At 35.5% G+C, this 144179-nt stretch overlaps 2 protein-coding genes across 3 annotated transcripts in view; both read right to left on the minus strand.

Annotated features, from left to right (window-relative positions):
• Positions 1 to 13495: 13495 nt before the first annotated feature.
• Positions 13496 to 87253, minus strand: LOC121419455. Its single transcript, XM_041613933.1, has 8 exons — positions 87188 to 87253; positions 85290 to 85479; positions 66436 to 66553; positions 52037 to 52244; positions 47573 to 47649; positions 33987 to 34045; positions 24044 to 24237; positions 13496 to 19540 (listed from the first exon to the last, which is right to left on the minus strand). Exons 1-7 carry the CDS (start codon positions 87251 to 87253, stop codon positions 24089 to 24091), a joined length of 867 nt encoding a protein of 288 aa, XP_041469867.1. The 3' UTR covers positions 13496 to 19540; positions 24044 to 24088.
• Positions 87254 to 118746: 31493 nt separating this feature from the next.
• Positions 118747 to 144179, minus strand: part of LOC121418132 (homeobox protein Meis1-like) — a 30725-nt gene continuing 5292 nt past the window's right edge. For both annotated transcript variants that reach the window (XM_041611836.1, XM_041611835.1), the window contains exons 5-6: positions 144115 to 144165; positions 118747 to 125193 (exon numbers count right to left, since the gene is read on the minus strand). In XM_041611836.1, the coding sequence (XP_041467770.1) occupies positions 124978 to 125193; positions 144115 to 144165 (267 nt within the window). In that variant the 3' untranslated portion in view covers positions 118747 to 124977. The remainder of the gene's footprint in view (positions 125194 to 144114; positions 144166 to 144179) is intronic.

Genomic DNA, 144179 nt, shown 5'->3' on the forward strand with positions numbered 1-144179 from the left:
GTAGTACTGATGATGGTAATGATGATGATGATGATGATGACGATGGTTGTAATGATGTTAATTGTGAGGACAATACTATGACACCAATTGTGATGTGAATCTAGCCTCTACAGTCCTGGAACTTTTTCCACATTTAATCATTGGTACAGATCTCCTTAAGCAAATGACGATATAACTGTCAAAAAATCTTTCCACTCGAGTGAGCATCATTTACTTTTGAAAAATTTGTTAAAAATCATTTACGCAGAACTACGAAATAGTTGTGTGAATAAAAGTAGCAGTTAATCATGAAGAACACATGAACTTTAGGTTAGAAGATTGATTGTAGGCTCTTGTATCATAGTTTTGATTTTGTCTAGGGTCTGTAAGGTATTTTGTTTTCCTAATTTTTAGTATAATTGTCATATTTCAATTTAATTCATGAAGTATCTTGGGTTGGCGTTTATAAGGCTCGTCCTTTCTTGCCACTGCCCTCACTCATGTTAACTGGATTTTATTGTATACTCGTGTCATCTATCTTATCTGTTTATATGTTTGTACTTTGTTGATTTTTTTTATGACTGAAAAAATAAATACGAATTGAATTGAATTGAATTTGAGATATTCTTTTACCTTTTATCGCTTGTTTTCCTTGCCCAAAACACTTCATAAAGCACCATTGCGCACCCTCCCTCTCCCCACATAACGAGGCAATCGTGATGATATTTGCTTTACACTGAGCCGTGATTCACATACAATGGCTTAAGCTTGATGTTAGGTTTGTTAATCATTGTCAAGCTTGAGAAAAGTGTGGAGAAACAAGTATTGAATGAAATATGGTCCCACTTTAAATTATACAAATTTAGTGAAAGAATACTGGAGATATCTGAAATAAACTTTTGTTTATATTCAGTTGTGTCCTCAGATCCAGCTGGAGCAAAAAAAGGGGTAAAGGTTTGATCTACTTACCCAGGGATAAAATGTTAATTTGGGTGACAAAGTTGTTACAAAAATATTGAAATGTATTCAAATTCGCAAAAAATGCATAGGAAATGTATGAGAAATGTACCACACGGTCAGTTTGTTTTCGCCTTTTTTCCTTGACACAGTGTTAAAATGAGCATTTCTGGGCACACCGATTTATGCGAGCTTTACAAAAATGGACAGTGCTCACTCAAGTATAACATTCTGTCAAAATGTTTACTTTCATTTGATAGATGAGACGCAAACCTACGAAAGACCATTAGTGCCACGAAGAAAAAAAAACATTTTTACCAATATTGTAATCTGTATATACAGATTATAATCTGTTTATACAGATTAGCAGAAATACCGTAATCTGTATACACAGATTAGTAGATATAGTGTTTTTTTTCCTTCGTGGCACTAATGGTCTTTCGTACAAACCCAAGAATATATGTGAAAAAATTATACCCATATTGCATATTTTTTTATTCCCAGGACTTTTTCAAAGTGTAAACTTTTTACTGATACGCACTCAGTATAGTGATTTAGTTTTCATAAACAAAGATATCTACAAATGATTAAATATGAAAGGACACATCTTCTTAGTTCCATTTTAAACCATGTTGTGTTTAAAATAGATTAACAAACAAAGTGGTTACTTTTATTTCTTTCTACAAGAAAAATATGACCCCTATAAGAACAACAATCCTTTCGCATCCTCATACATTCAAAACAATTTATATTTACCTGTATTTGGGCTTCAGACTTCATTTGCACATCACTTTTGGTATGCCAAAAAGGAATAAAGCAGCAAAGAGAAAAGGGACATTGTGGGGTTATCCAGTCACGGACCTTTTGCCTTAAAGTTTTATTTATACATTAAAAGATGGATGGATCCATGGAATATCATTGCAAATTTCTCCAAGCAGATATCATTCACGAAAACAGCATCCTCTGTCTTACTTATGACATAATCAGTTTGTCTGCATTTTTATTTTATATGCAATTATTAAATTTGATTGGTATTAATGATGACAAAATCCTTTGAATTAAATGTCAAATTGATTTCATTGCATGTCCTTGAACGGATAAAGTGTGTCGTTTGTCAATAAAAATCCGCAAATTGTCAACCGTGACTCAGGCTCTGTTGAACCGAATAGGGCCCCTATAAAGAGATAACAATTTGTCCAATCTGTTTTCTTGAGCCGCTCCCCTCAATGACAAGCTCCTATTCTGTGCGACAATTTGTGCGCTGCAGTCTGATGAAATTTTCTTCAAATTTACGAAGAGTGACAGCAGTTAATGCGAGCTGGAGGAATAGAATTGGATGGAAGTATTGGAACTGCTTGCCAGAACCGACTGACAGTTTTGGTCAGACATACGCAAGAGAACGGCTATCAATCTATAAGTTATTTGTTAGTTATTAAAAAATGCAGTAAATGATACTGAAGAGTTGCCAGAGCGGTAGGCAAAGGGCGTGGTTTTAACTTACGGAGACTTGAAGTGGACAAGCTTACTCGATGATTGCCTGTGATGAACTGCCCTGAGCTGAACAACTTTGAGCCTCAGGGGTTTATTTGGCATGAAATATTTACATGCTTGATTTATATACAACAAAGATAAATAATGAATATTTAAATAGCAAAGATAGAAAATAAAAGAAATACATGAATATACATGGTATGAATAACAGCCATTGAATATTTATGAATGAAGACAGAAGGAGAGAACCAATCAGAGAATAAGAACTAATAGCAAGAGTGAAGTATGAGTGAACATGAGCATGAACAAAAGAAATGGATGGAAGAGTGAATCTGGTATGTTGAAAGGAATGTAAAGAAGGTGATGGAAGAAAGGATGGAATTTTGATGACTAACAGAAGAGAGGATGATCAAGAATAATGAAGAACACATCTATAAATAACATAACTATTCGAACTTGAAAACCCTGTTTACACAACAGCTGAAACAATATCTCCTCTTACAAATAAAATGTCCTCATTTTAAAATTAATCTTCATGTAAGAGAAAAAATATCTGTTTGACAAAAAAAAATATGTTTTCTACCATGATTTTTATGATACTATGATATCTGAATAAAGTACTACAAGTTTTTATTCCATATCAATCAATGTGTGACTTCTAAATATAACATTTGAAGTTTCCTTTTTTAAATATGTATTTCTTTATCTGCAATGAAGTTTTATCTACCTTGATCAAAGAAGTGACAATCAATTAATCAACATGGAAAAAATAACTGTTTCACAATATATGAAAAATTATCTTTCAAATTCTATAATCAGAAAATATAACAATCTCTGAGAAAAAAAAATTCCATCAATTTGTCGAAGTCATAATCAATTTGACCAAAACTTTGAAACTTTGAAAACTTTTTTAATATGAAAATAAGACTAAATATACATATTTTTTGTACAATAATTCAATAATTATCCAACATTGTCAAATTATTATCCAAGCAAAGTATTTGGGGGGGAGCAAACTTCTTCAAATTTCAAAAAAGGATAACATTTTTATTTCAATACTTTCTAATTAAATATCACCTAAATTGAACTTTTCACGATTCAACTGACAAATCTAGTAGTAGTAGACCTAGGTCATTCAAAATGTAGATAAAAGTTTACCTTTGGAAAAGAATGTACATCGGAAACTTTTCATTTTGCTAATAAAATATGTACCTTGTTTTGTAAACAAAACTTTTTGAAACTCCTGTTTGAATGTTATCTTTACAAGGTTTAGAACCCCCAAAAATGTTCAACATCAAATTATTTTATACATGAAAAAATTAAATGATTTCAAAATTGGATAATTAATATTTTAAAGTACAAAATAAATAATTTTCCTCTTGTTTGTATCTTCTATCTAAGTAAAACATTTTTTTTCAAATTGTGAATAAAAATATTTCATCTTCTATAACACTGTTTCCTTTTTTTCACGACTTCTGTTGCAAGACTTGAAATGATATAAATGTATCCTTTTTAAATGCTTCTTTGCAAAAAAAATCAAAATACTTGTTTCTTTCTAAAAAGAACCAATTCTGAACCTTTTTAATTTTTGTTCTTCAAAATTTATATAATTTCCTTTTTTTGCCAAATTGGATACACATTTGACAATTTACAATTTTATGAAGAAAACTGCCTATCAATCAAACTTTAAGTTCAAACAAAACGGCGATTTACAGTGAAATATGACTGCTTCTGACATGTAGTCTTATAATGTGAAATCAGAATTTTGTGTATTCCTGTAGTAGATTGAAATATGTGCCATATGGCATCAAGCATGAAGGGGATAAAAATGTATACGAAGTAAGATATGCACAAAAAATGCCACCAATTTATAGAGCGGCTAGAGCAGTAGGCTCTATGGATGTCCTAAAATGGAAGAGTGAAACTTGAATGACCATTTCATGAAATAAAACAAATAAATAATGTTATTATGCTTACTAAGTGAAAATGACCATTCATTAATCAACAGCATCAAGTTTGAAGCTTGGTATTTGACATTTATTGATAATATTGAATAAATTAATTTAGTTTCATTTGTCCTTCAATTATTTTATTGTCTTGGTTTAGTTTTCTGTTAATTAGTGAATAAATACTATTGATTTATTTTTAATTCTTTACTGATCAATGGACTGACTGGTTGTTTATATTTTCATTGTGTAGTAATTACAATGATGCTTGTTTTATTTCACAGAAAAAAAATATATTCTATGCTTAACTGATTGTTTTCAAACGTTGTTACCAGTTTTGCACTGATACATTAAAAAAAAAACAAGTGCACACCTAGTTACCATTAATGCATATAGCATTTCCATTTATTTTCAAGCAGGATAAAAGAGCATTGTAGATTAAATGCCTTGCTCACAGGCATATCTGCCGCGGCCGGGGATCGAACCCTGGACTTTTTCATGTATAGCCAGGCGCCTTAGACCACTCGGCCACGGCACCTCCACGAACATGAATGTAACTGATGATCACAACATTCAACTTACAATGTATCTTACATTAGCACACATGATGGAAACATTTTGTAACCTTTGTCAGTGTGAAACATCAACCAACTAATATGAAAAGATTTATGAATTATCTTTGTATATACGTGGAAATGTTGTTCTCCCCTATATCTATTCACGATTGCTTAATTTAATAAAAAGCAAAGCTTGCAATATCACCTGTCAAAATATGAAACATCACAAAAGGGTGATGACCTGTGTATTAAAGGAAAACAGTACTTTCAAAACTTCAATTCGATTCTTTATTTCATTTCCATTCAAATATAATACAAAGAAATTAAAAGCAATATAAATCATTAATGGATTGATCTTTCACAGAAAATCAGTATAAAATAGAATTATATTGGAATAGGAGTAGACGAAATAATCAGTTGTCTCATGATGGATTAAAATGGGAATTATAATCTTGACAGTTTTTCTTCCAAACTATATAAAGAAGCTTCAAATGTAACAAAAAAGTACATTCCTTTTCTAACTTGTTTTCTTCATATTTTTCTTGAAACCTACCTCATTTAAAAGATGTTAATGAATTCACATATTTTGGTCAGTCATTTTATTTCTCCTTCAGCTGTTTCTCCCATATTTTCTTAAAACCCTTTCAACAACAAGGTTTTACCATAATTTATTCACATTGTGTCATTCAGGTGCATGGCATTGAGTAGATTTGAAATTTCATCTCCATTTATATTCAAATTTTGTGAAAAATTAGAAAGATTGACACATTCTTTGGCTCTTGTTTGGTTTAGGTTAATAAGGGAATTTAGAAGAAAAGGCAAAAATCACTTTTTAAAAGCTTGAAATATAAAAAAAGCAAACAATACCAGTCGTTATTCCCGAGGTAAAGAGACCGTCTATATCCATTAAGAATAAATTCATCAAGTTTTTGTGACACATTAAATCCTTCCACTCTGTCTTTATCGAAGCAGCAAATGTAGTCTACTCTCTCTGATGTGATCACAGCCTTTGATGTGTCAATTGTCCCGCTTCCTCCTATTCTCCCTAATGAAAGTGGGTCAACCAAATCTAGTCCCAAATTTAAATCAATTGACCTATTTGGGATTGGCAAGCAGCGTTGATTGTGATTGAGATGTCAGTGATTGGGTCAACTGTTCAGATTTGTTTATCTCTATCAATCTATTAAGATTAGTTTACATTGATCAGTCTCTATTTTCTTCACATTGTCTTTTTGACCAAAGTTTATCCATGATAAATACAGACCTACCTTTATAAGCAAAGATTGGAATTAAATTGGACCCTTTAGTTATTAAAAAATCAACAACTATATACTATGTTAACTTCTGAAAGTAATTTTTTATGTACCAGGTTCAACTTGAAATAAATTTCATCTTATGTCTCTTTATGTCCACAGCTTTTGTGATTGATTTTTATTCACCGTGACCAAACTGGTCCTGAAAAAAATCAGTTGTAAACTCTGAATTTCCAAAATGTAAAGAAATGTACTTGCACGTATAAAGTCCTAAAATCAGTAGTATTTTTAAACTGTCAACCATGCTTATACAGTATGTATCAAACAAAAAACGGGACAGATTTGAAAAGTCTATAAAATTTTTGTTTAAAATTATGATCTCTATATTTTGGTGTCAATAGGTTCCCTGAAATCGTATCCTCTAAATTCCATTAAAATAATTTAGTTTCGTTCATGCTTCAGCGAACACGGAATGTTTTTGTTTGGAGGATTGCGCCAAAATGGCATAAAGTGATGAATATGATGGTCGGACTCCTTGCTAATCAGCAGAGTTTCTCTTAACCTTTTCATTATATTTGCCATAGTTTTTTTTAATTATACGGTCAAAATTAATTTCCAAATCTACTTACTTGCTTGAATATTTCGGTTGTTGTTCCTTTTCAATATGTTCTCTTTTAGCTTTGAATATTCCTTCTTTAGGCAAGAACTTTTTTTTTTAAACCGAAGTATGGGAGAGCGTGTCTTTTTTTCAAATCCTTTCATAGTGTCCTACGAAGATTATGGTGCCTTTGAACAGTGGCCTACTGATGGGTGAAGGGTCTGACTTCTGCTCTCCCCAAATAAAAAAAATCATGACCAAGAAAATAAAGTAGGAAGGAAAATGACAGAAAACATAGAAAGCGAAATATTGTATCATTTTCTGAATATTATGTCAAAATCACAAAAATTTACATTTTAATAAAAAGTGGAAATTTTTGCTTGCTCGCTTCACAACTTTTCCATACTTGCTCCTTCAAAATTTATTCAATATACCATTGCCATTGACAGACATGAATCCTTTCCCGTTTGTCCTGTCCAGTGGCGTACTTAGGATTTTCCAAAAGAGGGGTGGGGCAAATTAGAATTTCGTCCGCCAAAAAATTTGTAATTTGACAAGCAAAAAAAAAGTCTTCACGTTCAAGAGTTCAAAGGAGCGGGCCACTTGTTCTGCTCTGTCAGCATGACTCGTCGGGGGGGGGGGCAGTCTGCCCCCCCCCGTAAGTACGCTTATGGTCCTGTCAAGCACATAATTAAACTTGGTGAAGGATTCAATAATCCCTTGAAAATAGGATTCATGTCTTTTATAGCTACCATAACATAATTTGTTTCACATAACAAAAAGATTTGAATAATTACAAATTCTCCCAATTAGTAATGCAAATCTTCTTACTTGGGTTGACAAAAAGTCTTCTTTTTTACTTATGAAGGAAAATTCAAAGATAAAAAAAGTTTAAGTGAAAAACAAAATAATTAAGGTAAAAAAATTTGTAAATGAAATTTGACAGCATAATTCGAAAATTATGGCAATGATAATGAAAAAATTAAGAGGAAGTCTGCTGATTAACCAAAAATTCTTTTCATCAAATTTCTGCCATTTTTGGCGCAAGCCTCTTTTTGAACCCCAGACAAAAACGTCCCGTGTTCGCTCAAGCATGAACAAAATTATTTTTTATCGCATTTCAAAGATAAGATCTCAGATCATCTATCAACATCAAAATATAGATATAATAATTTGAAACAAAGTATTTATCGACTTTTCAAAACTGTCCCGTTATTATATACGCACTGTATGGAGGACTCGGAGAGAGAGAGAGAGAGAGAGGAGGGGGGGGGAGAATATGGGGTGGAGTAAAGCCCCTTTTACACCTTCACGGAAGTAACACGGATCATCCCGGATTGTCAATCCGGGGTCATCCGTGTACAGTCCGGGACTACCGTGTACACTCCGGCTACTCATCCGGCGCCATCCTTGATGTACCGGCATGTCCGGGAGAAAAATTGAACATGTTCAATTTTTCATCCCGGAGTACAAGGACTGATAATAATCCGTATTCATCCTTGTAGCCTCCTTGTACATCCGTGTAGCTACCGAATGCATCCAGGAGGCTCCTTGTAAGAACCGGGTGATCCTTGTTGATACCGGCTTTATCCGGGGTCAAATGTTTGTATTGTTTGCGTACATTCATAACCAAGCACGAGCATGCTCCAGATGCTGCAAAAAGGGACGAAACTTCATTCTAGCAAGATCAGTGGCGTAGCTACGGGGGGGGGGGGGGGCCTGGGGGGCACGTGCCCCCCCCCCCCTGAGATTTGGTGTGTGCCCTCGCCCAAGGTGCCCCCCAGAAAAAAAATTGGGAGAGCAAAAAAAAGGGAGAAAGAGAAAAGAAAAAAGGAAAAGAAGAAGAAAGACAGAAGAAAAAAGAAGAGGAAAATAAGAGGAGGAAGACGAGTGAATGAAATAATGTTAGGGGAAGATTTGCAAAAAAAATCTTTCATGTTATCATATACAATTTTTGCTTGCGCTTCGCGCCAGAATTGCCTGTTCGATGAGATTCATATCTTGTTCAATAGACTGATATGGAGCAAGTTTTGAGGTCAATATACAAAACATATTTTAGCTCGGACATCGAGCTTTTATTATTTTTTTTTCATTTACAAATTTAAGTGCTCTGTAAAATGTCCGTTTTATGATCTACATATCAGCATTTTAAGCTCACGCTGCGTGGTCACATTGTGTTTGATTTGCCAGGTTCATATTGTCTATGTGAATTCCATTAAACGAATGTTCCATTAAACGAATGTTCCATTAAACGAATGCTCCATTAAATGAATGTATTCAGAATGCCCAGATTCTAGGTCTAAATCTAAAACATGCGCGATAGCCTGCATGTTCTTTATTTAAAAGTGTACTTAAATTATCCAGTTTCACATCAGAATATCAATAATTGTCTGCTCACGCTTCACGATCGCATTATTAATGACACCCAATTAACTATATCATATTTATGATTTACAAAATATGAATAGAGTTTCCTGTTTTTAGGTCTAAAATCTCAATTTTCTTCCTCTCGCGCTTCGCGCTCGCATCAATTGTTTTGTTACATACCTATCCCATTTATTAATGTAAAAAGTGCTTAGAATGACCATTTTTTAGGTTGGAATGTAAAAAAAAAAATTTGCTCGCGCTTCGCGCTCGCATTATTGAAACATATACCGTCTTCGTGGGTAACTGTAGGCAGTCCTTAACAGGTCCCTTTTCGATATTGCTAGAATAATTAATACAAATTTCTGCTCATGCTTGGCGTTCGCAGTAACCATCTAGTTACATACAAATCTTGTTCAGGATCACATAAAACATTGCCCAGAATATTAAATTTTCAGGACAAAATACATGAAAGTAAAAAAAAAATTGCTTGCGCTTCGCGCTCGCACTTTTTATGAGGCTTATGAGATTATTTGATGTTTATGTTGTTTTATAAGAATAAAACTAAAAAAATGACTGATCGGGGAAAATATAGGTGAAGATAATTTCGGGCCCCGTCCCTTATTAGCGAAAGTCGGATCCGCCCTTGTGACACATACACACACACCGGAAAAAATGGCCGGTGCCCCCCCTGAAAAAGCAAGGACCCCCCAGTGCCCCCCCCAGGAAAAAAATTCTAGCTACGCCACTGAGCAAGATGCCGGCGACAAGAAGTGGTAAGGTCCGTGTAAAGACCCAGTAACATCCGTGATCATCCGGGTATTCCGTGTTGGCTCCGGGAGCATATCAAATAGGATCCCTATTGCTACCTTGCCTATCCTTGTAGACTCCGTACTTTTCCGTACATATCCGTGTAAATAACCAGTTAACTCCGTACTCACTCCGGGAATGCTAGGAAAATACAAATTTGGCACCCCGGATCACAGTGGCGTAACTACGGGGGGAGGCATGGGGGGGCACGTGCCCCCCCCCCCCCAATCGGCTGACCAAAAAAAAAAAAAAAAAACGGGGAAAAGGAGAAAAAGAGGGAGAAAGGAAGAGGAACGTAGTGAGAAAGAAGAAATTATTATTCATTATAATGGTATATTACATTATAATCATGTTATGTTATATTACATAGGAAACATTTTTATCATAACTTTATGAAACATAATTTGCTCAGGGCCTGTTGTCATTGTTCCGGGTGCTCGCATTGTCAGTTTAAAGAGATATATATACCTGTTGTACGAAAAACTCCCGTTTCAAGTCAATATACACCAAATATATTATTGTTTTATGTAGTGACATACGCTTCTTTTTTCATGACTACTTAAAATGATTGCCCCATGTTAAGGTTTTAATATGAAACATTTCCTGTCCGTAATTACGTTCGCATCAGTGGAGTGGTGAGATAATTCCTAAAATCAGTCCTTAAAATGTCCCTTTTTCTGATCTGAATATCAACAATTTTCAGCTCGCGCTTCGCGCTCGCATCATTTGGTTAGTGAAATAGTATGGTCTTAGTGAATTCCTACTAGTAAGCCTTAGAATGCCGCTTCAGGTCTGAATTATCTAAATTTTCAGCTCGCGCTTCGCACTCGCAATATTTGATTAGGGAGATGCGTATAGTAATCATGATTAAAATGACTTCAAAAAGTGCTTCATGTCTTCAGATGTAATTCTAACAAAATCGGCAAGCGCTTGGTACTTTTGGTGAGATATGTATACTATTAAGGGATTCCTAAAATATAGTCCTTAAGAGCTACCTGTTTGGGGTCAATATATACAAAAATTTCGGCTCGCGCTTCGCGCTCGCATTGTTTCAGTAGCGAAACATGTACGTATCATGATTACAAAACCGATTATAATGTCCCTTTTTAGATCTGAATATCAAAATTTTCAGCTCGCGCTTCGCTCGCATTATTTGATTGCTAAGATGCGTATTTTCATTTGTGATTACAATGACTATAAGTGCTTCCTTAAAATGTCTCCATTAGGTCGGTATACCTGACAACTGAGCGCGCGAAGCGCGCTCACTAAGTGACTCAAAATTTTGGCTGGTGCCCCCCCCCCCCAATGCCGTGACCCACGGTACGCCACTGCCGGATCATCATGGACTGAGATCCGTGATGATCCGTGTTGCATCCGTAAAGGTGTAAAAGGGGCTTATGACATTGCTTGACAGCTCGTCTTCCTCCAATTGTTTACAATCATGAATGAATGAAAGAATGAACGAACGAATGAATGGAGGAATGTTGTTGTAATGGTAGACATGAAAGAATGAACGAATGAATGGAGGAATGTTGCTGTAATGGGAGACATGAAAGAATGAACGAGCGAACGAATGAATGGAGGAATGTTGTTGTAATGGTAGACATACTGTTTGAAAGAGATTCAAGAGTGGTAATAAAAAAGAATACTTAAATCCAGACTGAGTTTGAATAGGGACCAGTCGCACATTAGATTTAGATTTAAATATTTTGGATTCAAATATAGAGCTAAAAGATTTGATTTACAATCTTTTGATATTTAATCCTTAAGATTAAAAACTAATTCCAATATTCAGCTGAAACCTGTTCACATCCATCTAGGTTTATTTCAAATCCTTGAAATTCAGAATTTAAGCAAGCAAAAAGAAAAATAGAACCTCTTCGAAATCTGCCACCCATTTTTTTTTAATGAAATGTTCTATATTATATAACCTACTGAATATGACTCTATATCTCTATTCTCTTGGGAAACACTCTTAACGTGATATAGTATACACCACAAAATTTGAGTTAATAATCCTCTTGCGGTTTATACAGTAAACTAGCTATACGCCATCCATTTTAATACTACCCGTCCCCATAATCAAGGCATCTTTAACTTTTGGGGGAATTCTTAAAGATTTCGAAATATTCTCGGACAGTTATGGGCCCTGACATTCATCATTATCGTTAGGGGGTTTCATTTGGCGGTGATTAGGGAGTCTCCAGTCGGCAGGACCGGGCTAATTTCTTGAGAGGTGAAGGGATGCACGGAAGCAGGGAGAATGACCTCTGGAAGACTCCCAGCATCATCTAAGAATTTCATTAGGGGACGGGGGACTAATAGATGGGCTGTATTAGATGGAAAGTAATTGACTGATATCTGGATGAATGGGGAAGATCTGGGAGAAGGAAGATGGGAGGTTGGGTTTGTGGTTTCTAAGAGCTAAAATTTCATTTGAAAATAAAGATAAGTGAAATGAACAGACGGTATATAGGAATAGAGGACAGATAAATGTTGAAGAGAAGGGAGAGTAAAAAAGTGGAGGGAAAGAGGCTATAGAGACAAAAAAGATGAGATGGGGGGGGGGGTGAAAGAAAGGTAGTGAAAGAGAAAGGGGAGGAAAATGTAAAATTCATTGATTGATGTTTTTATCAGAGAAGAGAAAGAGAGAGGGGGGGGGGGGATGTCCCCACAAGTATACAGAATGAGCCCAAATATGACCAAACTTATCTACTGCTTTTCAAAAGGATGAATGCAACATAAATAAGAGTAATCTTGAGAGTATTCGTTAAAATAAAGCCAGGTATATTGCAGGTAAGCAATACAACCACCGCTGGCCATCTTGAATTTCTCTTTAGTCAATGAAGTAAAAATGTCAAATCTGTAATTCTGATTTCCTTTCTCCTTCAGTCAGCATAATTGATTTGTATACACATGCAAGAAATAATCATTCCCTTGATATAATATGTTATCATCATCATCATCATCATCACAATCACCATACCTATATTTCACTTCCGCCTCACACTACTCATTTTCCTCATTATTCAAAAGGGCATTTTCATTAAATGTGGATTATTGGAATTTGTTCAAACTTATCCTCTTTAAAACCAAATCTACAAAGGTAATGCGGTTCATTAATGAGCCCCCCCCCTGCCTGGTAATGCTAATGGTAATGGATTATTGAAAATTCATTTTTAGCCAAGGATTGAATCGTACAATATTTTACTACATAAGTACAATAATAATAATCAATTGTATTATCACAATACTCAAGGAATTAAAATTCAACCTTTTTTTCAGGTATTTCAACCATTTTCTTTTATGGGGGCACTTTAATTTCTGTTCAATTCTAACTTTCAATAATATCTCAGTCTCCTCTGTGACACTACCGGTACTTGGATCTAATTTTACAACAGTGCATGTTTTTCTCCTCATGATGGAATTCACGCTATCTTTGAAACATCATTCGATCTCTCAGTGTCCACTGCTAACCAGCTGAGCATTCAGTTATCAAACTTAGAGACAAGTAAAACTCAAATCCAATAGCATATGTGATTGGTGTTTTTTTAGTGGAATAATTTATTCCATTACTTCTTGACACAAAACTAATCTCCACATGCTTCACATGCAGAATAACACATAGAAGGACCCAGTCCGATTTGAGATTTTGAAGAAAAAACACAAACTCAAAGAAACAAAAATAATTAAACAAAGATTACAGCTTATAAGTTTCATCTTTACTTAGCACTTTTAAAATTATCAATTTTTCCATCATTCATAACATCTTTACACTTAACTTTGTGAACAGAAAGTTTGATTTTGTATTTTTTCATACTTCATTATTTTGACAAAAAAATCTGTACAATCATTAACAACACTGCTCATCTTTTTTAATCTGTGATTATTCACAATTACTCACATTCATCTCTGTACATATATCTCTTGTAATAGAATAAGAGAAAATCATAATATAATGATAAAACACAGAACAAAAAGATTGCCATTAAAAAAAAACAGTCCTACCGACATGAAAGGAAAAGCAATTTCGGAGGTTAAATCATACAATCTCATGAAAAAGAAAGACAAAATGAGACAATCAAAAGTCTCAAATTGAAAATGAAAGCTTATATTTTCTACATGTACATCCAATGTAATTTCACAAAATCTGAAAAAAGGGACTAAGAAAATTGTCTATTTGCTGCAAAAAGGGCACATGTAGACCCAGAAGTGTTTGAAAAGTCAAACAGATCTTAATGCTAAGCCTTCTGATCGCTGGGACTCTTAAAGCTTACCGTCATTTCATTGTTCAGATATGAAATAAATAAAAAGACAGGCATAAAGAATGTAGAGTTAGCCAAATATATAAGAATTTCCCACACAAATGTCTCCCCTCTCAATTATGTGACTTAAAAATTGAACAGTCTTCACTTTCAAAGTATGTGTAATAATTATCAATAAAAGGAGGGTTACTCCAGATAATGCATCCATTAAATTATTTCTTTGTTGTCTGTGCATCTATTACAAAAATTAAGATTTCTTCTTGTGAGAGAGATAGGAATCAAAATGTTAAAAATTCATTATGAACTGGACTATTTCTCTGTCATGGAGCATAATATATCTTCAACAAAATAACAGTCATTTGAAATATAATAATCATAGTCAGATGGTGTTAACATTCACAGTATTATCTTGATTCCAGAATCCTTTCACTTTTGGTGGAATATTCAAATTCATAAGACCAATTATTTTATTTCATCGCCCATTCTAAACACATTTTTTTTTCTCAAAAACAATTCTTTTGCACATAGCACATGTGTTGCCCCTGGGCTATGTGAAACTTTGGCAAAATAGTTACACAACATAAATACATGAAACTAACTCACACAACACAAATTCTTAATATATTCATATGTGATTACAACAAAAGAGATTATCATACACCCCCACCCAAGTAGGAAATTTCTTCTCAATTAAAAACTTATCTTTTCTAAGATAAACATTATTTTCTAGACATACGTGGACTTCTTCAATCAGTGGACGGTACATTGTTTTACTATATCCGTTGGTTAAAGTGAAATAGATTCTTTTATTATCACCATTTCTGCAATTTTCAATAGGACTTTAAGCATTCAATTCTTCCCATCTTCTGTGCTGTTATTGTAACACTCACACACAAATAAAGGCAAAGAAATTTTTTTTAAAGACATTTATATTTTACATACATACACATGGACAGACAGACGGATGCATAAGTAATATTTTTTTTTTAGAATTTTAGAGACACAAAATACACACATGCAATAGAAAAAAGAAATGACTTTCTTTTATTTCTAAAGCCAGAGCTCATTTCAATAAATGACTGTATTACACTCATAACAGGTGACAGACAAGACTTATTCTATTCAAATAAAAACAGCTTATCTAGTCTACATCTATCCATCAGGAGGTAATACATTTTCAACAATCTATAATACATTGATCTATTTTAGATAGTAGTATTAAAAATGTGATTGTTGGAATAAATAGAAATGTCAAATTTTGTACAAGCACGGTTTTACAAACAGAATGCAATTTAGAAAGAAAGTTAAACTAAGATGACAGTGATGAAATACAACAAAGAAATGAAGCAAAATGAAAGTCATTTGGCAAGAAATCTTTTTGAAGGGCGGAAAGTGGTCAACCAGCATAGCGATACTAGTTTCACAGTTTTCCAGTGGAATGGCATCTCCTTTTTTCACCAACTTAATTTCATTAACAAACCCAAGCCTCCATACACTATCCTTCAAAAAAAAGGAAAAAAGGAAATTAAAAATACGAAACACAAATCTTGAAAAGAACAGAGCGTTTTGTAATTTATCCTAAAATAATATTAAGCGGATCCATTTACCACTTTTTTCGGGGGGATGCAAAGTGCAAGTGTTATTAACCCCAAGATTTAGCACGAGCTGCTGTTTTTTCTGCATGAAGGAAATATCAAACAACACTGATTCCAAGAATCTGTCAAACAAAGACTATGTTTGAATCAGTATGGAATAAAGAAACAGCTTACAATCAAGAACAAATCGTCTCATATGAGGTATTACAACTTTGAATCAAGCAGAGTAACTTCATGCAAAATCAACTTTGGTAGAATTACCAACATTTCTATGTATATGAGTGCAAGAAGGCTGAATGGGACCAAAGGACATTTATTAACTCCATTGTATAAGCACCTATTTTTTCTTGCCCTTGCATGCATGTTTTATTTGATAAGTTCATCATAAACTACCAAATTAAGCTGCCAACATATAAATACTTTAAAGAGTCACCTTCCACAATGAGTTCTTATAGAGATGAAGTTACAGAAAGAAAGCAGATTTGAAATCTGGATAAATTATTCATAAAAACATACACTAGCTCTTTTTACAAGAGAAAAGGATTCAAGGATTTAATTTTTAAAAATTAATTTGAAAATGTGGCAAGAAAGAAGCACAGGGCATTAACATGCGTGAAGCCTGTTTCACGATATGTGTTATACGTGACAAGTACTCCTAATTTGAGTGTATTGGTATATTTGACACGTTAGGTAAAGCACCCAACTTACGTCAAATCATTGAACCAAAGCCAAGCCAACAAAAGGGATGTTAAAATGAAATATTTATTAATCAATTTTTACTAGAATTTTAAAAGTGATAGATCAGTTATTGTTGCAAGATCAACAATTAATTGCAACTGGTAATTAATCGCAAAACATACAAAATTACTTGAAATCAAACAAAGATTTGTAATTGATCACAGCTTTCTTGCAAAACCACATTACATTGATTATACAACTTAAAACAGGTACCCGAAAAATATTTATTGAGACAAATTTTTTAGGACTTTTTTTTAATAGATTTTTACAACACATTTCATGAAAGAAGCCAAATTGTGCTTGGTGTGAGATGAGAAATTATATAGAGAGAAAGAAATGATTGTTTATAAATTTGAAAATTAAAGAAATACTCAAAGAACTGGGAAAAACCCAACTTAACTCAACTTAAATATCGAGGACTAAAATATAAATATTTTCACGTGCTAAGCACACAATGATGAGAAAATTAATAAATAGAAGTGTGACAATGAATTCCTCAATTTTTTTCTCTGAGTATTACGGTTTCAGCCTTTGTATTTTTCAAACAAAATACACAAATAGGAATGGGAAAGATAGCTATACCGCAAAACAACTAGAACACTCTTAAAATATAATATAAGGATAGGGAAATACATTTTCATGCCCTATGAAAAATAAAACTGAATGGAAACAGAGCAGTAAAATTTGAAGAAAAGAAATGGAATATAAATGAGAATAAGACCTGCCTGATAATATCACTGGCCACTAAAAGAAATTTTTTGTGTGGAGGTGGGGGACTATTAGAAACTCAATACCAAATCATCCTTAATCCCAAGATAACTGATAACATTTTCAACAAACCTTTAATTATAAAAACTTGTATAAAGTATTGTTGTATTACAACATAACATATAGCTAGGAGAGGCTTTACCAATATCTAAAAGCACACACACACAAAAATGGATACCAGTGACCTTTAATTTGGAGAGCATTTTTATTAAACATATAGTCAGTGATATTCACAGATATTTGTTATAAGCTACTGATATCATTGCATCTGATTGGCTCAGAGCAAGTGAGTCAGTGAAAAATTAATGAAAAGATGCTTCATGAAATACTCCTCAAGGGAGTATTTCATGAAGAGATTGATTTTCACCGACTAATTTGCACTCAGCCAATCAGATTGATTAACAAAGAACACAACATCACTGGACAAGAAGTATATGGGCTCCATGTAATAACATAAGCTTTGCAGTGAATCGTCTAACAATAGCCAATCAGGATCACTGTTGGGAACACATTTATATCATGACAGTGACCAGGAACCAATCAGAATTCCTGTTTCATATTTTGGAATCCATAGCAAACCTTTGTGCCACTGGACCCTAGAAGTTATTTCATTGGTGTATGTCTGCTATATTGTTTCTATCTATAAAACAAAGGTTCTTTGCATATTTCTATGATTTTAAATCAAGTACTTAAGTAATGCATCATCACATTGAAAGTAGCTAGAGAATGCAGCGCATTATCAAGAATCAACAGTGTTTTGAAAATACAAAATGATACTTAAAAACCAGAAGGAATAAACAAATTCAGTGTTGATCATAATTTCAAGACACTTTGAGACAAACTATGACAAAATGTAAACCATTCTTCTATGAAATCTACCAAGGATTCAGTCTAACATGAAATCGGTGTGTCCAGGTTTGCACTATACAATTCTATGTATAATATATAACTAGTGGCAGTTAAACCTATGCTTTTCTGTTTATCTCTGTAATGAGATTTTCATACTACTTCACAGATTTCACAAATATATAATTTTGGTATTTTCTTTTGCATTCCACAAGTATTTGGCACAGTGATTTCATTTTAAAACCTCCTTTTCATACTTAATCGGCCATCAATGTAATTAAGGATTTTTTAAAAGTTCAAATTCAATCCAGTCTGATTTACATATGTACAATACAACTGGTGGATTAGGGGGATAGATCAAGATCAGTTTCCTTGGTAACCTCTTTTGGGATGTTGGAATTTTCTTTTAATGATTTGCTTCTGTAACATGCTACACTGTAACACAAATACTCGTACACATCCATAACGGTCAATTAGTGATTTGTGTTGCTGGAAAGGTTTCTGGAGAGTAGAAGGACCATTAAAACCAGTGAGGAGTCTGAGTGAATCTCAGACATTTCTTTGTACCATGGGAGAGATCATTTTCTGAAATAAACTGCTGTCTCTGGAGGCAGAGTTTGGTATCCAGGTCTGAGAGATACCCTGACCAAGAGGCTGCTGTCAGAACGTCCACATGATCTGTTTTGTGAAAGAAGCTGCAGTCTCTGCCTTCTCTGTTTGTCATCAACATCAGAAAGATACCTTGGCCAAAAGACCACTGCAAGAATGTCCAAAGGATTATGTTTTCTGAAACTGTTGTTTCTGCATCTTCTGGTTGACATCATTAACATGAGACTGATACCCTGACCAAAGACCACTTCTAGAGTGTCCTTGTTAAAACTGATCTCTAACAAAACACATGTCGATGGCTTGTCTCCTGATGCCAGAACATCTGCAATAACCGCAGCTGACATCTTTTGCTCATGGCTCTTGCTCATTCTGTGAGTCTAATTCTGAGCACCAAAGAGGGTCAGTTTCATCTTCAATGATGATGTCAATTTTCCTGACAACTAATGTTATTTTGAGGTCATTAGGTCATGATTGCAGTTGCATCTAGGAATGGGTATCATCTGGAATTCTAGGAGTCTTTGAAGATATCATCAAGAAGGCTTTTATTGACAACGAAGACAGGGTGCTGAGGGTGATTACCACTGCTAGTAGCGACCAAGAATATGACAGTGTGTTGGACTATCAGTGTATGTAGAGGGGATGGGGGAGATATGCAGTAGAGAGGTAGAGTTGAAATGAAGTGCAGCTCAGCCAATCAGTGAAGGCCATCCAAATCACAAGACGGCCCTCTGCGTCCAATCATAGAGAGCTGCTTGTTTTATATTCTGCATGAGAAAGGAAAAGAGAGAACAAGGAAAATGTTAAGGGAAAGCATGAACATGAAGTAAAATTTACAATCTTGTTCTATAGAAGCTTTATAGCCATGAATATAAACTCCAGGAGTGATAATGAATTTTGATATTAATAAGCACTTTCCTGTTTTCTCCTTTGCAAACTTAAAACCATGTTCTGCATGCCAAATCTTAATGGCATGAACATAACCTTGAATTCAGAAGCACATTGGAATAGAATGCAAAACAAGTGGAATGCCTCTGGCAGTCTCACCTGCATCACGCGATTCAGTATAGCAGCAGTGCTGACTTTGCAAACTACTTTACAATAATTATTAAAAAAACATCTTTCAGATACAATACTACGTTCATTGACATTGACCTTGATCATATGACCTAAAACTTGTAATACTTGATTTCCCCTATATCCACATTTTATACACTATATCTATAAACTTTGAAAGTTATGACAGCAATCTAATAATTACCTCTAAAATGGCCAAAGTTCAATTACCTTAAATGACCTTGTGACCTGAAACTCACATGAGATCTTCAGTGATACTTGATTACTCTTATATCCAAGTTTTATGAACTAGACCAATATACTTACAGAGTTATGATGGTAATTCAACAAATACCCCCAACATGGCCAAAGTCCATTGACCTTGGCCATGTGACCTGAAACTCTCACAAGCTGTTGATACTTGGTTACTCTTATGTCCACGTTTTATGAACTTTTGACACCTACAGAGATATGATGGTAATTCAACGAATACCCCCAACATGGTCAAAGTTCATTGACCTTAAATGACCTTTGACCTTGGTCATGTGACCTGAAACTTGCACAGGAAGTTCAGTGAAACTTGATTACTCTTATGTCCAAGTTTCATGAATCAGATCCATAAATATTCAAAGTTATGATGGTAATTCAGCAGATACCCCCAATTTGGCCAAAGTTCGGAAAAGTGGCGCCTATAGTCTCACTCTGCTTAGCCTCTTGTTGAGGCCCTGGCGGAAAATCCCGAAGCGAATTAGTCCTGGCAAGCGCAGCGAGCCAGCTAGACCTCTTGACATCCGAGCCGAATTATATATTCATGAGGAGCATGTTCCTAATGAATATACACGAGTCATGACTATTACCGGTCACCTAGTAAATCAATAAAATGTCAAACTTGAAGTTGTTTCATCCGGGGTCGGAATACTAGTAGTCCACTATTCTGCATGGGATTCATTTAATTGCAGGACACCAAAGGGGATATAACCAGCAAAATGCTACAAGTAGTGGTACTACTACTACTACTACTACTACGATCCGTAACAGACCCATCACCGCCCCAAAAAACTTCCAGGGAGATCAGCCTGGTCAGACTCAAGTCAAGGGGAAGCACCAAGGCTGAACAACTCGACTCCAGCATTCCCTCACTGCACCGCGGAGATCGATTATCGACGCATTGTGGAATCGCATACATTTTTTCCATTTCTGTGGGTAGATTTACAAAAAAAATCTCGTCCTTTCAATGCAAATTTATTTTCATTGTCTTGCAAATCCTTAAAATCGGTCAATATTCAGCATTTTAGAGGCATATTCAATGCTCTTTGATATTTCGTCGTCACTCTTTGCCATTCAGGATAAGCTCATGAATATTCAATATGATGTCATAGCAGCCCGCGCTCTCATTGGATGATTTTCACCGACCAGTTTTTGGTCAGAATATTGGTAAACAAAAGTTAGTAAAAGCAAAAGTTGGTGAAATTCGGCTCAGATGTCAAGAGGCCCTGGCTCGCTACACTTTGCTTCGCTTTATCGCTCACTTCGCTTGGGAAGCAGCCGCCAGGGCCTCGACAAGAGGCTACACTCTGCTTTGCAGGTGAGACAAAAATGACGGATGAGATGTTAAATGCTCGTATAAAGATAACCATTTCAAACTTTCACACAAGTTCTTTCAATATTGCAGAGTCATACCAGATTTATGTTTCTGGCAATGACATAGAGGTCGGGGTCAAACCACTATTAGTAACCTCGATGGGCAGGAAATGGACAGTTGATGGCAATCTCTATCACAAACGACACAAAAACAGTTTATCTTGTTTGCCATGTGACAGAAGCATGATGGGACGTACCCAACAGCTAGCCTCACATGTAAACAAACGGAACTGCGCGAGGCAACAACCGGCAACCGCAGACACGCCAAGTAAGATATAACATGGTACAGGAAACGGTAATGTGTGGGACTGCAGGTTCGCCCCCCTGGTACAGCAGCTAAGCAACTGATCCAACAGGAAATGCCAGTATGTGGGACTGGGGGTAACCTTGACATTGGGTTGACAGGTGAATGAATGGAACGTATAGTGGGCTTCCCAATCAAGCCAAAAGAGCACTGTGGAATAGCTTCCAGTCTTGGATATATATATCTCCTTTCAAGTTTTATAGAACAATATCTTCTTTTGTGTTTATAACAATCAATCATAATGCATGGAATTTGATGTTCTTTGACGATTTCCAAGGCAATTGCTCAAAATGTTGATATTTATATTTCTTATATAATTTGATCAAAAACCAACTAAATGACAATTTGGAAGCTCATGTCTAGTTATTTTGATATATTACAATGTTAGGGGATTATATATCTATTACATATGGCCCTGACACATGCTTAGACTACGAGTTACCACATCATATTGGTATGACAAGTATTCTGCCTTCCCATTACAAATGGAAGCAGCCCTGATTTATTTTCAAAATCTACCTTTTACTTGAGAATTTTTTGTATGCTCTACATGATGCTAAAGGAATTTTAGTTACACAGCCTCAATTTCTGATATATAGACTTTCCAAAAGCAATGAACTGTTATATATTTCTCCCGGAGGGGCCACTTCCATTGACAAGTGGATACCATGCTATGGGGTCTCGTAAAACACCCTAAACATATATTTTCCATATTCTGAAAATGCACCTCTTAACAAGTATTGGCATGTGAAACCCCATCCTTAACACATGACGAAAACCTCCATTTGAGAACACTATACCCCAGTTTCCCTCAATCAATTCTCTTCTCCAAGTACAACAAACCCTAACTGCCCCAAGCAAGCAATTTAAGTTTCAAAACACCTGTTTCTTGACCTCAGTCTGAAGATAATACAACAGCCCGGAGCGCAGTCCCTGCAAACATGCCGTCATTTTTATTCACTTACTTTCATCATTTCGAGGTCGATTTTCTTCGTTCGAAATTGAAAATGGACTAACATATTGGATTTCTGAATACAATATGCCTTTGAAAACGTGATTAAATATAATATAATACAATAATTTCATTCCGAAGGTCCTACTACAGGCAGAGAAGTCTTATGTAATAGCACAGCTGTTGTTTATCACTTCGTCCTTGGCTCAACGCTCATAATCTGGCCTGTGGAGGTGAAAGCCACTGGTGATCCTGTCTTGCGGTAAATGGTACACACCATTGGCGATGATTTAGTGCGCGAGAAAGGATCACCAGTCGTTCTTAAAGTCGCTCTTAACTTACGAACAGCTTTATGAAACGGCCGCCTGGGCTTGGAAATGATTTTTGGGATTTACAAACGCAAAATGGGGTATAAAGCCGCAGTTTGCAATCTGAACTGCGGTCTTTCTCCAAATGGGGGTTTGACGTAATGATTATTAGAAACAAAACAATACTGTTAGTAAGTACATACATGAATCGAACCCCTAAACAAGTACAGCAATATTTCAGTTATGTCACAGTCGTTGATTTTACGTCATCTATATCATTGGTTTAGTACAGCACCACCTCCCACACCTCGTGCAAATCGTACTTTAAACACACAGTGTTGACTCTTGGGGCAAAAAGTACCTCCTTTATAAAATATTTTAGTCTTAATTTTTGTATACCGTCGCAAGTTTGACCTTAAACACGTAGCCTTCCTAGTAAAAATAGATACCATTTTTCATTATTTTAGTGTTTTCGACACCCTTACTACGTTATGTATGTAACATGCCCATCTTGAAAAAGACATCCTTTCTTCGTGTTTTTTGGTCGCGCATGGTATCCACTCGTCAATGTAAGTACCCCCCCCAGATATTTCTACATAAAATTGTGATACAGGTTCCTCAATTACTAAGAAACTCATTCCATAGAGTTGCTTCCTTTAGTCAAAGGTCAGCATGATTAATTTACCATCTTTATATTTTGTGTGTGACTAAATACAGCTGAATTTGATTTGAATATCTATTAAAGGAGAAGTTATCCTGGATAAAAAGATTTATTGTATAAATAGCAGAAAAATTATAGAAATATTGGCGAAAGTTTGAGAATAATCCATCAAAGAATAAAAAAGTTATTAGAGTTTTGATCATTTGATTTGTGACATCATATGCAAGCAGCATTGCTACATATCATATGGTAAAAAATCAATGAAATTTCTATTACTTTTTCCAGCTATTTTTACAACAAACTTTTCATCAGGGTGACCTTCCCCTTTAATTGAATTGAGTAACTTACCATAGCTATGAGGCGTGTGCATCATCTATCTCTATTTACATCTACTCAGTAAAGATGCTGTCTGGGGTCACAATCGTTTGACCCAGGAGGTCGAAGGTGATGGTGCATGGGGGGTCCTGGTTGACCGTCCATCATGAATCCACCCATAGGCTGACCATCAGGACTGTATGCCATGCCACCGGACATCCCTGGAACTTGACAAAGAGAAAGATATATCAAATTTAAACAATGAGTTTTTAAGATGCATAATGAATTTAATACTAGTAGGAATTTGTATAGCGCCATCTATCTAGAAACGTCTATTCCGAGGTGCATTGTTATTATTATCATCCCGGCTTTAGCTTGAGCATTTCAGTGCTCATGCATTAAAGGAATTAATCCTGCTGGATACCCATTCACCTCACCTGGGACGAGTGAAGCACAGTGGATAAATTTCTTGCTGAAGGAAAACATGCCAAGGCTGGGATTTGAATCCACAACCCTCTGTTCTGACCCTCTTAGAGTGTCAGAACAACTAGACCACTAGGCTAGATTCTAGACGTTGGTGTACTCATTATTTCTCTCCATTTTCTTCCTTCTCCATCCCCTGCATGCTTTCCCCAGTGATCGCGCTAACCCCTCTTTCACGCCCCTCACCAATGATGATGGTAGGAAATCATGGGGCTGTTTTCATTTCGGGCGTAGAGGTCAAAGATTGTGTTATTGATGAACGTAACTGAAAAGTAGAAAAGTCCTGGCAAAGGACAGCTAGACCACGTGTTGATATCACAATTCTTCTTCTTTCATTCAGATTATCTTGAGCAATTGTCTAAGGGGGTATGGTAAGAAAACATTTGCAATCAATAGAAAATATCTCTTACAATTATACATTGATAAATTAAATTTAGCTGTAGAAAATCATTTTAAACTCCTTGCTTCAAAAAACAGATCAGGGATCAAATGAAATCCAAAGAGACATTCACTTGTTCCAAAGAGCCCAATTTGTTATGGAGCCATTCACTTGTTAGCCCAATTTGTTATTGAGCGCCATCTGGAGGTCAATATTTGTCACTCGTCTGATTTGAAAAGGAGAAACACAAACTTTTTTGGATAAAATCCAATAATGAAAAGTGTATTTGTGAATAAGAGAAAGAGGAAAGAACATGTAGAGTGAGTGGAGAAAAAACAAGAAAAAAAAGGGTATGTGAGGTAGAGAGGTAGATAGAAATACAGATGGATGGATGGACAGTTAGATAGACATAATTATATTGATAGACAGATAGACAAGTAGATAGAGACTGACAGAGAAAAAGACATAAAGAGAAGTTAGATACAAGTAAAAAAAAGAGATGTGAGAGAAGGACTGAGTGAAACAACAAGAGGATACATGCTCAATTTCTTGATATGGTTGGTATTGGAAATATTCCATATTTAATGGACCAAGAGCTATCCTTTATTCTGCTCTTCTCTCAAGTAATATTGGGTCTCTATGTAAACAACTCTCAAATTTCATTTCCAACCAAACATAATCCAGACGCCCTTGGACTGGGGCAGAATGGGCACACCCTGCAAAATGGGAGTAAGACAAGTTGAAGTTCAACCAAAACATTCCTCACTGGAGCTTAATTCTCCATCTGAGATGACCTCAACTGACCTCTAGCAATTATGATTACACCTCCTTCGTGGAAAAAATAGCAACTCTTCTCTTTCTGGCAGAATCAATAGAGTAGTTAGAAGTATGTAACAATTATTACAGAATGGGATTGGAAAAAAATCGCAGTAGGCTTTAAATTTTCAAATTTTCATTCAAGTATTAAGATATCAGAAATAGGCCAACATTACACTTTTTATGTGAACCTCTTATCCCTCTCTCCTTCTAAAAAGATTGTTGCCAAACAAACAATTGATCAATTTTCTGTGCTGCTACCCCCCCCCCCCCATTCTGAAATCCTGGGGTGGTATTCTGGAACTCTGTCATAACTTTTGTCATTTCTCTCCGAGATGTGACACCGCTATGATTGTCACAAATATATTCTGAACATTGCCTTTTCCCTGTCATATCTCTCAAAGTTCCCACCCATCTTTTCGGAAGCAAACCAATCAAAATCATCGTTAGTTCCCAGTTGGAGCCCTTCTAGCCAATAGGAAAGCCCCGTGGCAAGTAGGGCGTATCCCCAAAACAGTTGCTGGCATCGCGCAACTACGCGTATATTGATGCGCTTATTTACAAAGAGAGACAGGGAGCTGTGAAGGATTTTAGAGGAGAAGTAGAAGAGTAAGGAAAACAGAGAAAAAAAAGGAGGAATAAATATGTAGGGCTTAACTAATTGTAGCATGAAAAAATAATTTTGAAAATTGTCATGGATGATGAGTGAAATTAATACCACAATCTAATCTAATTAATATAATTATTTGCTTGACATTTAGTCAACAGGGTATCGGGATATTTGGTACTAAAAGATATGACAAAATTTATGACTGCTACCCCCTGTCATAACTTTTGTCATATCTTTTGCTTGTATAAAATGATTACACGCATTTATAGCCGTGTATTTTTGGTGCGTGCTAAAGAGAAAAGATGAAATTCATGACAATTTTTGTGACAAAAGTTATGACATCCACCAGAATACCAATTTTATCATATCTCTGAGAAAAGATAAAATATGGAGAAAAGACAATGTTCAGAATACAGCCCCTGAATACACACATTATAGCATAAGAGATGAGCAGGAAGGGAAGATACAGAGATCGAAAGACATAGAGAGAGAAAGGGGGGGGGGGAGAAATGGGAAGATACTTAGATGGAAATACAGAAAGATAGAGAGAGGATAAGAGAAAGTGGAATGGTAATAGAGAGAGAGAATGAGAGTCAAATGTTTATACCACAAGGGGATTCTATAAATATTTTCAGCATTGCCTTCGAAAAATAATCAGAGCACCCATTTTCTTGCAGAGAAAGGCACTATCTCAGTGACCCCTTGACATGACCTCAAATGACCCTACATGACCTAAGATGACCCTTCTAAACATTACCAAGGTTCAGGATGCCAGGCTCCTTTCTCAAGGAGATTCAAGATATGAATGCAAAACAACATCGATGGGAGGGATATGGTTTTTTTTAGCCATGTTTCCAAATCAAAATTTCTAGTTTTAAACCCATGATCAAGTAATTCTCTGTCATTGTTAGCACATTCATTCAAAAATAAAGATCTAAGTTTAGCTCATTTTAGGCCCGTATTCTGAAATCAGGTTTAAATGAATCTCTGGTTTAAAGTTGTGGTTTAACTATGGAGAGCCAATTGGGGTACAAATCCCTAACAGTACACATCCAATTTATTAACTCTTTTGACACCTAAATTGTTCATATTTTTCTGGGGATGATAACAGAAGCGATTTGAAGTATTTTGATTTGAAGTATTTTTCTTCATTATGAAAGTAAAAGGAAACAAAAGAGTAAACACAAGAAATATACAATATAAACAGATTTTTTGAATTTTTGCTCCCTACAATTTCAGCACAGAGTTAGACTGTGGTCTAAGTTAAACCTGACTTCAGAATACAGACCTATAAGGATATAAAAAGTATGCAGTTACCGTATAGATAAAATTATGTTGGCCAATATGCATTTGAAATCTAATTTTAATCTCTTAAATCTTTGTATTTAAAAAGTGTGGCATGATGAAAATTTCTTATATTGCCCACAAGATGGACTTGGCATGTATATGGGTATAAAATATGGAAAAACAAAGACCCCTGGCCGAAACCTTATTTGAAGACTTAATATAGGGCCTCTGATGATGAAGTATCATTTTTAGCTCATCTGGCCTCAAGGGCCAAATGAGCTTATGCCATGCGTGGCATCCGTCGTCTTTCGTCCGTCCACAATTCCAAAATGCTATTCTTTGCCATTTCAAGTCCGATTTCAATTCTGTTTGCTTTATATGATAGCATTAGGTGGGGGATTCAAAACTTTTACACAGAATTTTGAAATTCATGAAAAAATATGCTAATTTATGCGCATTTTTCAAAATTCACAAAAAATGCTTAGTTCTTCTTTATTTGTTGACCGATTTTGATTTTTTTGCTTTCATCTGGTAGAGCTTCATGTGGTTCACAAAACTTCTACACAGAATTTTGACTAGAACAATTTTTATGCTAATTTATGAAAAATTAATTCATGCATATTTTTAAAAATTCACATAAAATGCTTCTTCTTCTTTATTTGTTGACCAATTTTGATTTTTTTTCAATCTGGTAGAACTTCATGAGATTCACCAAACGTCTGCACAGAATTTTGAAATTTTCCATAGAAAATTATTCATGCTAATTTATGCGAAATTTATTCAGAAATCACAGAAAATGCCTCTTCTTCTTTATTTGTTGACAGATTTTTATTTTTTTTTCTTCCATCTGGTATAGCTGCATGAGGTTCACCAAACTTGTACTCAAAATTTTGAAATTTTGTCTGGAAAATTATTTATTATTCATAAATCACAATGTTTTTCTTCTTCATTTGTTGATCAATTCAATTTTGTTTGCTTTATATGATAGCTCGAGGTGGTGATACAAAATTTCAACACAGAATTTTAAAATTCATTAAATATGCTAATTCATTCATATATTTTCAAAACTCACAAAAATTACTGATTTATTTGTTGATTGATTTTGATTATTTTTGTTCCATCTGAGAGCTACATGAGGTTCACCAAGGTTTGACACAGAGTTACGAAATTTCTACTAGAAAGTTATTTATGCATAATTTATATGAAATTTGTTCATAGATCACAAAAAATGCTTCTATATCCTCAATTTATGTCACCAATATAATTCACTACAGTGTCAACTGGGCTGAAATCAAAATTGTCTTAAATTTCGTTGCGAGATGCCGGATGAGCTCCACATCATTGATATGCTAGTTTTTTAGTGTCTGAAAAAAGATTGAATAAAACCTTATTATTGAACAGTTGAAAAGTATACTACAACCCCTTCCTAAAAAAATAAAGGGTTGTGTTGATGGATTATCATTTTCAGTCTTTATGGAATATATTTTGAAGAATATTGAATAAAGGTGAACTTTTGAACAGTTGATTAAGTTTTTTTTTTTAATATCTATCCCTACTTCAAAGAATTTTCTGTCTATGATTTCACATCATCTTATTTTCCCCTCTTAAAGATTATTTTTCTTTGCAAATATTAAAGGTGAAACTTTGATTAAAAAAATAGCAAGCCAGTTCTAAATAAGAAAAGAGCATAGGACATGGTTCTTCTTTACTACATCCAATTCACTACAGACAAAAAAAAATTCTCTGTTATTTTTATACCTAACTGTCTTTTCATAAATATACAATCATCAAATTCTTGTAATGAAATTCATCTTATTTGGTTTTTCTCTCTCTCTCTTTCCATCTTTCCTCCCCATTTGGCAGGCGCATCTCATAGTGAACCTGTTTATGCTATCGGACAAATTAGCGTGAGCGTAGTTTGACGTAGCTGTCAGTTCTGGGTTCTTTGGGGGCAGGGTTAGCCGGTGGACAAGTGGGTCGGTCAGGATGTGACTCGAAGATGAGTGTCTCCACCTTTAATTATCTCATCCAATAAAATTAAACCCAATCCAAGGACACCCCAAGTCTGTAGAGACACAGAGAACAGGGTTTCGAGTTCTCTTCTTCGTTTTGATGCAAGATTTGAAAAAAATTGAATATTTTTTTGTAAAGAAGAAAGGAAATAGTTTGGATTTAAGAGATTCATTCACATCCAACGTCTACTCGACCTTCAATAACTCATAAATTCTGCCTTTTTTCTTTAAACTATTCAGCCATACCCTTATTTTCAATGGCTGCATGGACATATATTTTTTAATTAAATTAAGTAATTTATCTTTTGATTTCATTTTTGAAGTTCTATCAGTTTTTGGTAGCAAAAACAATGCCACTCCTAATTCCTAAACCATCTTCTAACTAATACTATAAAAAGCGAAATTTCAACACTCTCTTCAGAGTAGAGTTTTAGGAGAATCATTGAAAGGTGATCTTTAAAGGAACGCAGACTAAGAAAAAAAGAGAAAAATCCCCTGGGCAAGGGAACTAGACTATAATCATCATCTACCCCTGTATCGATGCAAAGCATTCAGCACAATTGACCAACATCTACTATTTCATTGATTGAGCTTACAACCCCCAATCCTATCAACAGTTTGCCCCCCATCCCATTCACTCCTCTGTTTCATTAACCCCCTACAACCATAACATTTTTAACTAATTACTCACAATCCATATTTTCTCTCATTCATCTTGCTACTGCTAGTGCATAGTTCCCCATCCTCTGAGTAATGCATTTGCCCCAGTTGCCCAAAACCTATCTACCAAATTGTAGTTTACACACCAATACCCCTCCCCCATTGAATCCTGATATTGCAACATGGTGACTTATCACATAATTACCCATCATTGTATCATTACCCCTCCACCACCACCCATCACATAAGAGCATCTAATCCTGACTCCTGGAGCATTTCCACCTTCTTTGGATGGCATATTTGACCCAATTTTCTGTTATACCCCTCCTATATTGTCAATTTTACAATATAGGCCTCCCTCTTTACGCACCCTCATTACCCCTGCTCCGCCCCCACACACTACTTCTGCCTATCATATTTCATTTATTGAACTAAATGCATAATTATTGCTTATTTGTGACGCATCCACTCTGGTTTACACAACAAATGAATACTACCGGTACGTGGAAGCCCTCCCATACCCGCTACAGATTAGAAACATGTGTATCCGTAAGCCTTGTCCTTTTGAACCAGACGGTGCCGCCACCAAACCCCAGACAAAATGCCTCCATTCCAAATACCTCAATTAGCTCTTGATTTGATTAATGGAGCTACAAAACTTTGGAAACAATCTTGTGTTTTTCTTTAAAATATGATTATTTGACCATTTTTTCCATCCACCATAAGGCCCATTAGTAACAGTTATATCTCTAGGACTTATAATTAGAAAATATGTCTGCAAAATTAAATGAATTAAGCAACATAATTTTTCTGCCAATCAAACACTTCCAATTATATTCTTTATTCCTTCATTAGATAGAAAAAAGGAGTTAAATGCAGGAAAGTCATTCTGAAAAAATGAAAATAATAAATGACCAAAAGTTAACCAATATATTTTGATTACAGACTTATGAAAAATAAACAAAAATAGACTAACAGACTTATAAATTAAAAACATACCATTCAATTCAATAACATTACCAAGAAATTCCATACAATTGAGCAATATCACCATGAGCACAAATGTTGAAAATATATGATTTTTAGTATCAAAACAAGCTAAGCGCCAGGCATTACTCATACTATTTGTTTCACTCTCCAAAAATGTGGCTTCTCTTTCAGTACTTGAAAATATTAACAGCTCAAGTGAAATTGTCAAAATTGCTAGGAGGCCTAATCCCACTTTAGGGGAAAACAATTAATCCATACATTCCCACTTTTATAAAGTAATAATAAGAAACATGGTAGGATGTAGATCGGGGGGGTTCTGATGTTCATTTTTTCTGCATTTTTTTAAATAAGATGATGAGATGGGGGGGTCTGATCATTATTTTGTTTGCACTGATGAGAAAGAGCTTGTAGTCCCAGTCATAGATATGAAAGATGAAAGTGTGTGGGGGGGTCTGATCATTTTTTTTGCACTGACGAGAAAGAGCTTGCAGCCCCGGTCATAGATATGAAAGAAGATATGTAGATGGGGCAGGGGGTCTGATCATTTTTTGTCTGCATTGATTAAAATAAGAATGTGTAGGCCTAGTCATGGAGATGAAAGAAAAGGAGGGGCAGATGGGGGGGGGGGCTGATATTTTTTTTCTACATTGACGAGAATAAGAGCTTGTAGGCCTAGTCATAAGATGAAAGGAGATGAGAGGGAGATTTGGGTAATGAGGAAAAAACAAAGTTTGTAATGAAATAGGCAGGCAAGTAGTGATTGATGGTTTTCATCATATAAGTGAGAATTTCGCCTCCAGATTGAACTGAAGTGGCGCTACATTCTGACCCCCTGACATTCCCCTCATTCGTTACACCATTCACCAAAAGTGACAGCTTTGTCATAATTGGCGCTAAAGTCCGCTCTCTCTATTCTACACGATTGCTGAAGCAGTCTTGTGTACGTAATTCTATTCTTGTCATGGGACGGAGCTTGTTTTCCTCTTTTGTTATGCGCTCTCTGGAGTGAATATACTGGTGTGATTTCCGGCTGGGCAGCGATACTCTTGGAAATTGAAAGTCAGATGAAATTTCAATTGAAGGCTTTTTTCTCTTGTTTGCGAACGAATGAATGAATAGTTGCAAGGGCTTAACACAAAAAGTGAGTGATTAAAATAAATACAAGCTGAAATACAATATATGTTTCATTTGAGGTATAAAGGAATCAAGTTAAGAATCATTTTTGAGGCATTATCCAAGGAGCCTCTTGCATTATCTGACTGCATACTCTTTGCCTTACCTTTCATAATGTGCAGTCATCTTATTTGAATATGAATATCTTGAAATAATTGCAGCACTATGTACAAATGAAAAGTATTATATTCCTTCTAATAACACAACTTTGGATAATATTGTTTTCCTACCATTGCATAATGTTGCTAGGGAGATACGGACATCTACATGATTAAAACCTCGTATCTCAAATTTACAAATTTTCGGGGCAGTTGAGAAAAAGCTATATTTAAGAAAAATGGCAATCGTGGCAACTTCATTATGTCTAAAAACCAACCTCCTAATTATTATCTTCCCAGCTGTCCCAAAAATTTTAGAAACTTTGACATACCAGGTTTTAAAATCCTATCGATGACAATGAATCTTTGTAGAATTCTCACAAAACATATTTCAACATAACATAAAATCTTTATGAATGTCTCGAGCAGCATGCTGTCATCATCATCATCATCACCGTTGCCAGGAGCACCATCCAAAATGCTGATGCGCATTTCAGCTGATGCAAGATTTTGGGTGGAGAATTTCTTTTTTCCAGGGCAGCCAGCAATGGTAAAATTGGGGTAAAATCATGGGGTATTTCATATCCAAATATGGGGTGAAGTAAATACCTGCTTTCATACAAATTCATAGAATAATTGAAGGAGGGGGAAGGGGTGTCTGCACTTTTGCTGATGCAAGATTTGGGAGAGGGACAATTTGTCTTGGAACATTCCTAATGGGATTATTAACATGGGAGACTGAAAAGAAGAGAGAGACTCTGGGTTTCAGTCATTATCTTATCAAAGTTTGATTCATTAACACAAATTCTGTCTATTGTAACAAAATTACATAACAGTGATAAAGCAGCATATCAATCACATATTCTTTACCAAATAAATTCTATTCAATTATATGATTGCAAGTGCGATGTTTTTGAGAAAATTCAACAGGGCATTCATGTTGCACGCAGATCGTCACTATAATAATCAGTAATATTGGTCTATTGAAGACAATTTAAGGCCTTGATTTTTTCCAAGAGTTTTTTTTTTCAGAAATTCCAATTAAACCCCCTAATTGTGGTCACTTTAAAGTCACTATGAAATAAAGTGAAAATTGATTATTATTTTCAACCAAAAGAAAAAGTCAGGAAATAACAGAGCTATGAGCAAGACAAATTTGCTTGCACAAACAGCATAATCTGGTCTGGTTCAGATCCCTATTCCCATTCATTTGTAAAGTTTGGGGTTGGAGAGAGGAGAAGGGGAGGATAGTTTCAGGTGTGTCAGGGGGCTGTGGAAGGTCAGGTTGCAGATATTCTGGTTGATTTTCATTTTTTCTTTTTTGGTTGGTTCTTTGATTTTGGTTACTGGCTGCAGACCATGGCCTGATCGGTTGAGGCCCACAACATACCAGGAGATGAGCCTGGAGAGAGGCTAGGTGATGACTTACGCCGACGAGACTTGAATACAGTTACTACGGCGGATTTACCTGCTCGATTTGATTGGTCGATCATCGGCTGTACTATCCGTCTCCTCGCATTGATAAACCTGCAAGTGGAAAACAAAAAATGTGAAAAAATATATTTAATTGACAAATCTAAACATTTCAACTTCAACACTCTTTATACCGAAATATGTTAACAACATCCTGATTTATCTGCAAGTGATACAATTCTCTATCAAATGGGCACTGTAGTTAAGAAAAGTTTATAGTATTTACAAGAATTATTGAAGTATTGAAGATAATTTTTAAAAAAATTTGAAAGTAACGTACACATTTGGCCATATTCTAGAAAAGTGTCCATTCCTTGATCTTCCATCCTCTATCCCTCCCCCTCATTCCATTCTCCCTCCCTCCCTCACTTCCATTCTCCCTGTCTCTGTAGCATCCTCCACCTCACCCCTTGGCATTTGAGCCCCAGCAGGGGCGATCCCGTCAGGGCGAAGGGGGGTCAGCAGGTCCGCCTCCAACTCACAGCAAGCCCTGCCCGACGATTATTGGGCTTCCATGCTGCAACCCGATACAGTGATCCAAACGGGGGACTCTGCGGGAAATTAATCAGGAGTAATTCCGGGGATGGAGGGGTTTGGGCCTGGGTGAAGTGATAATGAGTGGATGCCAGCCGAAGACATTGGGTTTTCATCTAATAATTCTCATACTGCAATGCAAGTAATCAATATACAAGTAACTGGTTTATGCTTTTAAATAATAGAGTGACTGTGAATTTTTAACTTAAAGAGAATTGCAATTCATTTGATGTGCATTCTTATGTGTAATCTTGACTATGTATTTCTACACATATATGTTCAACAGAACCCAAAAGGACAGGAGTGGCAGCAAAACTAACATAAAAAAAAACAATGGTTAAAGAAGAATTTCACTCCAATTTTAATAAATGCATACAAATGAGAGAATATTAAAGCAAATATTCACAACCAAAAAGTAGTCTGAGAATTGATATTGAAAACAAAACCATTAAGTACAAGTTGGAACATCTAAACATTATGGATTTACCAAGTCTACTCCTAGGGTATGATATTCACATTTCAACAAATTCATGTCTTTGAACTCACATTCTGATGACCTCCATCACGACGTGATACATAAACTCTACCATTTCTTAAAAAAAACCCGTTAAGATCAGAATAGATATTGTACACTCTTCAGGGAATTTCTCATTAATCATGTCACAGATTTAAGAAACTCAGAATGATTTTTAGCTGCAGGATATATTACTCCTAGGTGAGTTTTGAGAGAAAAAGTAGAAGAATAGTGAAACTAGTCTCTGAAAATAGTATAGAGTCTACATAAATGCATGGAAATAACCAGTTAAATATTCCATGTAGATCCTATATTGCAATAACTATTATATGAAAATAGGAAATAACCATCATTCAAAAATATTTTGTGGTAAATGTAAGATGTTATAATGAATTAATAGATGGATACAAGAAGTAAGCCTATAATTACTGACTATTCTAGTTTGTAAACTGACACAGATGCAACATCCAATGTAGTCTTAATCAAGTACATATTTTTTCAGCAAAAAGAATTTGTCAACTGAAAGCACTGTAGAAGTTACAATACAGAAATTTAAAAAATCATGAAAAATATTCATGATGTAAATTCATGGAAAATAACTTATCCCTTATTAAAGCAAAGCATTCATTCATTGAATCCAGGGGAAAGTAATTGTATAAAAGCCTGATAGGAGGCTATCAATACCCACGATACCCACCAACCTGTGCTAATCTTGGGGACGGCTGGATGCCGGAAAATTTTCATTTATTTGGATTTTAGAAAAGTCATGCATGACCCTGATATCAAAAGGCCTATTCACAGCTAGCAGTGATTTGACTCAAGACACTAAGTGACAAGTAGCTCAATATATCCTGATATTTTTACTCCATTTCTGCTCATCTAAATCTAATAACTGTTAAGGGAAAAAAATAATCAATAACTAGTGCAAACCACCTGAAGCTCACTAAATCACATATGATTAGTATTTAAGCAATACATCTGAACTGTTAGATATTTGAGCAATATGGGTTGCACTCTACTCATATACACAGAAGCAGACAAAGCTGGTTTGTTGATTTCACTTGGTGTATAAACTATCTTCTTCCTACATCCGAAAGACTAACAATTCAAAGTAAAATATTGAGTTACAGACAGAGAGATTACCAATAAGGATTCAATGTGATCTTGGGATGGCTACGAAACAGACAGGTTTAGAATTCTTCTACATCCTCTATCTACATATCCCTGTCTCCCACTCTCTTTCCTTTCATCATCTTCTTTTCTTCCTTCTTTCACTCACTTAATTCATTTCAAATGGGCAATCTCAGCTAAAATAATAGAATTTGTATTGTAAATATTGCATAGTATGAGTGAAGCAGATCTATGTATGTCCCCACTCTTGTTTATCTTATTTCATGATATGAAATCTTACAAATATTATTCATTCTCCACACATGGCTTGTGTATGAAATTATTGTAATTCAAGTTGTAATGAAAGGCGTTGTAGCAACTGTGATCTTACACATTATATCAACTGTCAATCCTAATTTCACATTCATAGAAAAGATAAATGAAATAAATAATCTTAATTTCATTTAACATTTCATTTGAAAAAGAAGGTACAATATTACATCATTAGCTGGCTAATTAAATATTCATGATAAAATGTGTAGAATTGTTTTTTAAAAAACATCAAAATTAAGAAAGTCTACCTGTATCAATAAGCTTCTGCCTGTTCTGTTGAAAAAAAAATCAGTAGATATTATGAAGGGGGGTGATTATACCAAACAAAGAATATATTAGAGGCCGTTCTCATTACGCTTTCTAAAACTAGTTTACTGGAAGCCGATTCAGGAAACCACTTTGGAAGATCGCTTTGCTAGCGTTCCCACTTGATCACACGAAAGTGGTTTTCAAAATCACTTCACGTAAAGCGCTCTTGTTGCTATGGAAACGCTCTCAGTAGGGTGACACATTTCGCGCGAAATTCGAAACCGTAGCATAGGCATTCTACACCTGTCGTGTGGAGTGACGCGCTCAAAATGTGTGAAGATCGCTTCCCGAAGAACGGTTGTGTCCTCATTTACGCTAAAACCAGTTTAACGAGGCAAAGCGATCTTGAAAACTACATCGCGAGGTGGTTTTCCAAACTGGTTTGGAAGATCGCTTCCAAGACCACTTTGACCGTTCTCACTACGCGTTAAACTAGTTTCAAGTAAACTAGTTTTAAGAACGTAGTGAGAACAGCCTCGTATACATGAACACAGGCCTACTTCAAGGTACCCTCTCAATTTATGAAATACACTAACCAAAGCACTACATACAGAAACCAAATCTATACCCCTCTTTGTTCGTCAAAAGAAAAGTTTTCATATAAGTACTGTCTTATGAAAACAATACTATTGTATGTTCGTAGTGAATGTTTTTGTTGAATTCACATTTTGAAATTTCATCAAAAATTTTGTTGCATTTTTGTGCAGCTGGGTAGAAACTGGACTGTATTTGTAGGTCAAACAGTTTTTGGTGGAACAGGGGGATTTTGTATGACCCAAATCTGTCTGTTTGAGTCACACCATCTATTCTGAGAAGTCAGAGAGAAATTAGAAAACAGAGATACTGCATTATTGTCTGTAATCACAAAGTTCTAGCATAGGTTATCAAAAATATCTTTATGATACTGACTTCAGTTCAGATACAGAGATGGAAAGAGAAATGAAAGAGAATGGGAGAAAGAATGAGATTTGAAATGTTATATATTTTGTCTTGACAAAGGGGAGACAGATTTTAGGATTAATCAGAAATACAAAAAGAGCTAGAGTTCAAAGTCAATTCACGTTCATTCCTTCACTCTACTACTACTTCCTTTACTCTACCACTAGAGATTGGAAATAAACAAACCTTTTCATTGCATACATAATGAATATTGATTCATAGCAAAAAAAAAGGATGCAAAGTGGCACAAGATATATTTTTTCTTCAGAATTTCATTTGAAAAGGGTGAAAAGATGAAAGGGTGAAGTAACTTGATTGACCATTTAACATGCTAATGCCCTTTTTTCTCCTGTCTTTCCCCTCTATTTCATCCAGCTGTCAAGACAGGGCCTAAACTTGAACTTGAACTTGATCAACCTGTGTCCATTTCCTCCCCGACATGTGTGGCTTTTTGAACTGTTATTGCTTCATTTCCCCCTCCGGCATACCCCCCCTCAACCATTCTCCGGGGATAACATTCACCCCTGGCCGGCTTCCTGTCAATCCCCCAAAATCTAGCCCAAACCATGAATATTCAACGCTTCCTCATTTGCATGAACAAGCGATAACACAGGGGGGGTAATTCAAGTTCTGTGTTTGCAACGTGACACAGGGCTCGTCTTAGCACCAAAGACCTTTGAAAATACTGAATTACGTGGCGGTGGTAACTCCATAATTCCGCCATGAATAAGGCATGGCCTTTTCCCCGACAATCCAACACCAGGCTGCTTGTCACTTCTCTGCATTCTAACCATTTCAGGACATGGCAAGTCTGGGATCAAACTTTTTTCTATCTTGACACAGAATAAGTGATTCTTTTCCTCTCTACTTCACTATCAGATGCTCAAATCCATTCCTAAACATGAATTTCTAAAGTTTTGATTGCTGAGACATTCTAAATCTTGACGGTGTATTGTGTCTTCAAAGTGATGGTTGGATTACAATGAGGGCTTGAAAGAAGGATGCAGAAACTCTAGGACTAGCATTGGATGTCATGACAGCGTTAAGTCCCCTTGCGCTCCACTCACAACTCTTTTCAACACATGATATATGTTACCATCTTCCTTACCCTTCCAACATAGTGCATCCAGAAGTTATTGTCTTCATCATGAAAGTTACTTCCGCTAATTCCTCTTCTTTCCTTTGAAATTCCCTTATATTTACTCAGATTTTCCCATGACTTTAATAATGTTAATTTCCACTCTGTTGCGTCATGAAATATGCAGCTTTCTCATTTTTGTATTTTACTCTGAAATCATTTCAAGTTCTAGCAAACACCCTCACCCAAAATTTTCTTTCATTGCATTTTTGGGTGTGTTTATGCGCCACTTTTTTACCCTAGAATCAAGATCTGAATCATGATTCTGTAGAATCAATGGTAGAATCACGATTGCATTTAGTCAAAAGTGAAAATAAACGTCTTTCAAATCGCAAAAATGACACACACAAAAAAAGGGGTGCTTGGAAAGACGTTTTTGTGGAATCACGAATGAAAATTGTTGTATAAACGTAAACGTGATTTGAATCATGATTCTGGATGTCATTGTGTCGGGCTACTTCTGATTTGACTCTTGCCATGCCAAGCTCAAGGCGCGCTATGCTCAGTGTATGTGCATATGCTATGCATACATTTCTTGTCACGTGCATTTAACTTTAAGTTTTGTGTTTGTCATCGCATCGTCCGCTGCTTTTCTCTTTTTTGTGTCATTGCTTCAACTTCAAGTTTAGGAAAGAAACTAGACAGAGGACGAGCTCAGTGACAATAAAAATTAAATTTTTTGTTGCGGCCTCTACTTATAACTTGCACAATCTTCCAAATGTTCAACTTGATGTTGATGGTACACTCAGTAGACCATCAGAAAAAATACGAAACCTTGGTGTCATATTTGATTTCTGCATGTCAATGTCGTACCATATCTCTCATATCTGTATATATTTATATATTTAAGGAATATTTCTAGAATAAGGTTTATTGACCAGTCTGCCTGTCACAATGCTGTTCGTTCATTGGTTCTGTCTCGTATTGATTATTGCAATGGGCTCCTTTCTACAATTCCCTCTAATTAATTAGTCTATGTTCAACGACTACAAAATTGGGCAGCACGATTAAGTTTACAGGTTTCCCGTGATCATCCTTCTCAACCACTCTTTAATTCTCTTCACTGGCTTCCTTTTAAACAGAGAATTATGTTCAAATTACTCTTGTCTACAAAACATTGAATAAACAGGCTCCACAGTATTTAAGTAACTGCTTGGATCTTTATACACCAACTAGAGCTCTTAGATCGGCCAGTGATCACCTTCGCCTCGCATATTCATTAACTCGTACATTAGCTGGTGACAGAACTTTTACGGTGTCGGCTTCAAAATCCTGGAATGACCAGCCACTAATAATTAGACAGTCTTCATCATTAGCAATCTTCAAAAAGTCATTAAAAACTCATCTCTTTCATACTTTGTAATTTTTTATATATTACATCTTATTAATTCATTGTAAGCGCTTTGGGCCTAATGGGAAAAGCGCAGTACAAATGATAAGTAATAAGTAATAATAATAAATTTAACATATTCAGCCTGTGCTCTGCCTGTTTGATTTTGTTTTTAATCAATCAACTAAATTCAATTCAATTTGTATTGAAAATCAAAACAACCACACTAAAAGACAATGTGAGAGCCTCTTGGCCATAACAATGAAAGCAACCTGTAAAACTTATCCTGCTGTGATATTCTCCAAGAGTTCGTGAAGCAAGTTTCAAGTGAATGAAATATGCCGCTGCAATGCTCTTGATAATGGTATGATCTAAAGATGTCAAAAAGGTCACGTTTATGAGGCCAAGGCTGAGGAGAGGTCAAAAGGAAGCAACCTTTGACCTTATACTCCACATTTATAGAGGAATTCCATAGGGGAATCAGCACCAATGGTATAACTCCTAAATATTTTCTAAACTCGAGTTGGTAGGGCCTATATAGAAAAAGGTGATTTCTTTCAGTTATTGATATCATACAAACTACATGTAGGCCTATATAATGAGCCCACATATGATACTGATAAATCAAACAATTTTTTTTCAATTCTAGCTTTGCAACTTTTTTTTAAGTATATAATTTGGTCATCTTTAGATTAATACATTGTATAGTAGGTCCAGTGTTGTCACAATTATAACAACAAATTTTAAGGATTGAATATAAATCCAGATCGGCTGTGAATGGTGACCAAACAAAAATTTAATTACTTTTTAATCTTAAGGACAAACTTCTAAATCTGAAAAAAAATTGAATTTCAATTTTATTCGTTTATATTTAAATCCACAAGGTTAAAATCTAAATCGAACATTTACTATTCACAGCTGATATGGATATATTTTAAATCCTTGAAATTCATAATCAAGAGTGCATACCCATCATAATATTCTCCACATTCCTTCTATTTCTCCTCATTGGTGGTATGTGTGGGGAGGGGTGTTGGTAGGGTAAAGAGGGGAGCAAGGGGTACATGATGGGGTTAGAAGAGTCTGCTGAAAGATCAGAGAGATGATTAATGGGGTAAAATGCTTGGTAGGCGCCACTCATCCCAAACTATGCTAATGATTGTTATGCCCCTCACAGAGTAGAGCTGGCATATGGCTGGCAGCAGTCGTGCTGCGTTCACATGCTGATGTTATGTCGTTTTGAGTTCACGTTTGATTCATTTTAAGTTATGTTTAGGACCTTTTCATGCTATCCTTTCAGATGCTTATAAATATGGACAGTAATATACCTTTGAATGTATAGGTCTTAGGAGTTATGGATGATGGATTGATTGAACCAATTGCTAATGTTCCCTTCAAATGCATTTCCTCCTTTAAACACTTTCTATCTGTTAATTCAAAATCAAATCAATGTTTGGGAAATGTTTGAAAAACTATACAAACAGAAAAAGGGAGGAACATATCATCTCACCATGAATTTTTAGAGTCATGTCAATTTTTCACTTCATCTAAAAATGTATTTCTAAAATGATGATAAACTCTGTCATTCATCCAAAGTGTAGACACATTTCATTCTAACGCCCTGTTACAAGCATGAAGCAGGGCCTGTTGTTGTAACCGACCGGGCGCGGACCAAGAATCAGGTTCTAGTCTTTGGGATACCAGTAGATCAGGGTACTCATTCAAGCAGGAGAGATGATTATCCGACATGGATACCCTCGCTGACGTCCCATCATCAACATCCCATCTCTTGGCACATCATTGATTTAGACTTTGTTATCTTCATCTCCTGTTTTCATCATGAATATCACATTTGTTATCTTCGTCTGCCATCCTCCTCCCAATGTCTCCTTCAACATTCTTCGCTTTTGCTTTTGCTGCAATCAGACAGATAGGATCAGCATCGGGGGTATAATAATCATCATTACCATAACTATGCCCAGCATATTGGCAGTTGATGATTCATCCACAATTGAACTAAAATTTATTAACTTTCCACCTCTTCATTTCTTATCACGAATGTATCAGTGATATCATCATTCCAAGAAGATCATCATCCGCATTTTTTAATTTTTGTCTGAAATTATTCAACTTTCTTCACCATCACCACCACCATCATCATCATCATTAATATAATCATAATGATCAAAAGAAAGTGATGAAAATAAAATAAAGAAAAGAGGGGAAGGAGAGTAAAGGGGTGAAAGGGGGACAGATACTTAACTGAGGATACCCCCCTCCCACCCGAAAAAAGACGAATAAAATAACAAATTATAAGAAATATCTACTCTGAAGAAATAAATATAAGCCTATACAGTCTGGAATTGAATTTTACATGGAAAACCATTAATTCAGAATTTCAAAATAAACCTGAAATATCCACAGAATTCTTGAGAAGAAATATCCTCCAAAACTTAAGATCATCACCTCTTGATTTGTCTTTTACAGTTTCTTGCTCTTTTGATATAATTCAATATTCTCAATTTTAAGCCTTCAAGACAAGAAAACGATCAGGCTTCTCTAATCTTCTCATTAAATTGTTATGATCATCATCCGCACATGAAAACAGATCTTAAGGTAAACTTAAATAAATACTGACGAGTCAAAGAGTGGATAAACTAATCCCTCCAAATCTCCTATCACATACATATACAGGTTCAATGAACTAGAAAATCAATTGGCTCATGAAGTGAAAATGATTTGTTTCCGATTTTAAAATATTCGCAAATGAAAAATGGTAATGCCTTCTGGAATCAACAGCCGTTGTCTTGGAGAAGTAGTTTGGGGGAGGAACGGTTTACAACCCAAATCTTCTTGATTATGAGAGATTTCCGAGGTTATAATTCCTCACTTCCTAAAGACTTTTAGGAACATTAGATACCAAAATAGCTTGATCCCACTAATTCAGATTAATCATAAAGTACAGCATGTCTTAAATCACAGATCATGTGCTCTTACTCACCAAGCCAGTTAATCAAATCTGATAGGTGTGAACAGAACATGGATGTAGCCAAATAGATCATACTTGCAAGGCTCTTTCAGTCTCTATTGCTTCTATCATTCTATTTCTCTTTCGAATCAAAGTAATACATCTCAAATCAAATTCAATAAAATATGAGAATATAATTGTCAGATGACACCATTCATAGGGCCTACTTATTTGACACTGGGAGTGTCCAAATAATAGCAATAATTATTATCCAGGGTAGCCACTCAGCTCTTATGAATTGTTACCAAGCGAGCCCTGCATATTATTATTATCCTTTTCCATTCTCAAATGTCGAGCATGTAACAAGAATGCGGAAGGTCCCATTTTTAAAGTCTTAAGTATGGTTAGGCAGGAAGTTGAACCCACAACCTCCTATTCATGAGCTAGGTACTCTACCACTGAGCTACCATGTCTGGTTATACTACCATGTCAAGTATCAAGGTATCACAGGTTTTATTGCTGTCTACAGTTTAGGGCTCTTCCTCCAGTTTTAATACAGATATGAATATAAGCCAAATATTACATATCCACCACCCAGCCACCAACCTTCTCCTCACTCTAAAATATTTACAGGGGCAGATGGCATGACATTATGAATCAGGAACATAGGAATACCTTTTAGAAGACTAATGTACAGTTTCCATACAAAATCTAATCTAATATTCACCCATAGCTTCATAGTATTCTCCTATACTGCTCACACGCAAAAATGCTTGCAAATATATATTGCATTAAGTGTTCCTTGATTGGACCAGATAGGAGAGAATAGTTGTAAACAAATAAAATAAAATCTAGTGAGCTTTCCATTTAGAAAATAAAGAAAAGGAAAGAATAAAAATACAGGACACATCTCTTCTTTATTTTATTTTTCAATGTACATATGAAAAAGCTAGAGTATGTAAATCATTATTTGGTTGATATTCAACTCTGATCAATAACACATACTTTGTTCACAAACCCTTTTGTTTAATCTGAACGTTTATTGAATCAATATCTTTCAGTATGTTCACACAACTAGAAGTAAGAATGGCTAAATAGGGTGGGAAGGGAGGGGGAGTGAGGTACAATGTGTTCTTCAATCAAAGTTGTATTCCAATATCTCATCTCCCTAACACGCTAGATACCACTATGAGCAACCCATTCTCAAGTGTCGGATATTGAATTGCATGTGAGAGAATCGAATAGCACCCCGCCCCCAGGGGCACTCTCTCAGGCGAGGCTTGCTACATGTGAAGAAGATGGGGAAGAAAAACCGACAGAAATCCAGCTTTCTTTTTGTTCCATTTTATTTTCTTTCTGTAGCAGAACAGATAGTGAATTGACCTTCATACATGAATGGTCTCACATTTTCTTCACAAATATCAATGAAACTTCCTCCATGAAAATAAAAAAGAAAACTGAGGGCATAAACTTGACACACTCTAAAAGGCCAAGTAAAAAGTTGTGTAATAACGCATGAATGGTTGTGTAAAAATACCCAATGAAACGTACTATTTTGTTATCTAAAAAACTTCAAACCTGTAACAAACATTTTTTATTACCTGATAATTATGTTGGGTTAAAAGGGAACATAAATGTTTGTAAGATAAAAAAACAGCATGTTTCATGGGTTAGTTTTACACAACACTGCATAAACTATACATATCATTAAAACTTAATTGATTTCCTAACTTCTGTTTTAACCCAATGTACCTTGTGCTTGAGATTTAGTGAAAGATTACAAACAATAAATTACAAAATACAAGTTTAACTTGGACTAATTTTAAGAACATAATATGGTTGTTTAGCAGAATGTATTTACATAACTGCATTGCTCATAAAAAACAATAAGCCTACATATTCAACATATTCATAAGTTGAACTTTCAATTCCAATTTTTATTATTGTTTAAATTGAACGAAAAAAAATCTACATACATTTAAGAACAGGAGGTTCCTGAAGAGACAATGCCCAAACTATACAACAAGGAGACAAATTATATTTTTCTTGATCACTAGAAATATGATATTCAAACAAAAATAAGGAACTGATTAATTTTGAACTTGAATGACATAATTGGAACCAGTGAAACGTGTTTTAGAAAACAAACCCAAGACCTATTTCTTAAGACACAGTGTCATTCAATTTGCTCTGGTTACACAGTGGAATGGTGGATGTATTTCAGAAGAGAGAAATCGAAAGAGGACAGGGATTTGGCAGAAAGATGACAGCGGTAGAAATATTGATAGAAAAGTTTGAATGATAGAAAGAATCATTTAAGCCCTGGAGCCTGTATGATACCCAATCCCACCAAACCTCTCTCCCCTGACATAAAGGCCAACCCTGCCCTAGTCTGTGTCACATTACTAGCAGCTTGTTACCCACGGCAATTCACAAACCAACATCCTCCTAACCCCTACCAGTGCCACATCTTCTTGTGAATCAAGTCAGCCAATATTGAGGCGGTATTATGGATTGGGGCTCAACTGGCTGATTCTGGTTCCCAGCTGCCTGCCTGCCTGGTTGGCTGGCTGGCTGGCTGGCCTAGCTTGGCTTGGTGATTCTGCTGGAGCTGTGTTTCCTAGCTGGCTCAGTAACATAAATTCAAGATGAAATCAGATGAGAACAATGAATATTAGGAGTGAAGGGAGGAGGAAACTAAGAATATATTCAATGACGGGGAAACTGTATTATAGGAAAAGCGGATGGCTGCAGCGGTATGCATCAAGTACCAGAAGAAAGAGTTTAATTAAGCAGGGGTATCCTATTAACCCCCTACTACTTCTTCAGAGTATCCTTTTGCATGTGTTGCCATGGAGATGCATCCAATGTTAGGCCTCCCGATCCCATATGTTTTGTGTCACAAGAATTGTTTGAAATTGGGCTAATTCTTTATATTGTAACTCTAATGTTTCTTTGTCAATTCCTATCACAAGGATTGTTCAAATGAACTAAAATGAGATGGTTTTGTGCCTAGAGTAAAAAGAGGAAGAAAAGGAAGGGGGAGGAGGATGATAGAGAAGGGGTTGGCTTTCGCCCCCTAGGCATATTTGCGGTGCCTCCTCACCAAGGGAAATAAAAAACCTCAAAAATGGTTCTGAGAAATATAAAACATTTGCCAGGAGGCAAATTTTCTATTCTTAGATCAGCAGCAATGGATGGGAGACGACACTGCAGACACAGCAAATCTGTCAATGAATTGGTGGACCGTTATGATCAATTTCAGTGTCTTTTAAATTAAAATATATTACAAGATTTCTGTTGTAAATGTCTAAAGGCTAGAAACAAAGATGCAAATTCAATTCCACATATACATGTACAACCATACTTTGAGTATAAAAACATAATGAATTTTGTTTTAAATTGCATTAAGCATGGTGCATATCTAAAGACATACATGAATGCAAATTTACACGAATGAAATATTTCGGCCTATTGTTTTCAAATCGGTACATATTTTTTTAAATAAAGCTATTCAGTTTCAAGATGTTGAACACTTTAGGTGGTTTCAAACCGCCTCGATCACAAGAATCCCCGTTAAATTACGAGAACTTTTTTTTGGCTAAAAAATACCCATTAATTATTCCTGCATTCACACCGCCCCGAAACGTACCCTTCGGGGATAAGTTCTTGAAGTTACGAGCATGCGCAGTATGGTCTGATAAGCAGGCAAGGCGCGAGATTGAAATTCACTAGCCCAGCAGCCACCCACGCCGCCGCGCCCAACGACACGCTGGGCTAAAAGTTCCCGTAATTTGCTTTCACATCGCCAAAATACCTGCGACCTTGGAAATCCCCGCGAAATTTCTCATAATTTCGCCAAGTACCTACTATTTAGCGGGTATTTTCTTTCGGGGAAATTACGCGTAGTTTGCTTTCACATTACCAAAAAACCTGGTATTTTCTGATCAGGTTAAATTTCCTGATCAGAGAATACCTGGAACTGACGAACTTCGAGGCGGTCTGAAACCACCTTTTGTCTCATCCTGTCCTGCACCTGTGCATCATGACCTCATCAATCGCATCATCAAGGAAAACAACAATACCAGACAATTCGCAGGTTTCTTTCAGGCAGTCATTTCTAGAATGTATCTTCTTTCTTCCCCATGTACGTATCAGTGGTACGAGTAAACCCAGCTCCACACCCTTATTTTATACTTCATTCGCAATCTTCACACAACCCGCCAAAACCTTCTCAGCAACCAGTCTAACTCTAGCAACCCATAGGAAGCATCTTCAGTCATTTTTAGCGTTATCAGCGATCTCTGACCTTCACATAATTAGGAAACAACAGAGATTTGATTCTTGATGCTGCAACGCTGGTTTATTGCTACATTAGGCAAGAATGAATAATTTGAAAGACATACCAGTTATTGACTTGGAGGATGGTAAGACCTGTATCTTGTGCAAGCTGTTTCTTCTGTTCTTCTGAAGGGTACGGATGCTGCAAAATGACAAAACAAAAATTGAATCAGTGAAATCTATCTCATTCCATCTAATATCTTGCAAGAAGACCCACCCCCCCCAAGAAAAATGAATCAATGAAATACATCAAGTTACATTTTAAATGCTGCAAGAAAACAAACCAGATAATGATCCATCTCAATACAGTATTCTACATGCATCTTTGTTGTCTAGTCAAAAAAAGTGAAAGGGGGCATAAAATAATGATCATCTACACCTTTATTTTTTTTCAGAGAGAGAAAAATAATCGTTATTTCACATATTCGAGATAATTCATTAAGAGCTGTTTTACATTCTGTTAAGAAATTAAGCTCACAGCTGTACAATAATCTTTTAAGGGGTTTTTGTGAATGAGAAACAAAGTTAAATATTATTCAATTATTGGTATAAATGTTCAAAATATCATTTTGAATATGGATTAATAGAGCTTAGAGATTTTGCTTTAATGTATTAAGCGCTGTATGAAAACTGAATATTATAATATCTTACACCAAAGAAATATTAATCACAATCAAGCAAACTTTCTGACTTAAAGATTTTCTTTAAAACTTTACAAATCCCTTTAATCTTTTACTTGCAGCAAAATAGATGAAAAATACATGTATTAAGTTTCATAAAAAGCACCATCAGTAAAAATGTTTTATCGCAAATTAGAAATACAGATAATTCAGAGATAACTTTACATAATAATTACTTTATTAAAAAATACTCAGTACACTTGTTTCAAATGTACATCTTTACTTGAAGTTTAACACAAAGAAATGTCATAAGAAATGTAATTTTAAAAAGCTGTGTGTATAATCTCAAAGTAACAATGAAGAAAAAAATCATGAATATGAACACATATCCAGCTACGACATTTACAAGAGAAAGTATCCTCTATGTGGAACCCACAGAGTAACGTAAAATGGAACAGGAAATGAAATAAGTTAGGATAACCATCTCCAAGCCATTCGCCTGAGGATATTTACATAGGGCTATTTCTCCATTTGTTTTTAGAATATTCATCCTCTACGGGGACTCCATAAAAATACAGCACAATTAGGCTGGAAACATAAAGCACCAATGATTATCATCTTGACGTAAGTGACAAAGGAAATAGATTTGGAGCAATTACAGGTGATTTTTTTTCTCGAAACTTTCAAAAGGAAAGTACCTGTATAGGATTATAAAAAAGGGGGGTTTTGAATAAAAATATGAAAATGATTTCAGATATGTGGTAAAAATAATAACCACATTTTTTATTAGTAGATGAACTATATTTCAACTTTTGATCGTTTTGCGGAGGTCGCACTCCGTTTCTTATGCAGAAATTTACAGAGGACTACGTAAAAAGAGGTTTCCTATAGGGGCATGATAGGAGGACTAGAAGAATTGGAGGGATTAAAAAAGAAGGTCAAACATGAAATGAGGTGTGCTATCAGACATACATGCCCTGATATCAACTATATGATAGGAAGAAAAATAAACAAAAACAGAGTTAGGGAGAAAGAGAGGGAGAGTAGGGGTGAGAGAAAGAAAAAGAGGGAAAGAGAAAGAGATAGGGGAGAGGAGACATGGAGTAAGAAGAGAGAGGGAGTTGAAGGAAGCAAAAAGTGAGAGAGAGAGAGAGAGGGGGCGGGGGAGGGGGCAAGGAGATGGGTGAAAATGCACTGAAAGACAGCATGAAGACATAGCAAGAAAAAGAGCCTTGAAAAAGAGGGAAAAGTGTCATGTACATAAAAAGATACAAATAAAGAAGACAAAAAATAGGGATAAAATCAACATATTTTCAACTAGAATTGATGAATTGAGCAACATTCTATTGTCATTGAAAGAAATTTTCAATTAGTAAAGAGGAAGGACAGAGTGAAAGATAGACAAAGAGATGAAGAAAGAGCAGGGAAGAGAAAGCATAAACACAAAACTTTACAGATCAGAAAGGGAAAGTGTTTTTTGTGAGTGACCTCTGGATGCATCTTCTTTGCATTTCCTTCATATCACAACATCTTTCCTGTGTTATGAATTGAATGTCCCTTGGAAAATCGCAAGTATATTTTTCAATTTTGTTCCTTTGTTTAATATGTATTATTATTAATATTTCTTCAAATTAAGAAAAGAGTTAAGATTGATTTCTTACTATTTGACAAAGAAAAGAGAATCATTTAGGCTTTTCTCGTGTGTTACTCCCCTTGAAATGATCTTAGCATGGGTAAGAATGTGGTGAGAAATGCATATAGAAAGGGACAAGAAGAGATAAATTGGAGATACCCTATAATGTGATCATATGCATTTGATTATTGATACACTCAAAAAAGAAAAAAGATTTAATATAAACATTCTATTCTAACAAAGTTCATGAATGTCTTAGAGAATGCAGACTTGTTTTGATCAGAGTAATGATTATTTGAAAACATGGTAACTTCTTTTTGACCAACCAACCCCTGGATCATCTAAAACAATACCCTTGTCAGGACCTTGTCATGGATATGGTACACAGATATGTCAAAATTCTACACCTTCCAGCTAAAAAACAATCATACTGTAGAATATGCTCTGTCTGCCTGTTAATAGACTCACGGGCAAGCCTACTACAGGACAAAATCGTATGCGCATTAATTTTGATCAGGGATGCATTCGCACGGGGGACGACGCCATGGATCTGGGAAGCCGCTCGGTGCGCAAAGTCACGGTGGGATGCTTTCCAAGATGCTTTATTCACGACTCATCGATGGGAAGGGGAGGGATGGGAGGAACGATGAAGGAAAAAGGGGAGGAGGAGGAGGAAGAGGAGGAAAGGGGAAGGAGGGGGGAAGTATGGAGTGGATCCCATGAAAACAAAATGACCGTGTGCTTTTACAGGGCCTACCATGGCTGGTGCCTATGAGTCTGATCCTATTGGACGTACCATTTCACTATGTTTACCCTACCTGCCAACCGACCCAGCATTTCAATTATTACAGACGGGGATGATTTATGGGTTGCGAATCTAGAGGATAGCAACCGAACTCAAAGAGAGAAAGCCTGGCTATAGCTAGCTGTCTAGGGCAAGGGAGAGGAGAAAGAAGGAGAGTATGATAACAACAAAAGCAGACAAATGAAGAATGAACAGCCTTAAGTTAACTATTCCTTTTAAATTCATCGTATTATCAAAGCTCCTAATGCTAATGTATTGCATGGTTACCACAGCCTGGTAAATTGCATTCACCTTGTCATCATACTCTTTTAGGTGTACACTATGCTGTCCTTTCAAACTACATGTATTATGACCACGATCTGACAATGTCAGATTGTCAGTATTTGAATTTTCATACCCCTCTACAGACAGAACTGGGTCAAAGCATTTTGAGAAAGGAGGGATCATAAGTACCGCTTCAAATTCTTTGAAAATTTTGAAAATGAGAATAGTATACAAAAGTAGATTGTTACATTTCTTGTCAGTTGTAATACAGAGAAAAGCCGACAACAACATACTTCAAAAATATATTTTCAATGTAGATCATAATTATATCCATCCAACATGAATATGCAAAACTTTCGAAGCAAAAATATAATGAACTCTGCAATTCTAAATAATTCTTTAAAAGTCAGTATGCAATGCACAAAACTTTGTCTGATTTAGCAGGAATAATATTGTATGAGATAAACTATACTCATTTGATTCTCTGATAGGAGATAATATAAGTATGTTGGGAATGATTTGCCTGACATAGTAACAATTAAACACATTAGGTGAATGCTTAGTTGCTTTATGAGATAAAAAACAATCCCAACATGATGCAATAAGGTAGCAGACTTTGTTGGAAGCCCTTTTGCATTATCGTAATTGTCACATTTCCATAACAACAGAGTGTTTGCAACAACTGGCATCTCTGCTCTGCCCATTTTCATCAGTAAGAAATTTACCCCTCTTTGAGCTGCACTTAACCCAGGTGAATAGAGTGGGTACCCAGCAGAATTAATTCTTTTAACTCATTGAGAGCAGGAAAGAGTAGCTCGAGCTAAAACCGGGGTAATAATTGTGCCTCATCATACATAATAATCGGAATGATGGTGCAATACAAATGCCTGGGATTATTATTGTCATACAGATATTGCATACTTTTGATATTGTTATTATATAAACAGAGCTGCTAATTTTGATATTCACCTTTCAGAGAGAATAAACTGAGGAAGAAGGGAGGCATTCCATAAGAAATCCAATTAAATAAATCAATGTATAAATCGGGGAGATGTTGAAAATTGCAGTGTTTTGCTTGAAAATCAGTAAATTTTCATTTGATTTGGGGGAGTCTCCCAGACAAACAGGGCAACATGGTAGCCCTAAATAAATATTGCATATTATTATCATTATTCTCTAACTGAAGAGGGATATATATACTACTTACTGTGAGATGCTGGAATAGCCAAGCCCTCATGATGTTGGTAGCTGATTTGGGAAAGATACCTCTTTTCTTTTGTCTTTTGGCTAGTCTGTCATCATCATCTTCTTCTCCTGTTCCATCTCCTGAGCCTAGACTATTCTCTAATCCTCCATCTATAAAAACAACGAATTGATACAAATTTAGGTTAAAATGAATAATCAAATAGAGATGGCTATTTTACAACAGAAGCGTCAATCAAGGCAAGTTTAGCTTGAAAAGCAAAATGCCTTTCAGACTGCATGAAGTTTGCAAAGTTGAATTCACGTTGTATTACATTTACAAGTTTATGAATTTATTCTGTACTCCGGACATGATTTAAATATTCTTTCTACATAAACTCTGTCATTTAAGCACATTTTATAAAAAGTGGTTAAAATAATCATAAAATAGATCAAATCTTTTTACATTACAGAGTGATAGAAGAGATTCAATAGGTCACAATTGAAGCTAATAGTAGACAGTATATATGCTGTTTCATTTACACAATTTCAGTTTCAACAAAATAAAGAAATAACAATATAAAATATCACATGTCCTAGAAAATCTTACACTTCGTAATGTTTTAAACAATAGGGACCAATCAGTAATCACCACTGAAAATTCACTCAATCATTATTGAAGAAATCACATCAATAAAAGAGTCAATCGCATTGTCTGAAAAGACAAACTTTCATTCCATCTTATTACACACGACTCCCCCAACAGGGGCAGATGAAGAAAATCTTAGATCTACATAGTGAAGAGGACGACTTTCATTAAACACAAAACAAGCAATTTAAGCTTGCTCTCAACAAACAATGATTTCCCCATCTTCCCTCCATGTCCATTGCCCGTGAAGAGCTAAGAAAATAAGATGTTGGAAGCAATTTGTGGCCGACTACAACCTTTTCTCATTCTTAATAAAATAAAAGGAAAGAGGGCCTAAATTCAGATTATTTAGCATATGGGGTGTGATTTAAAAATTCATTATCATTTGCATTCATTTGGTCTTGTTGTATTTGGTCTAATTCTCATACCATTTAACACCATCATGGCTAAACCACATGGTCTATAACCAATATTGTCTATTTGACAGCTGTCCAAATCATCTCTGTCTAATACTCACTCTGTCTAACTGTCACTTTGTCTAAATCCCAGATAGTCTCATTTCCACTTTGTCTAATAATCATTTTGCACTTTGTCAAATAAAAATTAGTAGGCCTATATTTAGATGAAATGAGTATAGCTAAATTGAAATGAATTGAATAAATTTGGTTCAAAAAAAGTTTATCGATTTTATACTGACTGAGTGGTGTAAGACAAAGTATATATAAGATGAAATGGGCATAGACAAATTGAAAATTAGACAAAATGTTAAATGGGCTAATTGGCAATTAGACCAAATGGTTAGACGACAAACTGATTGTAGACAAACTAAGACTACCATGTTAGGTGATACCAAATGGTTAGTCGACAAACTGATTGTAGACAAACTAAGACTACCATGTTAGGTGATACCAAATGGTTAGTTGACAAACTGATTGTACACAATCTAAGACTACCATGTTAGGTGATACCAAATGGTTAGCCGACAAACTGATTGTACACAATCTAAGACTACCATGTTAGGTGATACCAAATGGTTAGTCGACAAACTGATTGTAGACAAACTAAGACTACCATGTTAGGTGATACCAAATGGTTAGTCGACAAACTGATTGTAGACAAACTAAGACTACCATGTTAGGTGATACCAAATGGTTAGTCGACAAACTGATTGTAGACAAACTAAGACTACCATGTTAGGTGATACCAAATGGTTAGTCGACAAACTGATTGTAGACAAACTAAGACTACCATGTTAGGTGATACCAAATGGTTAGTTGACAAACTGATTGTACACAATCTAAGACTACCATGTTAGGTGATACCAAATGGTTAGTTGACAAACTGATTGTAGACAAACTAAGACTACCATGTTAGGTGATACCAAATGGTTAGTTGACAAACTGATTGTAGACAAACTAAGACTACCATGTTAGGTGATACCAAATGGTTAGCCGACAAACTGATTGTAGACAAACTAAGACTACTATGTTAGGTGATACCAAATGGTTAGCCGACAAACTGATTGTAGACAAACTAAGACTACCATGTTAGGTGATACCAAATGGTTAGCCGACAAACTGATTGTAGACAAACTAAGACTACCATGTTAGGTGATACCAAATGGTTAGCCGACAAACTGATTGTAGACAAACTAAGACTACCATGTTAGGTGATACCAAATGGTTAGTCGACAAACTGATTGTAGACAAACTAAGACTACCATGTTAGGTGATACCAAATGGTTAGCCGACAAGCTGATTGTAGACAAACTAAGACTACCATGTTAGGTGATACCAAATGGTTAGCCGACAAGCTGATTGTAGACAAACTAAGACTACCATGTTAGGTGATACCAAATGGTTAGTCGACAAACTGATTGTAGACAAACTAAGACTACCATGTTAGGTGATACCAAATGGTTAGCCGACAAACTGATTGTAGACAAACTAAGACTACCATGTTAGGTGATACCAAATGGTTAGCCGACAAACTGATTGTAGACAAACTAAGACTACCTTGTTAGGTGATACCAAATGGTTAGCCGACAAACTGATTGTAGACAAACGAAGACTACCATGTTAGGTGATACCAAATGGTTAGTCGACAAACTGATTGTAGACAAACTAAGACTACCATGTTAGGTGATACCAAATGGTTAGTCGACAAACTGATTGTACACAATCTAAGACTACCATGTTAGGTGATACCAAATGGTTAGCCGACAAACTGATTGTAGACAAACTAAGACTACCATGTTAGGTGATACCAAATGGTTAGTCGACAAACTGATTGTACACAATCTAAGACTACCATGTTAGGTGATACCAAATGGTTAGTTGACAAACTGATTGTAGACAAACTAAGACTACCATGTTAGGTGATACCAAATGGTTAGTCGACAAACTGATTGTACACAATCTAAGACTACCATGTTAGGTGATACCAAATGGTTAGTCGACAAACTGATTGTACACAAACTAAGACTACCATGTTAGGTGATACCAAATGGTTAGTCGACAAACTGATTGTAGACAAACTATAAAGACTACCATGTAAGGTGATACCAAATGGTTAGCCGACAAACTGATTGTAGACAAACTAAGACTACCATGTTAGGTGATACCAAATGGTTAGTTGACAAACTGATTGTAGACAAACTAAGACTACCATGTTAGGTGATACCAAATGGTTAGTCGACAAACTGATTGTAGACAAACTAAGACTACCATGTTAGGTGATACCAAATGGAAAAAAAACAATCAGGGTGTAAACCAAGAGTCTTTATAATAAAAGTAAACTGAATTCAACTCAGAACAACTTAAGGTTTCCTAACCTATTTAAAATGGATGGAATATATTCATACAAGGATTTTTGGAAATGTCAATTACTTCATTTCTTTCTCACAGTAACCTACTTATCTTGCTCATATTCATCTTAGCTTCATAATTCAAGTGCATTTGGATTGCATCACCGCTATTCTAGCAATATTAGTTTGTAAATTCAGAGGATGATGTATCCGAATAATTTTTTTTGAACTGCCATTTCAATTAAAAGCTATCCTACTTCTTCAAATGAACTATATCACAAAATTTCATTGTACAGTTATAATTATGACTACATGGTACTTATTGTGTTCTTTGAATGAATGATTAAAAGCCTGTATCAGTATCTAACATTAAACATTAAACTAACATTAAACACTATCTACCTTTTCAGTCCATCATAGATATAATTACACTATTCCCATATTTATTCCTTTTTCAAGATTCTTAATATCCAATGAACCACCAGAGTCTCCCATAAATTATGGATTAATAAATACTACTAGTACTTTTATATCCATTACAACAAATGCTTTTTTCTCATTACCTAAAAATATATTTATAAAGAGATATATTTTGAAGGTACAAACTGACACCAGTTTCTGGCATATACTGAACCATAGAGATATGAAATTGAGGCAAACACATCTATGATTTCACAATCACAGCACATAATCTCATGAAATACAAGAATGTTCCTTGGGTTAACAACCGCATACCAGTAATTGAACTTATCATCAGAATCCCCCCAAATCTGGGTTATGGTCGCAGAAAATAGAATAACAACGATGGAACCGAAATCAAATACAACCCGCTTTAAAAGGGCCTATTAAAAATGCAGAGAAGTCAAATATAAGTACAGAGGGAAAGGATTTATTTAAAAAAAAAAAGACCAGGAATTTTTTCCGCACAATGCCTTGAAGAATGGGTAGAGAAGAAAACAACCTCTTCGGTATCAAATTCAGGAATTCCTTCTTTCATTTGAAGGAGAAAAGTGACCTGCGTGTTTACTGCGCATTAGCGGGGACCTTCGTCTGACCTCTGCAAATCTTTGGAGACAGTCAAAAACAAATCAAGAGTGTTCCCAAGGAAGACTTTATCCCTCTATGATATATTGCCGTATGAAATATCCCAACTCTGACAGACGAATATTCAAGGGACTTCATTATTATCATTTTCAGCTCATGAATGTAACACTGGTAGAAGGCATGGTGGGGGGGGGGGGGGGCTATTTCTCTCCAACCTTTTTTCTCTCTCTGATCTTATGTGGAAAGTGAATTCATTTTTTTACTTTTAGAGATTAAATTCCTCGGAAATGTGTTATAAACCAATTGCCATGCAATCTGATGGATATTGAAAAATTCCAAACTCTCTTTTCTTGTGACTGACATGTTTAGCACGTTAATAATAACAACACTGATAATGACTACAAAAGCGACGATGATTGAAAATTGATAACTTAAAAAAATAAACAAAAACATGCTATCAAATTCACACTAGAAAATAAAAATGCAAATTGAAATGAAAATCAGTTTGAGAATAAAATATATAAAAAATCAGTTTAAGAGCAGAATGTGAAATGGGCATTCAATGCCCGATATCAAAATGAAGATGAATCTAACTTTGGCTTTTTCAAGACAGTCTAATGGGTACTTCATTCTCGGGGAGGGATAAAAAGGGTCACTTTTTGATGAGACATCAATATAAAAACATTGAAAGATGGATTTGCCCAGGTCGTGACAGCACATCAAAAGAAATCATTTGCGATTCCTGCTTCGTTACTTTTTATTTGGCAAATTACTTTAAACAATAGTACACAATTGAGATCGTGATATCATTGCCGACTTAAAAAAAGCTTTTGTATAAGAAAAGATCAGGGTTCTGGAACACAAAGGTTTGCGATGAATTGCAAATATGAAAGAACAGCACCGATTGGTTCCAGGTTGGTATTTTAAAAGTGTGTGCATCCAACGATTATCTTGATTTGTCATTGGTATTTAGCGATTGTTTGCACACCTTCGTGTTATAGAGCCCAGGAAATTGTTAGTTATCTTGATATTTCTACAGCTTAACAAATAATATATATAGATTCTAAAATTATCCTTAAAAACCCTCATTGAACAAACCTAACGTCTTTTGGTAGTATTCTGATAACTATACCTAGGTTTAACCGTAGTCTAAACTAGAATTTTAAACCATTCTTCTGTGGAATGCTGGACTTCAGAATATTTGTCCTATATTTGTTGCAATTATAATCTACAAATTAATTCATAGAAGTCCATTATATTTTTGTGTATTCCTGTCCTTTTCATTTCACAACTCAATTAATTTTTTGACATTTTTTGGAGCAAGGTGAAATAATTTTCAATTGATGAAAAGGTTGACAAGTAGCAGTCCATAAAAGCCATGTCTAATTTAACCTTGGTTTAACTAAACCATGGCTATCAGAATCCGGGGGGGGGGGGGGCACTTCCATTCACAAGTGGATACCATGGGTCTCAAAAAGCACCCTAAACATGTATTTTCCATATTCTAAAAATGCACCCCTTAACAAGTATTGGTGTGTGAAACCCTATCCTTAACAATAATTGGAACCAAAACGATACTATTGGCAAATATTCCCCAAATTGTACCCCTAAACAAGTACAGCGACACTTCAAACACGGACGTCGGTCGCCGGTTTTACCTTTACCTACATCATTGGATTTGGTACAGCCCACCTCATGCAAATCGTACTCTCAACACATAGTGTTGGGGCAAAAAGTACATCCTTTATAAAACATTTTAGTCTGGATTGTATACCCTCGTAAATTTGACCCTAAACACGAAAATTTCCTAGCGAAATAGATACCCTTTTTTCATAATTTTTGTGTTTTTGACACCCTTATTACCCCCCCCCCCCCCGGACCAGAATACCAAATATTTTGTTTTTCTTGATTTAATTAAAATGAACTGTCATGTACTTGAGTCATCATTTTATATTCATATACTTAAATTGAAATTTGTGTATACAAAATAATTTACTAGATATGTATTCTTGATAATCTTCTTGTTTACATAGCGAGGCTTAAATACATGTATATCCATGATTATTCTTGTCCTTTTGTTTTTGTTCCTGCTGCCTGTCAAATACTTTCCTCAAGATGAAAAAATCATAAATAATGAAGTCAAGGGTGTAAAACATTGGCAAAAGAGTCGCACAAAAAACTTGATTACCATTATTCCCTGGATTTTTTGTCAAAACATTGTAAAACATAAACCAAAGAGTGTCTTACTTGAAAACAATGCCTCTTGCAAATAGGTGTAGGGGTTCACTGTCCTGTAACAAATCCATGAGCAATGGTAGTAAAATATCATCAACAAGATGAGTCTACAGACAATGGGTAGAGGTATACTTGATGTATTCTTCAACTTTATGATGTCGAAAGAATATGTTTCTATGATCATCGCTTCATAAAAAATCAGTCTCCAGGTTATTCAACTTAACCATGTTCATAATTCAAACAAGATGAATCAGCTAGTCTGACTCCCAGGCTCTAGCTTTGCGTGTTTTTCACTGGAAAGTGGCTGAAAAAGAGGCAACAGGCCACTTTTCAGCTCAAATCTGAACTAGACAGAGAAAATCAGAGAAGGATGATGGGTTTGGGCAGGATATATGTCTGATACGATCTTCATTAACCTTAACTAACTTAACATGCACACCTACTATCCTTTCTACCTGTTGCCGGGCAATGTTATTCAATATCGTCTAAATATATCAAATAACAAGTAGGGATATTCTATTTCTGATAGGCAATCCTTCCATCTTTCTTGTTGAATTTTGTCTTTCTACAAGCGAATCAAGGTCAATGGCTGGCTGATGTTCACCATGTTACTCATCACGAAGAGGAAATTAGGAGCTCAGCATTAGATGACAGGCAAGCATGTCAGCCAGAGAAGGGTAGCGTGAATCACCGCGCCTCGTCCCCGGAGATTTGCCCCCCTCCCTCAACCCATACAGGTGATACGGCCCAGTGACGCTGCGTAAAGCCAAACCCAGCACCCTACAGAGGCTGCTGTCACAGCAGTAGCAGCTAATACTAGGACAGGGAGCAGGGATGCTTGAACTGCCACAACTGAGGATATCTCCTGCAGAGGTCAATCCAAGCAATTGACAGTTCTTCCTATTTCCTATTGCATAATACTTCTACATCAGGTGTAGATAGCACCATTTGAGAATGGTACAAGGCTATCATCACCATCCTTCTCTTCCTCCTCCTCATCATCAAGCATCATCATTATTACCTCCACCACTATTATCACATCAGCATCATAATCAAAATAAAAATCAACTCTATTAAAGTTTGTGTGTTAAGTTGCTGAAAATTGATAAAATGGCCATCATAGAGAAACAAGCTTGTCCTACCTAAGGAAATAGGTATAAATTCTGGTACCCCCCCCAATACAGTTCCATCACTCTCAGTCTTTTCTTCATGGTTCATCTAACAGTACAGGGGAAAGAGGAGGGGACATGGGCGGACCCCATCTCCTCCTAAAGTTTATCCAGTCCAGCCTAGCATATATCCAATGGCTTTCCTATGACTGCAACAAGAACAATCTGGTGTGACTCACCCCCTTCATAGCCCTATTATCCACTTTCCTGGCTTTAACCACTATGACCAGAAATTACTTGTTATACTCCTCCAGAACACAACAGCGGTTGATTAGGTCAATAAGAAGTGTTTTGATCAGGGTTTTTGACCTCATACTTGTCCTGGGGAGCGTTTCATCAACAGTTTTGTCCAACAAGTTGTCAGATCTAACAACTTTCCTTGAATCTGATTGGCTGAGGGGTACTGTTACTATGGTAACTGTCGGGTGAAACAGAACTTGTCGCTTGTCCGATAAAACATCCGACAATTCCTTTCATGAAACGCTCCCCTGAACTTCCCAATCTCAACAACTACAACTACTACAAGTACTATTGGACTTCTTCTTGTCAATGTTTTGTTTTTATTTAAATTAATAAAAGCTAAATGAGATATCTTCAGCAATTGGTGCACAAGACATAGGCTTGTCAAAGTAACATTAACAATGACAACAACAGCAAATACCAGTAAACTTCTCTTGTTGTCAATGTTGTTTTTTAACTGTTTTTATTACTTTCTTGAACAATTTAAATCAATAACTGCAAAAAAGGAATTCTGCATCAATTTGTGCACAGGACACAACCGTGTAATGGCACTATTATATAAATAGCAATAACAACATAAACAGCAACAAAAACAACAGAAGTGCACTGGTACTCTTGTTATTTTGCTTTGTCCTTTCTTGCCTTTAGATTGTTATCTGACCTTGGCAATCTAGAGGTACTTTCACCTTACCCATCTTTCCTCTGTATCTATATCTCAAATATGCAAGTTGAACTTTAGCCCCCAAGGGCATCCAAATCAGTGGAAGGATCAATGAAACATGATCTCAAAGCCCCCATTTTTTCTTCTTCGTTTGACCTTTTCCTCCCATTCATTGCAAATGCAGTGTGTGTATGGTAAAAAGGTATTAACTCATCATGCATGATTTTATGACCCTTTGGTTCTGAGATTATCAGAATTCTTGGATAAGAGTTAAGTGAAAGTGGAAGAGAAAGAGGAGGGGAGAAGTGAAATTTTTAATTCTGAAAGTGAAAAAAATAAAGTTTTGATCATTTTGATAGCAATAATGATTTCAATAACAGCAGATACAGGAATGGAGTAAAATTGGTTCTAAAGTTTTAAGAAGTTCCCAATAAAGAAAAGAAAATAAAGAAGGCCTGATAATGGAAAGTTAAAATTTTGAGAGCTACAATTTATAAAATATATACTGTACTTAGATCATATACCATTTTTAATACCCTAAAAAATGTATAATTTCATAAATAAAATAAGCTTCAGTTAAATAACAAGCCTAACATGCTTTAAAAAAGCTAGGAGTTCATAAAATCCATTGTTAAAGAAAGTTCCAAAGTATTTTTTTCCTGGGAATTCAGCTTTCAACAGATGACTTAACTGGGAGCATTTCAAAACAAAAAGAAAATTTCAATTTGTTTATGATATCCGTTCCGGGGGGGGGGGGGCACTCAGTATATAATGCATAGTGGGTATGTGCCGCGGAGGGGACCCCCATTTTTACACCCAAATTTCCGTTCCAAGGCATAGAATTTTTTTCTTATCGAGAAAAAAGAAGAAATCCGCTCCAAAGCATCGCATATTTTTCGTTACGCCGTTCCGGTCGCATTGATCTGCTGTAATTTTGGTGAAAAGCGGCCGCCGAGCGCTGTCCGACCATCGTGTCTGGGTGAGCGCACCTGGCGGAGGCCGCGCTAGCTGCATCATGCAGGCATACCCGTTCCATAGGGGTGCATACGCACGTACTCACACGCTGGCCATCTGTTCCAAGAACCCCCGTTTTCACAAAATTGTAGTTCCGAAGACCCTCCTTTTTACAATAAGCCCGCTCCAAGGCCCTCGGTTTTTTGTCTCGCCCGCGGCACACCCCTACCACTTTTTTGGTATCCCCCCCCCGTATCCGTTACTCAGGGGGTGAGATTATTAATAGCCTTTGTTGAAAGCCGTCCAGAACATTACTCAACAAATAAAAAGGGGGACTTTTTGTTTTTGGCTGTGCGCTGTGGGCATGATTAATAGGTCGAAGGGAAACAATGGAAGAAACCATTGTGACAAGGTACAATCCTGTTTGTCCTGGGACCATGTCAACCCAGATCATATCAAATTGCTGACCTATTTCAATTTCTTCCAGATTCTCTCCTCCTAGTTCAACTCCTCCTGTATCCTACATTCAAACTGAATGAAACTTTATCTCTATTTTTGATTCTCTGACTTTCTCTTAGTTTCATTTTCTCACAGTCTTTGTCCCTTTGCCCCCTTCCCTTATTCTTTTACTATACAACTCTCCCTCCCCTCTATCATTCAGTAACCCCCCCCTCTCTCTCTCTCTCTCCCTTCTTTCTCTGTCTCTCTGAATCACTCCTTTATTTTCTTGTCTTTATGGACCTAATTCCACCCCCCCTGGCATTCTCTCTTTCAATTTGTCACCTCCTGCCATCCTCCCTCTATTCACCCCTCCCCCACTGTATCCTCTCTCTCTCTTTCGGTTTCTCCAACTCTCCCCCCCTTGCATTCCCTCTCTCTCTATCTCTTCTATTTCTTACTTTTACTTTCTCTCCCATCCCCTCACATACTCCTAAATTTCTTTTCCCTCCACCCCACCCCTCCTCCCATCCCTCTCTCTGTTTTCCTCTCCATTTTTTCCTGCATATATTCTAGACAACAAGCCATCAGGGTCAGCGCCAGAGGACGGGAAGCCATATCTCCTCCTGAAGGACTACCAAGGAAAACTATAGATGTATTGATTAGGCGGCTCGGCCATCTTAAAGTCTCAATAATTGGGGTGATGACAGGTATTTTAATGAGAAGCAATGTCGTTAATCCAACTCCACGAGGTCTAAATGTACACTGGTAAGGTGGTAAAATGGAAATAGGGCATGTATGAGGAATATTTACTATGACTCATTAAACTTTCTAGTTTCCCCGGATCTTGCAGAGAGAAACAGAGCAGAGCAAAGGGAAGACATAAACCATTGACATATCTTGATCAATCTAATATGCAAAGTTATGCCAAGGATAAATCATTTTTCACATTTCAAAACAAATCAAGTATTGAAATTAATTTGTTAGGATTATTTAATGTGACCAAACAATCCTCTTGTAATCCAACATGGTGGTTCAGTGGTAGGGTGCTGTCTCATGAATGGGAGGTCATGGTTCAACCCCAGGCCAAGTCATTCCAAAGAATTTTAAAAGTGGGACCTTATGCCATCTTGTCTGGGACTTAACTTACTAGAATGGAGAAGGTTATAATAACACTCTTTTATGCAGGGCCCGCTGAGAGAACAGATCATGAGAGCAAAAGAGGCTACCTTGGGTAAATAAGAATTATTTTTAATTTATTATAATCCCTGCAACATCTTTTTAAGACCAAAAAATGATCCTAATTAAAAGCTGTAGGCTATAATATACAGCTTTTTATCAGGACAATTTTTGTTTGCTTTAATTAGGAAAGTGAAAGTAGGTAAATGGCCTAAGTGTAGGAGATATCTTCTTAACATCAAAAGGTTGGGGTGAATTGACTCTTCAGGAGCCAAGTAGGTGGTTTCAGACCGCCTCAAAGTTCGTCAGTTCCAGGTATTCTCTGATCGGGAAATTTACCCCGATCAGAAAATACCAGATATTTTGGTAATGTGAAAGCAAACTACGCGTAATATCCCCGAAAGAAAATACCCGCTAAATAGTAGGTACTTGGCGAAATTACGAGAACTTTCGCGGGGATTTTTCCAAGGTCGCAGGTATTTTGGCGATGTGAAAGCAAATTACGGGAACTTTTAGCCCAGTGTGTCGTTGGGCGCAGCGGCGTGGGTGGCTGCTGGGCTAGTGATTTTGAATCTCGCGTCTTGCCTGCTTATCAGACCATGCTGCGCATGCTTGTAACTTCGGGAACTTATCCCAAAAGGGTATGTTTCAGGGCGGTGTGAATGCAGGAATTTTTAATGGGTATTTTTTTAGCCCACAAAAGTTCTCGTAATTTAACGGGGATTCTTGTGATCGAGGCGGTTTGAAACCACCTACTGAGTCATGTCTCTACAATACATGAAAGTTAAAAATGGGAGAGGGGGAGGGAACTCAAGAAGCAAAGATGCTGCAAACAATGTCACCAAGCACCAAAGACAATATTTGGGTTAGGATAACCTGGAGATACAATATTTTCTTTGCCTGAATTTCAAATTAAGGCTCCGCTTTAAAACTGCAGACGGTTATGAAGGTGATAAGAATCGGGGGGGGGGGGGACTACAGGTGGGGAAATTAAGGCTGTCAAGACAATGAGTCTCGGCACACATGCAACCTGGCTGAAAGGAGGGGATTCCTTCCACTCTAAGCCCCTTGTCAATGAGTTATTCCTCAACTCCATGCCTCTCTGTCTTCTTGTAACACGTTGTTAAACTATGGTGAGGGTTTCATGTGGGGTCGAGCTCGGCACGGCAGGAGATACCATGCTAGATGGCGAACAGCTGAGGGATTTTCCTCTGTGGCAAATGTTTTGGTGCAAATGAACACTTCCAGGCATGGTGAGAACTTGAGAGATAAGCCTCGGTTAAGACGCTCCTTGTTTTGCTCCGACCCTATCATAAACAGATGACACAAGAGGACGAACCCAAAAGACCAGGACAGGCTGTCAATGGCTCTGGATGCCACTACTTTGAGTGGACTATAGCCTGTCAGTGGCTTACCAATCCTATTCATGTTCTACAATTGGCCAGTCTCAGCGCCGTTGACAGAATAGATCAGAAGAAATGCGCAGAATGCACAGCCATGGTGATGTGGAAGTAGGACAGCATCATCACCCATCATCAGAACTCCTTCCAAAGCCAGATTCTAGTGTTTCCCTAAGTAATCCCATATAGTTCTGTCATTGTCTTCTCCCCAAACGCCCTCTCTTAAAAGCGACGGCAACCAATTCTCCAGGCCGATGAGAGACCCAGTGACAGACTGGCTTCATATTGTCACAACACATGTCGAGGATAAACTAACAACGCTCTGTGCTGTTACCAATCATGACTGCCTAACAGCCATGAAAGTTCATGCATTTCACATCTTTGATAACAACTAATGACTCTTTAAGCACATGAAATCACATTTATTGGTATGAAAAGTTCAATTTGTTCAAATTTCCATCCAAATATCACAAGAAATCACATTCAATCAAAAAATATTTCAATGTTGATAAATGGGTGTCACCATGTTTAACGGTGAACTTAAAATTTGGTTGAAACCGAACAATCACGATCTCGTTCAAACCTTGTTATCCTCTTGATTGTTTCTCTAGCGTCTCACCAGATCCCGACACAGTCTGGATGAAAAACGATTCTTGATTTAATCAAAGTCATCACTAAATCCTACCCTTATCATTCCCCTGGATACAAAAAGCAATTACATCCACTGATATGCCCCATTGGAGTCCAGATGGATTGGTTGTTATTGCTACTACAAGCCTTTATCATCAACACTAGAATGCTAAAAATTGATCAAATCTCGGGACAATTTAGAGGATGTTATTGATAGAATTGCATTCCTTTTGGCATACCGCAGCTGGCATTTACTGTTCATTTCGATCTCATTTCTGATATCAGTTGATGTTACAGGGGAAAGATCGTTCTTCAGTACCTGGTAGTTTTGGTCCAAGGCAAAACGCTAATCACAGGCTTGAAGGCTTAACAGTTTGTTCACATTTGGGACATTTTATACACTTTTGTATGTAAACTTCACGAAAGAATAAGACTTTTAAAGCAATAGAATAATCGTACATAATGAAATCAGTTCATCATTAAAAGAACTTTTGATGGTCAGTATATATGAAAACCAATATTTCAAGAGTGCGTAGCCATAGCATCACTATCCTCACCAATTAGTTTGATTTTCAGGTAAATGAGGAATATATGCGTATTTTTATTTTGTAAAGTTGAAATGGATTTTCCTGTGAAAGGCATATCTTTATGAAGTGTTCACACTATAGGCCCTATTTGAATTCATATAAAGTGAACAATTCTCATCTGACCCAAGTTTCAAGTTTATTTTCAATCCTACAAACAATATACATGTCATCAATGAAGTAACAATGAATTAACAATAAGTAAAATGCAGAAGTGAGGTGATCTATTAAAAAAGCTTAGCTATTGATTGTAGAGCTTATTTTAAGATTGATATTACACAATAATCAATACAATCAATCATAAAAAACATCCCAAAGATCAATTGCTAATACCTCAGTCACATTTGCTCTACGGCGAGTCAAAAATGGCCATTTTATTAAAACCATCTATATATAGCTGGTAAAAAAAATGTTAAAACAGAAAGTTTTTTTTACTTGCCATCTATATGGCCACCACAGAGGAATTGTGACTTAGGGATAAGTTTGATGTTGAAGGACCCTGGGAAGGAGTATGAACAGATTTCTCCAGTCAATGGTCCACAGGAATCTATTCCTGAAACACAATAAATTTGATTTGTTTGGAAGAATTGGGCTTCCCCTACATGTTAATAGCTGGTCAAATAGGAAGGATGTTGCTTGTCTTGAAGAAAGAGAACCTGATATAGCATTGGCATTGACTTAACAGAATCTCTTAAGTTCTTATTTGTAACAAGTGAATGAATTGAGAAGTAAAGTCTTAAAAAAGATCCTGACATTGCATTGACATTGAAATAAGAATCTTCCAAGTTCTAATTCATAAAAGGTGAAGTAATTTCATGAGGTAATGTCTAGTAATTATATCACTTGTGAAATAATGTGAGGACTGAGGTGCATAGATAGTCCATGTTACTGTTATTTGAAGGAAGGACTTATCGGATCATGGATGATCAGATGAAAGGTATGCAAATTTACACTGTTAACTTGGGTTTTAAAGAGACCTATATTCCTCCATCAATAGCCCTAATTCAGTATTAAATTGATGATGGTTTAGGTTCATGATTATTATTCATGTGTAATTGAATTATTATTGAAATGTTCTGCCACAGAATATCATCAACCAAGTATAAGCTAATACAATAACAAAAAGACCCAATAATGCTTAGCTTTACTCATCATGGATATTGGATGTATGAATGTCAATAATGCATCAATACAAAGCAAAATTCATGTCATTACCATCCATGTAAGAAAATAATCCTTTTAATATACCTATCATCAGTATATGAGACAATTCAATATAGATAAAGCTTTATCACAGACAAAAGATTACATAATGGAAGATGGGGATTAATAGGGGGTGGATTAACAAGTCTAAGCACCCCTTTCCTGCCTGCTCCAAGAAACTGATGAGGAATGATTGGATGGATGCATGTTTTTAATACACCAGGTGACTCCATAATGTGTCACTAATGTTTTCTCAATAAGAACAAAACATCTTGTGAAAATGGAAGATTATCACTGGATGATATAATGCATGAAAAAAACAATATAATTAAATGGCAAACTGTAGATTTGATTATTTTACCAGTATATAATTAATTATACATTAGTCACAAATTATAATGCCCCATTGATTTTTCATGAACAAAGATTGGTGGAAGTGTTTTATAAGACACCATAATTTCCACTAAATATTGTATAACACAATAGTATTACTATTCTTCTATACTTCACTTTATCTCAAAATTTCATATCAATTGATGATGGAAAAAGCAATAATTAATTGATATAATATGAAGAAAAAGAACCCCAAATTTGCCCCCACCCCCATAAAAAGTCTTGTTCAAAAGAAGAGAAATAAAGATATGGATATTGATTTCTACTATAAAACACTGGAATTAGTTGACCAACCTACAATGTACAGTATATTAAGAAAGTTATAGAATACTGTCTTACAAAAATATGAAAGAAAAAATAATTAATTCTCCACAACCTATGCATGGTCACATACTCCATATCTCATCACATAATTTGGAAGTATATATTAACTTTTTTTTTCCTTTTTCGCAGCAGTTGTACGATGAAGTAGGAGTGCAAATGGAAAGAAATGCATCATATTTTGCGGTGATGGGGCAGACATGTGTTTAAGACATTAGTCTGATACAGCAATTAGATTGCAAGAGCTCATCAATAAGTCATCTTTAATTAATTCATCCTGAAGTTCAGATGTGAAGTGAAGCTAAGCTTTCTCTAATACACCTTAAAGGGAGTAATTTTTTATAATATTCAGGGGAATAATTTTATTGCAAAACAAATTGGATCATATTGATGATTACAAAATAGCTGTGAAGAGTTTATCTTCAATATATTGCAATAACAATTAGTAGAGCCAAGCGGAGAGGTATGTTGTTTCTACATCATAAACAATATAGCCCTGTAGAAAATATAGCTTTTTAAAAGAGGTCTTTAAATTCAAATATTCTAATTCTATTGTGATCTTTATTTCTAGATTGACTATCAATTACATTCCTAGAAAGTCAGATGCAAAGAATTGGAATAATCGCTTCGCTCTACATGAATAATCACTGGTTGAATTTCAAATGACGTCACAAAGGATATAGGTTGTGGTACAAGATTCAAAGCATGTATAACAATACCCCCCCCCAAAAAAAAGGACCCCTTATGAATACTGTATTTTACTATTTTATTTATTGTCAATTAATTTCACGTGTTGTAATTGGTAAATAGCTACATAGGTTAGAGTTTTAAAAGCCTGTCTTGCTTTGACTTCAACCTTACAAATTTAGTGACTGTATATCAGCCAAAAAAAAATTATATCCTGACATTTCTAGTATATTCTATGCTTGTATGGTCTACATGAAAAAGAAAAAAAAAGGAAATATGGTCAGGACAATGAAACAAATAAATTGGGTAAAACCACAAAATGCAACCTCTGGAATATTTTTTATCTTTCATACCATGCACGTTGGGATATGTACACATTCATATCAATTAGAGATGAACTGGAATAGTGACAGAACACTTTTTAGGGGGGTTAGGAGGATTTACCAAAACTTAAAACGACAAGCTAAGTTTAAAGAAAATATTTCTTAATCCAGAGGGATAACATAAACTGAAGAGGCCTCTGATCCATATAACCCTGAGAAAAGGAAATATGAATTGAATCCATGGCTCTTAATTCTACATCCAAATCTATGGAAATTTTTTTATACCTAAGTTTGAAGTGAACCTCTGTACCCATCATGCATCATCCTATATTTTCTGCCTCTTGATCAGAATCTAGCAAACACTAAATCTCCCTTCCTCTCCTGTCATTTTTCTATCTTGATGTTGTTTTAATCACCCAACTTCCCAAATTTTCTATCTGCCCGGGAAAGGGGCTGCTCTAAATTAGATTCCAGGAGACCATCTTCCGGTAACACTAAACTATATAGTGTTATCTGCACTTTTCGTGCTAATTAGTTTTTCATAACTCAATTTATAGGTGGTTTTCTGGCTTTCTGCACCGAGTAATGATGAAATTTATTTAACTAGCCCGGGTTTGGCAGACTTTTTTGTGGCCTTCCGGCACCTGGCAAAATGCTCAATAGGTTTCGAGGTGCATAAATGTCATCAGATCCCTTGCACGGAGTGACGTGTGTATGGATCAAACTCTAAAAAACACACGTCTGCGTGACTTTCACGTTAAGAGGGAGACAAATTATATAACAGCCTCGTAATTTGTTGCTGAGGTGTTTTATTTATCAGCATATCTTATGGCAGCTATGAAAAAATGAAAAATGTAAATATTGTACTTTGAAAAACATGTTCCAATTCCATTTGTTTTGTTTTGATACATGTTTCTAATAACAGAATAACTTTACATATATGTTGGTTGAAAGCAGCATCTTATTAATCCATAAGATTGAAATAGTTCAAAATAAAAAGGCAATTATAAATATCCTTTCAAATATGCTGACCAAATTGGTAGAATTCTGTCAGAAGCATACCTGCAAAATTATATAAAATCTTACTGAAAATAATTTTAAATCAGTATGCTTCAAATGAACATTTCCACATTCAATTATACCTGCTTATTTAGCACTTAGCACCTCAGTATCTAAATCACTATGTTTCAAGGAATAAATTCCTGCCAGGGACCCATTTACCTCAATTGTGTTGATGGAGTACAATATGGGGAAATATCTTGTTCAAAGAAATTAAAGTCTTAAGTAGAATTTGAATCCACAAGCCTCTTGATTAAAGATCATATTAAGAACCACTGACTATACCATGACATCGTGATAAATCCTTCCTACCAAAGGTAGGAGCACACATTACGCGTACTCTCCAATTGCAAACTTCATCTCTGCCTCCCCCTCCCATACACAAAAAGAAACTATTCTAAACTTCCAACCAATCACATCAATCAGAGCAGAGATCAATAGTATCACAACAAGCTTTCTTGCCTCTGTAACAATAACGGAAACTATTTATCAAGTCTAGGGGTGAGTCCTGATACTTCTGGGTCTCTCACGAAAGAAAGGGGTGGAAATGGAATAAATAACATCATTTTGAAAATTTTATGTCTATGTGTCACACATCCTTAACTTTTCCATTTTTCCTTTCCCCTGATGTTAAGCGACGAACCGTCTGCCCTCACTTGTGCTGGCTACAAGCGGAAATATCCTTAATATCATCCATGTGCATGGAATGTGAATAACTCCCTTTCATTCCGATTATATTATTTTTTTTCCTTAAAAATCATGAATGTTGTTCAGGAAAGTTGAGTGAAGTGGTTAAGATAAGAGGCAGGGGTAATAAGGGAAGTGCGTTTCATTTTTCTAAATTTGGGAGTGTTCCCTTTTTGGGGTTGGATTGGAAAGAAAGAATCTCTTGATAATGAAGTCGTTTGGCAGGATATTAATGACAGGGAGTCGAGTCATGCAAACAGGGGAAAAAGCAGACAGTAGGTAAATGGCCAAAAAATGTATTTGTACACAAAAGGATTTAGAGTTAAAAATCACAGCAGAGTTGATATTTTGTTAGTCATTTGGATATAAATGTCCTGTATAAATTAAGGGCAGGGAGAATTTACAGAATGAGTAAATGAATCACCATCAAATAGTTATTAAAGATTTCATAGTATAGTTTTATCAAACTTTTCCAAATGAAGGTCTAAATTTACTTGAGGGGGGTCAACATGATGGTTCTCCTCTTTTGATGATTTCTCGCATGAATAGATATCCATATAGATGCATGTATAACCTAATCTTAATACCATAAATAATTGCCCTTTATTAAACTCATCTCAAGACTATTATGTATGTTTTTAAAAACAAATTGTTTTTTTTTTAATTCTGGGATTTTTCCAACATTGTATCTCAGAGGATAAGAAGAATTCTACAGACCAAACATGACTTGATTCCATCTCCATTGCTTCTTGTGCCTGTATCTATATAGTGTTAACAGAATACAGCACTTGCATACAGACATGGGGGGCTGGGGGCACTTCACCCCCCCAACAAAAAAAAAAAAAAAATAATAATAATAAATAAATAAATGAATAAATTTTCACAATTAAGGAAAAAAGAAAGAAGAGTTAAATGCGTTAAATTTTCTGAATGTGTCAAAGGCTATCATAACCTTGTAATAAAAATTTGGAAATTCTTTGCTTGGTTGCTTGGCTTTCTCACAATTTTTAAAACAAAATTTACACAATAGGCCATATCTAGCCCCCTCAAAATTTATTGCTCTTTACACCACTGGAATACAGTATCAAAGTAGTAGGATTTTATTTTCCAAGTATTGAAAGACAAATTCAAAACATGCAATTAAATTACATAATTTTTTATACAAAGAAGAAATGCGGTCTATTATTGTTGAAAAATGGAATTCATCATTCAGCAGTCTTGAGGATATAAACTTTACAGATCTGTTATTTTCATACCTTCACTCTCACAGTAGTCTATGAACATTGACATTTGCTATTTTTAAAAATTCATATACATACAACAATGGTTCTCCTGAGATGCACTGACCAGAAAGGGAAAATCCCAAACTCATGATTCATTAATATCATGATTATATGGTACCCTAATATTCCCATCACCCATCTCTGATAATAAAGCTCGCTTCCATAATCATATCCATAAAACCATATTTTAGAGGTCCCAATTTCTAAATCCAGATATTTTATTACTCTATTTGTACATCAATAGATCTGAAAAGAACATTTTAGAGAGCAGCTATGGATCAAAGAAACAACAATGCTGCCCTCTATATGTGGTATAATGTTACACTTGATGCAAGCTTGATAAATGTGGTACATGGTTCATCTTGCAGAAAAGAATATAACTGTAAAGTCAAGTACAAGCCCAAAGGACATATGGCTTTCAGGCCTCACCGAGGATCATCTTAAAGTCTTTAAAATGATACTGCCTTGGACCCATACATATATGCATGTCACTTACTTGCAAGCAGATTAAAGGTAAATGCGAGTTTTGGTAACGATATCAACATGAGTTCGTACAGAATCCAATGAAATGACCACCAAAGTGTCTGTTTGTATAAATAAAACGCATGTGCCAAAGGATTCTGCAAGAAATTGTGTAATTGCTAAGAAATCAGCAAATAAGCACAGGATTCGGGTAGGGCGTCGGGCCCGACACTCTAAGCAATAATACATTGCCCCACGTGTGCTTATCTGTGTTGGGGATCTTCGGTGTGAATATTTTTCAGCGTAGATTTCAAGATTCACAAAGTTCAGTTGATGTAACTGTACTAGATCTAGATCCTCGATGATATACTGACAATTAATCCTTGTTTTACAGACTTTCTCATGAAATCAGTGTTTACTGCAACTACAGGAATTTCTCTTTAACTGCCCTCCGTGCGTATACATGAAAATAAGTTTAACAAAATACACTAATCATTTTGTTTGTTGTAGATTTGGACAGCAAGCAAAATCTTTCAAGCATAGGGTTTGTTTTACAGGTTTGTAAGAAAAAATGTATAACCAGTACTTAAGTATCTTTTTTTTTTAATTCACCCACATATGCAATATTTCTTTGGAATGTTAAAGGTGTCTTTTAAAAATATAGCTGTAAATATCAACTTGTAGTATTACAAAACATAATTTACAACTATCATTAATTCATACTTCAATAATTCTGCTAAAATTCAAATCTTACTTAATTACCATCCTCTAGTTTACATATTTCTGATTTTCTTGATTAAAGAAAAAAACACTTTACAATCTACTTTAGATAAGAAAAACTTAGTGTAATAAAAAAAGTCAAATCCATAACCAAATGAAAATGCTGTCCATATATTTGATCTACACAGAAAAGAAAACAACATGTGCATTATACTTAAGAATAGAATAATAAGTGTTTGTTAATGAAATGTTTAAAAAGAAATCCTATGACTATCTCAATACAAACTAAATCTACATCAGTATAATATAGACATTTTCATACACTATATAATCTCCAATGAAGGACTATTTGTGAAATCAGAACATTTTTTATTAGGGTCTCTTCATAACAATTTTTTCTAGTTTAGAGATTCAATTTAAGCTAGATACTGTTTCATAGGGGTTTTCACACATGTTTCAATGGACTATAATGAAGAATTTGGTATAAATACAAGTAAAATGCCTCACTCATGTCATCTAGAAAGGGTATCATAAACATGAAATTATCATATAAATTTCATTTTTATTTATTGATTTCAAAAGCACATCTACAAATCTTGATGACTTGGCTGTAAGAAATTATCAGCTTCTAGCGGCATCTTCCGTGTGACTTTTATTATTCATAAGGTTATGTACTGGAGCAGATATCAACTACACACATTTCACAGCCTCGATACATCAAATTATCAAAGACCACTTTAGATTATTAAAAGCTTTCACAGAAGAAAACCTGATTACTCGTCCCTTGTATCCCTAAGATGCTTTTTATAGCACAACCCCATTTTCACAAGACATCATGAGACCGAGCACCTTGACGATAATCAGTGATAGATTGTCAAGCTAAGCATTTTCTAGCTTACATAGTTCCAAGTAATATATGGTCTATCACAGTTTACTTCCAATAGATGGAGATAACAATACTAACTTTTTTTAACTTAATTCATAAGCTTGAATACAACAGACTATTTTTTCATAATATTCAAATAAGTTCTTTGCCACTCTCTCAGTACAAGACTTGATTTTAAAGGGTTGCTGTATTGTTTGTATTGTTTCTGTTTCCATTATTTAATGATTGAAATGCATTGAATTTCTAAAACAGACAAGTAATAAGAATCCCAATTTTTCTGCATCTATTCACTATAATATTCAGTTCAATATTGTAGATTTCAACTCATATCACTTTGAGGAAAACACCTCCTAATCAGGTCAAGTTCATTTGATATCCTCAGAATGAGCGCACATCTTTATATCTTATCACCATCAACCCATTTGCATTCATCTTTGTGTAAACAGTGCCTATAAGCTTCCCGCAATCCATGCCTTTAACAGACTAAACGCTTGGAAAAAAATAATGGCAAGGGAATGGCCCAATTGATTCTACCCTTATTGCTTCTAAGAGACATTAAAATCAAATTTGAATATGGGGGGAATCTCTTAAATTGCAATTAATCCTTGAGGGACTTCTAAAATCCTGTTACTAGCCGACCATCTGCAATCATATTTTCTTGCCAGCGCTGCCAATGCTCCATGTTTCACACAAGATGATAATTGTTGCCACAGACAGCAGTGGTTTTGCGCCAAAAGCCATGACAGGGTTAAAATATCAATGTAAATGATTGCTTTGCTACAAGAGATTAAGTGAAAAAAGGATTCTGGACTCAATATTTGTTGGAAATTTCTGATAATCAAAATTAAAGTGATACATAGCAGATTTTATATGAAGTAATAAAAAGGAAGCTATACTATATCTAAAATAAATTCATTCTTCAAATTTATGGATGGGGTGGACCTTTCACTTCAAGGTTGCATTATTCTTGAATAATAATGTATTACTCATAATTAAAGAAACAGAGTAAATAAATTAAATGGGCCATTTTATGTTCCCTTCAATTCTTTTTTTTTGGGGGGGGGTAAGATTATGATAGAGATATCTTTATCTAAGCAGTATTATGGTTGAATCCACGTCAGAATCTGATTGATGTCATTAACACAGCTTAGAGCCGCATTTCATTTTAGTTTAGATCAGGAAATTTAATAGACATTGTATTCTCTGTAGATCAATTATTTGCCAATCATTTGAAATACCCTTTGGCAGGTTGGACGAAAATTCAATTCAGATTACTACCAATCGCTATTCATTACCTAAAATCAATTCGGAATAAATTAATGAATTATTGTTTGTATGTTTTAAAAAATTCAGAAGAGCAAGAACAGTACTTAAACATATAATAGTTGAGCATAACAAAAGACCATGATGTTTAATTCACATTGAAAATTGACATTATGTACGATCTCAAAAGAAAAAGACTGCAGGGGATGCCAAAGTTATGAAAGTAGAATTTCCTATTCTTTTCAAAACATTGATGATACCAATATAATCAGATCTTGATATATTGATGCTCTACCTTATCAATTAAAACCTTTCAAAAGGAGAAACTCTCTCTTCTACACATTCTTGCTTTCCACTCATTTATCATCATCACCATTACATTGTGAAAGATTAGTAATCAATCATTTAAATATTGTATAGAATGAAGGTATATTGTTGTATTCATTCAGTCTATGTTCAACAAAGTAGCTTCATCTTTTTAAGTCCTTTTCCTGTATTGAGGACACTTCACTTACTATAAAATCTACATCAAATATATCATTCCTTGAGTATGATTGGTATTACTGCAAAAGTCTATTTTATTTCTTCAGAAAACTACAAAATTAAATCTAATACAGATAGTTGGGTTGGTCCCTGGTGTGAATGTGTGTGCTGGATGAACAATGCATGCCAGTTGTTCATGTAATTTTTCAAGTTCTAAGTATTATGAACTTTTCTGTAAATAAACACACTGCTACTGTGATCCAAGTCAAAATGAATTTCATAACACATTAGAAATGAATTACATGTACCTAGAAGTTATATGTGATATCTATTGAGATTGGTATTTTTTCTTAATAATCTTATTGCTTCGAAAAGTAGCCTCTGTCAATTTTGTGAAAGTTTTCCAGTGAAAACTCAAATAACATGAGACTCATTCTAAATATTTTTTTTTCACATTAACAGTATAATTTCACATAGCCCCTTTATACAAACAAGACAGGGAAAAACAAAAGGAAGAAAAAAAGATGAGACGAGAGAGAAATAGAGGAAGAGAAGGGTGAAAAGAAACAAAGGAGAGACGATGAAAGGAAGGCAGAAATAAAGATAAATAAAAAGAAATGTAATTGAAACTGAGATGGCCACAACGGAATTTATGTGATAAAGAGATATATTGTCTGAACGCAACAGAAATATATGTGATAAAGAGATATATTGTCTGAACACTCCAGAAATATATGTGATAAAGAGATATACTGTCTGAACACAACATAAATATATGTGATAAAGAGATATATTGTCTGAACACTCCAGAAATATATGTGATAAAGAGATATATTGTCTGAACGCAACAGAAATATATGTGATAAACAGATATATTATCTGAACGCAACAGAAATATACGTGATAAAGAGATATATTGTCTGAACACAAATCCTTGAACCCAAAACATATATAGTTTTAATTTGACTATTTCACTTTCTTGGTCCTATACAAGAAACTGAGTCATCTTATATAGCTAACAAGTGAAGATTCTTGATTCAAACCAATTTGGTAATAAACATTGCCTGAGGACAAGCAGGGACATACATTACAGGGGTGAACCTTTACTTCTGTATCATTATCAACTTCACCCTTTTCCCTCCTCCCCCCACAAAATTCTTTCCACATTACCCCCCCCCCCTCTGCAGTTGAACAACATTGTGTCATTAGCCTGGCACCACTTAATATTCTCACTCATCCCTTCACCTCCCCCCACGGTAACATTGCCCCCCCCCCCCCTCTGCAGTAGAACATTGTCTGCAGCATGTCATCTCTAAACATTTTCACTCAACCCCCTCCTCCCACCCACCACAGAATTCTGTTCACATTGCCCCCCCCCCAGCAGTTGAACAACGTTCTTGTCAGCCTGACATCTCTAAATACTCTCACTCAGACCCCTCCCCCAGCCTCCTCCTCCGCACCCTACCCCCAAAGAATTCTTCCCACATCACCCCCTTTGCAGTTGAACAACGTTGTTGTCGTCGGGCGACACCACTTAATATTCTCACTCTGCGACATTAAGCATACACATGCATTATACTTGATTGATGGGTTCATTGTAAATGTGTTGAATAAATTACCATTCTATAAGAGAATTACTGATGCACTATACACTAAAATACGGAGCAAAATATGCTAATACAGAAGTTGACACACGGTAACCACTTCAAAATGGTATATTGTGGGAAAAAAGGGAATGAATAGATGAATATAGTTTGAATGGAATAGTGGTGCTAATTGTACACTGCATGATAGACATGGGTTTGGGGATTAGGAATTCATGCAATAGTTTTGGATATAGTTTTATACTAATGGAATGCTGGAGTCAAAAAATTATAGTAGTACTAGAGGGGATACAATATGTTAGGTAAGTAAACTTATATAGCCTTACTTTTTATGTTCAGTATTTTCATCGCATTATGTAGAAATCAACAAATGACACTGATTCATTATGTGCCTCCTTGAATTTTCCTTTATTCACAAAAGGGAGAACTCTTTTAATTACTAAAAAAAGGTAAATACTTTAATGATTAAATCTCGGACTACCAAATAATATGGCAAAATATGGACACAAAATATCCATGAGTGAAAAAGGTTAAGAAAATTAGCTAGGTATTCTGCTTTTTCATTGCTAATAATTTGGTAATTATCCATGGAACCTTTGAAGTAGCATCAAGTTATAGAAATAAAATTTTGATTGAATATCAACAAAAATATAATTTTGTTTTTGTTCTATTTCTCTTCAAAAGTAGAATACATTTAGAAGATGTTCTCAGATTTCAAACTGTCTGGGCTGGGGTAGCAGTCCGCAATAACATCTGCCATTGTTTTTATCCCACGTAGTAAATACAGAGCGTTGTCAGTCCTATGTAATATCAGCACTGCTCCACTTACAAGCATTGCAAACAAGGATGCAAGAAATGTCGGGCAGATGTTTTGAGCATCACCGCCAACCAATGAGTGGGGGAAAAAATAGAAGAAGATTAGGAATTGGGTCACTGAAAGGTCACTCCGGTGGCGTTTGCTCCCTTGCAAGTTTTGCTTCGTTTCTCGCCCATGGTGTCCTGCACATCAGGTGCCTTTAAGATTGGGTCTATTTTTTGGTAACAATGGTTTCAAAAAATAAGAGCAGTAGTCCACAAGTGGCTTATCAAAAGAAAAAAAATTAACAGAGAGCTGAAGACAAACTTATCGCCAGATTAACTGCTACTTGTATTAGGCCTATATAAAATCAAAACAAATCTTCCACAGGCATAGACTATTATGCATCTCTAAGAACAATTTTCATTATAAACCGTAAATTAATAGAGTCACAAATTTTTCTAGGACATCATGTTTCAGAATCCCAGGCACAGAATGTTTTTTTCCTTCAAAAATTATCGGCCTTGCGCTGCACTCAACCCAGGTGAGATAAATGGATACCTGGCAGGATTAATCCTTTGAATGCAAGGCGCTGGAAGCAGCAGATCGAGCTAAGCCAGTTAATTGGAATAGATAACGTTGAGACAGATGGGGCTCATGAGAATTATTATTATTACATGAAAGCTTAAAACTGATCTTTCCTAAAATAATAGTAAATAATTCAAATTTAAAGAGGCTATAATTGAAGTCCCACTGGTTAAGTCATCATCAGTTTCTTTTACAAGGAGCATATTACTCGGACTTTCATGTCCTTGCAATAATGTCTGAAGAAGCAAAATTTTCACTTGATTATCATATCGAATATTTCTTTTTAAGACTTCCGTTAAGCGTCCTATCACCATCCACCATCTTGGGCGCTCCATGCCGTTGCCATACACGCACGCCAATGAAGTTATTGGAGAAGACTACATCAGACATAAGCAGTAACCGTGACAACGCTTAATTAGAGGACGATCCCACCGAGCGCAATCCAGCCGAGTCCCACATATACTCAGGTATATGGAGTGGGGGAGGAAGGCCAATCAAAGTTGCATGAACTCAGTCCACTCGCCAAGCTCAGCTGCCTTAACTCTCGCTTAGGTTTACTGCTAAATCATCCAAATCGCATCGTTCTTGCCCCTGTCATTTGAATTATGTGCCTAAATAGGATTTTTTTTTTACTTTTTTCATTAAAAAAAGGCATCTGATAAGTTCTTGTTGCAGATATCAGAACTTTCATATTTTCTTCAAGGAATACCCTTCCTTTCCTTAAATTTTCATCCCCGCTCCCCTTCTCTTTCTTTATCTTCGTCTTTCACTCCTTCATCTCTCTCTCTCCCTCTCTCTCTCACGAACACACACACACCCACACTACCAAATATAGATATCAATGACCTCATTACAAGCCATTAAATACCTGTCAGCAGAAATCACCTCTGCCACCTAATCAGTTCTTATTCATTGACAATAGAAAAGAATAAAAATATAATTCATCTTTTAGAAAGTATTTGCATACATTCAATGCATGCAATACAATAAACTGATAAAATGAAGTAAAAGGAATATGTTCATTTTGATTTTGATTGAAACTTAAAAATACCAATACGAAACATATTTTTCAAATAATAAAAATTAGAATAGCATAGGGTTGGATGGAGGAATAATATAAGAAACATATCTGGAACTGACAGAAGGCATAAAAGCAGTTGAAACTTCATTGTGTCACAAATAGTGTTTTAAATAACCTAGAAGGCATTTCATAGACAATGCTCATTAAACAACACCCAAGTCAGATTTCATATCATAGCGCAGTAATTATGCTGATTTTATGACACCAGAAGCAAGCAATTTTCTTGTAAGTGCCTGCATTATCAATAATGATCAAGCCACGCTGACGCACAGCCATGCGTGTCCGTCACGCTTCATTGGGCCGGAGAAACTAAGACTGCAACCGAGATGAGGAGAGAAGAAGAAAGAGATGGAGAGAGAGAGGATGGATCAAGGGTGGGATGGGAGAGGGGTTTCCATGATGAGGGAATACTGCGGCCAGAGGACGGAGGTGATGGAGGACTTTGTAATATCACAATGCCGTCTTGGGATTTTCTTGGAGTCTCTTTGCCATATGCTACAGATGGGAGGAGTTACGGGATGATAAGACAGATGGATAGAAGAAAACTCTGGAGTTCAAAATTACACTGGTTTACAAAATGTTAACAAAATCAATAACATATATTGTCAAAGTGACACAAATGAATGGAGGTATTTTATTTAATTTATTGTCAATGTTAAAGAGCAACAATATACCCTTATCTTGCCTAGAGGCCTATTTTGGTCCAAATAACACTAATCAAATACGAACTTCTGTACATAAGTGGATGTGTTAAAAATAAGTGACCTCTTAAGGGTCATGCAACCCACTGGGTTAAGACTAAATGCCATATCATGCTAACACCAATGGAAAGTTCACTATGTCATTGTCAAAAGGGCATTCAGATAAGGTTGGCTGCTCAGCACATATATATATATATATATGTAGTTAGGAGTCATCTGAGGCACAGGGTTATTTCAGGTCACGGTGAGAGAAGCAAAAACCATTTCCCCTCTCTTTTCCCCAATTTTTTTTCTCTCCACTCATGCTATCTCAAGTTCACTGGTGTGAAGATGCTATTGTCATTATACCTATACCCTAAGCTCACCAAACATGTGCTATGTATGTATGCCACATCATCTAAATGGTTTCTCCACGTTGCAGCTTGGCTAAGTACGACAGACAGACAGACTTGAACATAGCTGGATGGAACCACTAGGGCCAATATTACAAGAGGAATAAGAAGCACGTTCTCCACCAAGCTTGAGTGGTTTTTTTCAACGGACTTCCGCTTTTTTTCTTTAAGGAGATATTAACAGAAAACTGGGGCAGAAATTCTTTTTAATTTTTTTATCGCAGCAGAGTAGTAATTATGCTAGAGGATGGGTGGCAACAAATGCTAAACCAATGACATGCCCAGAATCAAAAGAGTTAAATAAAAACAATTAAAAAAAACCCTAAACTGAAACTGTCAAACTTCAACTACAAATACATGTATGTAGGCTTATTATACATTTAGAGCTTTTCTTTTTGTTCAGCAACATTCTTGAATATCAAATCAGACTATGAAAATCTAAACTCAGTAAGATTTATTTCATTTTTATTTTTTATGGATATTCCAACTTCGCAAGAACTGATCCTGGGTATGAAACATAAAAGGTCCCAGAATTCTGAAACAGATTATTATCATAGCTGGTCTTTCACATTAGCGACCCTATTTCTTTCTTTGTTTGTTTCTGTTCAGTAATGCTTCAAGTAAGACACCATTAAAACCATACATTGTCTCACTATCTTTCTCAATGGGTTTTCTCAAGATCTTACTATAGTAGTACTTGTTATAAATCACTCAAAACACCTGTACTTGAGTGATAAATTAGGCCTTTTAGTCCCACATATTAATCTTTGTGGCATCCTTTCACAGGCATTCCTTGGCAATTCAACTATGTATTAGCCCCATCTTCACTTCTACATGAAAGAGCCCACTTGTATTGACTGCAGAACATAGCAACACAAAACTTTTCTGGCAATCTGAGGGAAACTGGACATGGCACCACTGAACTCTACTCACAAAATGTTGACTTATTTTACCATGGTAACATAAAATACAAAACCTCAAAAGTTGAGGTATGGAGAGCCGAGAGCCAACTCAATTACAACAATATCTTTCTCTCCTCTAACAAACTATAGCCAACTTGATAATATAAAAATGTGGTATCAGTTGAAGAGGGAAAAAAATCATTTACTACAAATGGAATATCAAAGTATTTCTATTCAATTATATTAATGGAGAAAACCATGGGGGCAATTAAATGGTGGGCATTCACACCCTTATACTTGAAATAAATGTTGTACATAAAATGAAGTATATATATTTTAAGTAAGATTTAACTATGAACTAAAATCAAATAACAACAAAAACATTAAGACAGACAAAAATCAGAAGAAAATATGGAACAGGCTGGAGCAAGATCATTCTTAAGGAAAGATAAAAACAAAACAAGCAGAAAGAAAAAAAAAGGCGATACACTACCTATCCAAACAAATCTAGACAATAAATCAAGACATGGGGCAAAGAAGAGCTAAAAGTGGGTATCCTAAGCCTAATTCTATTTGACAAATTAGGTAGTGTTATAGAGGAGTTGGACAAATGTAGACCTTTTAAAAGTAGAACAGGTAAATATTATGTTTTGTTACACTTGGTAGGAGTAGATGAGCTATTTGGCATAGATGATGGATGTAATGTTTTGGGAAGGACTTAACTAGATAAACTTTACTGTTTCACCTTTTTTTTTGCAAATCCAGTGATGTGTAATTGAGTTCATGAACTGGTTGTTATAGCCTCTCTTCAAGAGTTGTTTTATTGCAATGACCTACCATACACATGATCCATATGCATCTGTACAGTCAATGTATTTTTATGCAAGTGAATTGAAGCCTTGAGAAACTTTGGTAAAGGTTACTTGTCAATAGTATTGGATTATTTGTATTTAACATTTAAAAAAGACACTCCAAACCCCAGACTCATCATTATCAAATCATTGAAAATAAGGGAGCGAATTAGATGGGAGGAGAAGTTGTATTATTGGAAGAACATTCTTAGTCATGTAACGTAATATGTTGCATTGAAACAAGACCACCTTCAGCGTGGTCAACTTTAGTACGATGTAGGTGTATTATGCACTTGGTCAGGCTATTAGTGTTCAGACTGATTTGATATTAAAGTATAGGTAGGTTATTCAAAAATTATTGCACTAACATGACATAAATTGGGCAGAGAGGAGAGAACCCAGATATCCTCCAGTCTCAGAGGATGTTACTATGGTGATGCAATCCTTCCATTAGTCACTATATAAACATATTTAAGAATGGTACACCAACACCACTCCTGGTGGAGGGAAGATCTATGATGTACGGGTGGGGTGGGAGAAGTGGGGCATAGAGGAAAAAACCAAAACAAGTAGCATTTTCCAAAGATGTTGCTGTGATCATGGTGATGCAACCATATTTTCCTAAAGAATTGCAATGGAGCCAGAGGAACATGTTAGAGAAACAACAATCCTGGTGGAGCTAAGATGCTGAAAGTGTGGGGTAAGAGAAGAGCCCTCAGTGATGCAATCACACCTCTCTGAAGAATTGCCATGAAAGCAGAGGTAAGACTGGCTCAGAACGTCACTCCTGGTTGCATAAAAATGGATGAATGGGTGGGGTAAGAGAACTGAAGACAGCATCTCCATGGATGTTGCTATGGTCATGGTGATGCAATGGGTAGTTGTACCAATACAAGTATAGTACCTGTATGGCATCAGGAGATGCTGCATTCTCATTAACTGGGCCCACACCCCGGGGAGTCATGAGGGGGGATGATTGATGGATGGATGCCTCATCACAAATGACTCAAGACAACTGCATCATCTTCAAGACAGTCTCTGCCAATGAGACGCTATCAAAGGATCTTGACATTCATAGTACTCTATCCATACATACTGCAGAACCACCAGCAAAAATATTTTACTGTATATGAACTAACTTCAAAAGAAATGAAAAAAGCTTATCTGAGATAAACGTGATCTAGATCATTCAAGACTTTTTTCATGAATAAACCATCTAATTGAGAAGGCTCTTTAAATAAGTAGGACAAACTCTGATCTCCTCCATATGAAATTTTGAGAAGGCACAGTAATATATGAATCTAAAGCCTAGTATGCATAATACATCATAAGCAATCTGTGAATTATAGATTGGCATGAGGAACTGTGGGAGTAAACAACTAAAATGATATCTTTAACCATTGGCCTGATGTAATCATACTTCACTGACTTCTATCTATGGTTCAATACATGTGCAGGACTCCATATCAGGGCAACCTCCTCCTAATGAACCTTTGAAATCCAAACCTTACAGCAGCTCTAATATTCATTCATCTCCTATTTTTTGCCTCCATATTTCAAACCATTATTTTTTATATGACACCTAGAAAGATCCTTGTCATTTGATTGGTTGTTTGATATCGATCATTCGCCCTATTTTACAATATCATCAACCATGCAATTTAGGATCCATTCATCATGCAATTTTGGACCCATATGATTTTGTCCATTAAACGCGCGCACTGAGACAGCAGGCACCACAATACCACTCATGTTTGAAGCACACATGTTGTATGTACGCAATAATCAACAGACCAAGCTAGCACTGCATGACCATATTTTGCATCGAAATACATAAGTTTCATATGAAAAAAAAATCATGTTTTAGGTGTCAAATAAATCCAATAATGAATGTTATTTTCAATCGTGCAATGGACAGAATACTTCATTCAGTAAGAGATGATCCATTGCACTCATTCATTATTTGTATATCATAGCGGGAACCTGTAACATAAAGCTTGGCGATTGATCATGGATCTGATAATTGATTGCATTGATTGTGTATGATTGATTGTAAATACAAGCCTCATGATCAGTTGTATGTCATAGATCACAGTTTAAATAACAGAAGTAGGAGTGGATCACTCTCTGTATTTGTCAATGATGCAAAATACTCTAGGCATCTTGATCTGTTGAAAATATCTGGTGTCCAATGGTTATAGGCCCATGCACTCCAAGATGGTCCGGATGAAAACATCTCTGAACACACAACTGCATGAGACAACACAGATTCACACAGAACCACTACCATTTGACTGTCTTTAACAATCAAATCCATGCTTCAATATGTTATAGTAAAACCAATATATTACCTTAGTCATATGAAGATAGATGGCTAAAACTGCACAACTTTGAAATGTATTACAGAGCATTAAAGAGAAATACTGGGTAGCCTGTGTACTTCTTAATTTGACCAAAGCTGTAAAACCCTATCAAGTCTGTTTCACGAAAAACTGTAACAAAAAAAAATTACCACTGATTAATTTGCTATACAGTAACCCAATATATCTGCAAACACTCCTAAAAGAAAATGGCTCCCTAATTGTCATGGCAACTAAACCTCACCTGTTTCACTTCCATTATCTCCTCCACCATGTATTGAGGACATCACATTCGTGAGAGGGGGCGGGTCTGAGCCGGGATTGGACTGAAGATCATCGGGCGGTCCATAGCCAACTGAATTGGGGCCACCTCCCCCACCGCCTCCTCCTACCAGAGGGGTGTGGGTGGGATTCTGGCTACCAGATTGTGATGACTGTAATGAGATGAAGGGGAAAAAAAGAAATAATGATCTAATCACAAACTGCCTTTTCAGAAGATATAAGAGCATTGAAAGGAAAAACACAAACAGGGAGTCTGTAAGTACAAAACTAGAAACATCATATGGAAATAGTCAATTAGACTGAAAGTTTTTAGTCCGCTTTTTAAATATATCATGAGTTTCTTTCACTGGCATAAATCCTTGCATCACAACTATTGTTCAGGGGGATGATCTATTACTCCACCCCTCCCCAACTTGAATAGCATGATGTTGCATATTTATACCCATGATTTCTTTCATATATATGCTACATGTATAAGACTTCTTATACAGTGGATCTTAGTTCTAGTGAAATCCATGGTATAAGTGAGATAGTATAGATATTGTTATCAATAATTTCATTGTATAAGTGAAGGCATGAAATAAACTAATTTCACCCCTAACTTTAATTTTATCAAAGAATGTAAAAGAAACTTCAAAATTGTTCTGCTGGTTTCATTTTCTTGTCCCTTTCTTTTGTTAAGTTCCTAACCAATTTATATTAAGGTCACACTTTTGATGCATTTACATCATAAAGTTGAATAATCTGCCCGCTTTCAATAACTCTCCCAACCATAATTAGCTGATGCAACCTCATTACTATTGTTGGGTTATGAAAGCAAAATCTGGAATGAAGCGCTAAGAAAATGTGTGTCAAAGAGTGTGCAAATTGTCGGGTAAATTATTCACTTGTTCTTTGCGTGACTAACGTGATGAGCCTAGTAAACAGCGTAGAACTCATAAAAAATTTAAGTAAATTAGGCAGTGAGATGTGTAGAATTTGCGGTAATGAGTATGCTCAATGGCTAATGTATGCAGGGAAAGTGGGGAGGGAGGAGAGATTCTGTACAGAGTTTTAGGAATGTTCCCACTGACATGCTCTCTGACTTCTCAAAAACCGATGTGGTGTACAACCATCAGAGAGTTTGACAGAGTCAGAGGGGTATGGATGGAGAGGGGAAAAGCTATTACAGTGTTAATAAAAATGATTTTAATAACAATACTAGAAATTCTTGATGAGATACGAACTACAGAGTGCTTTGCAATACCATTCCTGGCTACCATAAATACCATTTTGTTATTCCATGTATTTTTCATGCATTTTCCTTAATTTTTTGTAGTCTTTAAGTGTATATTATTCTGTATTCTGTTACTTGCAATTTTTGTCTATGTATCCAGCGCTTAGAAACAACGCGTATTAAGCGCTTTATAAATGTTGATTATTATTATTATTATTATAAATACAATATGAATAAATCACAATATATCAGGCAGCAACATTAGTCTACTTCAAGTCCAGTGCCTTTGTGATCGGGTTAACAAATGGGTAGGTCTTCAACTTTTTTTGGGGGGGAGGCAGGTGATGAATTTTCAATAAATCTTCAGACATCTAGAGAAACCTAATACTTGAAACCATTTTAAATGTAACAATTCACAAAAATTCTATTCTCGGATCTGAGATCCTACAATCACCATTTTCTTCTTTCAGGTTCAACTCTTCAGAAATATAGATGGCAATACAATCGGTTAATGATTCAAAGGGCATTTATCACTGCTTTCTCAGAGTCAATTTTGAGTTCCTGCGCTAATGGCTACATAGTACTCTCGCATGCATGCACCAAGCATCCATAAGATGGACTGCGTAATATGGAGTGGGAGATACCGCATCAATGAGAACACTGCAGGAGAAGTGGCTGCAGTAATACTCCATTAGATGCCACAGAGTCATTAGACAAAGACAAGGGCCTATCAATCACACAGTCTAACACGAGCAAAGGGAGACGGGAGTAGAGTGAGAATGGGGGTAAAGGTGGATGAAGAGAGAGAAACAGACAAAGAGAGAGATAGAAAGCCAGACAGATAAAGAGAGATAGAAAGAAAGACAGTGATAGAGAGAGAGACAGAAAGAAAGACAGTGACAGAGAGAGCAGAGCCTCTTGAGAAAACTATTGCAAATTCATGAATTGGTATATTCCTATGATACATATTCACGACAAAGAACAGAACAGGAGGGGATATAATAACACAAAATAAAATAAGACAATTTATTGTAAGATGATAGAAAAGAGGATGGCAAGATGAAATGTGACAGCACTACATATACTTCTTTATGAAAGAAGCAAACGTGTAGGAATGAGGAAAACCGTATCTCATTATTAAAATAGTATAGATGCATTGAAAACTAGATGGATAAGCTATACTTCCACTACAGTGGCCAATACCTGGCACTGAGGGTATTAAAAGTAATTCTTCCACCTGACATTGTGGCTCTGTGGAAAGGACAACCACACAATGTCAGTTCATCCATTCATAAACAACCTGTGATAAATCTGAGGATGGGATGATAAATTGGGGGAGGGGGGGAGGAAAAAAGGTAAATGAGGGGAAACTATAAGAAATGTTGGGGCTAAGACAAGGGGTCTTTCTTTCTCTTTTTTTTTCCTGAGGCAGAGAGCCACCACATCATAGCCCCTGGGCCAATTTTGGTCAAGGCCAGGAGATTAGATGACACATTCTTTCCTATTTGACATTTCCTCCGCTCTGCTGAGAGAAATAATGACTGCAACAGGAATACACATAGAACTATTATGTACGTGGTTCTTGTCTTGTCGTTCCACTTTTAGATTTGGGAGGGGTGAGCAGGGGTGATAAAGGGGGCAGAGGTGGGCGGAGGAGGGGGGTCAATTCGTGCTGTAGTCAGATAAATACAGTGGATGAACCTGAACTGATGGACTTGATTTAATAGACTTTTCAAAATTTATGACACCCCTGATATTTGCACTCTAATAGAAAGGAAGTCAACTGTTTAATTCTAGTAGAAATATTCATATACCAGATAATATGCACTTGTTTTGGAAATGATTGATATCAGAAGAGGGGACGAGTTGTACCCATATTTTCATGAAAACTTTTCCCAATTGATTTAACCAGGCCTACAAATAGGACAAGGATTACAATAATTATTTTAGCCTATATCCCACACACAAAATATATTGAAATTGTTGAAAATGAAAAATTTCAATTACTGCTTCCCTTCTAAAAACAATTACTTGTCTATAGTTTTTACTTGAATAAATAAAAGAACACAATTGTATTAGCTTATAATATTGAATTTTGATAACAGTGTCAGAAAAACCTCATCCGGATCCATTTGCTGGTTTTGAATTACAACCATTGGATTTGTAAGTCTTATCAATCATTCTCTAAAATCACTCCATTGATCTAAGTTAGATGTAAACATCTTTTTTCTGGCTGTCTATGCTATAGTTTTTCTGATTCATGACATTATTCCCATATATCAATAGTCAATGCATTGATCAATCCACCATGCACTTTCCTATACATAAACCCCATCCTTAATTTTACAAATTAGAAAATAATCTAAAACAATTACAACTAGGCGCAGGTACAACAATCTCATTTAAAATAGAATATTTCATAACTCTATTAGACTAAGAACTTCACGCAAAATAAAAAACTATATCCTAATACAAGAGTCAGTCCAATCCAAGGAAATTGTTCACAAAAATAAAGTTCCAGAAGATCTGCAAAGGTGGAGATGCAACTCCAAAAGTACTCTGGCACATGTACCCTATATGATGACCACAACTCAGAAACTAGCTCAAAGGGATTAAGTAATTACTGCCTATTCAAGGGGCTAAGAAACAGGAAAGAGAGATAAGAAATGACTACTATTAAATTTCCCCTTTCCCCATGCTATTTGTTTTCTTCTTTATAACTTCACGTCGCTCCACTCAGGGATGTATTTGAGTTATTATTATGTAAGAAGTATTAGTCAGAATGACAGTAGTATAATTTTGACTTCTAATTCATTTCTGCACTTTGTCAAGAATACCAATGTTATGTGTTGACTTTGACAGGCTCAAGGATAGAAAAGTTGGTGTAAGCAAGCTTGTTGAATGTGATCCAAGACAATTCTCAATATTGCCTTATCCAGTGGCTCATTCTTCATTGATATCTAATAATCAATGGATTTGCAGCAACAAAAGGAAAACAGATTCAATGAATTTAAAATACAGTGACGACTCTCCTAGTTCAAAAATACATATCTTTGAAGGCCTATTTCTTTCATAATTCACCAATGGATAGCAGATTATTCAATGAATATCCATCAGTTGAAAGATTGCAATTAGGATAGAATGTAGGCTATATCAAATTCTATTGTTTAGTGCACACATCCACCTTGCTCGGCTCTCCTATATTACCCTGCCTAATCTAGTCTATGATTCTGCTGCTCACAGCTTTTGAAGAATTCATCAAGGATAGAGTACTTTCCTTAAAAGGTGCATTTTCCTTGATTTAAATGACTTATAATGTTAGTGTTTGTAACCAAAGTTGACTAAACCATAAATATGGCATCTCTATAAACCAAACAAAAATGAAAATATGTCATTTTGCATGTAAAACAATAGACCTCTAAACACGTTCAAATTGCACAAAAAACAGGGGGGGGGGAGTCCATCCATGATCAGCCATGTTTGCATCGTTCTTGACGTTTATGATGACTATGTAGCTGGCACCACATGATCACTTATTTTTGGCTATTCTTTCAATCTCTAACCTTGAATAGGTTCTCTTCTGTCACGCACAGTCTGATTCATTCTTTCTTGAACTCTTTTGCTTTCTTTATATTTTTACTTTCTTATATTTTGTTTTTACAAGGAAACACATCTTTCATATTTCCTTTATGTAGAATAGGTATAGTTACAAATTGTTGATTGTGTTCATTTTCAGATAAACGAGATCAAAGGAAGTACTTTGATTTGTTGAATTGAATTGAATTGGTTAATTGAAAAAAATATCAAACAGGCAGCTCACAGGCTGAAAATGTTCCATTTACAAACAAAAAATCAACAGAGAAAGTATAATTATACAATGGTGAGAGATTAAACATAAATTGAATTAACATTGATAAAATGCAGAATGCAATTCATAGAAATGACGATAAAGTTATTTTCTACAATTAAGTTTGAAATCAAAATACAGAAACAAACAAATAGAGCTAAATGGACAACAATGAACAAAAGCAGAAAATGAGTGGTTAAGTTGAAGCAAGGGTCAAGTGATTGAAATTTATTTAAAGAAAGTAATTCTGTTGTGTAGATAAGAAATAATATAAAAAGAAACAGTAAATTTCAGTGTGCAGCAAAGTGTCCATGTTAAAGGAAATTTGATAAATAAATATTTTAACAATTTTGAAATATTGCAAATTAATTTACAGATAAAACAAGATTGAATAAAGGGTAATAATAATAATAACTTAAGTACAGTATAATTAAACACAATAAGAAAATGTCTCAGTATGTAAATATGATTTGTGCACTAGAAATGAAAATATATTTAGATAAAATATCAATATCGATAGCTAAGAATACCTTTTCAAATATGCCATAAGAAATCTGTACTAATTATTGACTGTAATTAGTATCACATATTGATATCAATCCTCCTCAATCTTTGATTAAGAGAATAATATGAAATCAATTATTAAAATCAATGCAAGGCTGTACTGGTTAATGCTAAGAGAATGAAGGTGCACTTACCTGACAAAAGGCAAAGACTTATTAATAAAATGTGAATTTACCCTAAAAATATACTATTTATTTTCAAATTATCAATCAAACAGAACTATATTTGATGGTAAATTTGATTAAGTAGATTTTGCAATCATTACATCTACTAAATTGTAATCTATTCTTGTCACTCTCTATGGATCATCCAATAGTTTGAGAAGGTAACATCGCCCCAGATATAAGCATATCACGTAGAGTCAATGACTCAATATATCCAATTAAAATATTGCTCTCACAAAAGAGGAATTCTAAATCAAGATGCAATACAAACAGCTACATAAGATCCATAAAACAGAAAGAAGACCAGAAATAAATCGGAAATTACATTTCAGATTGCAGATCTATGGCAGAACTGCCACTCTTCATCAGCGGGATTTTTTCGCGCCTTTTACTCCTCACCGTTTCACTTTGACGAAGAGAAGAATTGAGGTCATAACGACTTTTGGCTTTCCATGATTTAACTTGTGATTTCCTCACTGCATTTCCTCCCATGCACTGACAGCTCATTCAAGCATGTACCACTCTCATTTTGCTTCAAGATTTTTGTTAGATTCTGACACTTTCATCTTTCGATCACGTGCATTCCAACCCATTTCTTCAATATTTTTTAGTTTGAACTGTTCAAGTAAGCACTTACAAAATACTTGGCTGAAATTATCCTCGGCTTTTTATACACAGGTCTATTATTTGAAATAAAAATAAGAAAACCTTACTCTCTTAACAAATATTTCTTCATAAAACAAATAATATGCATCTTTTCAGGACTTTCATTTTCCATCACATTTCTTTAATATTTGAGCCATTCATGAATTGTGTTTTTTTAATATAGAACTATAATTAATATTTCTTGATACAACAAAACAATGAGCAGGCCAATGACATGATTATGAAATCATGGTTATGAAAATGATAAGTAATACAATTCTCTCCATTCAATATTGTACATTAATTTAAAACTATAGTTGGCTACATTTTTTTTCAGAATAACTATATGCTCTCATTATTTTTCCTCAAACTAGATGGACAAGACAGAAGTCAAGCCTCCTTCACCATCATATGTTTTTAATAGCCCTTTACATTGAACAATTTGCAAACTTTAAGCTGCAAGTAATGATATAGTGCTCATAACAAAATAAAAATTATACAGGTTCTCTTTTGAATAGTAGTATACATTTCAAGTCAATAAATACCATTTTTAAACTGAATTGATATCATGTAATTAGTCTGTAAATATCTGCATTTTTTCTTCAATTGCACATAGTATTGCCCATGCTATAGCATACATCCTCAGCGATTACTGTACAAAATCCAATTAAGTTGATGCTAGGACCCAGTTTAGTGCTTCAGGGGTGTTACTAACAATTTGATAACCCTCAAATCTCAAAATTTAATTCCTGCATATAATGTTCTCATAGATTGTTCTATCCATGTTACATTCAGCACAAATTTCATTAAAAAAGAAAAGAATTATGTCCCTGTCTATCTGTGCATAGGTAGGATTTGCATATTGCGTGCTTATGCACAAGGTCTGGGTATATGAGCATAAAAAAGGGGAAGAGTGAAAAAACCGCAGCAGTATATTAAGCAGAATAACATTGTTTCTCTAAGCTCCAATAAGGAAACAGACACACTACACATCTTCTCAAAAACTAACTTGAGAAAATACACCATATACAGTGATATAACAATCGTATACAGATTTGATGAAAAAATCAAGAGCGTCATAGAATTTGTGTGAAACTCTAAAGACATAAGTCCTACTAAGTGGCCCATATCAATACCAAGGTCTCAAATAAAATGAAGAATACCGAATATAAATTGAAATGTATGTTTTATTATCACTGAAGATTCTGAATTGTTTGGAGTTTACAATTGATAATATTCATAATGAGTGCAAAGAGAGAGAATTCATGCCAATTTGTAATAAACTTGAACAAGTACTACTCATTTACGCATTTTTCCTGACAGCTTGACAAATATCGAAATTTCCGCTCATTTTTTGTTTAAATATCAAGGAGAATCCCAATGGGCTAGCCATACTGGAGACCTTTATTCAGTCCTATTCATTCAAAAGCTTTATGAAACATTATCTGAACTTTGAAAATAGAATGATTAATAAAGTAAATGAACTAACTGAACTGGCAATGCTGGCGTCCAAGACTTTATTATTCAAGAGTAATTATTTAAAATTTTCTCAGAGGTATAATAAACATGCATGATACGCGGAATGTTTCTCACAATTCAAATGATCTACAATTGCAAACAAAAATGACTAGAACTCCTGGTAAAGATTGCTCATTGATATAGACCTGAATGAACGAAGCTGAGCAGTAAGTGTGGGAGGTGGGGTGAGGATGGAGGGTAAAGGGGTGAAGGGGGAGAGGAAAGTGTGAGGGTTTGAAAAGAATGTGTGCAGGGGGGACGGGGGCAGGGGGATGGGGGCAGGTTTCAAAACAGGTTGAAAGGACATGAAAAGGGGGAGACAGAGGGGTTAAAATCAAATCCATTTTAAAAAGCTATTAGGGTGCTATTTTTGGCGTTACTTTTATACTTAGAGTATTGAATCACCCTCCTCCTGGCTGTAAAAAATGGATTTATATAAACAATGAAAGGAAAATTTTGATACAAACACAAGAAAGGGATCGTATCCTCTTTTTACCTAGGCAATCAATCAAAAATCCCTGCCATTAGTACACTGACTGAGTCCACAGAATTCAAGCTAAGTGAATTTTAATGCAATTTACAGGCGGCTGATGATGCTGTAGCAGCCACAGCGCTCGGTCTCTATGAAATTACGGATTCCCTTTCCCTCCCAATTTGTCAGGAAATATGGCAGAGGAAAAGGACAAGTGCCTAAATGCAAGAATTACATACACGTGAATCTAAGGGAGAGATAGAGTGGGAAAGAGAGCCCCTGTGCCTACAGCCACCCCAATGCCTTTTTCTTTGCATTTCAAAGCGTAGTCCGGCCTTCCCGCCAGTCAATGCGCTAACTTAATTGCGAGAAAGTCAATCTGCGGAAAACAAGAGGAAGAAGAAGGTAACAAATGTTTTTACAGCCTAGAGTGGGTAAGAGATGGGTGAGAGAAAGAAGAGATAGAGAGAAGGAAGAAGAGAAAGAGAGAAGGAAGAGTGATGGTTGAATGCAGAAGAGGCTTGGTAAATCTTGTGTTCATGTAAAGGAACTGAGAAACTCATGAAGCCACAAAGTGAATGGAGATCATGGCGAGTTCTATGGCTGTAGGTGAGGGTACATGCAGCCAGACGTGGCTAACGAGCAAAACGTTCTCATCAACATACCAAGGCCCTGTGACATGAAGCTCAGTAATTGTTCATGGGGCTACGATTGATTGCATGGGTTACTATGTATGATCAATTGCAAAATTCAACCCAAGGATCGATCACAAAGCTTTGTGTTACTGGACTCCTTTCCTTTCACCTATGGTATCATTCCAACTCTCATATCATTTCTATCCTCCATTTCTATTTCTATTTCTTTCCCCTCCAACTCCTTCATTATAATTTATAGAAAAAAAGGTGCCTTTTATAAAGGGGTAGGGCCTTTTGCATTCAAACCATCCCCTACCCCCACAAAAATAGAACAATAATAATAGTAATAATCAAAATAATAATAATAAAATAAATGAAATAATGAACAAATAAATACATAAATAAATAGGTGAATAAAAATAACAATAAAATTTTAAAGTGAATTTTTATACACTCTTTCATTTTGTCCTTTTTTTCCAATATTTCTTTAAATCATCCAACCTTCATCCTAGATATTTCTCACACTAACCATCTTCTTGTTATTCATCCCTGGTTCTGAGGGAGCTATAGCTTGCCTGAAAGACCCCCGGCAAAATGACCCCCACGAGTTTATCCCACCGATTGCTGCACACTTCATAAGCTTTACAATATACATAATTAATTGCAACTCTTTATGCACAGGGCCCACCAACAGTAAAATTCATTCTCTCTCTTTCATTCCCTCTCTTCTACACACAGGGATCATTAACATTATACACTCTAATCCGTCTGCTTCACTCTCCATATAAGAACAATATGAAGTCATAAATGTGCAGCTTCGCAAAAGACCCAAATATGATCTCAAAAACGTCATTCCCAATGGATTCAAAGATTTATTTTCTTGGCCTACATATTTTTTTTTCGTCCCTAGTTGAATCTCCTAAGAGAAGATGAGTCAAGATATCCTTCTGCTCAACTGCACTTTCCCCACAAGTCAAATAAGCAATCCAAATTATGCTTAAAATGCAATCGTATTTCATCATGGAGTCCCTCTGTAGTTGTCATGAATTTACTACTACAGATTACTGCAGAAATAATAATACAGCTACCACTTAAGAAATTTCATTCTTTCAAGATTATGCAATCACATACCAATAAAACATAAACTGACGGTAACAGATAAGAAAATTTGCCATTTTATGATATTTGGACATCTTTGCTAATATTCGTGTAGGCAAACTTAACTTCATTTTTTACAATGATATTGTTACCAGGGTGATATATGAAATATTTCTAGGGATATTCATTTTTCACCAACTTCTAGATATTTGGTCCTGTTGGTTACATGGGTGCAGCTAGATCTTTCAAGAAATTTGAAAACCTAATCTCTACTGAATCTTTAAAGAATTATTCTGAAACAAACAGCATGGTTTCTATCAGACTTGATTTTCATAATTAATAATTGAAATTTAAAAACATTTTAAAAAGACACCCAGAAAATTCATCAGCTATAACTTTGCAGCTCAAAGAAAAGAAATCAAATCCCACAATTCATTAGCAAATTGGAAACATCCACCAGATTACTCGCAACACATAACACCAAGCGAATAGCTTTATGATAAGCAAATTAATCGCTACACCGATCGCAATGAAAAGCAGTCAGTCGTCCTCTCCATGAAATTGCACTTGCATTGTTGTGGATCGGGAGAAATTTCACACGCACGAACCACGTAGGACAATGCAGCTCGGCAGATATGGGCCACACGCACCGCCACAAACGGTTCAGGCTCGTGAGCACAGCAGTGGTTTAACTATCCTTGAGCGCTAATCAGCTGTCATTTAATCACATTCTAAGCATGCTCATTAGAGTAAAAATGCTTGCATCTATGGCATTTTCACTTTAATACTTGTAAAAAAATTAACATCAAAGTAATGGTTGGGTAAAAAAAATTCAATATCACTAATGATTAAACTCATATAATTTTCAGCATGTGAAATAATATTGCAAACATGAGTATGAAAACAGACAAAGACTAAAATAGTCATATTTTCACCTTTATTCTTTCATTTTCGATATAAGCAGGTAGTAATTGAAAAAAAAATCCCCAAATGATAAATTAATATTTTCTGCACTTGAATATCTGTGGCATAATAAGTCTCACTGGTTTCAAATGATGATGATAATACGTAGGTCTACTCTGAATTGACGATGTTATTAAATTTGTCAATAATGCAAGGTGTCTCTTTAAATTCATGACTTTTTTCATAACTTTGACATTGAATAATAGCCTTGAAGCTATGAGTAATGCAGTTGCATTCTCTTTCAACAATATACAGATGTTGTTGGATTAAAATCAACAACACTCCTGCAATCTCCAACCTTTCAAATTTGAAAAAGAAATTAAAAAAAAAATATTCTGGAGTAAATTTAAGATTACTTTAATGAAGAAAATACATACAGAGGCATGCATCAAGCTTGAACAGTATGCCTTCACAAATGAAATCTCTGGGTTAAAAAACAACATAGAAAACATGTCATAAAAATAAATACCATTAATCCAGAGATACATCATCATATCAATTTGTAAATTGAACTTGTAAAGTAAACATAATAGCATTCATGGGAATATTTCAGAAAGTGCCACTACTCTTTTTATTTGCTAGGGATATGCCTTCATGGTAATCTTACATTATCATAGTTTACAAAATGACACATATTTAGACTCTCCTTGGAATAAGCTTTTTCTGTATATTCATCTCTCATCATTACACACCCAGCAGGAGGTATATACTATCAGTCTGCATGCATAGACAAAAATATACACCAGCATGGCTGTAATAATACATCATATAAACACACATAAATATTAGGACTCCATTGTGGAGCCACTGCTGCTACACAGATGGAGAAAACAAGAGGAGTAATGCCTACACAACACCACAAAACCTTCCAGGGATAAGCCTCATTTTGAAACAACACAATAAGGTCAAAATACTATTGGTGGATAGCGACCTTGTGGGGTCATCGACCCAGTCAGCTTGGCCTCTCTAGAATGAAACCCCGACTTTGTGCTCTCTCTCATGCTAGCAGTGCAGCAATGGGGCGTACACCACCCTAAAAAGCCAGCCCTACCCTTAGCCTAGCCTCAGCTGGCCGCTTGGGGTCTACTCCCTATGTAGTCATCTCACCGACCACAATCGCTATGATGTAAAAACCTGACAAGATTCCACATGGTTCCTATTATGTTCATGGAGATTTGTAGTAATACCAGCTCCAAATGATATTTCCTGGCAGTGCCAATACGTATGGATACCTCTAAGGCCGTGTTTATGCTTCCACTTTTCAGGCCAGAATCAGCGTTTCCAAACGTGATTAGTCCAAAACACCGTTGCGTCCATGCTTACTTTCATTTAAACGCTGTTTCAAAACGCCGATCGTAAACTCACAAAAAGGTGCGTTTGTAAACGTCGTTTGACCAGAATCAGGCTTTCTGGGGAAGTATAAACAGAACCACGATCGTAAACGTGTTTAAATGACGTCATTTGGTACATGCTTCCGGTGAGATGAAAATCCGCGAGCAAATACAGTCGTATTGCTCCATGTTATCTCCACGTAATAACAACAATCGGAAAAAAAACACTTTCGAAAAAAGGCGCGCCCAATTTGACCTCGCTTTACGATGCCAAGCCAGCTGGAGATCATGATTTGCTCTGAAAAGTTGAGCATAAACAGCACTCCCAGAACCATGTTTACGATCGGCGTTTTGAATCAACGTTTGAAATCGCTGATTCTGTCCTCGCAATGGAAGCATAAACACACCCTTAATTGATAAGGATCACTATAAAGTGCAAGTGCAATTATTATCATCGTTTTCACCTTGGTTTGCCGAGGGTGGGGGAGGGGGTCCTAAGTATATCTACAAAAAGACAGATGCAAAATTCTTGATTTGTTAATCCAGAGGACTGATGGGAATAATTACAACAAATGGAAGGGTCTTCAGAGAGTTCATACTGCTACAACCAATCTTTACTTGAGGTCATTTTTTACTACAAAGAAATTCCTTTCTAATGCAATAGTCATATTGATGAAGCAGACTCTGAACCAATCAACACAGCGACAGTACGTCATTACAATAACGTAATAGATTTAATCTGTCCAGAGTCGATAGTGTAAGTAACTGTAGCATAACTACACAAGAACCATCATGAAACAAGTTATTGGTGACTAGAGGGCCTGGTAAACATTTTCAGTTTTCTAGATTTTAAATACATTCTTGTTATCACCCAAAACTCCACCATTCCATCCAAAGTTGATCTGGTATTTACTCTGAACACTTTTCCATATGGCCTACAGTGAAACCTGTCTGTAGTACCCACTCAAGGCAAACATCAAACTTGGCCATTAGACAGGTGGCTGCAATATACAGGTTCTTACACACCATTCTCACTACCTCCCTAAAACTAGTTTACTGGAAACTAGTCTAGTGGAAACTAGTTTCAACGTCAAATGAGAACAGTCGAAGCAATCTTGGAAGCGATCTTCCAAACCAGTTCATAAAACCACCTCACGATGTAGTTTTCAAGATTGCTTTGCATCATTAAACTGGTTTTAGAGAAAGTGAGGACACAACTTTTCTTCTGACATTTTGAGCGCGCTCCTCTACACACTGTGTGTAGAATGCCTACGTTGCAGTTTCGAATTTTGTGTGAAATGTGTCATCCCACTGAGAGCATTCCCATAGCAACAAGATCGCTTTATGTGAAGTGACTTTCGTGTGTTGGAACGCTAGCAAAGTGATCTTCCAAACTGGTTTCCTGAACTGGTTTCCAGTAAACTAGTTTTATAAAGTGTAATGAGAAAGGGGTCTTATACACACACATTCTGTTTTCTAGGAATCAGTTTAAGAGGTCACAATAGATAGGTGACTGCTATAGACAGGTGGCCACTACCACCAGGTTTCACAGTATCCTAATTTCTTTCTCTCACCTTCATGTCCCCCTTCCCTTCAAACTCCCTCTCTTACCTAACCCTCAAAGAATCCCAGATCATTAGGACTTCACTTTTCTTGGAGATCTGCATACCTACCACTAACTTGGACCCTTTTACCACCTCCCCCCCCCTAATCCTTCATCCTTTAATCACCTAGCCCTCAGGGGTCTAGCCGTGGTTTGTCCTCAGTAAGGCCAAGGCGCTTGTGGTATTATAATTTGCTGCCAAACAAAACTCATTGGCCTATATTTTTAACTAGTTTCATTGCATCATGTTAAAACTATTGTTTTCATCAGTTGTTTGACCATAGAAAGCCAAATGCAGCACAAATCTTAAAGTTTCATTTATCAGTGCATTTTGCTTTTAAATTATTAACTGCCAATGAATTAGTCCTGTAGTAGTTTTCCTCAGAGTTAAAGGGATGGTCCAGGCTGGAGATATTTCTATCTCAATATAGAGTAAAATTCACAGAGCAAAACGCACAATCAGATAACAAATGACGAAGTTACTGAATTTTAAAGGTTTGCATTATTCCAGTGAAACAGTTCAGGCATGTCGTCATGAATATTCATTAGGTGGGCTGGTGACGTCATATCCCCACTTTTTCTGAGGTATTTTATTATATGAAATTAGATTTATTAAAAAAATTTCGACCAAAGAACTAAAACAATTGGATTGACAACTGATTAAGTGCATTTATTGCCGCAATTTGTTTCATCAAAATGGAGACACATCATTTACACATGTATGAAAAATTAAAAATTTGATGTAATAATTAGAAAAAAGAAAGTGGGGATGTGACATCATCAGCCCTCCTAATGAATATTCATGATGTTGTGCATAAACTGTTTTCACAAAATATTTCAAACTTTTGAGTTCAAAAATAGTTTCAAGTTATCCGATTTTGATGAAATTTTCAGCATTCTGCTCTGTGAATTTACTCTAGTATTAAGATAAAACAAATTTAGCCCGTACCATCCCATTAAAGCATTGGATCACTATTTGTTTTATGAAACACTCGAAACATGAGGTGACTATTCTTCAAGCTTCCTTATGTTGACAAAGAAACAGAATAGATTTATATATGGTGGTGATTTTTTACCTGATTGCTAAGCATGAATGATGCTTGTAAGCAAGCAACCAGAGGAACGACGGCTTAAGGTCCTCTCCGAAGGACCTGGTACTGAGGATTAATGCCTTACCAAAGGGCACTAGCACACCAAGTGGGAATCGAACCCGGGTCACTGGAATACGAATCTCCCGTTCTACCGACTGAGCTATCGCGCCTCCGACAAGCTTATATCATGACATCTCTTAATTTGTGATTGTAAATTGTAAATAGAAACTTTCAGAACTAAAAATTGAAATATTTGTTAGAGAATCTTTTTTCTTATCAATCTAATATTACTTCTAAACCAAAAAAAGCTTGGTCCAATCATCACTGAAAATTGGCCATGCACCCTCGTGTTTTGAGAAAAGTGCCTTTCTGAGGTCTTATGGGTAGTAACAATAAGATTGTTTAACCACTCCACCACACAGTTTGATCTGACTGCAGGCAAAGTTTCAAGGACTAGTTGTCTCTTTTCTTGTTGGCTTTCCAAGTCAGAGCAATTCAATGAACAGTACATGGCACCAAAAGAAACAGTTTGCATTGCAAAAAAAAAGAACAAGGTTTTTTTTTTAAGTGTTCTGGAGAAAATGAAGATAGCCACTTGACTTTCTGCTTCACTTTGTCACTCTTGTCTTCCACCATATTTACTTATACCCTTCCCATATTGCTTCGTCTCTGAACCAGGAGTATAACGGCCCTTGATGTAAACAGGTGTGGATGTGTCCTTAAACGAACTCTTCATCTAGTACCCTGACAACTTAACACAAAGTTAAAAGATTGGCTTGAAACAGACAAGCTGTAAATAGCAGGCAAACATTGGATTTCACCTACTCCCTCTCCCCCATTCCAAATGATACAGTCAATATTGACTCTGGGAGTTGCATGTAAACACTGCATGTATTATCTCAGATGGAAGAGGACAATCACCACTTTAAATTGGCTTCTATTCTCTCACAAAGTTTTTTGGACTGCGAATGGAAATTTGCTACTCCTTTGTGAAAAAAAGTTTGATTGTCAAGGGTTCTTGTGACTTGACTTTAAAAATCGTTTGTCTTTTTAACATGCTTGCACCTGGTCAAAGAGAAAGATGGACAAGGAGAACATGATGCCGCAGAATAGACTGATTTTGTCACACCAAGATTGTATGGATGACTGGATGTTCAAAAAATAATCTTAGCTAAAAATCCACAGATTTGTATGTAAATCTCTAAAATTGCTCCTTTTGGCAGCATTTTTTTTGTTGATTTTCTTCATTGTCTGTTACTAATCAGAAATATGGTAGGTTTTTCCCATAGACTACATCACCTAGCTCAACCAAAATATCCCTGATTAATCCCCATTCCCTCAAAATAAAAGTACTTACTGAAGAACCATTTCACAGCATTTAACAAATGTTCAAAGATATGTATTTGAAATTAAAGTATCTTTAATTTTTGTAATTACTTGAATAATGTGTAAGTAATCATGGTAATGCATCCCCACAAGATGAACATTCCCAGGTCATCTAATAATCTGGAATTCTAATTTTAATGCAAAGAAATAATTCTGCAAATCTATTTTTGTCCTGTTGATAATTAAGTCAAATGCAAAAAGTACTTGTTCCTTTCAAAATTAATAAAAAATCGCCAAAGACTTCTTATACGTAATTTTAAAACTACATAAAACCATATAACAGTCATGTCACAAATGAAAGTTTATAGGAGATTAAAATCACAATGAATGATGAAATTTCATGTACTGCACCTAATAAAATCTGTCATGAGAACTGCTTTTCTCAAAGATTATAACATATGCCCTTATGGTAAATGTTCATAGGTTATTGTGTAAATCTTATCCCTATATTCCAAAAGAGAAGTCATATAATGAACTTGCAAGAGATCTGACCGACCAAAAGCAGATGGGTACGGGAACGTCTCTCTGACACGGCCAAAACAAGGAGCGTTACGGAAACGGTATAAAATATTCATGACAGATGACTAAACACTCGACGGTAAACTAACATGATGACTTCCCTTCTTTGCTTTCTTCTTGCTTGGTCCTTTGCGAGTGAAGGGAAGCGCTGGGACAGCATCTGCCTGGCGAGATACCCCTAGCCACTCAACAATATTCAAACTGTTTTCGCACGCAAGATGCAAGCCGAGCATACATTTGGGGGCAGCCGGTGGAATAATGCATATTTTTTTCTCACTCCCATGTTATCAGGAGAAATGTAGAGAATAAAAAGACAGGTTGGAAAGGCTAACTACTAAGTATCTCAGAAGATGTGTATACAGGCACATAGGTGTTTTAAGACAATAAAAAGCTCTAGGAAGTGCACATTTATAATAATCTGGAATACTTCTTGTAAACTTTTTGCAGATTTCCGAGTAAGACCTAGGTAGGCCTACTCTGGTTCTGTCATAAATCTGGGTACCTTAATTAAAAGATAGGTATTCAACATTGATTGATCACTATTTATTACGCATTAAGACATGATCCCCCACAGCTCAGTTTCATTTTTTCTCTGATTTATATTCATTAAACCAATTATCAGGCACTTAATGACAAATGTTTCAGAACTGATAGTGATTCAATAATTGACTAAATGGGGAAACTTGAGAATGTTAACCGCTCTGCAATCTGTGCTTGATTTGTTCAGTTAATTCACAATTTGCATTGAATATATTGTTACAAACCCTTTCTATATTTCACATTAAAGAAAACCCCATAATTAATGATGTTTTAACATTTTGTCAAGTCAAGATCTGACACATAAACCTCAAATAAAATTACACAAAAGCAAACATAACCAACAAAGGACCAATGTCAACAATCTTCTAACCCTGATAAAAGGCTATGCAATAAAACCAAATGATATTGTCATTATTTGGATAATGATATTACCTCCTTATTAATCTTGGGTAAACACAGATTATCAGCTGTTACTGTCAACAAACTAGGCTGCAACTGTTAAAGACAGATGCAAATTAAAGCTCTCGAAGAAAAGTAGCCAAATGGCCTCACCATGCAGCCTATAACCAGAGACTTTTGACATCAATTGAGAGCAAGTACGTGTAAAATTAGAGGAATCTCATTATTATGAATTAAATATAATAATTATGTGACTTACAAGGCACCAAAACAATTATGTATAGTGCTCAAGGCATATTACCCACTACTATTGGTTTATAGGGTACTCTTGGTATATGCAGGGTAATAAAAATAATAATACTAATATAAACATTTGTAATAGGGGCAGATCCAGGATTTTCCAAAAGGGGGGGGTGTGCCGAGGAAAAAATTGACAAGCAAACAAACAAAAAAAATTTACACTACAAATTTTAATAGTGCCTCTCAAAAGGGGGGGGGGGCACAGGCCGGCTGTGCCTCCCTGGATCCGCCAGTGATTTGTAATGAGCTGGTATCCATAAATAGATGCTGAAGGTGCACTAAAGAAAGGGAATATAAACTTGTAATTAAAAAGGAGGTAAGAATAACATTTGCACTAGAACAGTCTGAATTGCCAGATTTTCATTGAGATTTTGAAGATGTTAAAAAAATATTACTGATGTCTGTGGAAATTTATTCCATAGAACTGGGCTGGGCAAATTGAATGTAAGAACTCAAAAAAGATGTTCAGACTTCACTAATTCCAAACCAACATAAAACCAGATGGATAACAAAAATTGGTCAACAAATAAATAAGCATTTTTTGTGATTATGAATAAATTTCGCATAAATAAGCATAAAATAATCTTCTTTTAAAAATTTCAAAACTCTGTGAAGAAGTTTGGTAAAACTCATGAAGCTCTACCAGATGGAAGAAAAAAGAATCAAAATCGGTCAACAAATGAAGAAGAAGCATTTTTTGTGATTTTGAAAAATGTGCATAAATTAGCATATTCAATGACTTTCAAAATTCTGTGTAGAAGTTTTGAATCCCCTGCCTAATGCTATCATATAAAGCAAAAAAAAAATTGAAATCGGACTTGAAATGACGAAGGAGCATTTTTAAATTCGGCCAACAAACAAAGAAGATGACGCATTTTCTGTGTTTATGAATTTCACATAAATTATCATAAATAATTTTCTACACAAAATTTCAAAAATTCTGTGTAGAAGTATGTTGAACCTAATGAAGCTCTACTAGATGGAAGCAAAAAAAATCAAAATCAGTCAACAAATAAAGATGAAGGATTTTTTGTGAATTTTGAAAATGTGCATAAATTGGCAATTTAATGAGTTTCAAATTCTGTGTAGAAGTTTTGAATCCCCACCTAGTGCTATCATATAAAGCAAACAGAATTGAAATTGGACTTGAAATGACGAAGAAGAATCATTTTGAAATTGTGGATGGACGACCGACGATGGACGCCACACCACGGCATAAGCTCATCTGGCCCTTCGGGCCGGATGTGCTAAATATGTATTCTCTGAGAATCATACAATATAGGAAGTCCTGCTTATAAACAAGAATGGATGAAATATGAATTAATATCTTGACTCGTCACGTGACGTGAGAGTGCGAGCGAATACCCTGGCTAAAAAAACGCATGATGCAAGCCCTCTTCACCCTCTTCCTCGAGTACCATTCTAATTTACCAACCAGGGGCTCAATGATGACCCCCGAGGAGATGCGAGAGATCACACTCGTCCTCTTCCCCGTGCCTGACACCTCCAATCTTTGATCGTTTGACACCCTCAATTCAGGAAATGTTGAGGTAGAATGGGTGCTGAATTACACCAACAGGTACTATGAGGAACACATAGCTGACTGCCTGCCTACAAGGCTTTGTACCATCCTTGTAAATGGTGGAGAGTCTGTAGCAATCAATTAATAATCTTCACATTTATTTAAAAAAACAATTACAGCACTATCATAATAATTTTTTATTTGATAAGTCAAACATAATGAAGAAAATAAAGGAAAAGACTGCCTTGTATTGCCCTACATATGTTACCATGTTTATTCAATTAACTACAAGAACTAAATACTATATCAGATTAGATATGACATACATTGTATATGAATATTTGTATAATGTTTTAACAAAGTATGTTTGAGATATGGATAAGCAGAAACTGATAGCTAATGATATTCATGTTTACTCAATATTTGATTCTAAACTATATCAAATATAATTCATAATTACAGTTCAACAAAAATATTTTGCATAATTATGTTTCATGAAATTGATATGAGATGCAGATAATATCAAGGGAAATCCCATTACACAAGCTTTGCTATCTAGATTTTTATTATTTTTAATCTGGAGAAATAAAATATTAAAAATTAAGACTCGATATATATACTCGATACTACCAATTCACATCAATTATTTTGAAGCCATACATAGGATTTGAGCCTATAGGGATAGGAATAATATAGGCCTACAGCCTACATAATGGAACAGAAATTTTGCACTTTTTGAAATATAAAGTATTTACTCTAAATATACCATGACAGGATAGGCCATATCAATGTAATGATGATAGTTCTTGTTGAATGAAAATGTTTGATATGATATCAACAATATAATGCATTAGGGGAGGGAGTATTTCATGAAAGTTTTGTCAGTGATTTCACTGACTAATTTGCTCTGAGCCAATCAGATGCAATGATTTTCAGTAGCTTATAACATTATTCAGTGAAAATCATTGACCATTTGTTTCATGTTATGCTCCTCTCCTCATGGGCAAGTCCAAAGGCTTGTCTGCCTTCAGTATGACCTACCTGCAAGAATGACAGAAAGTTCAGTTTTTACAAATATTAAAATATGGACATAGTATAAAAAAAAATCCAGGATTTACCAGCTAAACCCTGATAAAGGTATTGGGTTTTATGACACTTAAACTCATGTATACCTGCATTTCATACTGAACAAAATCACATATGTGCCCTCTGTAAGCAATAATGTATTGCTTTTATACTTGACCATATGGTTTTACATGGTACTAGACAAAGAGGCTAAGTACTCCTGCCTGAGGAACAAACAGTATACATATTTGTAGGGATTTCCTTTTTACAACAAGAGAAATATATATTGTTTTTAATATTTTCACTTCATATAATTAAAGGTTATTATCGCTTTAAAGCCAGGATTGTAAATGTCTGATACATAACATAATATGGGATGAGAGAAGAAAAAAACACTGTAACAAAAGAGAAGGGAAAGCAAGTGGAATATAGGCCTTATGTATATCTTATGAGTATAAAATACTAATTCCATAGACTTACCAACCAAATATAAGGTTTTAAAAGAGACTAAGGATTATAAAAGTCTTCATGAGATTTGGATTCTAATTTACCTTGGCTCTGGAATTAAAATGGAACACAAGGTGAAATTCAAAATTTGTGCTTTCCTAATTCTTTATTTTCTATGATATAAGGAGTTAGTGAGAATACATTCTGGGAATATTGATGTTTTTATGAATAGTTCAGCTTTGAAATGTTTCTAATTTTGATTGAAATGAAACCAGCCGCTCATTTTCCCCACCACAAAGGCCAGACGGACAAAGGAGCAAATTCCATTGTCGTGTCATAGCCAGATTATGGAGGGAATTTACAACCGATACCGATCCTAAAAAACTTTGAACTGGTATTGCATTTCAGAATAAACAGTTAAAACCACTTTTTAATTTAGCACAGGGGGCCCATGACTTGGCTTCCTGCTCGCAAACTTGATTTCTGAGCCTAGGACAAACAGCCTTGAGTGAGCGCTTGTGATTTCTTCGGCTTTGACTAGGTGGCTAATCCGCATTTGGACCTTTGTTGTACTTGGACACATACTTGGAGGGCATTGTGTGATACCATGTTCTACAAGCTTGCACTGGTTTGTTTCGCTCATTTCAATTTTTATACCCACCCCTCCACTCCCTCTTTCTCTCTCTCTCTTCAGGCTTTTTCAGGAGATTTAACTGGCGACTGACTTCTCCCTCTCACTTTATTTTCCAAACCCAGCTCACTCATGGAGGGCAAACTCCCATCTCCCTGGTGTTTGTTCTGTCAACTTTGGCAGGCAGCTGGGTTCGCTACCATGCAGTTCTGCACCCCCTACGTACCCATGCCCACTACCTCCCTCTCTCTTTCTCTCTCTCTCTCTACCTCTATTTGCGCAATCCTCTTCATGCACCTCTCCCTCCTTCTCTCCTTACCCTCTGTTTGAATAAGACCCGAGAGCAATTGCGGCACAATTCTCCTGCACAAATACATAAAACAATTTCTTCCCCTTTCCCTCTATTCTTTCCACCCGTCTCTTAACTTCTTGGGAGAAGTGCAACCCTCTTGTACAAAGCTTCAAGGTTTATTAGCACAACTCTGGGGCGTTTTTTGTTCCTGGACATGGTGCTTGTTAGCAAGTGGGAGCCGCTGACATTCTTGGTCAAAGTGAATCCAGTGTCACAGTGGGTTTGACTTTCTGACTGCGGTTGACCCCTTTGGTCTGTTCTTATGTACTCTGTACACAGCTGCTCTACAATAATTCAGTGCTAAGGGGGTGCTTCATTCACACATCATACAACCAATGATAACAGAACACCTGCTCCTTCAGCCTGGATAAGGGAAGTTCAGGAAATATTAAGACTTTTCCTTTCATGTACCTTGTTTCCATTGTATACTATTAATCACATATGATCCGTCCTCTTCCGTGAACAAGAAGGGTATTAATCAACCATCTATGGTAGAATTGACCAAGTTCTTTCTAAATCTACATATAAAAATATTTCTAAATTTTGTCATTTCTTCAAAGAAGTGTAGATGATACCATTATAAACAAATTTCATTACAAAATATGAACCCATTCCAATAAGCATTTGATAAAATAATGGTAAATCCTGATGTAATATGTAAACTGAGGTTTGTCTATTTTACAGAGTTTCTAAATTATTTCAGTTAATTTTTAAAATGATAATCTCATCAAATCATAGTTTACTGACGACCCCCATTGGCGTTAGCCAAATCATGGCAGTCTCCTTTATGAAACATTTGTATGCATGAAATACCCTTATAATGAGCATTAGTTCTCCTAAGCTAGTTTTATTCATAAACATGTGATCTGATGTACAAAATTTATGTACACATTAATTTGACTAAATTTCTTTCATCATCAGTTCAACAAATTGAGGTTTTATACTGGACAGCTAAAGGAAAAGACCACAGCGAAAACAAAATAGATCCATTACACCGTGGTGGCATCGCCCCATCAGCCTGAAGCCGTCACATACAAATATGAGATCAGAATCAAATCCGCAATTCAATTACCTTCCCATTTATACCTAAATCCTGAAATGATAGTCCCTGTACAAGATTAGGGATTTCTCCCAATGCTTCCCAATGAGCTAGAGATAATAAAGCAATCACGGCCCCAATCAATTTATTACATTTGTCCCCTCTTCTTTCACTGTAGGTGTTAAGCTCATAGACATACGTATCAGGTTTACAATGAGATGGGCCGCAGCAATAATCAACGGTAATAATACATCGGCTTGCTGCTTCGGATGTAAAGTGTGTAGGTCCGCCTCCCGCGTATTGTTCAACAAATACCACATAGAGAAAAGGAGAGTGGGGAGCCGATTTTGATGATGAGTTAAAGAAAAAAGATTAGAGGAACAAGTCATGACTTTGAATTTTCTATTCTGTATGAGCTGCATTTTGGCACCCCATCCCTCCCTCCATTTTTTAATTTCTCAAATGGGATGGACCGATAATCCCATAGGCTGGCAATTTAGAAAATTGCTTGCATGATTTGCCCTCTCCAACTTTCTTTCCCTTTGCTTGTTCGCCTGAGTGGCCTGATGCCCGATTAAATCCTCCAAAACGGCGGCTAATAATCCCGTTAGTTTGCCATAATATACACATACACTGACTTAAGAGCATACCCTCTCCTAATGCGTGTATGCAAACAATACAGATATGCGAGAAAAAACAGATCTATCTTGTGTGCAACCCCTCACCCGCAAATTATCTTCGTCTGTCCCATGGTGCAATGTAGCCACAGGGCTCCAGTAATTTCAGTGACAGTAGAAATATCACATTCATCGGAGGGGGGGGGGGGGGTGCCAAGATGTGACAAGGAAACCTATCAAATATGATCCTTTTTCAATTTTTAAGTTTACGTGTGAACATTAACAGTGTGCAGACTACAGAAATGAAATACTGTGATGTACATAATGGTTGATAACAGGACAGGTTTCTAATTGGAAGTTACAACTCATAAAATGCTTTTCATTCAAGACTTTTTTTAAAGCTCCAATTATCATTTTCACCCTGTATGATGAACTCCCTTTTTTCTTTCTTTGCCTATTTTCCCCCTTTCTCTTTCTCTCTCATTCTCTCTCCATTTCTCTTCTCTATTTGTCACTCCACTCTTCAATGGCTGTCATCTACTACCTCTCTTAATATTATTTTTTCACCTCCCCATCTAAAAAAAAATTATTACAACCATAACACTACTTAGAATTAATATTGTGCTAATTGGGACAAAAAAAGGGCAGGTTGGGGGAAAAAGTCGAGCCATAAAGCATAAGAAAAACTAGACCTCATTATTTCAGCACACTGGACACCTGTGCCTAATTGAAATTTGGCGTTGCCTGTCCAAGTAGACCATATCGGGAGTTTTCGCAGCTGAATCTAATTGGCCCAGTTCAGCTCTCCAAATGAGCATCCTGCAGAATTTTCAACATTACTCAGCTGAACCAGGCATCAACAAAACATTCAGAAAATCAAGTGATGTTGACCTATATATTCAAGTTTCTCATAATAACCTTCATTTCATTTTGTACAGTGTTTACTTTTATTCTTATTAAATTCATAAACAAGAGGAAAGAATTTAAAGGAGAATAAAACCATTGGAACAAGATAGCTTGTGTGAAAACAGAAAAATCAAAGAAACAGATCAACAAAAGTTTGAGAAAAATCGGACAAATAACGAGAAAGTTATGAGCATTTGAACATTGCGATCAATAATGCTATGGAGATAGCAAATTGGCAATGCGACAAAGATGTGTGATGTCACTTGTGAACAACTTTTCCCATTACTTTAGTACATATTTCACTTGAATTGCCTCTTTTATCACATCTATCCATAGATCATGTGTTCTTTCTACATGAGGGCATGTAATACATATTTTTTAAGAATACATCATAGATAGAGAGTTTGTATCATCATAAGAAAAAGCAAAAAGAGACATTTTGAGGGTATTTTATAGTCCACCAAAGGGAAAGTTGTTCATCAGTGACATCACACATCCTTGTCGCATTGCCAATGGGAGGATCTCCATAGCATTAGTGATTGCAATATTAAAATGCTCATAACTTTCTCATTATTTCTCAGATTTTTCTCAAACTTTCTTTATTCATATTCTTTGAATTTTCTGTTTCTACACAAGCCTATTTGTTCCAAAGGTTTCATTTTTCAAAACGGAACATTAGGCTATTTGAAAGCCCAAGATGGTTAATTGATACCTTGAGTTGTAATAAATAAATGTGTTGTTTTTATGCAAAGTCAACCACAAATGATCAAACATAATATCATTCATTCTCCATTAATATGTTAAAAATATAGAGATAGACAAGATTTATTATTCCAAGCTTTTATTGTTAGTTGAATAATCTACATAAAATGTTGGTTATAAACAAGAAATTAAATTGATCAATCTTCTGTTTCATTTCAATTTTATCCTCTGCATGCAATTTAAGTAGTGATCCAAGGCAATCTCAGTCTTTTTCCCCACAAAGTAATTATTCCTGTAATAACCAAACCCCTTTCAAATTCTTTCTCATCAAGGGAGGAGGAGGAAACATTTTATCAATACCTGCAGTGGTCACAAACCAAACGCACTGCAATAGCATTGTAAATATCCCCAGCATTATCTCCATGCTCATCGTATTTAATCACTGCTTCAGCAACAGAACAGAAAGCATGATGACGATAAGAGCTGTAATGTGGAGTGGAAGAGATACACAAGCTCAGCACCAATTTGAATCGCATACCCTTTAATTGCTATCTAAATCAATACGATCCAAATCGTGCCAGCTCATCTCATTTAGGAATCGCCGCCCAAATATTGGGGGTCATTATGATGCATTTGTATTCTGCACAAGCAGGTGAAATATATACAGTGCCAGCCCAATACCACTCATCGTATCAATAATACAGCAGTGCTCACATAAATATTCTACTTTCAATCTAAACCAAAAAAAATCTAAAATAGATGATCAGCAGCAGTCCATAGAACTTTCACGTATTCTGAAAATGTGAAACGAGTGAGGTTAGACACTTTACATTAATTATAGATTGCATCATAAAGCACTTTGAATGGTTACCACATCAATCTTCATTGGATAACTAACAACAATATATATAATTTTATTTTGCCAACAATACTATTGCAGCTCTGCTGGTCACTAATCACAGTCTATCATAGGATTTACTAGCTTGAATATAACTATTTTCATATTTAAATTATATTTTTAAAGCTTTGAATGCTTACTAATATTCAAAGCTTAAATCTCAAGGCAGGTATATAAAGCTTTGGTAATGAAAGTGAATCATATTGGGATCTATATCTAATAATATTAAAAACAAAATCTTACAAAAAGTGCAGTGACAGTCACATCTTTATCATCTATTCTTTGTGAAAATTCAAATATTACATTTAAATATATTTAGCAACTTCTATCTAAGTGTTTTTTTTCCTTTTCAAATGGAAATTTAAAGGTTGTATATCAAGAAGCTATAAACAAAGGTTAAATCCTGAAACTTTTAGCTTACTCCAGGACTGAAAAATGGTTTTATAATTCATACCAAACAACATATGCTGTTGTTTTCATTTGGTAGGTTTATATTAGCTCATAAATTTTGTAACATTTTAGCATAATAACAAAAGGTTAATGAGGTTGTCTAATTATACAATTTATTTCTACTCTCTCAGAAACTAAAAACAAATGAACTATTAGTGGCCATCTTTCAAAGGCTGTATGTTTATGTAATAAGCCATATTAGACTTTCATGATAAATCATTCACTTCAACTTCATGTCTTGGCTGCTATCTGTACCCTTATATTTTTAATAAATCTGAATGATTTATTGTAATATATTTTCAACACCATAATTTATTAACCAAACATATCCTCATCTGATGGATGTTAAAAAGAGAAAATCAACTATAAAAAAATTAGTTTATGCTTCTCATATGCAATTATATCAACAAAAGATTTACACAGCCTATTACAAATAATAACAGGGGAGGATCAAAAGGGTCGTAAATTAATCAATTTTCATAATTATTAAATCTTAACTCTTACTATATGATTTGATAATAGGTAATAAAAATGGTCAATGATGTTGGCTTTCATAAAATACTTATTTTCATAATCTACTTCTATTTGGAGCTCCTATACACCCACATTCACAAACTACTTAATTATCAATCTTTTATGATCTGTACATAAATTATGGTGATATTCCTGTTTTATGCCAATACCATGATGAAGTTAATCTCCTATTATTTTAATCAGATAAGAAATGAAAATAAAACATAACAAAACATGTACCTGAAACTTAACGTTATTTTCATATATATTTCAAATTTATTGAACATTCCCTCCTTTAAATTTCACACACACATGAACTCATTCTGCAGGAAATCTAGCCCATGTACCCCCTCGTAATTTTCTCTCTTTTTTATCTTTCCTTTTTTTATGAAGACATGAAGAAAAAAGGCCAGGCAGAAATAAAAATCACATCTCTGTCGCTGTCACGACGACAGACGGGAAGATCTCGGAGTGACAGCAGAGCATTCATTCAAAGTGAGCAAGCAGAACCAAAGAAGAAAAGAAGATGATGAACAGAAGACAATATTGGAGCGGAATAAATTAAATTCTGCATCGGAGGGGGATTTGATCAGAAGATGATTACGCTTTTCTACCTGCCAATAATTACATGTTGACCTGCTCACCGATAACAGATATTTTTCAAACAGAAAACTCATGCACTTGCCATCTTACTTGAGAGTGTGTTGGAGGATGGAAAGCATGAAAGTGAATAAAGAGGTTTGGATGAAAAAAAAAGGCTGGCTTGATTTGAAGGGAGGAGAATATAATGTAGTACACTAATAGATATAGTGAGTTGTCCACATTGGGTATAGGGGATAATTATTAGTCCATATTGTAGTGAGCCAATGTTATATGCTTTTATTTGCAAAATCAAAGATACTGGTCCTTCAAATAAAAAAAAAATTAAATAAATATACAAGGGAAAGAAAGGATACTTCTTGCATTTTCAAATTATTATTTTCAAATTATTATCAACAATATTTACAAGTCAAGAAAGTTATAATACATAGACATTTTCTTGTCTTACCACTCTGGGGATGATATCTAGTCTTGTTAAAAAAATGTAAATCAAACTGAGGGCGAATCATTGAATATTACTAGTCACAGATCACATCAGAGATAGGAGAAAGGAAAATCCAGCTTTAAATATTTATCAATCTTAGTAGAGAAATTTTCTTTGCCTAATTTGCTAAAAATATAAACAAATTATAAGTCAATGGAAAATGAAAGAGAAATTAAGTTGAATCACTTGACATTAAGATTTTTAGTTTTAAGTGTTAAGGATAACAATTCTTGAGCTTTTATTTCTTAAATATTTAACAGAAAAATCACATGATAATCCTGTTGCCATCCACTTAATATGTATTTGCTATCTGTTCATTTTTTGGATAATAGATTCAAAACCCCAAAAGCACTTGAATGATACTTTCATTTTGCTCCATTTTCCAAAGTTATTCAAGGGGTACAATCATCTTTTAAAAGTTAGAACAATACACTGACTGATTTCTTGAAACCAGTCAATTCTGTGTTCGCTCCGGAGAGAGAAAATCATTCTTTTATGGTAAATGGGTGGGCCTATACTCTCACAACTACAATAACCTCTTTGACAATAATCAAGGGCTTTCGCTTTCAGAGTCACAAAAAATAATGTTTCCATAATATATAATGGAGGTGAAATATTACTTCCTTATTCATACAGAAGCATTTCCTTTTCTCTTTCTATTCCCTCCCATTCACAAAGAAATATTCCCTTTTAAGTCAATTTAAAGTTTTAAAGGAAAACTTGAAATAACAATGCTACTGATTTATTTGAATAGATAATAAATGGTTGCAGAACTTAATACAGTTAAAGTGATGACCAATGAAATAATTTCACGTCTTGTTTAATCCAAGTTATTAAAAAAAATCTTTGTGACATTTTAACATTCCTTGACTATTGATTACCACTATGTATGTTTCATCTCAAAGTTTGTAGATGTAAATGTCTAAATTCCTAACTAATGTAGACTTCTTTTAAAGTGATTGGTTAACATCGGTTTGACTTTTAAAAAATCTGAGCTAGAAGGTCACACTTGTCACCTGTGTCTGTGATATGTTCCAAAAATGAAGCCCAGGAAAAATTGCGTTCGAAAATGATTATTTAGTGCTTCAAAAATTGAAATATAAAGTGATCGGAAACACCATCTTAATTTCATCCCATACACTTATGTCCACTATTTAGGTGTCTATAAGACGCCTAATTACAAAATCGGGGTTTGCCTTGTAGTTTTAGCTTTTTATTCTCAATAATGGTTGTTTTCAGGGTTTATTAGTTCTAATACATGCACTTGTACACATGTTTCATCTTGGTTTGAGAATTTTTTAAATCGTCTGCTCACAAAGTTAAACAATACTTTTAATATCCTTTCAAATTCAAACACTAAATACATAGCCTCGAATAGATGTACTTGGATGGAAACTTTATATCAGTTCAATGATAACAGCTTGATATTTTGCTTTTAAAACCATAAAGTTTTATTGAACTGAATTGAAAGCAAAATAGACCCATGATGAAAAATATGGCCTTACTCCTTTTTTTTGTTCACTCCTGCCCTTCATAGAGGCATGCACCAGTCAACAGATTTCACCAATGAATACATGTTGCAACTGATATTTACCAGGCGCATCCAAAGCAAATTGCCTAATAAACGTCTCAATTGCACATATTTACTGGGACGTTGAGTTCTTCACCTACACTATGGACAGCATGCTCATATAAAAAAAACGAGACCACTTCTAAGGCAAGATGAGGAAAGGGAGGCAGGGGGGTGGGGAGATTTGGGGCTTCATTTTGTTGAGCTACGAACATGCCTCCTCTTGTGGTTTTCCACTAATTTATGCCGCTGCGAAATTGGCCCATCTTCCATCGTCAAAATGAGCCAAGACACTGCTTAGCTTTCTAAATCTAATAAGGCAGAGCTTGCTTCAATTTTCTTCAGGATGGGCAAGGTAGAATTGAAAGAAAAAGAAGAAGGTAAAGAGGAAGATGCTCTCAAAGATCTAAAGTGGAGAAGAAAAAAGATAAGAAGGAAGTATGGGAGAAAAAAGAGGATGGGATCAGAACGGAGTTGGGAGCCATGTTGCCTGGGGCAATGCAGCAGTGGGCCAGGGAAATTGAAACCATAGAGGAATACATGTAGCCAGGTAAAAAAAAACCTAAACAGGCAGAACAACTGTGGCAAGAAGATGCATGGAAGGGTCTCAGATTGGGGTTATGAGTTATGGCATTTTCTTGAAGATGTCCTCAATGCAAATTAGGCGCAGCGTATGCAGAGAGTCATAATTTTCGCTCATTTCGACTACTCTGGGTCTCATGCCAGGGATAAAAAATGCATAATTGTTTGTGACATCCGCCAGAAAGGTGACTTTTGGCCTCCATCAGTTTGGGAATACCATGCACATCAACTTTCTCAGTCATTCCTCTAATATAGCACCCATGAATATCATCAGAGTATGACTGACATATCAGACATTCAATTGCACATTTTAACCCAGTCACACACTGCCAACCACCATACAAAGCATTTGTATCCAAATACCTTCTAATATATCATTTCATCTTCTTTTCAATGTAAATGTGACTTCATATGCTACTTTCTTTGGTACTGTGATACTCGACTTCCAATTTTCTGCATGACATGGCAGTATAAATAGAACAGCACTCATGAATGAGGCACTTTGACCTCATGGCCCTGGTTTCACATGCATCATGGTCTTTGTCTGGGGTGGGGGAGACATAAAACCAAACTATTTAAATCAATCTTTTTTTATTTTGTCATAATTTTGTTATAAGAAATTTACGGACAAATAGCAGTGAGTTCCTATCCAACCATTAACATAGGCCTAAGTCATCTGTATGAAAGGGATATTTGTTTTGAAGATGTTTTGAAAGGGATATTTGTTTTTAAAAAAATCTTTATTGCCCGTACATGATGCAATTCTATAATATATCAAATGAAATAAAAATGTGGTATCATGTTTATTTCTATGCAAGAAAACATTCTTATGACAAGTTCACATTTTATCAAACTCTTTTATTTGCACTTTGCAAAAATATTTCCAGATTTATAATAGATTTTACTTTATAGGAGAAAACTGAGGTGAAGTCTTCAATAAAATGATCATAAAGACTACATCAAACCATGACATGTTGGAGACAGCAAATAATGCAGGCATAGATAATATTGTTGCTACCCCCCCCCCCCCCCCACTTCCACCCACCACCACTATAAGAAAAAAATACAGAAATATTCTCTTTCTATATTTATCTCTTCCTCACATTCTCTTTTTCTTTCTTCTCCATTTCTTTCTCTTCAGTTGAATCCTATTGCCCCATGTCTCTCTCTCTCTCTCTTTCCCTCTTTCTTCCTCAGTGCCTCTATTATCATCTCCCATTCTTGTCTTTTCTATTATTTTTCAAGAACACCATAATGGGGGCTGAACTTAGAGCAGTAAACAGTACTGATCCCAGAAGGCACTGCAAGGTCAGCGGAGGTCAGCAATGGTTTGGGTTCTGTGTCTGTGCCTTTTGGTAGTCCTCAAGAACTCTTGAGTTTAGAGGGGCTTATGTTCGTCAAGCCACCCCAAGTAGTGGCAGATTACAACCTCGGAGCCTTATGGACATCACAATGAGGCATCTGTTTTTCAATTCCCTGGCAGTTTGGGCATGCCTTGTTGGGGTACATTGTTGTACACAAGTTTCAATAGGCTTCAAATAATTATAACAATAAGAAAAGAATAAATACTTTTATGAAGAAAATTTGATTGATTTCACACAAATTATATAATTTTCTTGCCTTATTTTATTTCTTTGGATACCATGAAAAAGAGAAGATTTTGCATGGGCAAATAATATGTGTATGTGCACTCTCTAATTGCAGTTTACAATCATATTCCTTAGAATTCTTGATTCATTTCTAATTTGGTGATTTGATCACAAGTACTTGCCATAAGTGAAAGTCATGGTATAGGCCTACTGTAAACTAGATGCATCTTCGGAACAGTAAATTCTTGAGCAATGATTCATACATTATCAGAGATAACGGTTGCAAACCAGAAACCATGACATAGGGTAGTATGTTCCTTGCAATCTCATTCTATATTGGATGAAAGGGGTCATCACACCTGGATGTCTCAGCAAGCATATGCCAAAACTATGGCAGGCTATTTTCTCATTTAATCCTTTTTCTTCATATCAAGCAGGCCCATAAACATTGGCCTATTCCAATTCCATTCTTGATATCAACAATTGCCTTTCATAACAACACAAAAAATCAAGAATCAAATTCTTTTGATCCATAAATCAAGAAATAATCATAATACAATGTGTTGTTCACAAAAGGCAATTCCTGATATAAGTAAATATAATAAAGAAAGCAAGTGGCCTGCCATATTTACACAAGCGTGTATATAAATAGCCCCTTTAGTCATTGTGAAGCAACTATTTTATCACAATATGGAAAACTGGTGGAAGACTGAATAACGCTTGAATTCCGAATCCAATAATTTCATCTTGCTACAGTAGGTGGTTTCAAACCGCCTCGATCACAAGAATCCCTGTTAAATTACGAGGACTTTTTAAGGCTAAAAAATACCCGTTAATTATTCCTGCATTCACACCGCCCCGAAACACATCGTTCGGGATAAGTTCCCGAAGTTACGAGCATGCGCAGTATGGTCTGATAAGCAGGCAAGGCGCGAGATTCAAAATCACTAGCCCAGCAGCCACCCACGCCGCCGCACCCAACGACACGCTGGGCTAAAAGTTCCCGTAATTTGCTTTCACATTGCCAAAATACCTGCGACCTTGGAAAAATCCCCGCGAAAGTTCTCGTAATTTCGCCAAGTACCTACTATTTAGCGGGTATTTTCTTTCGGGGAAATTACGCGTAGTTTGCTTTCACATTACCAAAATACCTGGTATTTTCTGATTGGGGTAAATTTCCCGATCAGAGAATACCTGGAACTGGCGAACTTCGAGGCGGTCTGAAACCACCTATTGAGCTCCATGATTACAGATTGAACCCAGTCAACATGGAAAGCCCACAGCTGACATTCCAAACACCAAAGGTCATCACCTAATTTGGTTTGCCCAGATGACCTCACTGACCTTGGAACTAACAATAAGGGCCTGGACATTCCTTGTTAGTCTGTGACACAAGACCCATTACATTTTCATCAAATGCAATTATTCAATGCAGCATAAACAATAGTTTGGTTTGTAGTCAATATATATATGTGGCCCTCAAGTATTTGCATACAAGAGTGTCTTGTTTCCTATCAAAGGTATTAGGCCTACCAAGGTATCAATGCCACGTACCCAGTTAATTATAACAATGATAATCAGCATTCTGGTCTAACTCTTTGCACATAGATAAAAATTATGCATACAAAATATATTTTTTTGCACAGAAGGCCTCATTAGCAGATCGTCATCTTATTGTATTCTAAAATTAGTTGGGTTTCGTACAATTACAGTCAATAATTTTAGAGCCATGACATCCAAGCTATGCTTTTTTCATTTTTTAATCTGTTTCACAAAAAAAACTACACATGGACATACATTATCTAGCTCAAACTATCTTTATGCAATTTGAACAAAAATATTGTCTCATTATTCCAAAGGATCATGCAAAGTCAAGAGCCGCTATTTTAAATGGGCATTGATTAATGTGACTCCAAATCCTAGACTAGCCCAGAAGGAGCTTCTTATCAAGGTGGGTTGGAATCCATTTTCTCTGGGGTTGACTGACCTTAGCTAAGGACATGGCCTGAAACTTTCCTTGACCTTTCAGACTTTCTGGAGTGCAGAAAGATTTATTATGAATATGAAATTGGAAAAAGAAAGAATTTGTGAATGATATACAGAACATTGTATGGATACGCTATCCCTTCAATCATAATTAATCTTTGACAGGCCTTACAAGTTTGAATTTGCAATGGAAACACTGGTTTTTAAAATTCAATTAGTTGTGATGAATATTTGCAATGGAAACACTGGTTTTTAAAATTCAATTAATTGTGATGAATATTTGCAATGGAAACACTGGTTTTTAAAATTCAATTAATTGTGATGAATATTACTTTGATATGTTTAGGGATTAGGCTACATCCAATGTAGACATGGTTGTACAAATGCTGCTGTAGCTTCACAGGATAACTCAAAGTGTTCTCCCTGCACTTTATAGGTACAATAATTTCAATATTATAATGGCAAATGAACTGAATCAATTAAATAATCAAATTCATCTGAGGAATAATTTAGGATTTCTAACAAAATTAGGTCTTGCATGATATGTAGGCCTACAATCTGCAAGAATATAAATGAGCAGTTATACTGTTTCTATTACAGACGACTTGTGAATGTCAATTCAAACTTTTGGGATCATGAGTAAAGCCTCAAATCTCTTACCAATTTTCTTGATATGCCCTTTAGGGATAATATCTTTAACAAGTTTAAGGCCAACATCAAATGAAGGTCAGAAAATTTATCTCCCTTATTTGGTCTGTGATCATAAATCATTCACAGAACCTAAAGATTCTCTTCAAATTGGTCCACAAATTTATTCATTTTTAAAGATTTCTCTGACATCCAAATCTGTATAAATGATGGATTGACAACACGACAATAGCTATCAGACAGACAGTGGATGTCTGCCGCTCATTTAAAGTGTTATCTTCTTCTCTTTTTTTTACTATGGAAACATGTCATCATTTGAGGATGCCCCTCTTCATATTTAAAACGAGAAGCTGTAATTTTCCAAGCAAACATGTGGTCTCTTTTGATCTCTTAATCTCTCCTGAAACTATAACTGTCAAGCCGGACACAAAAGGCCTACCCCCTTTTCTCCTCTTCAAATGGGAATTAATGAGATGAGATTCATCCAGCGCATCACTGCCGCACATCAGGGGCAGACTGGTCGTGCCTGTCAAAGGGACTCCTAAATTAAGATGCATGAATATAGCCCCCATTTTTCTCTCTTTTGCACGGCACTCCCCGGGCATCAGGAGACATTAAGGGAACGCTCCATCTTCCATTTTCCCCCCCATCCCAAACCCAATTTTGCTGGAGGACCTTCCCATCCCAGTGATGATGAACAAGGGGCGAGGATCAAAGCTATCTCTCTGGAGCCGTCAACCAAATTGGAGCTGTCATCTTTTAAGTTGCCCCCCTTAAACTACTCCACTCCAAAGTGAGCATTGCTCTGGAGCTTCTAAATCAACCTACATTGGTACAAGAAATGAGATTGATGAGATGTTTTCTTCCCACCCCTCCCCCCTTCTCTCCCTCTGTTTCTCTCTTCACAGTAAAAGAGAGTAGAATGGTCTGTATTTGCGGAAGAATGGTTCTGCATTCCCACTTTTCTTTCATCTCTTCTTATGTTTTTTCACATTTCTACCATGTCTCCATCATTTAACTTGCAGACTGGTCGAAAATAGATCACTTGCAATTCTTCTAATGTCACTGGGCAGATCGCTCTCATTCTCTGGACTCCACTTGCTTTCTTTACCTATCACTCTCTATCTACATCCATGTCTGTCTGAATCTACAGAATTTATGTTTCACTTCTACCCCATCCCATTTCTCCACAATGTGCATCATTTCCATCCCTCAGCTACCCAAGATCTCTTCACATTTAGCAACATTGAGTAAGGCTTATATCAATCAATTCAAAGTTGTTTTTGTTGAATGAATGATCATCAGAAGGGAGATAGGGTCAAAGAAAGAAATGGTCAAGAGTATAAAGAAAAGAAGGGCCCTGAGTTGCTTGATGAATTGATGTTACAGGTTATTCTCCCTTTAAGACCCCCTTACTCTGTTTTGTCATTGTTACCCCTTGAATGGATTTTATTCTGATCTGGTCTGAAAAGAGGGAGGGCATACAACCAAACAACACAATACCTCATGATGCGACATTGTTCATGGAATGCTATGAACTCCGAAGGTGATAGTCTCATCTTTGCCAGACAGTACTGGAATGCTTCATAGCAGAATTGACAACGACGAATTAAGTATATAACAAGGGTTGCCCAAATGCAGGAGATATATCTGTTCATCACCTCTATGACTATGTTGTTAAATTCTATGTAAGTTGCTGAGCAAACACAGTAATAGCTTCAGGGGTAGAGAAAAGATTGTGGGTTTGGTAAAAGAGCATACAATCCTCTACAGATGACCATCTTAGACCAATCCAAATTATTGCTCAGAGGCAGTGCCATAACTAAGAACAAAGAGCTCCTAGATTTTGGATCAAGTAGAAGAGCATAACACATTGATATATTAAATTGATTATAGGAGTTAACTTTAACTTTGAAGATACTGCTGGTAATACGGTACATTGATCTATACAAGATGATCTCAGAACAACCACTCTTAATGATGGCACAGTGGTAGAAATTGGACTAAGAACACTATGCTCCTAGGTTTAAAACAAAGTTCAAGTTATTACTTTGAAGATGGTACAATAGCTAAACTCGCCAAGGACTTTGGGAGACCATCTCTGAACAACCACACTCATGATGGCTCAGTTATAGAATCAGAACAGTCTAGTCCCAGGGTTCATTACAAAGTGGAAAAGCACTTTGCCTCAATAGGGAATTCACTGGCTTCATAAAGAGACACTGTTCAAGAATTAAAAATTCCTTGGTCCGAGTGTGTTTGAGCATGATGCTCCTGGATTTGGTACCAAGTAGCATGGCACACTGCCTCATGAAGTGGTAATGTTCAGGAATTAATTTTGAAGGTGCATGATTCTGATCGAAAACTAAGACAGACCATCTTAAAACAACCACCATAAAGATGGCCATACTATGGAGTCATCGAACAGGAAGATTTTGGATTTGGGACCACGGAGCAGAAAACAAACTAAAAACAGAGGTTTTGACATCACTTGGCATAGATCTAAAATTTATTACATACTCATTTGGATTTCAGCTCCTAATGCAAAGAAAATTTTAGATATTATTTTTTTCAATGAAATAAACAAGTAAAAAAAATTGTGATGATGTCATTTTATGAAATCTTACATTAAAATATCAAAGATCTAGTAACATAATACACCTTTTGGGGCATCCTTGTAACTCAATGTCTCTCCAAACAATGCAAGTTGTTTGCATTTCTTGCTAAGGACAAAATAAACAATGACAACAATCTTTGCAAAATACATCAAACTCAATTTCACTGAAATTGAGTAGCAAATTTTCCTCCATCAACTTTCGCAAGGAAATCATATCAGTGGCGATCATGATGTGAAGATAAAGAACTTGGGAACATGCCATATCAGTGATCCCCCTCTCCCTCATTTTCTAGAAAAATTAGTAAATCAATAGAGACGGGAGGGATGGGCAAAAGAGCTTGAAACAGTGTCAACGATGACTTTATAGAAGTATCCATTAGAGGTATCTCCTGTTACTTATTTGATGTATCAAAGCACACCACAAGACCTGTCAAAACTAACAAACATAGGAGTCAAAACTGGTGAGTATCCAGTGCCACATGTCTTCCAAGTGTCCAGGAACCTCACATTTCTTTTGACTTTCTGCCCTGTTCTTGTAACGGGCTGGGGTAATTAGCGCAGGAAGTTCCGCAATGCAGTCATTGCATGTAAAGGAAGAGGTATCACCACAGGTGTCGTGGGATGAGTCTGCCAAAACACCATCCCCTGACCTAGCAGAACCTTGGCAAGGTACTGGGGCGGCTAATATGGAAGGGTACATTGTCACCCTTTTCTACCTACCTGCCCAGTCTATAGACCCATGGTTCATCATATAAGAATTGTGCTAGGGCCCATAAACTCATTCATGATATCAAACTTAAAAAATAACACCTGCATTTAATTTCTATTACTTCAAAATTTGGCTTGTCTTCATACTGATATGATAATTTTCAATTCAAACAAATTGTCAAATTTCTTATAATTTTGCGGTTATTGGAAGGAAAAATAATGTGAATTGAAATGATTCAAGTTATGAAAAGAACACCAATAGAAGCAAGGTAATTGCAAGTTAGTCGCAAAACAAAGTTCATAAAGTTGAAATAGATCTGTAAAGCCGATTAGATTGCAAAAGTCGCATTATCGGCAATGAAAACCTCTAAAAATCATCTTTCTGCCCAGGACTTTAAAGAGGAATTACGCACAACCATGGCATGAATCATGTAGGCAAAGCAAACAGAACAAAATTAAATTTCAATTACACAAAGTAATGGAAAAGTTGACTTTGCCTGTTCTTTTTGACAGGAGAATGGCTTGTCATCTATGGCAGGGTATTGCTCCAAGTAGGAAAAGAGCCATTTTCTTGTTTGAATTTATATTACTTTCGTTCAGTGAAGTCAACAGAATTTCTCAGTTAATATCAAAATGGGTTTTTGGCTGTCATGATTTTGACATGCAATCATGATTAAATGGTTTCAGAGATTTGGTTATCCAATCAGACAGCTCAAACTCATAACGCTTGTGTTTTTAGCTGGAAATTTGTGAAGGAGAACTGCATAAAATGAAACATTGCATGCACGTATAGCCTACCATGGACAAAAGAAAATGTAGCTTTATTGACCAATAGAAATTAGTATATGTGCTACCCGGACATGTAGTCTATCAAGATCATTATTCAGAATGAAACAGATTACATGAAGTATTAAAAGGGAAGGGGATCCCTCCTTTATAAATTAAAAAAAAATAATTCTTTCCACATAAAGTATATTTTTGGAAACATAATGAACAAAGTGAAAAAAGAACTATGATACAAACATTTTTTTACTCCAACAGCAGAAGCTCACATGTGAGTGGTCACATGGATACTTTTAACCCATTTAACTCCATGCTATGGAACCTTCCTATGGAAAATGTGTATTCTACTGAAATCAATTGTGTGCAATGGATTCACGCACATTGCCACTCTCCCTTTAACCTGTCCTTCCTCTTCAATTCCTACCTCATCTCCTACTCTGCTGAATTTTCTTTTCCTCTGGTCATCCTCAATCTGACAGTACAGTACATAATATCTGATTGTGCTACAATATTGTCAAAGAATGGTGACATTGTGTACATGTAATGCAATTCAGAATAATAGGCTTGGATATTTTAAAACCATACCACATTTCTTTCCAATCTTCTTCCACTTCATTCTACATTCTCTGTCAAAACAGTATCCTGGGTATTCAGCCGAGGAAAAAATAATTATATTTTTTTACACTGACCTGATCCATAGGGCTTCTGGATTCACTGTGGTTATCTGAGCCCCCATCTGTCGGTGATGCTGCCCCGGTTTTGATGGCCCCGATACCCTCTCTATCCTCTATGACGAGGTCTATGGGCATTTTCCCTTTCAAACAGTTGATATACCGATGGCAGAAATTGTCACATAGTTCATGTACCTGTAATTGAAAAAAACACAAGAAATTCAAAAACATGATTAGACAACAACTTCAAATTCAAAGTACATTTGGGGTGAAAAAATGTTTTGAGAAACTTGCAAAAATGCAGTACTGTGGAATTACATATGGTTCCTGTTGCATGGAGATTACTTTTACAAATTTGTCATCTAATGGTTTATACTTTGATGAAACCCTTGATTTTGATTGGCTGTTGAGCATCATTTCCATGGTAATTACCATTGAAAGATACTTCTATATCTATAGTAACTTTAATGCAGCTAACTTTACTTGTCCTTGGGTTTTGCTGCTATTCAAATCCATAATTTTTGTAAAATTGAACTCTAGATCTCCTTCCAAGCAGTAATAACTGTGCAAATATTCATAAAGTTTTTGTGACTCTGTTGCTTTAAAAAAAGTGTGAATGCTTGTTTTAAACTTCATTCTGAGTGACTTAGCAAGAAAATAGGAATATTACATGAACAATATTGAAAAGGCAAATATTTGAATTGAGTTGAGGGAGAGTGGAAATACTCTCATTTATTTCTTTCAAAAATATATACATGTAAGAACATACAAATATCATACATTTGAACATTAATATACCATACAAATATAATCATGAAACATTAAGATGAGATTTTTTTTTTAATTATGAAAGAAAAAGGTGTCCCAAAAAGTGTCAAAGGCTTGAAAAAAGGGGAAACCAAGAATAACACAGAACAATGATTATAGAAAATGATTCACAAATACAACAGAGTACCGGAATGCATCGCTGTAACAATAACATTAACCATCATCACATACAGAGCTGGAGACATGAAGTAACATTAACCATCATCATACACAGAGCTGGACACATGTGTAAAGTACATCATCATACACAGAGCTGGACACGTAAAGTAACATTAACCATCATCATACACAGAGCTGGGGGGTGTTTCACAAAGATTTAAGTATGACTTAGGTCGCACTTAAATGTCGTCGCGTACATGATATGCAACGCGCAATCTTATTGATCAATATGCAGTACGTGCGCGTCCTCTTGGCATGATCTGACCAAGCTATCATGCCTTTTATACTGCGCGCAACTAGACATTTAAGTGCGACTCTAAGTCATACTTAAATCTTTGTGAAACACCCCCCTGGACACATGTGTAAAGTAACATTAACCATCATCATACACAGAGCTGGACACATGTGTAAAGTAACATTAACCATCATCATACACAGAGCTGGACACATGTGAAGGTAAAAGACAAGTTTCATTGCGATGATCAGGCATGTCATCCATACTTTCTTTTGAACCAAACACTGACGACATGCCAGCCGGCCACTAATATGCTTTTCACACTGCACTTTTTGTCCTTAACCCCAGGAAATTGGTGGGGCTAAGAGGGGGTCTTAGCCCCACCAATTTCCCGGGGTTAAGCTTAGCCCACTTCTTTTCACACTACGTTTAGTAAAGTGGGCTAGCCGGCTTATTGTGGTGCAGCACCACAATGGCGGTGCTAAGAGATGAAGTGTGAAAACAAAACGGCTAAGGAAAGTGGGGCTAAGCATTAGCCAATTACAGAAGTCGAATTGCACGTTAATCATGCTCTGTATGGTAAAATCATCAATATTCATGAGCTGAGGGATAGTCCGGGGTTAAGGCATTAACCACGGTTGAGCAGATAGTGTGAGGTTAAGAAAGACAGTCGAAAAAAAGATAGTATGGGTTTAAGGAAATGCAGTGTGAAAAGCATATAAGGAAACCATCAAGAAAAAAAAAACAAGAACATGAGGCTGTGGTTGATAACATGAATTCACACAAGTAACAAGTCTGAGAGGGATTAAGAAAAAAAAAACACTGATGTGATGCCACATTCCAGCCCTCTAAAATGCCAAGTGGAAAAATTGTTTTTCGGTTATTTAAGTTGGAGAGGAAGAATCTTTTCAATTGTTTTTTTTTAAGTGAATTGAAATGAGTGTGTAGAATTTCAGAAGGTAAAAATTCCAAATAATGGTTTAAGATCAGCTCTGGTATATCAATATAAGACATGGAGGCCATTCTCATTACGCTTTCTAATACCCCTTTCATAAACCCAATTATGCGGCTAATAGCAGCATAATTTGGTCGTAAAATTGGAGGAGGACCAGAGTTATCCGCATTATTTTGATGCTGCTATTATCCGCATAATAGCAGCATCGGGACAAGATTTTTGAGTTTATGAACGCATTTCCAAATAATGCGGATAATTGCCATGGTGCGATCACAAGGTCACCCTTTCCAACACAACCACATCGGAGGGGGCGTGTCCAGTTGTCATGACAATTATCCGCCTCTTTCAGGACGGGCGCTCGTAAAAATTATTTTTGGAGTTTATGAACGCGATTTTTATTGAATTATCCACATTACTCTTAGGCGGCAAATTGGAGGATAGGTTTATGAAAAGGGTATTTAACTAGTTTACTGGAAGCCAATTCAGGAAACCAGTTTGGAAGATTGCTTTGCTAGCGTTCCCACTTGATAACATGAAAGTGGTTTTCTAAATCACTTCACGTAAAACGCTTTTGTTGCTATGGAAACGCTCTCAGTGGGATGACATGTTTCACGGGACATCCAAAACCACAGCATAGGCATTCTACACCTGTCGTGTGGAGTAGCGCGCTCAAAACATGCGAAGATCGCTTCCCGAAGAACGCTTGTGTCCTCACTTACCTTAAAACCAGTTTAACGAGGCAAAGCGATCTTGAAAACTACATCGCGAGGTGATTTTCCAAACTGGTTCTGAAGATCGCTTCCAAGATCGCTTCTACCGTTCTCACTACGTGTTAAACTAGTTTCCACTAATATAGTTTTAGGAATGTAGTGAGAACAGCCTCCTAGATTTATTTAAGGTCAAGTCCACCCAAGGAAAATGATGACTTGAATAAAAAGAGAAAATCTAACTAGCATAGTGCTGAAAATTTCATTAAAATCGGATGTAACATAAGAAAGTTATGACATTTTTAAGTTTTCGCTTATTTTTCATAAAACAGTGATATGCACAACAAGGTGAGTCAGTCTATGATGTCCATCATTCACCTCTTACAATATTTCATTTTTTATAGATTTAGCAATTTAAGGACCAACTTGACTGAACCATATAGTATTAAACAATGCTAATTTCACATGTTCAGGCAGGAATAATCGTTATATCACTTGACAATGAGGAGAATATTATAATATTTTATATTTCATATAATAAAATACAAAAGAAATAGTGAGTGATGTCATCAGACAGTTCCCTCATAAACATACTAGCCAGGAAGTGCATGTGACTGGTTTGTGAAATAAAGCAAAACTATTAAATGTCATAACTTTCCTATTTCACATCAAATTTTGATGAGATTTTCAGTGTTATGCTTGTTGAATTTTTCTCTTTTATTCAAATCAACTTTTTGTTGGGGTAGACTTGTCCTTTAAAAAATAAAGAAAATGGAGTAGTGTCCTGTTTATTGAAAGTATTATGCTTTGAAAAAAATCTATGACAAAAAGTGCTCTACATTATTGAAAGTGTTAAGTTTTACTACAAGATCTATTTGAATTCGATCCTTTGAAAGGTTTGTGGGAAGAATGGCTTTAGCAATCTATATTGCATGGCATTAAGGCATCCCCCTGTATGTTTATTCATCTCCTGGTTTATAATCAGCTCTGGCATATTCAAAATAATTCAATTATTCCAAAAAGATATACATACAGATGTGACAAATAGATTAATAATACTTTTGAGAGTACAATGTTAATATATAAGTATTGATTGAAAAAAAATAAAAATTGCATGCCTATATATTTAGATCAGAAAAATAAGCAAGATATGCCAGGGCGACATGTGGATTGGTATAAAAGAGAATTTTTCTCTATTGCCCATAGGTAAGTAAACCTGGCTGTAGGTCTACACTCCAAAATATAGTTATAATGGAATGACATGAAATAATACACAAATGTACACATTTTTTGTCCATCCATACACAATTTATTCTTCCACAAAAATGAAAATGGCACTAATGGAGACATACTACCGGTAGGGGAAGGCGGGGTAAGTTGTGACAGTTTTTACTTTTTGCATGTTAGAATTGATATGATTAATAATCTTGTCGAAATAAGTACCTTGCCTTGAAATTTAATTCTTCTGAAATATTTTCCACCTATATATAACTTTCTATCCCCACACTGAAAGTCATCGTGACCATTGAAAAAAACGATGTCAAATGGCTCAACTTGCCCCATATATGGGGTAAGTTTGAGCCACCTTCTGGGGTAAGTTGAGCCACAAAAACTATGTACAAAATGTATGGGGGAGAACCAGCATGTCAATTTTTTGTCTAAAGTCTTTTCACTTGCTAATTCTCTTTAAATACTAACATCCTGTAAAAGGAAAAGAGCAGTCATGTAAAATTGCTCCTTTCAGCTTGCATTTCAATCGATTTTTATGGTTTGTTTGTTTTTTAAGATACATTACCATAGGAATTACCATGGCTCAACTTGCCCCATGCTGTTTGGCTCAACTTACCCCAGTCCGAACTTAGTGCGATAATTTTGTATCCACACATTTATTATGCATCCATCATATAAAAGACTATGACAAGAATGAAGATCCATACCTGGACTAATAATGTTGTTATCATGTCTTTATTATATTTAAAGATGTGTGTGTTTATAAAGCACTTATCTATTTCACACTCTTTTTTACTTTTTTGGCTGAAATTCATATTTTTCCCTCTAAAAAACTACTTTTTGTTTCAAAGTTGGAAACAATGTGGTGGGGTTAGGGTTATGCTATGGGTCATCAATACATGACACCACCACAATGTCTGACTCATTCATTATTGGCCTGGGGCTGGTGGCTCAACTTGCCCCTATGCTCAACTTACCCCGCCTTCCCCTACTTATTTTTCAGTAACACACACACACACCCTCAAACTTAAAAGGTAGGAGAGGATATTATCTCAGTGGGTGAGCAAGGAGTTTATATCATGTCATTGGAAGCCAAAAATGCATCTAAAATCTCTATATAAAAGGTAATCCCTTCATGATTTCGCATTTGTATTCATACAATTATAATAACTTTGTAAGCTGCTTATGGATGGGAGGCCCAATCTGGAAGGATAGTAGATCTATAGATAAATCTTTCCATTAAAGTGGTTGATTTCACTTGCATTATCAGTGTTTGAATTCTAAAGATCATCAATAACTTCCTTCTAAGTTCTAATAAAAAGCACTTGATTCTTTTATTTTGTTTTGAATATATATGATTTTGAAAGAATATCTTATCAGAGCATTACACTCATGAAAGTAGGCATTTCTTTATCAGTCCCTTGCATGAACATTATCACTTTGCTTTAAATAAGACTAAAATCTCAATTTCATGCTATCTAAGCAGCAATAGAGGAGCAGAGACTAGCATGTAGGCATTACTATCATTTTCTTTCTTGATGCATTCTATACATAACATGTTTACTCCAACCAAACCAAAATACAGCTTGACAGTTAGGTTTTCTTTGGTAAATAAATGACTTCTGACCACACTACTAGGTATGTCTTAAACTGAATAAAAACATAGCAAAAAAAATTGCCCCATGCTTCAAAGCTCAGCCCTTTAAAAATAAGGTAAAGTTCCTGCAGTACATGTAACAATGGCAGTTAAATGTAACCAATATGCCTATTGTTGGGGTTAGAGGGGCTGCGTCTTAGGGCTTATTTTCTGCATGTCTTCCCTCTTTATTCTCCCAACAGGGGTCTATGAATGGGTCCAGTAACCTACATTGATCACTTTGATACCTGGGATCTATTCATATGTCACGATAACCCTCGCTTATTTGTCTGACTCCTATTCATCAATACTAACCACATTCTCTATTCAAGATTCTCTTTTTCTATTCCCCCCCCCCCCTCCCTCCTACCATCTTTTTCTCCCACTATCTCAATTATAACTCCTGTATTTTCCATTAATATTTCTTCAAACTTTTACTTTCAACTACACTATTCCAGTTAGAGTCCAATGACCTGGATAATAACGTACCTGTTAAGTGCTTAGTCTTTAGAGTTAGTCTTCCAAAGTGCTGTATAAAAGTGGAATATTATTAATTTTCAAATTCTTCTGCTCTTGCTTCTTCCACATAATCTTTCTCATTCCTTTTCTCACATAAGACTGCACACACACACAAAAGCACATCCATATGCCTACATCTCCTTATCAACATCTATATTTTTTACAGACATTCCTCAATCTAATCATCTTGTTAGAAAAAGAAGGACGTTGATCAATAAGCACTTTACATAGAATTCAAACCCTTCTGGCTTGCAATAGATATAAACATAACACAATGCACATCTGCATCTAACTGGCCATTGTCTGGAGGAATATCTCCTTGCCCCCACTCCCTGCATTGCAGTGTCTTCTTATTCTTCCTCTTCAGATCTTAACAGTATAGATCCAAACAGATTAAGGGAATAATAAAAGGAAAAGAAGGGTTATGGATCACATAAAGAAGTGGACAATACCTCCCTACCCCCTTTCCAGTGGCTTCTAAGCACTGACCTCAAAGGCAAACAATTTGCTGGGGTAAAAGAGCCAAGGTAAGGATGAATAGCTCTCATTACTCGCTATTCAAAACATACTGTCTTGGGTCTAGACTTTGCCAATTTTCCCCAGATAATAGATTCCCCCTCTTTTTATCTCTGAGAGCTCAATGATAAACACCCTGGGACTTTCTATGGACAGCCCTGAAATCGACTCTCACTCATCCGGACTTTGAAGCTCATGATACTAGCCCCCACAGGCCAGCCAGTGTATGCAAGGGGTTGAGCCATATTGCTCCATGGCAGAAGGACCCAGATGGATACCTTTGTTGGACGATTACAGCTTTGCCTGTTTAGTGTGCATGGTCGATGTGAGAGTCGAGGGGGGGGGGACGACCTGAATATGTGTACAGAATGAAAGTGTCAAAGAGGGCGAGAGTCGAGGGGGGGGACGACCTGAATATGTGTACAGAATGAAAGTGTCAAAGAGGGCGGGTGGGCAATGTGAGCACCCGGTACTGTTGACATAGCATCTACAGTGAGCCATTGATGGCCGTGTGCTGTGTCCAGTGTCTCACACCTAGTTGTCTTATGTACATTTCAGATTATCCCTCATCTAACAAGTTATCAATGGCCAGTGTGTATTGACTGAGGTGTGTCTATCCTTTATTTGCGCATCCATTTAACACCAAGATGGTGTTACAAAGCAGGGCTTAGATTATCACTTTCACCTCAAGTGCTTGGTTTGGTCTGCTACTAGTCCCAGGGAGGAGGGGGGGGGGCTACTCGAATTATTGTATGATACCTATGCGCCACACCAAACTAAAAAAATAGGGGGCTCTGGAACTAAATCTTGGTCTTAAAATGGGGGTCTCTGGAACAGCTCTAGGATCAACGATTGCTAAAAATGCAATGCTCCGGAACTGACCACTAAAAAAAATGGGGATCTCCAGAACGTAGCATGGTAGCGGCTAGCGCTTATAGAGGCAGTGTAAAAGCTCAAAATCATAAGAAACCACACATTTGAGGGTCTCTGGAATATGGAAAAATAAGAAATTCTATGGCATTCTAAATTGGTGATGCTTTGGAACGGAAATTTAAGCTGAAAATGGGGGTTTTGACTGCGGCACACATGTATCACACATTTATACTGAGTAGCCCCCCCCCCCCGGAATTGCCCTGGAACAGTTTCAAGGACTAGTCTCTCACCTCCAAAAGAGATGCTTTTGTTTACCTTAGGAAAAGTGCATCAATCTTTGGTTTATTTGGATGCAAGAATTATACATCTGAGCACATCTTTTTCTTAACATAACACAAAAAACAAAAAATAAGCCCTCCCAAAAAAAAACAATAAAATAAAATAATGATAATAAAAAAATAAAAAATACATGTGACTTTTCAATGACAGGTTTTGGGCAAATGAATTTGAAGAAGTGTTTATTCACTTATTGACCATCAAGTCATCAATAAAGTCATGCATAAAAATAAAATTGTCATACTTTTAATAACATTGTTAGAAATCACAAAAGACATTTTCAGAATTTATTTAAATTCATTCAAGTGCAGTTGTTTCTTATTTTCATCAAGATACCAAGTTGAACCTATCCTGATGCTTGTAGTGTTTTGCAATGACTGATGAACTCAGCTTCAGGGGAATATCTGATGTTCAGCCCTCTTAAATTTGGAACTGCTAAATCCATCCAGATTTTTATTCAAATAAAAACAGATTAAAAAAAAGTTTATGCCATGCATCTTGACCGAAGATGTACTTTTTTAGACTTATTGGTTAGTTTGTTAGAAAATGAAATTTAAAAAATTAAGTTCCTATTGTTCCAAAATTTTAATTAGAATAGAAATACAAAAACATGGTTTTAGAATAATAATCGAATTTGAGGCAGCCTTGTTAACAGTTCTCATACAACCTAAACTCCTGCATAATTTAGCTCTGTACCCATCCTGAAATATTGAAGGAAAAGCCATTTGGAAAAGAAAGCAAGAAGTGAATATATAAATGTCCTTGAATTTCTTTATATCATTGCTGAAATTTATCCACTAGAATTTTTTATTCATATACACATTTTTTGTTATATATTTGGTCATTCTTATGCCTGCTCTTTTAACATTCTTCGAAAATGGTTTTTCTTTACAGAGATGAAATACTGAACACATTGGCTCGTATTCTGATAGCAGGTTTAACTTAAACTCAGGTTTAAATTTGTGGTTTAAGTATGGATGGCCAATTGTTACATAAATCACTAACAGTAGAGATATCATACTTCAGCTCAATTTGGCTCTCAAACCATTCATAAATGTCTAGGAAGTATAGATGAATCAGGAAAGAGCACAGTAAACCTAAGAAACATACAACTTTATACAAATTTTGATACTTTTGGCTTTCCATACTTAAACCACAACTTTAAAACTGAGTTTCAGTTAAACCTGCTGTCAGAATACAGGCAAATTATGTTTAAACTAACTACGAAACATCAGAAAATTATTGAATATCAATAGGAAAAAATGAGTGTTTCCTTCAAAGATAAATTGACACGTTAAGTCAATTTTAAAACTCGCTTCCCCATCTGTTTAAAATAAAAATGATTGCTAACTTCTGATACCCTCCTTTTCCCTTCTATCTTTATATAAACCCACTCAATGCCCCGAGGCAGAATACAATAGAATCCTTTGAAAATAGAGAAAGCTTAGAATCGTCCTATGCGAGCAAAAAACACAATACACCTTCTTTCCAAAAGAGGCATTCATAAAATGAGAGAAAGAAAAGAAAAAGCTGGTATCAAGTATGCTATGCCATTATGGCAGCGCCAAAACGCAAATGATCCAGAAAATCACAATGAAATACATGATATATATGAGTAAAGCCCGTGAAAACGCATTAGAAACCTCAAACTGGGTCTGCCTATTCTGACAGCTTGAAAAGAAAATGGGCATAAATGGAATAAGAGAAATAACTAAAGCGCCGATTGATGATAATATGAGAGTGGCGGAGGAGTTGTAGAATAGGGGATCAAAATCCATTTTTCAGATGAATTATGATTATAAAGGTGATAGGATGACACAGTAGGCTTTGGCAGCAGGATGATTGAACGATTTTTTTTTACAATTCGAAACTTCAACAACTGGTTTGGTTATGCTCCTCACCCATTCAAAGAAAAAACCTCCCCTTGTTCCCTCTCTATTCTTCCTTTTTGCTGGTTCAATGTATGGAACGGGGAATATTGAAACTTTGTTCAACTCAAGCCGCAGAAACAGCGCATAGAGCATTAAAAGGCATTTAATGGTGGCAGGGAAAGGTCAAAGCCGCACAAAGACTCGCATGAACCCAGTTCGAGGTTATGTCACTGCCTATGAAGGGGTTTGTAGGAGTCATTGACATCTGCAAAGAAAAGATTGTCATATCACATGCTGCAACAAGTCACTCAAGATCCAAAAGAAGCCTTTTCTGCTTTTCTCTGCATTTTTTTAGTTTTTACCCCTCTTTTTTTTGCAGGGCTTTTAACAGGTCAGTGGGCTTTAAACCACAACTGAACTTCAGCATCATCGCTATTTTTTGCTTGCGTGTGGTAAATTAATTCAGTGCTTACACAATTTCTGTTGTGCATACAGAATATGTATTTGACCCAATTGATAACAGCTCAAAACCAGTTGGCAACAGGTCTGTTTGCGAATCAGCTTAAAAACCCGAGAAATTCAATGTGTACATACATAGTACTAATTTCATATACATTAATAGTATAGTAATTTATGATTTAACTTTTTTCCATGAAACCATCTTGTGAATAATGAAAAGATTCAGTGTATTCATGTTGCAAATCGACAATATACAGTTTCTTCAAGAATGACATAAAACCATACTTTTCAATTGCAACTTCATTTAAAATTAGGTTATTTTTAATGATTACATATATCCTTGCTTGCATGATTTGCAATTATCCAATTAAAGCTTTGCCTTGTGGATCTAAGATATATTCTACTTTATTTCCAGGCATTGATTTAATGTAATAAATAGCAAACAAAACTAAATCAGATCAAAATCACAAAAAAGTGAGGCAATTATCTTTCCACAACAAATGGAGTTCACACAAGCAGATGAGTTGTAAAACAAAATGCATCTAATATTAATATACCAATATCAAAATAACAAAAAAAGTAATTGGAAGCCTCATTTTCATAACTACTATACAGAATATTTCTCAAGGAAAAAGAAATCAACAGTTTACCACATCATTAAGGACCTACATGTATAGCATTGGGTTATGTGTTTTGTCATCAATAGGTGGTTTCAAACCGCTTCCATCATAAGAATCCCCGTTAAATTAGAACTTTTTTAGGCTAAAAAATACCCATTAATTATTCCTGCATTCACACTGCCCCGAAACATACTCTTTGGGATATGTTCCTGAAGTTACGAGCATGCGCAGTATGGTCTGATAAGCAGGCAAGGCACGAGATTCAAAATCACTAGCCCAGCAGCCACTCACATTGCCAAAATACCTGCGACCTTGGAAAAATCCCCGCGAGAGTTCTCGTAATTTCGCCAAGTACCTACTATTTAGTGGGTATTTTCTTTCGGGGAAATTACGCGTAGTTTGCTTTCACATTACTAAAATACCTGGTATTTTCTGATCAGAGTAAATTTCCTGATCAGAGAATACCAGGAACTGACAAACTTCGAGGCGGTCTAAAACCACCTAATGTTGTTTTGATATGGTGATATCATGATCCATGTTGGCTAATGAGCTTCTACATAATTTTGGCAATCTCTCATCAAATATCGGATGTTATAGGTGTTGAGGCAGCTACAAGCAGGAAGCTTAGACAATATTTCCCATGAAAATATTGTTTACACTCATGTTCTACTTAAAGGATTTAGTTTCCTTGTAATGACACAAATATAAATTATGCCATTTTTTAATCTAACATGAGTTTAGACACCCCAATCTCATCTTCAATGTCCCCTTCCCAGTTACGATCGAAGGGGTGGATTAGTGACAAAGCCAGCATAAGTCCACATCATGCACTCTACTTTTTATAAATATCTTATTGATTTTCAAAATCAAATCATAATGTACTCATAATTTTTTTTTACTAATAAATGAAATTAATACTAATTTCTCATAACATGTCTGCCCAGATCTGCTAATGTACCCTTGCCTAAGCTCCAATGTTTAATTGTACCCCTGGAAGTTAACCTATTACGGAATTTATAATTTGTTTATCTTCCCTCTTCCTTCAATAATTGGGGTACTTTCTCGATATAGTCCCCCACCCCCACGCCCTCACCTATAAGAGAAGAAAATGTAACTACCAAACCAGGGTAATGCATGCATCCAAAAGCATGATGTTGTAAAACAAGCCTTCACCCATGTTGGCATGGAGCTATATACTGAGCGCATGCATGGCATATAGTCTGTAACATTATACTAGACGAGGCTTCCCCATCATCAATCAATATCAATGATTGTGAAGAGCAAAACACTTTAGAATTTTACTGCCCCAGATTCAAAATTAGTGCAAACACACATAGATAAAAACAACAAACTGTTTGGGTGGCAAAGAAGTTATTATATAGGCCTATGGGAATGAGTATGTTTATCCTGTCAACAATTTTCAAAATGTTGGATGTTCTGCATAAAAAAAAGGATTAGACAAACATAACTACAAAGTAAGACACAAGTTAACAAAATGAGCAAAGAACTACGACAATGATCATTGATTCTTCACATTGTTTGCCATTTTTTGCCAATATAATGATATTTCTCAAACATAATTATTGTAGACATCATTACAGCGGATAAACCATATCAAAGCAATTTCTCTTGTTGAAATTACCAAGATGCAAAGGGAAGAAGCACACTAGTTTGTAATTGCTATGGCCTATGTTGACTTTATAATCACAACAGACAGGGAAGCAAGCAACAGCTACTCCAACCCCCCCCCCCCCCCCCCAAATTGAATTGCATAGGCTTGATACAGCATAACTTCAATAGGTTATGCATTACAGAGCTAGTTGGCTTGCTAGCAGGCCTGTAAATATACTGTGTGGGTGAGGGGAGGTATGTGACCAAGTAGAACTCTAGCAGGACTAGTACATTGACTGGCTCAGAGCAGCAGCATCTCGCAATCGAAAGTGATTTACAGAGGTGGGCATATGGCCATGATATTGTACACCATAGGCCTGCGTTTCTGCACCCCCTGTATATTCTACTATGTCCACAACACATGTAGTGTACACTGCCAGATAAGACAGTCTGATGCAAATGCTAACATGTGCATGCAGCGTTGATTTTGGTCAAACTTCTATCATGTTCAAAGGTCTACTGTTGAAATACACTTTAAATTGCTTATCATAAGTAAAACTCTTTTGTCTTCTTCATTCAAGATGAACTCTATCAATAGCATGTATATAGGGTTGCATGAAAAATATTGCCTTAGCAATCAATTGAAAATTTCTGTACACTTGATATTGATATACTAATGTTAGCTTTGGCAATTAGTTTACACTTCTTGTTGCAAAAAGATCAGCAATTAATTACAAGTAATATTGTGATTGATTGGAGATTCAAAACAAATTTATAATTGATCATATGCTTCTTGCAACACCCCATAAGGAATTTAACAAACAAATAGGACTATCCATTTAATATAAATCATTCAAAATTACTCTGATTAACATTTGAAAGTTATCCATTTTTAGGGAAAATTTCAGCCATCAAGTAAGAAAGTGTAATTTTCATCTATAGGCATTACTTGACTTGCATAACAAATAAAAAGAAATTGTGCCAAAAAATGAATATATGTTTTAAATAAAAACTGACATAGCACTTTGGATTTGAAGGTAAGCAATGGTGAAATAATAGATATTTCAAACAAATCTAAATATCAATTCAAGGATATCAACATGTGTCCCTTATATAAAAAATAAATTGATTGAATTTTTTTTTTTTTTTAATCTTTAAAAGTTTAAACTTGGCATCAAATGTCAGTTATTGGATGTGAAAATCTTAACATTATTAATATTTCTGTGTGAATTTTGAAGGAAAGAAAATGAAACAAAAATGTTGTTCTCAAATATATAAGTTTATATAATATGATATATAATTTTTGGGTTTTTTTTCTATAAATAGAAAATAGAAAATCAAATAAAGCATTTATTTGCAAGAGATGCTTGGTATAAATGCATAACAACATAGCCAATAAACTAATCACAATTTAAAAAAAAGTAATCATAAATGAGATTTTTAAAAAATAGTACAGCTATGAGTATAAATCAAATGGAACATAGTAATTTCAAGGAACAATAAAAAAATCATTTGTCTTACACCATGCTTTAAGAAAACTGTCCTGGGTGAGTGTTATATTTATATCTCAATGCATGACAGTGTCTCGCCTCGATTATGCAAGTTTTGTACATTGAATGTCGCTGGTAGATTGAATTAAACCTGAACATAAAATATATCCAATTCAGCACAAGAGATGAGGGGTGGGGGTATTCATTTTTCATGCATAACCAGTTTTGTTTATATTTATAAACATGCTCTAGATTTTCTTCCCCACAACTCACGTCTTTGCCTGTGTATAGTGGCTTACTCAGAAACAGAGACAAGAGCAGTGCTTTGGGGAAATTGAAAACAGCAGTGATTGCCGGAGCCATGCGAGGTGATCTGCCTAATGTCGAAGATTACCGGCACAACAAGCCACACAAAGGAATCAGGTATTGATAGTCATGGTACACTGTATACTGCACAACACCCTCCATAGAAGAGAACTCCCAATTATTTGGGATTATTCTTGGGCAATATCGGACAGCTAGACACCAAAACTTACTCATCGCTTAGCATTTTACCAAAAGCGACCACAATTATTTCTGGCCAGTTTGTCTCCTTTTCATTCATATCAGGGGATATGTGGTTGCTGCAATGTCCTTGAGCATTATCCTATGGAATGTATTCTTTTTTGACAGTCTTCTACATTTTTACTCCTAAATATTGATGATTTTTCTTTCTCAGGTGAATTTATTCTCCATCTTTCTACACAACTCTTTGTGATAATTTTTGCACAGTAATACAATACAAAGTTTCTTCAAAATTTAGCTCAGACAAATCGGTGATTGCATTGCATTTAAGCCATTTACCTAACATAATTCCAAATTCAATTAAAAAAATAAAAACATGTTAAGCATGTGATATAAGAATGATAGCTTACTTGTATATATGACAAAATTCTATTAGGAAATCATTGAAGTTAAATCCTTAAACTCATGAATGATTAATTGATGTTATTTCTTCTATAATTTCAGCAAAAAATTACATTTTACAATTTCTGTATTAAATAATATGCGAATGGCTTTTAAATCTTCAGTTATGTCTTTATTAAATCCATTCTCATTTCTGGCAAATATAATTTGACCAAAAGATATAATTTATTTTTACAAGTCTTTTTATAAAGACTTGTAAAGAACATTAGATCCAATCCCATTTTCATCTAAACTTCATTTTAAAAAATACATCTTTTTTTAAATAAAAGACTGAGAGGGTGTTGCAAGAAAATATTTGCAATCAATTACAAATATTCTTTTGCAATTTTAAAAGTGATAGATAAATTTCATTTGTAGCAAATCATATCACACTCCTTGTTTCAAGGAGCAGATTAGCAATCAATCACTAATTTGCAATCCATTGCCAGACATGATTGATTTAGGGACACAAAATAGACTTGTAATTGATCACAAGTTTCTTACAACGCCCCATTAAATAGAACCTACAACTTTCTCAAGTTTTTTTTTTATAGTTCTTGGTTTTGTTGCTAAAATAATAAGATTTATTAGTATACACCTACAGAAAAATTGTAAATTGTGAATACATGGATTAGATTACTACAAAAGAGAGAGGCAGAGAGAAAAGGTCACATGTCGTAAATATAATTCAGAATTTTCTCATGTTCCCCAAGTTTTGAAAACCAGCAACAATTATTCAAATTGACCCGAAGCATATGGTCTGCATAATATATCTCCTTTGTTTACAATCCCTTTTAACCCTGAAAATTATAGGTTCTTCCCTTGCAGACTTCCGATAATGTTCCCTGGAAAACTTGTTACACATGTCTAATTTCAATGTCTATGTGTATACCTTGTCAATTTTAAAACGCGGAGAATGGAGTTGGAGAAATAGAAACTATTCATGTTTCCGTTAATTACTATCTTAAGCCAGACATGGGGGATCGTAGCCACCCTTGGTTTATACACCCCCAGTCCAAGATCTCAGCATTGGTGTTCCTCCCTGCTTTTTCTTCACTCCCTTCCCAATTTTTATGACATTATCAGTATTCTCAATTAGGGGCTAACTGACTGCACACTGACAGAGGTAGATTCGTAAAATTCAACCAGACATTTCAGGATTTTCCATATCACTGGATCTAATGAAATCAAGGCGAGAATGTGATTCTTGGTACTTGTCGTTTTTATTTCATCAGGGAGATCCACCATAAGGGGGAACAAGTGGAGATGGAAATTAAATTGGGCAGAATTTGGTATGATTGTTATTAAACCATTATATGTTAAAATCCCAGAAGATATACATTTTTGTTTAGAAATCACTGCACAGCCAATCCATTCTCACTGCTCCGTGGAGAGTGCATATATCTTGTACAGACATCACAAATCAAATGGGGGTAGGGTTCTTGCATCTTAATCTTCAGTGTATATGACCTGTACATGGCAGATAACTGTTGAAGCACTTTCTACAATTATGCCACAATTTTTTCTCTCTGTTGACATCTTTTATGGGTTATTTTGTACATTTGATTTGTCACTCAATGCTTAGGAATACTAGAGGTCATGATAAGTAACAGGATTGCCTTCAAAATGACCTTTTGATCATCTTGAGATGATGTTGTATAACTTTTTCTTGAAAATGAACATGACATCTTTACAAAACAGAACAATAAAAAGTTTCTTAAAACGCCATTTAACAAACATCCACAGGCAAGTTTCCCCTAATCCATTACAGAAGTTAAATGTACTTCATTCTGGCATTTTAAAGAAAATTCTAAACCAATTTCAAGAGCTGCCAACCCCAATTGAAAACAACCCTATTCTTTTATTTTTTTCATATTTTCAAGCCTAAAATCCTTTTTTTATTTCAAATTTTGAAAAAAAACATACAAAAAAATATCATTCTTAAGTTTAAAAATCCTATTTCAAAGGGAAAAATCATATTCAGTCTCACCATCCTCTTTAATAAAAATCCTACTTAATAGGAAAATATTCTACCATTTGGCAGCTCTGAAAATCTAATTGATAATAATACTTTCACAGAAAATCGGAATTTCACATAGGCCTACATGTAATTACAGAAATTTCATAAAATATATATCAAATCACATTTTGAAAATGAAAAAAACAATTCTATGAATAAAAAATACATGGAAAATATCTATAAATTGAAATTCTTGCAAATACATCTTGGAAATGTCCAATAAATAAGGAAGCTTTTGATTTATATTTATTACATCCCACCTCTTTCAAGAGAGTTTTTAATAAATAAGTCACTTTGTTGTTACGTATTTTGTAGAAATAAATCATCTTTACTTATTTTTCTTCAATTAATTTAGCAAACTTAAATTTACTTCTAAAATTTTTGCGTATCCTGTTAAGTTAATAATTGTTTTTCTGCTTATCTGTTATGTATTGTAATGCGCAGCTGAGTATATCCAAACAGAAATTGCGCTATATAAATTATTATCATGAGTTTGGCATACATTTATACATATGCAGATTGAAATCAGATATCAACCGTCATTCTACAAAGTTATTCGGAATTATATTCCCAGGTAGAATTAAAAGCTTGTTGATGTTATTCAAATTGGCAAATGAAAAAGAAAATCTGAACTAATATCATAGGCTGCCAATGCTCGACTGCCAACTAGCATCCACTTTCTCTTTGTCCAAGATGAGAGGGGTTTCATTTTACAATTTTCCTGACTCCAACTCACAAGACCATAAATTTTTCCTTGCCTCCAAAAGGAGGCCGAAATGAATAATTCCAATATTTCCATGACCAGAGCTTAACAACAACAAAAAACTGAAACAAACTCTGGGAGGAAAGCGCCCATCAATGAGAAATGCATAAGATATCATGACATTTCAATTAAATAGGGATATAGACACAGATCTGTGGTTTTGCAATTTTCCCTTCTCACAAGCAACTCAAACCCATCTCCAAAGCCTGTCAAACTCAATCTGATGTTTATTTCATTTCAATGCTTTTTTATTTTAAATTATACCTTCATTTGCCATGATTATGAGATGGTTATATGCATTATTTTGTACAAATTTATATACATTTTTCATTAGAGAAGATACAAGGTTTATTTAACAAGAATTTGAAATCCACGGCAATACAGCATGCAGACAGGACAGGCTCATCCATGATTATGGATTATTATTTGATATGATATACCATGGACCTACATGGATAGGGGCAGGGGAGTTGATATCTCAAAGAATTTAATGATTTCAACTTAAGCCAATCAAGAGATCCTCTTTTTTATCTAAAAAATAAGAAACTAATAGTCTTTTGGTTCTGTAAAAATCAAAGGGCAAAGATCACATTGGCCTATAATTGAGTATAACATCCAATGACTACATATGATCAAATATCTGGGTTGTTTGTTTTGATATTATTTATTCTCTAAAACAATAAAACAGTATGAAATTACTGAATTTTTTTTCTTTCCATTCATTAATGATAAAAAACTTTTCAAAAATATTTCATATGATACAAAAGTACTTCAATAATAGATTTTTGTAATAATACAAAATTACAAATTTTAAGTAGTTTTCGACCAGGCAACAAAAAGTCATAGACAATACAAACTAATCATTTCACACTGCACAATAGAATTGTCATTTCTGAACTTCTAAACAATAATAAATTATTATAGTAATACAAATATATTTGGTATTAAACCATGCAACAAAAAGGTTAAATCACATAACATACAGATTAACTGGATTCATTTAACATTGTAGTATTGCAAAAGAACTGTTATATCTGAACTCCTGAACAATCAGTTTATTTTAGTAATAAAATTATCTACAGTAGACTTAATGCATGCAACAAAAGGTTCAATCACATAAACCCTACAGAATAACTGTGGGTTATATAAAATTGTAGTATTGCAAGCACTTATTCTGAACAATAATAGAATATTAAAGTACAAGTAATATTTACAAATATTATTTAGTATTCTCAAGACATGCATCAAAAAGGATAAATCTAATCAACGGTACAAGTTAATTACGGTTCATTCAACATGGTGTATAGTTGCTATGGATTATATTACAAATATGTTTTTCTTACCTTTTCTAGCTCCAGAAGGTGAAATCTTAATACTTGAATGGCTTGGATCATCTGATGATAACATG

Source organism: Lytechinus variegatus, chromosome 7 (genome assembly GCF_018143015.1).
Source record: "Lytechinus variegatus isolate NC3 chromosome 7, Lvar_3.0, whole genome shotgun sequence".
In the NCBI taxonomy this organism is placed as follows: Eukaryota; Metazoa; Echinodermata; class Echinoidea; order Temnopleuroida; family Toxopneustidae; genus Lytechinus; species Lytechinus variegatus.

Excerpts from the sequence above, each read along its gene's own strand:
- LOC121419455 (XM_041613933.1), bottom strand. The coding sequence starts at position 87,253 with ATGACTCTGTGGCATCTAATGGAGTATTACTGCAGCCACTTCTCCTGC. Across the intron at positions 85,480-87,187 it reads GCAGTGTTCTCATTGATGCG|TCATCACAATCTGGTAGCCA; the intron begins GTATCTCCCACT and ends ATCTCATTACAG. Across the intron at positions 34,046-47,572 it reads ATCCTCCAAGTCAATAACTG|GTTTATCAATGCGAGGAGAC; the intron begins GTATGTCTTTCA and ends TTCCACTTGCAG.